The sequence below is a fragment of the Choloepus didactylus genome, chromosome 15 (assembly GCF_015220235.1).
Source record: "Choloepus didactylus isolate mChoDid1 chromosome 15, mChoDid1.pri, whole genome shotgun sequence".
In the NCBI taxonomy this organism is placed as follows: Eukaryota; Metazoa; Chordata; class Mammalia; order Pilosa; family Megalonychidae; genus Choloepus; species Choloepus didactylus.
Window position 1 is genome coordinate 41,050,985 of NC_051321.1, and position 144,179 is coordinate 41,195,163.

Consider the following 144,179-nt stretch of genomic DNA (forward strand, 5'->3'; position numbering starts at 1 on the left):
TACTTATTCAGTTGTTGCAGCCGAGATTGGGAAGTATCAACTGCAAGCCCGTTTCCCCGGCCTTGGCTGCCATCACTGCCGACCTGGGATCCCCTAGCCAGGCAGCGGCCCAACAGCCATGACGAACATGTACTCTTTGAATGGGATTCCGGTGTTTGGTTTGCGCTTTGTTTGCACCTGTGCTTACTTCAAGACAGTACCTTCTCTCAAAACCTGGCTGCTATCAGAGAAGAAGGGTGTTTGGCATGTGTTTTACAAAGCTGCTGTGATTAGAAGTAGGGTGCATGCTGCTGTGGCAGTCCCTGCATTGTAATGGACTTTTATGTCCTGTTTATAAAATGAATTCCAAATCATCCAACTCATCAACTGCCAACCAAGGGGCTGCAGGTGAAGAAACTGTCAGGGGCCTGGGCCCAGTGTAGAGGGTTCAGCTAAAATCATCAAAGTCCCCAGGATGACACCACAGCATCTGCCCTTGGTATATTCGGGGAAAACTCTTCATGGTCATGTACATTGTTTCTGCTTCAGGGGACTCCAGAAAGCCAACTTTCTTTGTTCTGTATGTAAATCAGTCCTTGGCAGAGTGCTATAAATTCCAGATAAATCACACCCAGTGATAAGATTCCATACCTCCTGCTTAAAGACCTGTCACCTATTTTGTTCTTAAGCCCCTCAGAGTTTTTGCAAACTGAGGCTCATTAGCGAAGGACATGACTGTGTTCAGACCTCTTGGAAGGAGATAATTTTCAAGACTTGACTTTTTTTTTTCCCAGTTTGATTTGGATTTGGCGAATTAGTGGGGGCAGAGGGTGTCTGAGTAGGAAGCAGAAGTTATGCAATGCCAAGGAATTGTTCGGCTTTGAAAATGTATTTTCATATACCCATCTGGGAACATAAGAGAAAGACAAGGCCCTCATTGCCAAAAGAGAACAGATGAAATAGCTGTGTTGTGTGCTGGTAACTCAGGAGTTTTGGCACGAGAATCTGGGCTTATATAAAATTTGGAAAATTATAATCTGTCTAAGCAGTGACTTAGACAAGGAAAAATTTTCTGTTCACTGTTATCCCCAAGTGGAGACTTCACATGATCCATTGGTATATGGAGAACAAATCAATTGTTGCTATTTTCCTAAAGCCTTTTTATATTTTCTAAATTACTTTGTGCTAAATACTATTACTCATACAGTTTTAAATACTACCACTAGGGGAAAGAAACTAGTGAAGAAATAATTGTTTAATATATTTGCAGTTAGGGTAGAAGAAGAAAATAAATCTGGTATATTCATGTATTAGTAAAGCCACATAGTATGAAAACTGTTTATATTAGATGGAACTTTTTGTTATGTTATCCAAGACACAGACTTTTTCTTTGGTTAAATTTGGGTTGTTGTGGCAATTTTAGTTGATTATTTGTTTTTCTAGCCAACTCTTAATTTTCTTCATACTGCAGTACTCTTTAGCTGTTCCTTGGAAATTCTATTTACTCTAAGAACATGAGAAATTCTAATGGATGAGAGAGGTTGCTGATATTCTTAGGCAGGTTTGGACAGGTCATAGAATCCATGAGTAAAATGAGAGTGTTTTCATGTTTTCTAAAGTAAAGGAAAACCGGGTTTGAAATTGAGATGATGGACTTTTCCATGGAGTAACTTCTGAGCTAATCACTTAAGGTAACCTAACATTTGAAGGGAAGACCTCACCATTCCCTCCTACTTACATATCTGCAAAAGGATCAGCCATTGGTTTATAAAGGCTAAAGCTTCTCTATTAAAAAGAGTAGGTCTAAAATTATTGTAAAAAGCAAGCATGTACATAGGTCCACCTATGCCTAAATTGAATTGCCCGTTTAGGTAAAATAAAGGGAATTTATCCCTGAATTATCTGTGGACAAGTTGGCTATGGTTGACCCCTTTGTTGCAATGAATTATGTCTTTTGTCTACTTATCTAAAAGAATAAAAGCTGCTAGAAAGTTTAGGTTCTGAAATATGCAGTTTAGTGCTTTGAGGGTTTTTGGAAGTAGGAAGTCAAGTGAACACTACGTGCCTAATCATCTCAAAAAAAAAAGTACTTATTGATTATGAAGATGAAGTATTCCTTAGTATTTGGGAGAATAGCTATTTTTATTCATACTTGGCATTGTTTTCCATCTTTTCTGCAGGAGATAGAGGTATTTTAAGTAAAATTGCAATATATTGAGTAGAATTTATCATCTACTGTAACTTCAATTCTATAATGAAGGAGATAGTTTCTTTCCCTCATTTGCCTTGCATTGACCCCTTTTCATTTGATTAGCCAAAAACTGAACACAATGTTTGAGGGGGGTTGGTTGGTTGGTTGTTTTTCAGTAAAATTTTTCTTAGCTTATACCATAACTAAGTGCACTTCACAGGCATACAGCTCAATATTCACAAGTGAACACATGCAAGTAACCAGCACCTAAATCAAGAACTAGAACACTGTTTAATACATTTTTGCCTAGTGCAAGTTCATGAATATATTCTCGTATGCTTTCTTCTTGAAGCTTTGTGATTTAACCCTTTATATTTAGAGTTGATCCATCTTCAGCCATCTGAGAAGCCCATTCTCACTCCCTCCCAGTCACCTCCCCACAACTGTAACCATTATCCTGACTTCTATTACCATAGATTGGCTTTGCCTGTTTTTGAACTTTATGGAAATCTTCGCTCTTCTTTTGATCACTGTCATGTTTGTAAGAATCATCCATTCTGTTTTCACTGATATCATAATTTATATATTCACTTTACTATGTATGGATTTCTGTGTGGTTTCCAGTTTGGAGCTATTATGAGTAGTGTATTATGAACATTCATACATAATCTTCAATAAATACATTGTCCTAATTAGCCAGGGCTAATATGAAAATACCACACAGTGGTTGGCTTGAACAACAGGAATTTATTGTCTCACAGTTTTGGAGGCTAGAAGTCCAAAATTAAGGTGTCAACAGGCCATGCTTTCTCCAAAGTCTGTAGCATTCTGGTGGTAGCTTCCTGGCAATCAACCTCCGTTATCTATCACATGACTTGTACTCCTTTACTTATAAGGACTCCAGTCTTACCATATTAAGGCCCACTCAGATTCCATTTGGCCTCATCTGAATAGTATCTCCAAAGATTCTATTTACAAATGAGTTCACACTCACAGGACCAGGGCTTAGGACTTAACATGTCTTTGTGTGAAACACAATTCATTCTACTATAGTCTACCTTTAGGACCCTAAAAAAGACATATTCTACCTATATGTAAAATGCATTGACCCAATTGTTTATTTGAAAGTGTTTTGATTAATTTCCTAAACTTGGGGATTTTCTAATTCATTTTTACTGATACCCAGCTTGATTCCACTTTAGTCAGAGAACATATCTGTATGAATTCAAACTCTGAAATTTGCTAAAACATGCTTTTATGGGCTGAATTCTGTCCTCCTAAAAGAAAATGCTCAAGTCCTAACCTCTAGTAACTGTGGATGTGACCTTATTTGGAAATAGGGCCTTTGCAGATAGAATTAAGTTAAGATGAGGTCATACTGAATTAGGGTGGACCCTAATTTAATATCCTTATAAGAAGAGGGATGGTTAGGCACAGACACAAAGGGAGAACATCATGTGACAATAGAGGCAGAGTTTGGAGTTATGCTGTCACAAGCCAAGAAACCTAAGGATTACCAACAACCGCCAGCAGCTGGAAAAGGCAAGATTTTTTTCCCTAGAACTTTTGGAAGGAGGATGGCCCTTCCAACAGCTTTATTTCAGATGTCTGGCCTCCAGTACTGTGAAACAATAAATTTCTGCATTTTTAAGCCTCCCATTTTGTGGTGCTTTGTTACTGCAGCCCTTGGAAACAAAATACAAATGCTTTATTACCTAGCATATGATCAATTTGGTAAATATTCCATGTGCGCTTAAAGTGAATGTGTATTCTGTTATTGTGTGTAATGTCCTATGTATAACAGTTAGGTCAAGTTTGTTAATCATGCTGTTCAGATCTTCTATATATATACTGATATTTTTTCTGCTTGTTCTATCAGCTACTGAGAAAGCTGTGTTAAAATTTCCCACTGTAACTGTGGATTTCTCTATTTCTCCTTTTATTTCTGTCAATTTTTGCTTCATATACCTTGAGCTATCTTATTGGGTATATATACATTTCGAATTGTTATATCTTCCTGAATGATTCACTCCTTTATAATTACTGACTTTCTCTTTATTTCCAGTAATTTTTCCTGCCTTACAGTGTTCTTGTGTGATATTGGTATAGCTACTCCAGCTCTTGTTTATTAGTCTTTGCATGGTGTTCTTTTTCAATACTTTTCTTTCAGTCTTTCTATATTCTTATATCAAGGTCTGTTTCTTATAAAAGCAGCATATAGTAGAGTTTTGTTTTCCATCTAATATTATAGTACTTTATTTGGAGTATTTAGTCCATTTATGTTTAATTTAACTGCTTACATATATACAATATAATGATTTATTTGTCTGTCATATTACTTGTTTCGTGTCAGACCAGATGTTTTCTTTTAATTCATTTTTCTTTCATTTCTTACTTTATCTTTGATTAGTTTTCTATTTTTCTATTTTTTTTCATTAGTGCTTCCAAACATTGTTTTTAACTATGGTATTTTTAATGCAATTTTATTGAGATATATGCATATATCATACAGTAATCCAAAGTGTACAGTCAGTTCACAATATCATCATATAGTTATACATTCATCACCACAATCAATTTTGAACATTTTTATTACTCCAAAAAAATAAAAATAAAAATAAAAGTAAAAAAGAACACGCAGAACATCCCGTAAACCCCATTCCCCTATTATTCATTTATTTTTGTTGTCATTTTTCTACTCATGTGTCCATACACTGTATAAAGGGAATGTGAGCCACAAGGTTTACACAATCACATGGTCACACAGTATAAGCTACATAGTTACACAATCATCTTCAAGAATCAAGGCTACTGGATTGCAGTTCAACAGTTTCAGTTTTAGAATTGTTATATCTTCCTGAATGATTCACTCCTTTATAATTACTAATAAACTATGAACTGGAATGGTTATTTCTAAATTCTGAGATACTGAGATGTTTGTGTATAACCTGGTCAGTCCCTGTAATAGACTAAAAACTAAAAAGGGATATCTATATAATGCTTAAGAATAACCTCCAGAATGACCTCTTGACTCCGTTTGAAATCTCTCAGTCACTGAAACTTTATTTTGTTTCATTTCTTCCCCCTTTTGATCAAGAAGAATTTCTCAATCCTATGATGTCAGCTACAGGCTCATCCCCAGGAGTTATGTCCCACATTATCAGGGAGATTTTATACCCCTGGGAGTCATGTCCCACATAGGGGTGAAGATAACAAGTCAGCTGCTGAGCTGGCTTAGAGAGAGAAGCCACATATGAGCAACAAAAGATGTTCTCTGGGGGTGTTTCTTAGGCACAATTATAAGTAGGATTAGCCTCTCCTTTGCAGTATCAAGCTTTTTGAGGGCAAGCCTTAAGATTGAGGGCTCAGCCTACTAAACTGGTAGTCCCCAGTGCTTGCGAGAATATCAGTAATTCCCCAGGTGGGAAGTTTACTATTTCCACCTTTTTCCTCATGGGTCTTTGAAAATACTTTTTATCCTCTGTACAAATTACCCTGGGATGTAATGGGGCTTCATGCTAACCTGTAAAAAACAACCAGATCTCACTACCTACTCAAGGTTCCATGTAATTATCATGTTTGAATAAACTGACCATACAAGTTAAATTATATAGTGTACTACAGAAAATATATATGTATTTTACATTTTATTTTGAAATAAATTCAAAGTTATAGGAACAGTTGCAAAAACAATACAAACCCCATACACAGAACTCCAGCATTCCGTGACCCCCCCGATACCCTGATCCACTAACTTTAACATGTTGTCATACCGCTATTTCTTTCCCTCCCTCCCTCCATCCCTCCCTCTCTCCCTATCTATCCTCCATCATCTATTGCTCTGTCTTCTGAACATATGAGAGCTAGCTGCACACATCCTTGAACAAACACTATAATTCACATATACAATTCCCTTGAACAAGAACATTCTTTTATGCAATCCCATTAAGTGCAGCTAAGAAGTACAAAAAATTCAACAATGATACAAAGCTTACATTCTATATTTCCTTTTCCTTATGTCTCAACTGTGTCCCTTTGAGCCTCCTGTCCTCCATCCTCAGATCCCATCCAGGGTCATCCTTGGCATTCAATTGTCATGTATTTAGATTGTCTTTTTTTTTTTTTTCCTCAATTGTGGAAACATATATACAGCCTAAATCTTCCCATTCAACCCCTTCCCTAGCATTCCATTAGTGGGATTAATCACATTTAGAATGTTGTAATGCTATCACCTTCCCACCATCCATTACTAGAAATTTCCCTTCACCTCAAACAGCAACCCTACACTCATTTCTTAACTCCCCATTGCCCCTTCTCCCATTTCTCTTAACCCGTATTCTACTTTTCATCTCCATGGTCATATTCTCTGATAATTTCTTTGTGTTTACTGTGGGACTTAAAATTAACCTCTTAAATCCATAACAATCTTGTTTTTCTTTGATACCAACTTAATTTCAATAGGACACATAAACTATGTACCTATACTCCTCCATTCCCCCACCTTTATATAGTTCTTGTCAAAAAGTACATATTTTACACTGAGTTCAAAACCACTGACTTGTCATTAGAGTTTGTGTATTTTATATCATGTAGGAAGTAAATAGTGGTGTTACAATTCAAAAATTATTGACTTCTATTTGTATTCCATTGTGGTCAGAGATTGTGCTTTGACTATGTTCAATTGTTGTTTTGTTTTTTTTTTTTAATTGAGGCTTGTTTTATGTCCCAGCATATGGTCCATTCTGGAGAAAGATCCATGATCACTAGAGAAAAATGAGTGTCCTGGTGATTTGGGATGTAAGGTTCTATATATGTCTGTTAAAATTCTCTATATCTCTTTCTCCTTTCTTTGTTTCTCTGTCAGTAGGGCTCCCTTTAGTATCTGAAGTAGGGCAGGTCTTTTATTGGCAAACTCTCTCAGCATTTGTTTGTGAAAAATTTAAGCTCTCCCTCAAATTTGAAGGAGAGTTTTGCTGGATAAAGTATTCTTGGTTGGAAATTTTTCTCTCTCAGGGTTTTAAATATGTCATGTCATTGCCTTCTCACCTCCATGGTGGCCGCTGAGTAGTCACAACTTAGTCTTATGTTGTTTCCTTTGTATGTGGTGAATTGCTTTTCTCTTGCTGCTTTCAGAACTTGCTCCTTCTCTTCAGTATTTGAGAGTCTGACCAGAATATGTCTTGGAGTGGGTTTATTTGGATTTATTCTATTTGGAGTTCGCTAGGCATTTATGCTTTGTGTATTTGTATTGTGTAGAAGGTTTGGGAAGTTTTCCCCAACAATTTCTTTGAATACTCTTTCTAGACTTTTACCCTTCTCTTCCCCTTCTGGGACACCAGTGAATCTTAAATTTGGACGTTTTGTTTTATCTATCGTATCCCTGAGATCCTTTTCAATTTTTTCAATTTTTTTCTCCATTCTTTCTTTTGTTCTTTCATTTTCTGTTCTGTGGACTTCTAGGACACTGAGTCATTGTTCAGCTTCCTCTAATCTTGTGTTATGAGTATCCAGAGTCTTTTTAATTTGGCCAACAATTTCTTTTATTTCCATAAGATCTTCTATTTTTTTTATTTATGCTTGTAATTTCTTCTTTATGCTCTTCTAGGGTCTTCTTTATGTCCCTTTTATCCTGTTCCATGGTCTTCTTCATGTGTTTTATATCCTGTGCCATGTTTTTGTTCCTCGATTGTGATTGTTTGATTAATTGTGCCAAGTACTGTGTCTCTTCTGATATTTTGATTTGGGCGTTTGGGATCGGGTTCTCCATATCGTCTGGTTTTATCACATGCATTAAGATTTTCTGTTGCTTTTGGCCTCTTGGCATTTGCTTTGCTTGATAAGGTTCTTTCAAGTTGTAAAAAAAAAAAAAAATACCAATCTAATTTTTCAGAAATACAAGATAGTGGTGTACACTTTCTCCAACTAACCAGCAGATGGCGTGTGCGAGTCACCTATACCCCTCAAGTCAGTTCTCCCCAACTCTGTCTCTGTGGTGTGTGGGGAAATGATTTTTGTGGGGTTCAGTTGGTGAACTCAGTTTGGGTTTGTTGTTGGAGCTGTCAGCCCTGAATGTGGTGTGTGTCTGGGTGGTCAGGGAGGCAGGGCAGCTTTAATATTCAAACCTCCCAGGTGTTCCCGGAGATTCAAGGCTGTTGCAAGAGTCTAAGCCTTCATTTCAGTTTTGCTCCAGATTTTCTCTGTCACTGACCCACAAACCACCGGCATTGATGTAGCGTCCCTGGGTTTTCCAAGCGGGCCCCTTTCTCAGCTGTGATCTTCCAGGACTGTGCTACGTCACTAGTGTGCGTCGTCCCTCAAGGGAAGCCCTAGGCTGCCAGGCCATGCAGGGGCACTCTCTGCCTGATGCAAAGATTAGCCTATAATTCTTGACTGGTGTAAGTTCTGAATGAAAGGCAGGTAGAGCTGGGCCCCACCCCTTTCCTCTTAGAGAAGATAGACGCCCTAGGGGGAGGTCATTAGCATTTCAGTGGTCTCTCTCTGCCTGTGCCACACCCCTGTCTGGGTCACAGAACTGGGAACTGAAAATGGCTGAGGCTTTCTCCACTGAGTCCAAAAAGGAACAAAGCTAGTCCGAGGCTACCCTCTGGCTTTCCAAGGTTAGTCGTCTCCCAAAGCCTCTGTATACTTGTTGGGAATTCATACCTCGTGGTGAGCAGTTCCCACTCGCTAATTAAAAACTCAGTTGGAGCTCAGCTGAGCTATATTTGCTTGCTGGGAGAAAGCTTCTCTCTGGCACCACAAGGCTTTGTAGCTCGGGCTGTGGGGGAGGGGTCTCCCAATTTGGATCCGCAGTTCTTACTTACAGGTTTTATGCTGTGATCTCGGGCAATCCTCCCAATTCAGGTTAGTGTATGATGAGTGGACGGTCACATTTGTGCCCCTGCAATTATTCCGGATTATTTACTAGTTGTTTCTGGTTTTTTTTTTAGTTGTTCCAGGGGGACTACTTAGCTTCCACTCCTCTCTATGCTGTCATCTTAGCTCTCTCTCAGAAAATATATATTTTGCATCCAATAAACATCTCTTCCTTTGGTCTCACATAGAACTTGAAGTTTTAAAAAACAGTCAATATCACCCTTTACCCTTTAGTCTGATTTACCTTAGTCCTAACCAAGTCCATTTTGTTCATATCTCTAATTGAAGTCTGATTTCTTTTCCAGCTTCTTTAACAGTTACTGTATGGGGTAATGCTGACATTCACAGCTGCCACATTCTGGCTTTGAATCTCAGGTGTCACACAGATACACAGTTACAGGGACTGACCAGGTTATACACAAACATCTCAGTATCTCAGAATTTAGAAATAACCATTCCAATTCATGAATAGATATGACTACCGTAAGAGTTTACAATCTAAAAACCTTTACAATAAGCCTTCCCCTAATAACCTATGCTCTCAGATTCAATTCTCAGTTTGCACATTATTGTTAGTCCATATTAGTGAGGCATTATAATGTTTGTCTTTTCATTTCTGGCTTGTTTCCCTCAACATACTCTCTTCAAGGTCCATTCACCTACTTGCTTACCTCAAAACTTCATTCCTTCTTGCTGCCCCTCAGTATTCCATTGTATGTCTATACCACAATTGACCATTCCATTTATCAGTTGATGTACCCTCAGGCCACTCCATCCACTGAAAATTATGAATACTGCCACCATAAATACCAATGTGCAAATATCCATTCATGTCCCTGCTCTCATTTCTTCCAAGTATATACCCAGTAACAGAGTTGCAGGGCCATATGACAGCCCTGTACTTAGCTGCCTGTGGAACCACCACACTGCCCTCCAGATGGGCTGCAACATTCTACTTCCCCACCAACAGTGAATGGTCCATCCCTCTCTCCACATTTTCTCCAGCTCTTGATTACCTCTGTTCATTTTTTAAACAGCTTTATTCAAGCACCATACAATCCATTCTAAGTAAACAATCAACAGTTCCTGGTATAATCACATAGATATGCATTCAACACCACAATCTATATGAGGACATTTCCATTTCTTTTATGAAGAAAGAGGAAGAGGAGGGAAAAAATGAAGAATAAAAAAGTAAGAGAAGTAAAAATAAAAAGAAAATACAATGAAAAGGTCAGACAACAGCAATAGCAACACTGAGAATCCCATACCACTCCTTTATATCTCCCTCTTATAGACATTTAGCCTTTGTATATTGCCTTTGTTACAATTAATGGAGGCATATTACAATGTTACTGTTAACTATAGAGTCTAGTTTGCATTGATTGTATTCCCCCCCATACTATCCAATTTTCAACACCTTGCAATGTTGACATTCATTTGTTCTCCCTCATGTAAAAACGTTCTTTTATTTGTACATTTAATCACCATCATTGACCACTCTAGGTCTTGGTAAATTATACAGTCCCAGTCTTTATATTATCTTTCCTTCTGGTGTCATACATGCCCCTAACCTTCCTCTTTCAACCATACTCACACTCATCTTTTTTCAGAGTACTTACAGCTTTGTGCTAACATCACACAGTGTTGTGCTATCCATTTCTGGATCTATACAATCAATCCTGTTGAATATTCTGTACTCTTTCAGCATCAAATGCTCAATCTCTACCCTCTTTCTATCTCTATAACCTGTGTTCTCAACTTCAGTTCTCAAAGTTCACTTATTAATGTTAGTTCATTGTAGTGAGACCACACAGTATTTCTCCTTTTGTTTCTGGCTAATTTCACTCAACCTAATGTCTACTGTCCATCATTTTGTCTTTTGGATTTTATATGTCATATCTTTTTTTATTTTTATTCTCATTCTCTCCCTCTCTCTCTCTCTCTCTCTCTCTCACTGATAGTCTTAATTTTTATACTGTTTTCCAAACCTCTCCTGTCTGTCTTTTCCTATCTGTCTGTAGTGCTCCCTTTAGTATTACTTGCACAACAGGTCTCTTGTTCACAAACTCTCTCAGTGTCTGCTTGTCTGAAAATATTTTAAACTCTCCCTCATTTTTGAAGGACAGTTTTGCTGGATATAGAATTCTTGGTTGACAGTTTTTCTCTTTCAGTATCTTAAATATATCATACCAGTGCCTTTCTCCTCTCCATGGTTTCTACTGAGAAATCTGCACATAGTCTTTTCTAGCTTCCCTTGTATGTGATAGATTGCTTTTTTTCTTACTGCTTTTAGAATTCTCTTTGTCTTTGACTTTTGATAATCTGAGCATTAAGTGTCTTGGAGTAGGTCTTTTCAGATCTATTCTGTTTGGGGTATGCTGTGCTTCTTGAACCTATAATTTTATGTTTTTCATAAGAGATGGGAATCTTCAGTATTGCTTCATCCATTATTGTTTCTGCCCATTTCCCTTCTCATCTCCTTCTGGGACACCCATGACACGTATATTCATGTGCTTCATGTTGTTCTTCAGTTCCCTGGGACTCTGCTAATATTTTTCCATTCTTTTCCCTATCTGTTCTTTTGTGTGTAGGATTTCAGATGTCCTGTCCTCTAGTTCATGAATCCTTTCTTCTGCCTCTTCAAATCTGCTGTTGTATGTCTCCATTGTGTTTTTCATCTCTTCTATTGTGCCTTTCATTCCAATAAGTTCTGCCAATCAAATTCTTCCTTATGTTCACCCAATGTCTTCTTAATATCTTTCATCTCTTTTACCATATCTTCTCTCAACTCATTGATTTGATTTTTGAATTGATTTACCATATTTGATTGGACATCTTTAATTAGTTGTTCAATTCCTGTATCTCATTTGAAGTGGAAGTTTGATCCTTTGACTGTGACTTGTAATTTTTAGTTGTCTAGGCATCTGGTTTCCTTAATTAGCACAACAGATTTTTCCAGACCAGACAGACCCAGGTCTCAGGAGGAGGGTGTAATCAGTATCATGTTTCCCTGAAGATGAGACCCAGCAGATTTTCAGACTTTCCCTTGAGGCCTCTAGACTCTGTGCTTTTCTCTTCCTGTCCCGCAGGTGGCACTTGTAAGCCCACAGCTCCCCACCAGCATAAAGAGGTGTGATGCCTTTAATTCTCAGCAGACCCTGTCCCTTCCTGGGACTGAGGGTGAGTCAGAAGCCAAGCTTAAGCTGTTTCTTCCCCATCCCACCCCCAGGCCCTGGTGTGCCTGGGTCAGCACTGAAAATGAAAATGCCTGAGGATTCCTCTAATGAGCTACTTAGAATGAGAAAAAAAGAGAAAGAAATCTCGCTTTCAGAGCCAGTCCCAAGTCCCCAACTTTCTCTAGTCAAGAGCCGGAGCTGATGCCTGGTTCTGTGTCCCCTTCTCCTTGGCACACGGCCCTTTTCCTGTATGCTGAGCTCAGCCAACTCCAAAAGCCTCTGTTGTTATTTATTTACTTTTTTTCCATCAGCCCTGCCTTCTCTGTGGTGGGAGAGAACTGAGGGTTCCTTTCCTGCTTGCTCTGGGTTTTTCTTTGCTCATAGCTTGTATTCAGCAGTCCAAATTGTTAATTAAAACCACAGTTGGAGGTTGGTTGAGCTCCCTTCCCTTGCTTCCAGCAGAGACTGCTTTTTCCCACAGGGAATTGTTCCAACTCAGCTTGCCCTGCCAGTTGGAGAGGGGTGCCACCTCTGCAGTTTTGGGTGGGGGGAGGGGTTTACTTAACAGTTCAATTCTGTGCTTTTGGCCTTTTCACCTATTCCAGACTGGTGTACAACGTGTGTCATCATGGATGTCCCCCAAACAGTTATTCAAGATTATTTACTAGTTGTTCCTGGCAGTTTACTAGCTGCCCTAGAGGACTAACTAAATTCCACATCTCCCTACACCACCATTTTGCCCTGCCTCTCTCTTCCATGCATTTTTTTTTCTTCCATGCATTTTTTACTGTGCTTTTAGTGGTTAACCTGTATATTGAAGTTTATTTATTATTGCTATTACCACTTCCCTGACAACACTAGAACCTTAGAACACTTTAACTCCATTTATTCATTTCTGACTTTTGTGTTATCATTATGATGCATTTAATTCTATGTATTTTAAATTTCACAGAACTTTACTGTTATTATTTATAAGGTCTAAAATCTGTTCACATTTACCCATATATGTATCCTTCCCATTGCTTTTCATTGTTTTCTGTATTTCCTTTTTCCATATTGGAGCATTTCATTCCCAGTCTCTCCTAGTTTTCTGAGACTCCATTTATATGTATGTTAGACCTGTTCACTGTGTCCCATTTGTCTCTTATGATCTTTTCTGCATTTTCTCTATATGACTCACTATTAATATTTTCTTTTGACCTGTTTTGGGGCCTACTAATTGTCTCTTTTGCTGTGTCTAACTGCTGATAAACCCATCTATTAATTCTTAGTTTGGCCTCTAAAATTTCCACTTGATTCCTTTTCATAGCATCTAATTTTCTGGTGAATTCACTATATCTTAATTATTTTCTCCACCTTTTGTCTATTTTCTTGGACATGTTCTTCAGTTATTTTATTTTTTTATTGTGAACTTTAACATATATGCATAACAGTGATAACTTTCAAAGTGTGATTCCACAGGTAGTTAGAGAGCAAACTTCAGAGAATTTCATGGGTCATATTTCCACAATTTCAGCCATTTCCATTATTGTAAAATATAACATACATACAGAAAGGTGTCATCTCTCAATGTACAGCTCAACAAGCAGTTATATAGGTAATTTCAAAAATTGTTATGGATTACAGTTCCACAGTCTCAGTCCCTTCCCTGTTATGCAATAGAAGGAATATACAGAAATGTGAAGAACTTCAAGGCACAATTCAATGAGCAGCTATAGAGAAAATCCCAAAGGATGCTATAGGCCACAGTTCCACCATGTCATTTATCTCCTTCCAGTCATTCCAACACCCCAACATCCAAAAATATATATATAATTATATAAAGTTTCAGTATTCATAGACCTTTGTTAAATCTTATCTTATTTGTTGCTACCCCTTCCTCTCACTTAATCTCTTTCTCCATCTTCAGGGTTGTCCTAGGCAGTGACCACGCTAACTTGTTCATATTGAAAGGGGGTGTTGACAGTATAGGGAAGGGGGCTGCATCTGATTGTTGATCTTAAAGAGGCTATTGTCTCTGGGTTTTAGGACTTGTCTGGTATAGGAACTCTCTGGTGGACTTAAGTTTCTAAAATATAAAACTTAGTGATTGAATCTTTTATAGAATCTCAGGTAGGGACATAGGTATTTGGGGACTACTTTTGGTAAGGGCATGGCATACTGTGGCCTTTTGGGATGTCTAGCTGGAGCTTGCATAAGAGAAACTTCCAGGATAGTCTCTTGACTCTATTTGGGATCTCTCAGCCACTGTGACCTCAGCTTGTTACCTTTCTTTTTTCCCCCTTTTGGTCAAGTAGGCATTTTCAATCCTTTGTTGCCAGGGCCAGGCTCATTCCTGGAAATCATGTCCCACATCACCAGGGAGATTCATTCCCTGGGAGTCATATCCCTCATGGTGGGGAAGGATAATGAATTTATTTGCCAAGTTGGACTTAGAGAGAGAAAGGCCACATCTGAGCAACAAAAGAGGTTCCCCGGAGGTGCCTCTAAGGCAATTATAGGGAGGCTCAGTCTCCTATTTACAACCCTAAATTTCACAAGAGCAAGCCTCAAGTTGAGGGCTTGATTTATTAAGCAGTGGGTTCCTAACCTCACTTAATATATAGTCTATCCCAAGATAAACAGTCAGTTTTTTACATTATCTTCACTTAGTTGTACAATCATCACTACTCTCAACTTTAAACAATTATCATAACATAATATATCCCAGAGCTCTTATCATCTGCTAATTATTCATCACTAGAATTAGTGTACAGTTGGTGAGATATTCCTATTAAATATAGTCTTTAATACATAATGGGTAGTTTTTCAATATGACTCTGTCATCATAGTTATTTTAAAGTTCTTGTCTGATAATGATAATTCTGTATCATCTGCCTGATCTTTCACTTATTTTTAGCCATTTTGTCCTGTTTGACATACCTAATACTTTTGGATTAACATTCAGATATTGGCTTGAAAATGAGTAGAAGCTCTCAATGATGAAGGAGTCTCCAGGGAGGATTTACCCTTTCCTCTGCTGGGCAGATAGTGTTAGGACTGGTCATCTTAATTCAGACAAGGGTTGAGCTGACTCAAGGTTGGGCTGCAGCTTTGCCAAGGCACCTTCTACCTCTTCTTCACTCCTACCCCTAATGCACAGCCCTCTAGAGTTCCACTAAAAGCCTGAGTTTTTTCTCAGAATCTCTCTTCCCTGGCATGTCCTGAATTCTTGACTCCTTAGCATCCTAGAACTGCTAAAATCTCCACTATAGTTTTTTTTTTAAGAGAAAGAAAACAGTTTTATTATTGAATAAGCATTAAACCAAATTGTGATGTACATCATAGGCAGTTCACTAGAGAGATTGCAAACACAGAAAGAAACCTCACCCTTTTCTATAGGCAGGAAGATACAATCCATTACATGCATGCCCTCAAGATAAACAATAACTAGTCATCAAGTAAGAGGACTTGACAGCACCAATTGTTACACTTAGCGTGTCCTAAATTCACCTGGTAATTGGGGTGGCCATCTGGGTTAGCTAATTGCCTTTATCCAGAAGAAAAATAAAACTTTTCATGTCTATGACAAGCAGGTAGTTTGACAACGTGGAGCTAGGTGCTTCTGTTGAACCCCCACCCTCCCACCCAGGTGAGGAGATCAGGGCGCCATCTTGCTTGATGTTTGCATCTCAAAGGGACATCTCCCAAGTCTTAAGAAAAGCATTTCTTGGTTGTAAAACTGCTGAGAGGATTATTTAGCTTTTAAAAAGATTTACTTATATCTCAAAGGGACAGAGACAGAATTGCTAGTTTTCTAAGGGAAATGTGTTTAGAAAAAGGAGGTGGAGTAGCCTGTTACTCTTTTATCACTAGGGAAAATTAAAACATTTTTCCTTTAGGATTTGCATTTGCCTTTATACAGGCCATCCTTATTTCTCACCTGCACTACTACAATTGCTTTCTAACTAATCTCCTTTTGCCCGATTTTCCTGCATAGTGGCCAATATGATTTTTTTTTTGCTTCTTTTTTTTTTTATTAAATTCGGTTTTATTGAAATACATTCTCCACTATAATTTTAAGACACCTTCTGCCCAGCTTCTTAGCCTCCTGCCAAACACAGCTTCAGAATTCAGCAAAATGGCTTGAAGTATGCACAGTTTATTGCCCCTCTGGTCCCTAGTTTTTGTCTCTTCAGACCCACAGTACTGCCAAATGCTATGATAGTTTCTCTGACTTCCAGCAGAAGTCTTCTGCCCAAGTCCTTTACTCAGTTTTCAGCCACTCTCCTTGTGCCCCTAATTATTAAATTCTTGATGGAAAAACAGCCATATATGTCAGCTCAGCACTCCATGGTTCTCCCCTTTCCAGAATCTTGACCTCTCAAGTTCTAAATTGCCTGAGCAGCTTACAATATCCATAAAAAAGAATTTTTTTTTTCTTTATATAGCTTTACTGGTTGTTCTCAAATGGTGTATTGTTCTGCCACAAGTTATGCTATCATAGCTAAAAGCAGAAGTCCTGAGCATGGAGTTTTAGGGCTGCCCTTTCAATGAAACTGTTGATGATGCTTCAAGAAGTTAGATTGCTGAGTAAGAGATTTTTCTCATTTTTTATGAGATCCCAACTTTATAGTAATTAGTATGCCTTATGACAAAATAGGAATTTAAATCAAGAGAACTTATCATTAGATTACCATGTCAAGAAACAGCTGAAAAAAACAAATATACAAAAAATATATACAAGTTATAAATCACAATGAAAACAAACTTTTTTCAAGATTGAAGCAAAGTATTTATTTTATGCTATATTGGCAAAGATAGCTAAATCTAAATAAAATATTTACATGTCACATGCCTATTTACTAGTCTGTAGCATCCTTTCTTGAAAAAAAATCTTTAATTTTGTGTAGTCAAATCCATTGGTAATTTTTCCTCTTATGATTTGTGCTTTGGCAATGTTGGATAAGATGTTATTCCCACCTGAAGTTGACAAATAGGTTCCCTTACGTTCTCTTATATGTGCATTTTCTTCTAACAATTTTACAAGTTTACCTTTCACATTAATGTCATAGTTAATAACATAAATTGTGACACTAGATGGAAGAGGTTCAAATTACTAGTTGTATGACATTGGGAGAGTTACTCTAAGTATCTCTATTCTATAACTTCTAAATGGAAATAACAAAAATATGTACCTCATTGGATTGTTGTGAGTATTAAATATGTACAGAATGCATAAAATAGTTCCAGATACATTGCAAAGGCTATATAACTGTTGGTTATTATTAAGGTCTTTTCTTCGTCTGGAGTTCACTTTTGTACTTGGAGTGAAATTATGACTACTATTTATATTTTCTCCTTATAATGGGACAATTTTCTCAGTGCCATTTATGAAATCATTTATTCTTTCTGCCCTGATTTGTAATGACATGTTTTTCGTATACCAACTTCTCTTATAGACAAAGAGTCATTTCATTTGTGGACACTTTATTATGTTCTGTTAGCCTGCTTGTCCCTGCACCACATTATTTCAATTACCAAGGTTTTCAGTATGTGATAACATCTAACAGGGAAAATATGGCAGAGTAAATACCTCCAAAAATATGCTCTTTTATAAAAACAATGGAAAAAAAAGACAAAAATTGCCCAAATCAGCTTTTCACAACTCCAGAAACTAAACAAAGACTTGCAGCAACTGGAGGACAATTTTTCTTGAAAAACAGCTGAATCTTGGTAGGAATAGCAAGCTGTGTGTGTGTGTTTTTTTAACATGTGCTAGTCCTAACTCCTGCTCTGCCACTATGTGATAACCTTGAAAATAAAAACCCACATTCTCAGTGCAGACTGGCAGCCACCAAAGGGAATAGAATCAAACTGGAGCGTCTTAAAAGTCTCATTCCCAATGAACTATTAATATTTAACTGTCTGGTGGTTACCTTTTTCCTAAAAAGCCTTCTATATTTGACCTGACTCAGATCTTGCCAAGTGTTAAAAGGGTTCTCCACTAGAGGAGGGAGGCAGGGACAGTTGTTGAAAACAATTCCAGTTAAGTGTTTTTAACTCCATGACTGCCTGAGATGGTAAATAACAGTTGGTGTTCAAAGAAGACTAACCAAATGTTTACAAGGAAAAGGTGAGTAATAAGCCCATAGGGACTTTGAAAAGCTGTGACATATTCCTGTGAACCTAGAAAGCTTGTGCATGTGTAGGATTATGTGCATGCTTAGGAAAGACCTGAGAAGGTCCTAAGCAATACCTCTGTGTCCTTGAGGCTCTGTGCAAATAAGAAGTAATGAATGAGGCACAGTTGGCAGCTTCTAGGCAAACTATTGAAGATGCCCATGACAACACACACACAGAATCCCTCAGCAAAGATTGAGAGATGGTTTTGGTTCTAGGCATTTAAGGAAATCTCTGTACAATCATTAGCTTACCACTAAGATAACTGGATGGGGACTTTAGCGGCCATATAACACAAAGAATACAAACTGTACTGAATTCATTCAAAGAAGCTACTGTTGAAAAACAAAAAATCCCAACTACAACAAGCAACAACAAAAACTGAGGAAGGGAAAGAGATCTGACGTCCAGGGTTGCAACACTCTATTTAAAATGACTCATTTTTTTTTTTAATTCAGTTTTATTGAAATATATTCACAAACCATACAGTCATCCATGGTATACAATCAACTGTTCACAGTATGATCATATAGTTATGCGTTCATCACCACAATCTATTTCTGAAGATTTTCCTTACATCAGAAAGAATCAGAATAAGAATAAAAAATAAAAGTGAAAAGAGAATACCCAAACCATCCCCCCATCTCACCCTATTTGTCATTTAGTTTTTACTCCCATTTTTCTACTGATTTTTTTTCAATTTTTTAACTTTGTTTATCAAAAAATTAAAAACAAACAGGCAAACAACAACCAAAAAAACCCCACAACATTTCAAACAAAGCAATGGATTAAGGAAAACAAATAACCTAAAATAACTACTTTGCTTCCAATATGTTCCTACCATACCCCAAGAAAATTAATAAACCATGTCCAAACAGAGGAGTAAGAAAAACAAATAATCTAAAATAACTACATTGCTTCCAACATGTTCCTTCCATACCCCAAGAAAATTAACAACCCCTAAGAAAACAAAGGAATAAGAGAAAAAAAAAACCTAAAATAACTCTATTGCTTCCAACATGATCTTACTATATCCAAGAAAGTTTACAAACCATAATCATTCCTGAGCATTCCCATAACATTGTAAAATGACTCATTTTTAAAGAAAAAGATACATACAAAGAAACAGAGAAGTTTGGCCCATAGACAGGAAAAAAAGTAATCAATAGAAACTGTCTCTGAGGAAGCCCAGGCATTGGATTTACAAGAAAAAGACTTTAAGTCACCTATTTTAAAGTATGCTCAAAGAACTAAAGAAAACCACAGTAAAGACATTAAGGAAAGTATGAGAAAGATATATCAACATGATATTAATAAAGAGAAATAACTGGAAAGAAGCAAATAAAAATTCTAAAGTTGAACAGTACAATAACTGAAATGAAAAAATTCATTAGAAGTTAACAATAGCAGATTGGAACAGATAGAAGAGTCAGAGAACTTGAAAATAGGTTGATTTAGATTACACAGGTGAGGAACACAAAGAAAATAAGAGGAAAAGAAAATGAACAGAGCCTCAGAGACCTATGGGACACCATCATGCATATTAATGTATGCATAATGGAAGTCCCAGAGGAGAAGAGAGAAAGAGGAAGAAAGAATGTTTCAAGAAATAATGACCCCAAATTTCCAAAACTCATTGAAAATATTAATCTACGCATTAAAGTACATGTCATAACTTCAAGTAGAATAAACTCCAAGAAATCTACACCTAAATAAATCACAACCAAACAGCCAGAAGCCAAAGACAGAGAGAATGTTAAAAGCAGCACATATAAGAGATGCTCAGGATTAACAGCTGATTTTCCATCAGCAATCATGGACAATGGGAGACATTGAGATGACATATGCAAAGTATTTATTCCTAGTTTTCTAACTTTTTTATCAAGAAGGGGTGTTGGATTTTGTCAAATGACTTTTCTGCATCAATTGAGATGATCGTTTGGTTTTCACCTTTGTTCAGTTAATGTGTTGTATTACATTAATTGATTTTTGTATGTTGAACCATGCTTGCACATCTGTGATAAATCCACTTGATCACAATGTATAATTTTTTGACAATGCTGTTGGATTCAGTTTGCTAGTATTTTGTTGAATTTTGCATTCTTGTTCATAAGGTATATTGATCTGTAATTTTCTTTTACTGTGTGTCTTTATCTGAGTTTGGTATTAGGGTGATCTCATAAAAAGAGTTAGGAAGTATTTCCTGTTCTTCAATTTTTTGAAAGTGATTGAGCAGAATAGGTGTCTGTTATTCTTGTAATGTTTGGTAAAATTCACCATGAAGCCATTTAGACGGGCTTTTCTTTGTTGAGAGGTTGTTGATTACCAGTTCAATTCTTTGCTAGTTATCAGTTTATTTGGATTTCTCTTTCTTCATGAGTCAATGTAGGTGGTTTATGTATTTCTAGGAATTTGTGCATTTCACCTAGGTTATCTAATTTATGAGTGTACAGATGTTCACAGTATCCTTTTATAATCCTTTTTATTTCTGTGTGGTCAATAGTAATATCCTCCCTTTCATTTCTTTTTTTTTTTTTAATATTATTATTAGAGAAGTGAGCTTACAAACAATCGTGCATAAAATATAGGATTCCCATACACCACCCCACCACCAACATCTTGTATTGATGTGTAACATTTGTTACAATTGATGATAGCACTTTTTTTAAATAATTGTACTGTTTTTAATAGTAGTTCCCTTTGTTGCAATTGATGAATGATTGTTAAAATAGTTCTATCTATTGTTCATTATTTACATTAGCTATATTTTTTCCTATATTCCACCCTATTATTACCACTTTGTATTGTAGTGTATATTTGTTATAATTCATGGAAGAACTTTCTTATACTTGTACTATTAACTATAGTCCATCATCTACAGTAGGATTCTCTGTATTACATAGTCCTATGTTTTATCTTTTAATTTTTATTCTAGTAATTTATACAACCTAAAGTTCCCCTTTTAACCATATTCATTTATATATTTCACTGCTGTTGATTACACTGCCAATAGTGTGCTACCATCACCACCATCCATTTCCAAATATGAACTATCAGCCTAAACAGAAATTCTGTACAAGTTATACATAAACTCCCCATTCTCTAATCCAAATCTATCTCCTGGTAGCCTATATTCTAGATTCTAACACTATAAGTTTGAATATTATAATTAGTTCATAACAGTGGGATCCCATGCTATATTTGTTTATTTCATTCAACATAATGTCCTCAGGGTTCATCCATGTGGTCACATGCATCAGGACTTCATTCCTTTTTACAGCTGGATAATAATTCTGTTGGATATATATGTCACATTTTGTTTATCCATTCATCAGTTGATGGACAGTTGGGTTGCTTCCATCTTTTGGCAATTGTGAATAATGCCGCTATGAACATTGGTGTGCAAATGTCTGTTCGTGTCTGCTTTCAGTACTTCTAGGTCTAAACCCAGTAGGCAGGATTGCCAGATCATATGGCAGTGCTATATTTAGCTTCCTGAGGAAATGCCAAACTGTTTTCCACAGTGGCTGTACCATTTTACATTCCCACCAGCAATGAATGAGTGTTCTTATTTCTCCACATCTGTTTTGTTTAATAGTGACCATTCTAGTAGGTGGGAAATGATATTTCATTGTGATTTTGATTTGCAGTTCCCTAATAGCTAGTGAAATTGAGCATCTTTTCATGTGCTTTTTAGCCATTTGTATTTCCTCTTCAGAAAAATGTCTACTCATGTCTTCTGCCCATTTTTAATTGGGTTGTTTGTCTTTTTATTGTTGAGTTATAGGACTTCTTTATATTTTCTGATATTAAACCCTTAGCATGTACTTGGCTACCAAATATTTTCTCCCATTGAGTAGGCTGCCTTTTCACCTTCTTGACAAAGTCCTTTGAAGCACAAAAGTATTCAGTTTTGAGGAGGTCCTATTTATCTATTTTTTTTCTTTCATTTCTCATGCTTTGGGTATAAGGTAAGGTCTAAGAAACCATCACCTCCACAAGATCCTAAAGCTGCTTCCCTACATTTTCTTCTAAGAGTTTTATACTCCTGCATCTTATATTTAGGTCTTTGATCCATTTTGAGTTAATTTGTGTATATGGTATGAGATAGGGGTCTTCTTTTATTCTTCTGGATACGGATATCCAGTTCTTCCAGCACCATTTGTGGAAGACACTGTTCTGTCCTGGTTGAATGGACTTGGAACCCTTGTCAAAAATCAATTGACCATAGATGGGGGGGTCTATTTCTGAGTTCTCATTATGATTCCATTGGTCATATATCTATCTTTTTGCCAGTACCATGTTGTTTTGACCTTTGTGTTTCAAAATCAGGAGGTATGAGTCCTCCAACTTCATTCTTCTTTTTCAAGATGGTTTTGGCTATTCAGGGCCCCTTACTCTCAACTTGCCAAAAGATGGAAGAAACCTAAGTGTCCATCAACCTATGAATGGATAAAGAAAATGAAATATATACAAACAATGAACTGTTATTCAGCTCTAAGAAGGAATGAAGTCTGTATTAGTTAGGGTTCTCTAGGGAAACAGAATCAACAAGAGATATCTGCAAATATAAGATTTTATTAAAGTATTTCATTAAAATGTGGTGATGCATGAGTCCAAATTCCATAGGGCAGAATGCACAAGTCCATATTCCGTAGGGCAGGAAGCAAACTGGCAACTCTGATGCAGGTGTTAGATGAACTCCTCAGGAGATTCTGGCTAGCCAAAGAAGTGAAGTTTCTCTATCTTTCTCCCTTAAAAGTCTTTAACTGATTGGAATAAATTCAGCTGATTGAATTCTCTCATTGCAGAAGACATGCTCTTCTTTGATGTAATCAGCCACAGGTGCAGTCAATTGACTGATGATTTAATAAACCAGCCTTCTGGTTTATTAACCTGCCACAAATGTCCTTGCAGTAACAGGCCAGTGCTTGCTTGACCAGATGCCTGGACACCATCACGTGGCCAAGTTGACACATGAACCTAACCATCATAAAGTCCTGATAGTCAACCTTGCAAGGACCTTCCATTTGCAATGAACCCCCTGATGCAGACTTGCTCCTTATTGCCCTGAATTTGCTACTCATTAGCCCTGACACACCTACACAAGTCCAGTCAAACCAGTAACTTTTCCTGGGATAACTGTGATGTGGAAAAAGACCTTGAGATGTTCAAAAGCCTCACTCTGGAACCTGTCCCCATTGCCATTCCTGGGAATTTGACTATGAGTGCTGAAGTCAAGACCAGTACACTCCTCATTTCTCCTCAGAAGGTGGAATTAATTATGGAGGAGGTGGCTGGCTTCTGGGTCAAGATCCTGTTCTGCAATGTTCTCGACACTCCCATCCCACCCCACCCCCCATCTACCCCCACCCCTGGGCAGTCCTATGGGCTTCCCTGCCACTGTCACTTCCAAGACAACTTCTCACTGCCCAAGAATGATTTCACTGCGCCCAACCTGGAGATGCCCAGCTGGCTCACCACAGGGAACTACTGTGTCCTGAGCAGTGGTGGGAAGCAGCTGGGCGGCCTCAAGGTCTCTGCCTTTTTCAAGGGGAAATAATGTGGCACCAGCCACAGAAGAATGAGCGCTACGTGGAAGGCATCTCTCTTCCTCCGTCTTGCATTTGTCAAGGCCCAATTCCAACTCTCTTCCCCTCTTCACACCCTTTAGGGTGCTGATTCCACTCCCCTCACTGAAAATCCTTTTGTGCTACCTACATTTTAGGCTGGCACAAAAAAGCCCTGACCAAAGGGAAGCTGAGTTGGGCTCTTCTCGATAGCCTGGGACATCTGTTGGACTGGCTGCTTTGCTTTCCTCTCCTCCTCTATGGCTTTCTCCCTAAGAACTTCATTCATTTCCTAAACAGTCAAGGGATCCTCAATTCATATTGACCTGATCTCAGCTTCCTGAAGTACCTTATGACTCTAATTAAACAAACAAACAAAAATTGTCACTGACTTAAAAGCAGAGTGAGTGTATTAACATTTTTAATTTTACTCCAACCCCCTTTACAATGAAGAGACTGAGATAGTTGATCATAGCCTATTCTTCAGTTAGCATCTATGATTAATTTAGTATTCTTTTCTAGGTTTTTCCAACTAACTCTTGAGAAGTTGGGTACATGTTGGTAGGGGATCTCTTAGAGAAGATACTGAGGAATGCCCTATGTTTAAGGTACAGTTTGCAAACTCAGGTGACTGCAAGGCCAAACAAGAGATATAAATGAATGACAAGAGCCATGAGAAATATGTCACCTTCCATGTGTATCTTCCATTTTCTTTTTTTTTTTTTTTTGATAGACACATGGCTGCAATAAAGATTTCTTATACTTTACAAAAAATAATAGCACATACGCACTGACACAAGACAACCAATGCCCAGTGTTGAGTTAGTGAGATAATCCAGGATGGTGAGGACTGGAGTAAGTTGGAGAGGGCACATCCAGTCCGTAGGGCAGCTCCTCTCTGGCTATCACCAATTAATGCCACATGTGAATGTGGGCCCAATATTGCCAAATATTTTCAGTTTTTCTCTCTAGAAGCCAGAAATCCAGACTTTTATAGGACATCTGACAATTTTTAAATATCAGCAACTAATTATTTTTTTAAAACTGCAGGCCAAAGGGGTCAGACTTGTCAGTGGGGGAAATCTGACTCATGGATGGTCAATTTGCAACCTGTGATCTAAGAGTATGGATGCCTTGTCCTTTGAGTCTAAAGACAACTCCCTCTGGCACCATTTCTCCCTCCATAGACCAAGTCCATAATGTCTGGCCCCAAGAAGGCTCTTCTGGTGCCAGGAGAGGTAGAGGTGCCCTAGTGTAGAGATCACAAGGTTGCCTGCCCCAACCTTGGAGCTCTGCCAGGGTAAATGGGGCAGATGCTGAAGAGTTGGTTCCACCAGCAGCTGCTTTGAGGATCAGGGATCCAGTGAAAAGAGGTTAGACTTTGATGTCAAGCTCTCTGGGTTTGCTCACTTGCCCCATCCCATGACAATTTTCAGCTATGTCCTGAACCATGGACCAGCCCCTGGTCTGGGCTCATTTGAAGCCTGGAATGGCGATAAATCTTTTTAACCTGCTGAGAAAAAAAAAAAAAAGAGGATTGAAGTCCTGCTGCATGCAGCAACTTGGATTAACCTTGAGGATATTACGTTGAGTGAGATGAGTCAGATACAAGAGGACAAATATAGTATGATCTCACTAATATGAATTAAATATTATAAGCGAATTCATGGAGTTAAATCTAGAATATAGGTCATCGGAAGATAGAATGAGGATAGAGAATGGGGAACTGATCCTTAATTTGTGCAGAATTTTTTAATAATCTTAACTGTAAATGTTTGCAAGTGGATAGAAGTGATGGTAGCACATTATTGCATGTGTAAATAACAGCACTGAATTCTGCATGTGGCTGTGGTTGAAAGGGGATGTTTAGGGTCATGTACATCACTAGAAGGAAAGCTAGAGGATGAAACAAGGGACTGTACAACATAGTGAACCCTGTTGTGGATGACGAAGGTGGTTAATAGAACAAATACAAGAATGTTCTTCCATGAATTAGAACAAATATATGTCAACTACAAGGTGTTAATAGTAGGGTGATGTATGGAGGAAAATACACCCAATGCAAACTATGGACTATAGTTAATAGTAATATATTAATATTCTTCCATCAACTATAACAAACATACCACACTGATACTGTGTCAATAGTAGGGGGGCATAAGGGGCATGGGTTTTTCTTTTTGGAGCTGTGAAATTGTTCTAAATTTGATTGTGGCAATGAAAGCACAGCTCTGTGATTATACTGATAGAGAGCCATTGATTATGTGTATAGTTTGGATGGATTATATGGTGAGTGAAAATTAGAAAGTAAACCACCTAAAACACCTCAAAATATATAATGTAAAAATTGGCAAAAATTGTGAGGCACACAACTAGGTGAATGGAATTTGAGGACTGTATGTTGAGTGAAATAAGCCCAAAATGAAAAGACAAACATTATAACACCTCACTAATATCGACTAACAATAATGTGCAAACAGAATTGAATCTGAGAGCATAGATTATCAGGGGGAGGCTTATTGTAAAGATCCCTAGATTATAAGTTCTTAGAGCAGCCACATCTATTTCTGAGTTGTAATGGTTATTTCTAAACTCTGAGATTCTGAGCTCTTTGTGTATAACCTGGTCAGTCCCTGGAACTTAGGTATCTTTGTGACATCTGAAACTCAGAGCCAGAGTTCAGCCACTATGAATGTCAGAATTACCCCATACAGCAACTGTTAAAGAAGCTGAAAAAGAGATCAGACTTCAATTAGAGACATGAACAAAATGGACTTGGTTAAGGTAAATCAGACTCAAGGGTAAAGGTTGATATTGACTGTGTTTTAAAACTTTAACTTCTATGTGAGACCAAAGGAATAGATGTTTATTTGGTGCAAAATCTGTATTTTCTATATCACACCATACAATTTAACTTGTATGGTCAGTTTATTCAAACACCATTAGGAAATCTATAAGTATAATTCATCAAATGAAAAGATGCAATAGGAAAAAACACATCTCAATAGATGTAGCAAAAAAAGGATTTGATAAAATTCAACATCAAGTTAATGAGTTTTTAAAAAACTTAACTGCGGGTAGCTGAGCTTGTGCCTCGACTTACCAGGCCTGGGCCAGGGGACTTGATATCACCCCCTGGGGAGGGTAGTAGGTACGGGCGTGAGTGCCCTCTGCAGCCCCCCCGAGCCTGAGGAGCGAGGTCAAGGCAGCTCCCTTTTCCTCACCCAAAATGCCACTGGCAGGGGAGGCTTGCCGGAGGAAACCGCCTTTCTCCCAACTGCCCTTTCCCCACTTCCTTATCTTACCCACATACTCCCTTGTGCCAAGGCCACTCCTGCCACCGCCAGTGCGCATGCACCATGGCAAAAACAACCCCCGCCCGCTGCAATGGCTCCTGCGTCCTCTCAGAACCAATCCTAGCCCCTCTCCCTTCAATATTGCCATTTAAGGCTGCTTCACCTCCTTTCCAGCCCTGCCCTTCTTACCAGCCTATATAACCTGTAATCACCCCTGAATAAATCTCTTTGGCGCATACTCCTACTGGATGAAGAGTGTTTTTGTCCTTATCGCCGCCCTCCACACCTTGCACGCCTCTCGCCGAGGACCCTGGCCACGTCCTCTGCCTCGCCCTCGCCTCCGGGAAAGAGCCCCCGCCGCCGGTACCCTTTAAGCAGCCCCGAGAGCTGAGGGCTCGGCTACCGGCCGCCACTCCCCCTAGAAGCAGTAACCCCGACCGCAACTGGTGCCCCGTGTGAGGAACGTCTCCACACGACAGTTTGGCAGGTCACCCGCTCGCCCGGACGCCCCTCCAGCTTCCCATTTCCTCGCCTGCAAGGTAAGGGCCGCCTCTCCCTCGCCGCTTCCGGAGCCGTGGGAGGTTCCTTGCTCCGAAGCCGCTCCTCCCTTCCCCCACGCTCTCTTCATCCAGTAGGAACTCCTCCCTTCCCCCACGCTCTCTTCGTCCCCTTGTATGCGCACTTCTATGACCCCCGTTCTTCCTAACACTCCCCCTCTTCCCCTCCATTACTTTGCTGTAGTTCTTTGTATCTTTATTTCCTCATTTGGCACCGTGTGCCTCTTTGCAACCGCCCCCCCTGACTGCTCCCGTTGCCAAAGGGCACTGCTTTCTGCTCTCGCCGTCTCCTTCGGCCTTGCAGCCACAGTTTATCTCATTCTCTCTGCTCGGTAAACAACTCCTCCTCCTCCTCCCCGCCAGCCGGCCGGCCCGGCTCGGGAACAACTCCCCCTCCTCTCCCCTCAGCTATGGGTAATCGTATATCTACATGTCAGGCACCTCAAGTTCGTGCTCTAGCGGGTCTCCTAGACACGCATCGCTGTAAAGTGTCTGTCCGGCAGCTGCAGATATACTGGGATCTCCTGCTGCCCTTTAACCCATGGCTCACCACTTGCCATCTTTGGGACCCTGTTACTTATGATCGCCTTATTGATCGAGTCACTAATGCCATGGAACATGAGAGCAAGCGCTTCCCTCCCGGCTTGCTCCCCACCTTGATAACCATCCGCTCCTGCCTTCAAGGCTCCCTCCCCCCTGATAGAGGCCCCGTTAAATCCAAAGAGGCCCTATCAACCCAGCCAACAGACTCAGATAGCGATACTAATTCAAATCATGACTCGGACACGGAGTCCTTAGTCGAGCAGATTAACAACGCGCTCGAGGTGACTCCCAAAAAGCAAAATAACACTGCGCCACGCCAAGATGGCGAACTTCCTCCTTCTTCTTCCATCGAGGGGAGGAAATGCTCCGGCGATGACATCAGCCCTAAGCTGGGCCGGAAACCGCATACGCTTTACCCCGCCCTTTCACAGGGCGGAGCTAGTCCACCATCTTATGCCTTGAACCCCACCCTTTCACAGGGCGGGGCTGATCCACCATCTTGTGTCTTAGCCACGCCTACCGCGCCGCCATCTTGCGACGCTTGGGGCCTCCCACTCCCGCCTCTCCCTTCGGCGAGCTCCCCTTCGGAGCCGCTACCGGCAGCTGCCGCCGCTCCTTCCACCCTGCCGACTAACAACCCCTGGCTGCCTTCTACACCTCAGGGCAACCCTTGGGGCAACGCTCCCCCTGCCCCCACTCCCGCGCCAAGTCCTCTGCAAGCGTGTCCTCCTTTCTCTCGTGCTTTTCGCTGCTTTCCTCTTAACCTTGCCCCCACCCCACAGAGGCCGCATGACTGGTATCCCATTGACTTAGATACTATCAAGCAGCTTCGCAGGGCCGTCAAGGAGGACGGGTTAGGTAGCCCATATGCTTCCCAAATACTACAGGATCTCGCCATGAACTATTGCCTCCCCCAAGACTGGGCCTCGCTTGCCCGTTCAATTTTTAACCCCGGTCAGTTTGTTGACTGGCGTGCTCACTTCCAGGCGGAAGCAGCTAAGCAAAGTGAGCAAGACGCAGCCCTTGGAGTCTATCATCCCCCTGAAGCCTATTTGGGCACTGGAACATTTCTAAATGCGTCTGCTTATCTTAATGCCCCTGCTACCTTCTGGACTATCCTCAGAGGCATCGCCTTGCGCGCGTTTGCCAATTGCTCTACCTGTCGGCCTAATAAATTCACCAAGCTCTTCCAGGAGCCGAGTAAGCCTTTCGCCACCTTTGTCTCCAGAGTCGAAGAAACCTGCGCTCAAAAGGTAAGTGATCCCCAGGCCCAATATTACATGTACCCATCCTCAAATCCTGGAAAATCGTACTGTAATTCCCCCAACGAGTACTACTGTGCATACTGGGGGTGTGAAACATTAGCCACTAATTGGAAGCCTCCTGTTCCTGATCATTACCTTACCCTAAAGTGGGCCCCTACAGGGTACAAACTCCCTACTGTTAACTGGCTCGGCCAAGAAAGTAAGGGATCCTGCACACATCTTAATCTTACAGTGCAGCTCCCCACTGATCCCTCTTGGTTACTCGGTCAAACCTGGGGCTTCAGAATCTATTTGAAAGGAGCCAACCCAAGTTCCCTTATTTTGATAAAAAAGGAGGCTGTACTAAAAAACCCCTCTGCCATTGGTCCCAATAAAGTCATTAACCCCCTTTTTCCACAGCTCTCCAGCCACACCTCAGCTACAAACAGCGCATCGCCAACCCCACCACCCCAACCTTTTCTGCCCCCCTCTCGTTATTCCTCTCCCCTCCTCAGCCTCATCCAAGCCGCCTTTGCCTCAGTGAACTCCTCCAACCCCAATTTTACCTCCTCCTGCTGGCTCTGCCTCTCCACCTCTTCCTCACTGTACGAGCCCGTTGCCTCCAACCTCTCCTTTTCAGAAAGCACAGAAAACAGCCCCTCGGAATGCAATTGGAATACCTCTGCCGTCTCCCTGACCTTTCATTCAGTCTCCTATACGGGAAAGTGCGTCCGCCCTCGCTCCAGTAACTCTCCCGACCTCACTGCCTGTGCCAGCTACTCATCTCCCAGCAGCTCGGCAAAATTTCTCATTCCTCATAATTCCTCCCAATGGCTCTGCTCCTCTACAGGACTTACCCCCTGTCTCAGCACGAATATCATCAGCGAATATAAAGAAACTTGCCTCCTAATTGTCCTTATCCCTAGGGTCTTATACCACAGCGAAGAAGACTTCTTCCTCCGTCTGGAAAGAACTGCAGCTCCTACCCCACTGCAAAAGCGAGAGCCCATCACCGTCCTCACAATTGCCTCCCTCCTAGGTCTTGCTGGCGCTGGCACCGGAATCGCTGCGTTAGCCAGTCAAGGCTCCGCCCTAACTCATCTCAGGGCGGCTGTTGACGAGGACATTCGTCACTTACAAAACGCTATTTACCATCTAAAAAATTCTGTCAATTCCCTCTCTGAGGTCGTGCTCCAAAACCGCCGAGGTCTTGACCTTCTCCTCCTCAAAGAAGGAGGCCTCTGCGCCGCCCTAGGAGAAGAGTGCTGTGTATATGCCAATTCCACAGGTCTCGTCGAGGACAGCCTGAAAAGGGTCCGAGAAGGACTGGAAAAGCGTAAAAGAGATCGTGAAGCCACCAATTATTGGTCCAGTTTTTTCACTCCCATCCTCCCATACATCCTTCCTTTTCTTGGCCCCCTATTAATAATTATTCTAGCTCTCATCTTAGGACCCTGCCTCATCCGCAAAATTGTCCAGCTTGTAAGAAAACAAACAGATGCCATTTTTTCCTCGTTCGTGCAAATCCAGTATCAGCGACTCGCCACCTCTGACGCCCCCCACTCCAAGATGACAGCCAACCCTCCGCGACCTCAACGCCACCGGTCGACCCGCCGACCGCGAGGCCCTTCTCAATCACCTGAACATCGCTCTCGCCTCGAGTTCCAGCTTCTCTGAACCCCTGAACTTTAAACCCCTGAACTTTAAACCCCTGAACTTTAAACCCCTCACCTTCGCCCAGCCCGCTGCAGCGAAGCCCTTGTCGAGCGCCCGGGCACCACACCAACACTGAGCTCCAGCCTCGCTGAGCCACCGTCAACCCCTTTTTCCCTTCCCTGACCTCCCCCTTCCCTCACCCTTAGCGGGCCTCTCCGGTAAAGCCTCTTCCTCTAATTAGAAAAGAAAGGGGAATTGCGGGTAGCTGAGCTTGTGCCTCGACTTACCAGGCCTGGGCCAGGGGACTTGATATCACCCCCTGGGGAGGGTAGTAGGTACGGGCGTGAGTGCCCTCTGCAGCCCCCCCGAGCCTGAGGAGCGAGGTCAAGGCAGCTCCCTTTTCCTCACCCAAAATGCCACTGGCAGGGGAGGCTTGCCGGAGGAAACCGCCTTTCTCCCAACTGCCCTTTCCCCACTTCCTTATCTTACCCACATACTCCCTTGTGCCAAGGCCACTCCTGCCACCGCCAGTGCGCATGCACCATGGCAAAAACAACCCCCGCCCGCTGCAATGGCTCCTGCGTCCTCTCAGAACCAATCCTAGCCCCTCTCCCTTCAATATTGCCATTTAAGGCTGCTTCACCTCCTTTCCAGCCCTGCCCTTCTTACCAGCCTATATAACCTGTAATCACCCCTGAATAAATCTCTTTGGCGCATACTCCTACTGGATGAAGAGTGTTTTTGTCCTTATCGCCGCCCTCCACACCTTGCACGCCTCTCGCCGAGGACCCTGGCTACGTCCTCCGCCTCGCCCTCGCCTCCGGGAAAGAGCCCCCGCCGCCGGTACCCTTTAAGCAGCCCCGAGAGCTGAGGGCTCGGCTACCGGCCGCCACTCCCCCTAGAAGCAGTAACCCCGACCGCACTTAACAAATGAAGAAGGACTTCATAAAATTCAACATCTCTTCATGATCAAAATTCTTAGCAAAGTGCAAATAGAAAGAAATCTCTTTAGCCTGAAAAAGTGTAACTACTGAAAGGCTTCTGCAACAACACTTTTTAAAACATCATTCTTAACAGTAAAAAGTGAGGTGTTCTTTCAAAATAGGAATAAGACAGTTAAGCCCAATGTCAATACTTTTATTCAAGATTATATTAGAGGTCCTATATAACCCAGTGTGATAGTTAATTTCATGTGTCACCTTGTCTAGAATGTGGTATCTAATTGTTTGGACAAGCAAGCACTTTCCTGATTGCTACCAAGAGGGTATTTCATAGATGAATCTCCCTACATCTACAGTCAGCAAAAGAGATTGCCTTCCACAATGAGAGGTATCTCCTCATCCAGTCAATTGAAGGTCTTAAAGGGACCTTCAGAAAGAAGAATTTCTGTCTTTACTTTAGATAGCCAGCTTCTTCTTTCATTGGAGTTCCTGGGGAATTCAGCATCACCTTCATTGAGTTTGTTTTTTTTTTAGGTTAAGTTTTATTGAGATATATTCACATACCATACAGTCATCCGTGGTGTACAATCAACTGTTCACAGTACCGTCATATAGTTGTGCATTCATCACCCCAATCTATATTTGGAACATTTTCCTTATGCCAGAAAAAGTAGAAATAAGAATAGAAAATAAAAGTGAAAAAGAACACCCAAATCATCCCCCCCATCCCACCCTATTTTTCACTTAGTTTTTGTCCCCATTTTTCTACTCATACATCCATACACTGGATAAAGGAAGCGTGAGCCAGAAGGTTTTCACAATCACACTGTCACCCCAGGTAAGCAACATGGTTATACAATCGTCTTCAAAAATCACAGCTACTGGGTTGCAGTTTGATAGTTTCAAGTATTTACTTCTAGCTATTCCAATACACTAAAACCTAAAAAGGGATATCTATATAGAGCATAAGAATGCCCTCCAGAGTGACCTCTCAACTCCATTTGAAATCTCTCAGCCAATAAAACTTTATTTTGTTTCATTTCTCATCCCCCTTTTGGTCAAGCAGATGTTCTCAATCCCACAATGCCAGGTCCAGTCTCATCCCTGGGAGTCATATTCCATGTTGCCAGGGAGGTTTACACCCCTGGGAGTCAGGTCCCACATAGAGGGGAGGGCAGTGAGTTCACCTGCCGAGTTGGCTTAGCTAGAGAGAGAGGGCCACATCTGAGCAACAAAGAGGCACTCAGGGGGAGACTCTTAGGCATAACCACAAGTAGGCTTAGCCTCTCACTTGCAGCAACCAGCTTCATAGGTGCAAGCCCCAAGGTCGAGGGCTTGACACACCAAATTGTCAGTCCTCAGTGTTTGTGAGAATATCAGTAATAACCCAGGTGGGGACATCAAACATTTCTGCATTTTCCTCCAGCTCCTCAGGGGGGCCCTGCATACATATTTTTATTTCCTGCCCAAATTACTTTAGTATATATCACTATTTCACACTAACCTGTACAAACCTACCAGATCTCACTTCCTATTGAAAATTCCATGTAATTTTGGTATTTGAATAAACTGACTGTACAAGTTAAATTATTTAGTGTGCTGTAGAAGATACATATCCTGCACCTTCATTGAGTTTTTTAGCTTATGGCCTGCCTTACAGAATTTGGCTAAAAACCTGCAATAAGGCCAAGGATTGAGAAAGGAGAGAGCAGTCATTATTCACAGATTATTAGATTGTCTAGAAAACCAAAATGTTCAACAAACAAATTACTAAAAATAAAGTTTGGAAGAGTTGCTGGGTAAATACAAAAATCAATTACACTTCTATACCGCAGCAAAAAATAATTAGAAAATACAATTTTAAAGTCTTTATTTTGGAAACTTTCAGACATATGTAAACCTAGACAGAATAGTTTAATAATTAACTTCCGTGTACCCATTACCCATCTTCAAATACTACCAACATTTTGCTATTTTTGTTTCATCTCTTCTCCCACTTTTTAAAATAAACTATTTCAAACTATTTCATGAACTATTTTAAACAAATAAAATATCGTGTGGAACAGCTTCATTTAATCATATTTACCATGTGTCCACACCCAGCTGGATGATAGGGATGTGAAAATCCAAGTCCAAAATGCAAAATACAAGCTAAGGAATGAACCAATAACCGGAAAATTGTGAATGACAAGGTAGTGCTCTACAGTGCCCTCAGCGAGGTCAGCCTGTGCCTCCTCAGCCACGATAACACAGACACTGTAAAGCAGCTCTGTAGCATCTGGTTCCCCATTGAGTAACCAGACTCATGGTATCATGATATCAAGTCCAACAAGTTGTTCCCCCTTGCTGCAACTTAGAGAGGTGCCATAGTGGGAATGACAGTAGCTGAAATAAAAAGTTGGACTAAGATACCTAAAGAAGTTGGAGACATTTTAGCCTCTAACTTCTCAGTCAACACCCAAGTTGTTTATGTTCTAAGTCTGGGAGTAGTGAAAGAATTTGGAAAGCATGACATAGGTTCCCTTTTACTAGAAAGCTTAAAGGATTACATATCAATGACCACCCAGGACTACTGCAAAACCATTTACCTGCATTTCCTCATCATTAACAACACAGCAACAAACTTCTATGAAAACAAAGACTTTAAGCAGCATCACTACCTCTACTACTCCTACTCCATCTGAGGGGTCCTCAAAGATGGCTTCACCTATGTCCTCTACGTCAGTGAATGTCACCTGTCATGGACCATCCTGGATTGCATCCAGCACCTGGGCTTGGTGCTAGCCAACCTGAGTCCATGCCCCACCACACGGAGGAGGTATCACCAGGCCCACAGCCTGCTCTGCAACTTCTTGCCATGATGGAGCATCTCTGCCAAGGGTGGCATCAAGTACAGCTGGACCATATGAGGCTGGCTGGCCTGCCTATGCCATAGCCCACCTCTCAGCACCCCACTGAGCCATCTTACAGCCTCTCCATCATTTGCTGCCCAAACCACAGGACTGGAGTATACCTGGTGTCTAACAGGCTCTTCTGGCCCTTCCGCTCCTGGAAACCTTAGGGTTTCCATGGACAGTTACTGTCCTTTCTGGCCTTACTCATGGGCCAACTGTGGTGTGACTGCATCCACTGTGGTCCCTTTCTTCTGCTACCCTGGGAGCAAGGGGTCAGGAAGACCTTCACTCTCACTCCCCTCCCCTGGCCTCTTCCCCTTTCTGCCCATTCCTTCCACCTACTTCTAGAGCTGGAATGAACTTTCCTCTGGGAGGCAGGAACACAAGTATTATGGACAGACTTGACTCTAAAGACACAGGACCTTAGACAACATGAGATGAAATAATGGAAATGCCAGCCCGTCACCCAGAGCCAGCCCAGGAGAAGTCTGAAGTAGGGGTGACAGCACCTGCTCCTCTACGGGGCAGGGTTGGCAAGTGGAATCCAGAGTTGGGGGAGGCTCAGCAACCCAGCACGATCAGTCAGATAACGGGTGGTTCCCTGCTCCTCAGCTGAGAAGCGGATTCCTCCAGTGGCCTTCCCCTGCTGGTCTCCTACCATCCTGAAGGGATCCCAGCTGCTCATTGGATCATGGACAGCACCATTCCGCTGAAGCGCTGCTGTGAGCTGAGCTGAGAACATGCGCACTGCAGGTTCCCAAGGCTGGCCTAGCCCTCCGCAGCCTCCCAAGTCCTGTGAGCTACAGCCTGAGTCCTGGCCAGATGCAAAAACAGAGGCCATGGACTGTGACATCACGGCTGCCTGGCCTTTGGGGTGGCGTGGGCTGTCCTGTGTCTGGTGGGGCTCCAGGCAGTGATGGGAGAGGCTGCGTCAGTGCTAGAAAACTGTGCTTGCAGCAAACTGCGGGCATACACCATGTGCTTCTGGCATCTTCCACTCTTGTCCCCCAGAGCCCCTTGCTGCCTCACTGCCTTCCAAAGTAGCAGTGGGGGCAGAGTCACTCCCAGTGTGGCCTCAGTGTCCCAGCAGTCATCAGAGAATGCCCTGGCAGTGCTGCACCCACCAGTCTAGAGTGGAAGGTGAAAAGGAATAGCAAGGACAGGCTTGGCCTCAGTAATTCCGGTCCTTCCGGCTAGGGCTTTCTGTTCTAGGGCCAGCCCTTGGCATCCTCCTGGCCTTGCAGTGGGGGAAGGAGTCCTGGCCTGCAGTGGGAGAAGAGGTGCTGGCAGGCAGGCTCCCAGGCAGGAAAAGCCTGTCTCCTTCCCTGGCCAGCTGTCTGCCTACCCATGCTGCCTGCCCTGCATCTGTGGTGCTGGCCAGCAGGCTTGAGGCTTTGTTGTGCTGACCAGTCCAAATCTCTGTACTGACATTGGCCTCATGCTGAGGCCCCAGCTCACTATCCCCTCTAATCTGAATCAGTGGTGATCATGTAACTTTTATTTCTGCCCCACTGGATAAGGGAAGAGTTGACATTTATAACTAAGTTCAGATGCCTTGCCCTGCCCCTCCCTGCCCTCTGATAACTGCAGTGTTCATCCCAGTGTCCAACAGATTGTACTGTTCTGTCTTACACAAACAAATAGACTTGAATGGGCACATCCTGTCTGTCTAGCACCCGGCCTGCTGCCCCTGGGCCCTTGCCCTGTGGCCCAGCCCCTATTGCTGGGACCAGGGCTAGACTGGGGCCTAGAAGCTGCTCATCTGCTGTGCAGTCCCCAGGATCATGTCCAGCCCAGTGGGCCCATGACTGAGCGTCACCAACATCCCAGCCCTGTTGTTTTATGTAATTAACTTTGCTAAAGAATGCAAAGCTGTGGAAGAGATTCCAAAGAACTAGAAAGCACTGAACTTGTTTTTAAAACTCAAAAGATCCCCAAAAGCTGCCCTTCTCTGTTTAGGCCATCTCCCTGGCCTGTTCACTGCCTTGAGCTGGAACCCAGTCTGGGGCACTGTCCTGGTTCAGGAAAGCTCCGCAGGTGATTCAGCTGCACAGATGGACTGGGATCCTGGGCCAGTACACCCCTCCATGGGAGCCTAAGGGGGAACCACGAGCCAGCGCACCCCACCATGGGACCCTGAGGCAGGTGCCAGCACAGGACCTGATGCCTCAATCAACCTCTCATTGAAACTTCTGGCCACCCTTGGGACAAGTTGTGTTTGTTCTTCACATTAGGCAGATGAGGAAAGGTCAGGGGATCAGGGGAGTTGCCGAATGGGAGCCCAGCATTCCCACCCAGTCTGAGCACCCCCAAAGCCTATGTGTCCCTGCTTTGTTCTGGCACTCTGCAACCTCAGCCCATGGCCAGGGTGGACAAGCTGCACTATGAAGGGTTGTGCACCCCAACCAGCCCTTCCAGAGGAGAGGGTCCAAGGCATCTGTGAAACCAGGGTGGGGTGGAAGAATGAGAGGCCTGGCTATGTCCCCGGGAGTCAAGGAGCTGTCCTAGACCTGCCAAGAGGGCTCTGAGCAGTGGCATGCCTGAAGGCCAGGCCGGGCCATGCAGCACCAGACTAACCTGCTGGATTTGGGGGCCTTTCAGGAGCATCCTTCTTGCTAGCGAGTCACACTGGGTTACTTGGGCAAGCACAATTGGTGTTTTTTTACCCTTGCTGACAGGTCACCCCCAGATTAGGGGATGACTCCTTGGGGCCATTGGTCAATTAATATGACCAAGTTTCAACTTGCCCGCAGTGGGATTTCCCTTGAGCCTGGTCAAGGGAGCCACCAGACCCTCCTAGGCCACCTCATAGGCCCACAGGCATTGCGGTGGCCACATCACTTTCTTCCCTGAAGTGGGCAGATCTGGGCAAGCAGATGCATGGGGGCTACCTCTTTCGGGGAGAAAGGAAGTGCAGGTCCCTGGCCTTGCTGCAGCTTTTCATTTGACCAAAGTACCAGGGAGAAGTGGGAGCCACACAGTCTGCTCCAGGATTTACCATGGAAACCAGACTTAAAGAGGGCAAGTTCTCCACCTGGCGAACTCTGGGATGCGGGGTGGAGAGATGGTTTCTACCTGTGATGGTTAGTTTGGGTTCTCCTGTCTGGGCAATAGTACTGAGTTATTGAATCAAACACTGATCTAGGTGTTGCCAGGGTAGTATTTTATAGATGTGGTTAATACCTACAACCATCTGATATCCTTAACGTAATCACCCTTGATAATGTGGGTAGGCCTCCTCCAGTCAGTTGACCTTAAGAGCAAAGCAGGCTTTCAGGAGCAGAAATTCTGCCTCAAGACTGCAGCAGCATCTCCTGCTGATTTTCCAGCCTGCCAGCAGCCTGCCCTACCCATTGTGGACTTCCCATTGTGAGCCAATTCCTTAAAATAAATCTCTTGAGAGTTCTAAAACAAACAAACAAACAAACAAACAAAACACATGTAACTCACCAATAAATATTTTAGCATGCATTTCTAAGAAAGTCCTTTTCTTTGTACCACAATGAACATCATTTTAACATATTAACCTAGCCAAATTAATGTTAATATCTTAATATCATCTAATATCCAGTCTATATAAAAATGTCTCCAAGTGCCTTTTTACAGTAGTTTGATAAACCATACTTCTAAAAAATATATTGGAGACAGAAGAAGATGGTGGCATAGAGAGGAGTGGAAGCTAGCTAGTTCCTCTGGAGCAACTAATAAACAACCAGGAACAACTAGTAAATAATCTGAAATAACTGCTGGGGGACAGGTGTGACTGTCCACACACAGTGCACCAACCTGAATTGGGAGGAATGCCTGAGATCGCAGCATGGAATCCGTTGAGTAGAAACTGAGCCCCCTTCCCCGCGGCAGCCCAAACTGCAAAGCCTCGCTGTGATACAGAGCAGCACTCTCTGAACAAGTGAATATACCTCAGTCCAGCTCCAACTGGGGTTTTAATTGGCAAACGTGGACTGATTAGTGCAAGCTGCAAATCTCCAACAAGCAGACAGAGGCTTTTAGTGATGACTCACCTTGAAAAGCTAGGGAACTTCTCTGTCTTGGGAGGTGGAGCCCAGAGGACTGGGTGCTATCTCTGGCCAATGGGTGAAACTGGGGGCTGTGGACTGACTCTGAAAGGGTTCTTTCTGTCCCTTTTTCTCTCTCTCAACCTGAGCAGCTCAGTGGAGAAAACCTCAGCCGTTTTCAGCTTGCAGTGCTCTGCAGTAGAGAAAGCCTCAGCCATTTTCAGCTCACAGCACTCTGACCCAGACATGGGTGGTGATAGCAAAGTCAGAGAGACAAAGAACCTATTTATATACAAATGAAAACTCCCTAGGGGGCATATGTTCCCTAAGAGGAAAGAGGTGGTGCCCAGATCTACTACCTGCTTTCCATTCAGAACCAGACCCCAGAGCCTGGGGAAAACAGCCACAGGCCACACCTCCTTACACCAGTTGGGAGTGACAGGCTGGGCAGAAAAGCACAGTGCCTTGAGGCCTCAAAGGGTGTATCAATTGTCTAAGACACACCCTCAGGGAGACCTGATACATTTGCCTCCTTCTGAAACCTGAGCCTTTTCTGGTCTGAGAAAACCTGATTGGAGTAACCAAGGAAACCAGATGTCTAGACAACAAAAAACTACAACATACACGAACAAAAATGAAGTTATGGCCCAGTCAAAGGAACAAACTTACACTTCAACTGAGATACAGGAATTTAAACAACTAATGCTAAACCAACTCAAAAAGTTTAGGGAAGATATGGCAAAAGAGATGAAGGCTATAAAGAAAACACTGGGTGTACATAAGGTAGAAATCGAAAGTTCGAAAAAACAACTGGCAGAATCTATGGAAATGAAAGGCACAACACAAGAGATGAAAGACACAATGGAGACATACAACAGCAGATCTCAAGAGGCAGAAGAAAACACTCAGGAACTGAAGAACAAGATACCTGAAAGCCTACACACAAAAGAACAGATAGAGAAAAGAATGGAAATATATGAGCAACATCTCCGGGAATTGAAGGACAACACAAAATGCAGGAATGTATATGTCATGGGTGTCCCAGAAGGAGAAGAGAATGGAAAAGGGGCAGAAGCAATAATAGAGGAAATAACCAATGAAAATTTCCCATCTCTTATGAAAGACATAAAATTACAGATCCAAGAAGTACAGTGTACCCCAAACAGAATAGATCTGAATAGGCCTATGCCAAGACACTTAATAACCAGATTATCAAATGTCAAAGACAAAGAGAGAATCCTGAAAGCAGCAAGAGAAAAGCGATCCATCACATACAAAGAAAGCTTGATAAGACTATGTGCAGATTTCTCAGCAGAAACCATGGAGGCAAGAAGGAAGTGGTGTGATATATTTAAGATACTGACAGAAGAAAACCACCAACCAAGAATCCTATATCCGGCAAAACCATCCTTCACATGTGAGAGAGAGTTCAAAATATTCTCTGGCAAACAGAAAATAACAGAGTTTGTGAACAAGGTACCTGCTCTACAGGAAATACTAAAGGGAGCACTACAGACAGATAGGAAAAGACAGGAGTGAGAAGTTTGGAACACAATTTTGGGTGATGGTAGCACACCAATGTATGTACACTGAACAAAGATGACTCTGAGTATGGTTGAAAGAGGAAGGTTAGGAGCATGTGGGACACCAGAAGGAAAGAGGGAAGATAAATACTGGAATTGTATAACTCAGTGAAACTTAGAGTGTTCAACAATTGTGATAAAATGTACAAATATGTTTTCTTCGTGAGGGAGAACAAATGAATGTCAACCTTGCAAGGTGTTAAAAATAGGGAGGTATTGGGGGAAAAACACAATCAATGTAAACTAGAGACTATAATTAATAGAAACATTGTATTATACTTCCTTTAATGTAACAAAGGCAATATACCAAGGCTAAATGTATATAAGAGGGGGGCATAAGGGAACAGTATGGGACCCTTGGCATTGGTAATGTTGTCTGACTATTCTACTTCAGTTTAATGTAATTTTTCTTTTGTTGCTTCCTAGCTGTCATGCTTTTTTTCGCTTTTTTTCTCTCTTTTTTCTTTTTCTTTTGTCTCTCTACCTTCTTTGACTCTTCTTCCTCCTTTGTGGAAGAAATGGAAATTCCTCATATAGATAGTGGTGAGGGTGGTGAATACATAAATATGTGACTATACAGGGAACCATCGATTGTTTACTTAGGATGGAATGTATGGTGTGTGAACAAAACCATCTTAAAAAAATGGGTTGATGAAGAAACCTTGAGGGCACTATATTGAGTGAAATAAGCCAGACACATAAGGACACATATTGCAGCGTCTCACTGATAGGAACTAAATATAATATGTAAACTCATAGACATGAAATATAGGTCACCAGGATATAGAACGAGCCTAACGAGTGGGGAGCAGTTGCTTATTATGAGCAAAATGTTCAACTAGGGTGAACTTAAATGTTTGGAAATGAACAGAGGTGATGGTAGCACATTGTGGGAATAACTAACAGTACTGAATGGTCGTGAATGGGGTAGAAAGGGGAAGCTCAGAGTCACGTATGTCACCAGAAGGAAAGTTGGAGGTTAAAAGATGGGAATGTATAAAACTGAACCTTGTGGTTGGCAATGTCCTGATTAACTGTACAAATATTAGAAATCTCTTTCATGAACCAGAACAAATGTATGATAGTATAACTAAACGTTAATAATAGAGGGGCATATAGGGAAAAAATATACCTATTGCCAGCTATATACTACAGTTAGTAGTATTTTAACATTCTTTCATCAACAGTAACAAATGTACTATACCAATACATGAGTCAACAATGGAGGGGAGCTGGTTAGGGATATGGGAGAATTTGAATTCCTTTTTTGTCTACTTCTTTTCTGGAATAATGAAAATGTTCTAAAAATTGGAAAAAATTAATTGTGTTGATGGATGCACAGCTGTATGATGGTACTGGGAGCAACTGATTGTACGCTTTGGATCCATGGGTGAACAATCACAATAATATATATATGATATATATATATATATATATATATATATATATATATATATATATCATTTATAATAGCAACAAAACTAGGATGTGCAAGACCTTTACAAAGGATATTATAAAAATTTATTGAAATTCATTAAGGAAGAGCTAAATAAATGAAGAGATATATCTATCATGTTCAAGTATGAAAGGACTCAATATCCTCAAGATAGCAATTCTCCTCAAATTGTTCTAAAATTGAATGCAAATCTAATCAAAATCCCAAAGTGGTTTTCAAGGAATTTGAGACTCTGATTCCAAAATTTATATGGAAGAGCAAAATCTCAAGAAAAGCAAAGATGAAGAAAGTGAGAAATTTGAACTACCAGATATAAAAATTTATTAAAGCTGTATTTTAATTAAGATGGTATGATACTGGATATATAAATCAAACACTGGAAGGAAGTGAAGTCCAGAAACAGACTCATGAATGTATGGAAGCTTAATATGATACTTCTGCCCACTTCCAAAAAGAGGGAGTACTTGATAAATGGTGTTAGGGCAATTTGTTATCCATATGAGGGAAAAAAAGAAAGGAAATTGAATACCCCAAAATCAAGTCCAGAAGGATTAAAGACTTAAATATAAAAGTCAAAACTTTAAACTTTGGTTTAAAGACTATCTTTATGATTTGGGGGCAAGTGAGAATTTCTTAAACACACACAAACTCCAGAAAAAAAGAGTTATAAATTCAACTATATTAAAATTGAGACTTCTTTTCATGGGGAAGGTTAACAAACAAACTACAAACATGGACAAGATATTTTTAACACACGTAACTGACAAAGTATTAGTATACAGAATATAAAGAACTCCTACAAATCAATAGGAAAAAGCAAACAAGCCAATAGAAAAATTGGCAAATGACATGAATAGGCATTTTACCATAGAGGAAATACAAATAGACCATAAACATGAAAAGATACTCAACTTAATTTGCTATTTTAAAAACCACAGACTAAGGCCTCTTTGAGATACCATTTTACACATAGATTATTGGAAAAATTCAGATGACACTGCCAGATGAGAGCAGCGATCAACAAAAAATCCTACATATTGCTGGTCTGCATATACAGTACAACAATCTCTTTAAAAAGCAAGTTGGCATTACCATGTAAAATGAACATTCACCTTCCCTATGACTCAACAATTCCACTCCTAGGTACTCCATTCCTGCAGTGTTTTTCAAACCTTGGGTCACAACTCTTCAGTGAGTTCTGTAATCCATTTACTGAGTCACAATAGTATTTTTTTCAACACTGGAGAGATGAATATTGTTTCATTTTTTTATGAACCTTTTGTTTTCATTTATGTGAGCGTATTCACTGGTGGAAGGCATCAACTGCATTTATTATTATGAGTAGTGGTCAAAAAAGTTTCAAAGCCACTCATACTAAATTCTTGCACAAATGTACCAGGACAATGTGTAAGAATGTTCATAATACCATTTTTCATAATAACAAAAAATTGGAAATGACCCAAATGTCCAGTAGGATTGTAAATTTTTGGTATATTCCCACAATGCAAGACTGTAAAGTAATGAAAATGCCTGCATGAGTCATAACGTTTCCTTAAGCAAAAAAAGATGACAAAGACCTACATTTTTATAAAGCACAAAAACAAGCAAAACTGAACAGTATATTCTTTAGGCATAGACACATGGCAAGGGAATGATAAATACAAATTAATAAATGAAATCATAAAAATTGGAGATATATTTGGCAAGGGTAGGAGATGGAGAAGCATTAATTGTTCCAACCCAGTTCTTGAAGGACTTGGGTTGGCACAACCCCAAAACCAAAGAATACGCTAGGCATAGGGTCAGACATGAGTTTTATTATGACTTATGAACAGGAGAAGATTTTTCCTGGTGGCAGCCATTTGGGAAGTCAGCTCTCCACAAAGGCAGGAGTGCAGGGGGCAGCTTATAGGTGTTTAAGACAAAAATATCCCATAGTGTATGAGAACAGAGTTTCAGCAGGGTCTCATGACACAGGGCTCTTGAGATTTGTTATAAACATGGGAGGGGAATTCCAATTCTTTACAAGATAAATGGTTTACGATACCATCTGTACATTCTTTCCTCCTTCAGGAGGTCTGTTTACCTTTAACTCCTGTCCCACTCATGTAGGCAGCTACATGCAGCGACTTACTCTCAGCATGGAGGGAGCCCTGACCCTGGGTCTCCACAGTAATAATACACACAAAGATATTGGTAGTGTTCTAGTGTTAGGTGGGTTCATAGGTATTCATTTTATTAATACACAACAAATTTATACTAAATATATTATTTTGTACATAAATAATTACATATTTATATGCTTAAATATAAAGCGCAGTTCTCTCTTGCGGCACAGTAGTGACTCACACTCCCATGCAAAAACTGGATTTCCTGAAAAGCAGGCTAAGAAGCACAGGGGGGAAATGGTGTCAGCTTCCAAAGGTCAACATGTATCATTTTGTCTAAGTATACCTCCTTTTCAAATTCGCCTCTTTTTGAAGCAAATCTATCATTTGGGGAATGATTATATATCATTACCTTAAGTGTCTAAATTAATTATTTTTCTTGGGTTTGTCGGTCACAGAAAAAAAATTAAACTCAGAAAAATTTTTTTTGGGCGGCGTGTTTGCCGAGGATATCCAAACTACAGCCACGACCCATACAATACTGATCTACGCATGGGCCTGCTAGTCGGTCCTGAGCTAATAATTGTGGAAAGAGTAATAAATCAGAGCCATGCCTCCTAAGTATTAATTTAGAATTGGAATAAACTTTCATTGCTATCCTAATTTCCTTTAAATTATCTTGGGGCAGCTCATCCAAACTTTTCATCAAGTGAAGAGCAATTCATTACTTTCTGAGATGTGGCCTACAGGAAACAACAAAAATGCAGTTGCGGGGGAAAGAAAGATGTAGAAAAGAAAATGCAAAACCTTTCGAGAGAAAGGGATTGTAGAAGTTGAAAAAATGGAAATTTTCCACACTAAAACTTCCAAAAGAATATATAAGATCCCTAGGTCGCGGCAATACTTTCAAATGCTCTTTTTTCAGTGTAATCATAGTAAAGAACTTCAACTCAGAAAGTTCATGCATTAAAAAAGACAATAAACACGGTCTTTAAGGTTCAGTAAAATCCACCGCAAAGACGGCGGTGGATAGAAAACCCCGTTCGCCCCGCCACTGCGTCTCGCTTCACATTTCCCACAACCCCCTCTGCGAGGCACTGGTCCCTTGAAATCCGCCCGGCCGGTCTGCGGTCACTGCGCACGCGCAAGCTCGACGTCAACGTGCACTTCAGGGCTCGCTGGAGCTGGCTGGAGAGGTTGTGCCAGCTTCCGCTGCCGCGTCGCTTCAGGGCTCGGGAGCGAGTTCGCGCTGCCTTGGCCGCTGCTGGGTAGCCCAGGGGCGCGGGGCCGGGCAGGGGGCGCGTGGCGGCGCAGCCATGGGACTGCAGCGGGGCCGGAGACAGCAGGGAACCGAGAGACCCAGGCCCTGAGCGCGTCTTCTCCCGAGGGCCTCGCCCTCTTGCTCGCGGGGCCGGGGCTTCTGCTACTGTTGCTGGCGCTGGTGCTGGTGGCGGCGGCAGCGGCAGCGGCGGCGGCGACCAAGATCATGTTGGGCCGCCGCTGCGCCGGCGGGGGCGCGGCCTGCTCGGGCGTGGCAGCTGAGGCTGTGGAGCCTGCTGCTCGCGAGTTGTTCGAGGCTTGCCGCAACGGGGACGTGGAGCGAGTCAAGAGATTGGTGACGCCCGAGAAGGTGAACAGCCGTGACACGGCAGGCAGGAAGTCCACCCCGCTCCACTTCGCAGCAGGTAACCGAAGCCAGCGTTTTCTAGCTCGCTCGGGATACCACCTGCATCTCTGCGCGGGGCTCCGGGCTCGCAGGCCATGAAACCAAACACAGGGCTTTTCTGCTCCCGGCCTTTTCTCCTAAGGACTCCGGTCCCGGAGAGCTCACTCTTGTCGAATGAGCATTGAGGAGATTGGGGGTAGAAGACGAGCGTATCGCACTCACTGGAAGTTTTTTTGGTTTTGTGTTTTTGCTTTGTTTAGTTTTACAATATAAGTGCTTGTACCGACTTCCGGTCTTCCTACCCTAAAAGGCCCTACACTCAAGAAAGAGTAGGAGTAGTAGACCTGTGATTTGAAAGGCAAGTTGTCTCCAAAAGCTATCGTTTTTCTGATAAGTTCCAGTATGATTTATCAATTCTCTGGGTTAAAAGTCTTAAGGACCTTTGTAAATGCAAGGATGTAATTTAGGGACAGTATCTATTGGCCATTGACACATTGGTGTTCATTGCTTTATCAGAATAGCCAATTATTAGCAAGGTTCTGGAGAGACTGGAACTGAAAACAGGCAAGATTTGGGGACTTGAGATCTAATTTAGGCTGGGTGGAGGTGTCTCTACCACGCACACACAAGTTGGGGTGGAAAGTAGTAAGTTGAGAGGAAAGATGGTGCAGGCACTTGAGATTGAGTCTCGAGTTTAGTTTGGGACTAACTGTGCCCCATTCTGAGATTTAGGTCGTTTAAATTACTTTCTTTTAATATTTATTAGGTTCACTTTACATCTAAGCATATTAAATTTAATTGAAGAATTTAAAAGAACCAGAGTGGGGACACTCCGCTTATTTCCATATAGCATTTATACATTTCACTTTGAGGAAATATTGTGACTATCTCTAACCCCAAGTGAGCTGAGTGTGATTAAAAGTGGGAGTAGGTTCTCATACTACTGATAATCCTGGGTTTTTCTGTGTGTTTTTTGTTGTTTGTTTGTTTTGGTTTCCTGTATTACATGATTGCTTAAGATGATATTTTTAAAAAACAGAAGCATACGTTTTTAAGCAATCTAATTCTTTTGGGTCACAGACATTGCTTTTACACTTTGTACCAGTTGAAGCTTTGTTTACTTTAACCTGGTCCCATTTTAAAATGTAAATAATAACAGGGGGTATGCTTTCTTGATCAGTTGCACCTTTGTTGGATTCCCATTGTGGGGCCTCTGAGGAAAGATTTGGTGGACTGTTGGTGGTAGATTAGAAACAGCTGGTGGGCAATGGAAAGGAAAGGAAGAAAAGTCCTCAAGTCAAATCTCACCTCTTTAGTCATTGTGCCTGAAATTTTGGTGGTTACTGCTGCCTTAGCTCAGCTGATTTAAATTGTCCTATTTGATCATGTAATCAACGTTTAAACAAATGATTTGGCAAACTCACAACCAACTGATACATAATCCAAAGAATAATGTTACTTGGATTCTGTTCACTTGATCTATTGGATAAAAATAACCAAGGAAGATTTTAGTTGCTTCCTTTCAAGAGTTCGTGTGTTGAAAAGTTCGTATCTGAAAATAGTATTTAGAGGTTTAAGGTTATGGGATTAGCGTCTTCATTGACTCTGTCCCCCACCCCACCCCCAGTTCTTTCCCAACATTTCAAGGCACCTTTTACATAGATTTCATGTTGTTTGTTCAGACTGAAATGTAAAACTTAGTATTTAAGAACCTTTAGAACCAACCCATCACCACAATTGACCCAAATTATCAGGTACAGGTTATAAGATTAATGAAATAAAAATTGATAAGGGATCTACACATTCAACCAGAAGTGTTAAAAGTCCTGCATTTAAGCCCAGGTATATGAGATTTTTTTAAAAAATCAGCTTTGTAAATTCATTCTAAATTATTAGATTGATTGAGAACCTGTTTTCTTAATTTTTAAATAAGTGCATCCAGCTGCATTTTTTCATACTGTACCAAAAATACCTTTTATAATCTTGTTGATAATTATCACTTATGTCAATGTGCAAGCAGTTTCTTGTGTTTGTACATACAAAGTATGCTGTGAAAAAAAATAGTCTTTAAATTTTTAGTCATTTAAAATTTGGAGGTTTTCTTGGGGGGATATGTTTTTGGTTGTTTTGCTTTGATTTCCCAAGGAACATTAGGAATGTGAGATTTTTGCAGACCACATAAAATGAATCACTATAGAAAAACAGTTTAGAAAAATGTGGTCTGTTTTTTTCATCCAGAATGTTCAGTTTAGTTAAAAGAATGATCAGTTGCCAGCCTCAAGGAAGTTATGTTCTATTAATGAAAAAGGTAATCAACATAAAACTTAACAGGAATTTTTCCTCCATTAGGTGTTTTTTGTTATTGAACTAGATTACACCCTTTTCTTCTAGATAAGGGGGATTTAAGAAGTCATTTCTTCTGAGAAAAATTAATCTGAAAATTGTTTCCTCTTCCCCACCCCACCCCATTCCACCTACACACACCAGTTAAGAGTAATTTCTTTTTTAATACATCGCAAAACTTGTCGTGGCAAGTTGATAGTAGGGAACCTGCAGCTCTAATGTTGCTAAAAGCAATAGCATCTTAAATTCTTGACACTGTAATCTAGAAAACAACAAATTTCACTGAAGGAAACTGCTTCTCTGTACTTATTTCTGAAAAATGAAGAACCGATAACAGAAACTTTGGGAGAAAGTCATCTTGGTGTCCATTAGCAAAGGAAAGAAATACATAGCATGCCCTAGAATTTTAGAACTCAGGAAGGGGGGATGGTAAGAATTACACAACTTGAGAATCTTAAATATTCTTTGGGTGGTGGAGAAAGATATTATTCAGTAGAGAAAAATGTAAAATCTTATATTAGGTTCAAGGAGTTCAGGGATGTTGATGGTGGAAAAAGATGATATATATGATACATTATGGAGAAAAACAAGTTGAAAAAGAACTTGGATTGTGGAGTTCTAGCTAAATAAGGTAACACTTCAGGGCTGTATTTATAGTATGCCACTCAGGTCATGGGAAGTAACTCCATGTACATTGGACCTGTCAGGCTAAACTTAGATTATTATATTCAATTGTATGAATTGGATATGAGGGAATTTTATTCAGAGGAGGGAAGAGAAATTAGAACATTTGAAATTTGTTATACAAGCAACAGATATGAAAATTAGAGTTGCTTATTCTGGAGATAAAAGAAGATTAAGGTTAGACCATGTTACTGTACTCACATATGTGGGAGACTTCATATAAAGGAGTAAGTGGATGGGATTTGTGTGGCTTCTGCACGAACTAGGAACAGTAGGTAGAAGGTTTTCAGGAATCAGACTGCCTTTAATAATCTGTTCAGCCAAGGAGCTGGCTGGAGATATCCAAGGTATAGCTGATTTGGCATCTTTCAGAGAACTTATAGAATGGATTTCTGCATAGGGTGGGAGAAACCAGCAGGTGAGAATTTCACTGGTTCAAGAAAGTGGAATGATTCCCCTAGTGATGTAATTGAAGGTTTTGACAACTCAGCTAGTCAAGGTAAAACAGCTTTTGTTTTGATTGTCATTCATATCCTTTCCCAGAATGGTGGTGTTGAAAACCTCCAGTAATCTTTCAATTGTATTTCATTCTTTTGGCTGTAAGCCAACATCATAAATATGTAAGGTGCACATAATGTATCCACATTCCCTACCTAGGACTACAATTATAGATTATTGTTTCCAGGTTTGGTTTTTGCTATAGGACATAATTAAATCTTCCATCAGCAGAAACCCCTAATATTAAATAAAGACCTGTGTATTCAGGGCCACCTAAAAGAGAATTTTTCTTTCATCATTTTATCAAGACTTGAGCTAAATCTTTTTTATTAGCCTTTGTTGGACCTAGAGGTAGGCAGTTGACTTCAATACTAACTAGGTTTGGAGGACTCATTCCAATACTTCTCCATTCAGATTGTCAGCATTACGTTACCATAGAGGCCATGGTGTTTTCCTTTGCAAGTTTCTCTTAGTCTGTCCAGACAGTGTATTTTTCCCAGATTGTGAGGGACAAAGCCTTATCCCCCAGATTCCTCATTCTAAACAAGTGTATGTGGAAAACACCTTTTCTGGGAGTTAGTAAACTAAATTTAATAGTAAATAAGAAGTGTAAAATGATGTCTCTCAGAAAAATCTGTTGATAAGAGTCCCTGGCTATATAAGTCAAAGTTGAAAGCTGCTTGATTATATGTTCCCATTTTTCAGACCACAGGATATTTCTCTTTCATGGCATTAGTTGACATTTTCTGTTTCTGAAATCCCTATGTAACACCAGCTTATCTTTAGATTGGGTCTTCGGTGGTCCCTTTCATGTTTGGACCTTAAAAGAGGGGAGGGAGTAGCATTCAGTGGAACTCCCTGAGTCTAAGTTGATTTCTGTGTAGGATTTCAACTGCCTTACAACTTTTTGGAAGCCATTCAGAAATGAAAGCATGTTTCCAGTATACTGCAAAATATGATACTGTTAACAGTAGTCATGATTGTCAAGACAGTTCCTGGGACTGTTGAAATTAGTGGCACCTAGATGTTAATGGAACTTGACAAGAGGGAAATTAAATGGCTTTTCTCAGTGGTCACGAATTGACAACTCCATATTCTCTCTGAGGGTCCTTTGCTTAGTGACTTACTCCAACAACGACCTATTCCAACAAAGCATTAGACATTCATTAAACAAATACTTATCACACCGTCCTATATGCCAGACAGAAGTGAAAAAGACACGATGCTTGCCATTAAGTAACAAAGTTTATTGATCAGCAAATCTACCTTCCTAAAAAGCTGTTTCCTTTGGTGCTTTATAGTAAATTCAAATTTAGTGTTTGATTTCATCAAGATTTTCACATGTAGAGCAGTTTTGAAGATGGATGGTATTCCATAATTATAATGGAAGATTTGTGTGTCCTGCTTAGCTGTGATACTAACTTTAGGCTACTGATTCCTTTGTAAAGAGATCCTTAGGATATGGAGATTGGCATTGAATAAAAGAACACGCCTATTCATGTTCTCCCTGTCCATTGAGAACATGATCAGAATGTACTCTGCAAAGCTACTTTTCTCCAAGAAATGGGTACTTAACAGAAGAGCCTTGAACTATTGAGACCATAAGAATAGGGATTTCATCAGGGATTAGCCCTCAGGGTTTGGGAAGCGTCTTAAGTTTAAATGTTTCACCAAACTCTCAACAATGGGATACTTTAAATTTTAAATAGCTGCCTACTGGCCCCCTCCATATAATTTCTTTAGTGCCAAGAAGTGGCATTCAAAATCTCAGATTCTTCATCTACTGTCTCTACAGCAGTGTGACCTCTATTCTCATATGATAATCTTGATAATATGACTTTGAAAACCTGATCTCTGCTGTGAGTCTCCAGAGCAGTCTCAGACATTTTAATGGCCAAGGGAACCATGTTGATAAAAACTCACTGAAGTAGAGGTCATTTGTGTCTTAGACTGTGGGTAACTATATAGGTACAATAACTTGACCTATTCTACCCATATCTCCCCCTCAGCTAAATTCTCAATTTCAGTATTTAATCATAAAAGTCAGCATTGAATCCATCTCTACAGTTACACACCTCTCTTCTCTTCCCAGTGATACTTTGACAAAAGGTTACACTTGATCTTTCTTCAGCTAGATCACTGACCGTGTAGAACAAACATCTTCCTAGGTAACACTCTTGTGACAACTAGATGTTCTGTTTCTGGGCTATTTCTGTGCCCAATTCACTCTCCTTTTTGGTCGAGTTAGCTTGTGAGTCACTATTTTGATTACTTCAGCTGTGCTAATTACCACTGATAGGGATGTATCTTCTAAAAGTACTTGGGTACATTGAGTAACTTTGCAAAGGAAGATGTACCTTTACTCATTTGTCTTTATTCTGATTCTTTTTCTCTTACTCTCCAATTTAAGGAGTCCTAAAAGCATTTCCTCATAGGGGCTTCTTGCTTCCTGTGGGCAGTAATATGGAAGACTCAAGTCCTGATGTAGTGATAATAGGTTTGGCCTTTCCTTCCTTGATATTTTCCTACTTGGTTTCTGCAGTGCCATTCTTTCTTAGTTTTACTTCTCAGGCTTCTTTTCTTGTGCCATGATGTATTAATTCAGCAAATATTTATCAACAGATTGCTATGTGAAGGACACTGGGGAAGTAATGATGAACTAAGATAGACATGGCTACTGTCCTTTATAAAACATAAGTGTCCAGGAGATAAGTAAAGATTAGTTACAAATTTTGATAAGTGCCAGGGGATACTGCTGTGAACAACAGAGACAAAAATTTCTGCTTTTATAAAATGGAGTTTATTTTCTGCTGGGATGTGAGGAGAGAGACTAAATAGCAAAATGTTAAGATAGAAAATAATGTGGTTGGGCTGAATGGACTGCTTTAGAGAGGATGCTCAGGGATGGCCTCTTTAAGCTGGTGACATTTAAACAGACTAGACTTTGAGTAGAGGTTTGAGTTAAAAGAGCAGGAGACAAGCATTCTAAGCAGAAGGGCAACATGTACCAAGTCCCTGAAGCATTTTTGGCATAGTTGATGAATTGAAGGAAATCTAGATCCTCCTTGGGAGAGGAAAGAGTGGTATGAAATGAGTGCTAGAGAAGTAGGATAGGGCAAGTTCATGCAGAAGCTTTGTCAGCCACAGCTGTGTGAGTTTTATTCTAAGAATTTCAGTGGAAACCAATAACTTATTTTAACAGGGGTATAATATTGTTTTTAAAAGATCATTGGGGACAAAAGTAGACATGAGAGGCCCGCTTTGGAGACTTTTGCAGTAGTCCAGGCTGGAGGTACTGGTGATTGGATTAGGAGTTTGAAATGCCTTTGAAATATGCAGGTGAAGATCTGTCAAGTAACAGTCTGGAATTCATCCTGGGAGAAGTCTAGCCTGGAGATTTAAATTTGGGGATTGTGTATCTAGATGACATCTAAAGCCATAGGTGTAGAGGAGATCACTTAAGAAGGGAAAAAGTGGGTAGAGAACTGAGTCTTGAGAAATTCCAACATTTTAGAAATCTGATAGAGGAAGCACAAAGCCCCTGCAAGGTATGACATGTCCAAAACTTAAACTCCTCATCTTCTCCCACAAATCTGTTTCATCTACAGCCTTCCCCATCTTGGTTGATGGCACCTCCACCGCACCATTACTCAGGCCACAAACCTTGGGATCATCTGTAACTTCTTTCTCTCCTTCCCCCTCTCCTCCCTTACTCCCTCCCACTCTCCTCTTTCTCTCACCCCACCTGTCTAGTCCATCAGGAAGCTGTTGACTCGGTCTTCAAAGTATCCAGAATCCACTACTAATTATTCCAACTACTGCCACCTCATCCAAGATGTAATTTCTCACCTACTTCTGCCATTAACCCCCTATGGCCCAGTATCAACATAGCAGCCAGAGGTTACTTTTCAAATGTAAGTCATATCATGTCACTCATCAGTGCAGCAATTCTCCATTTTCCTCAGAGTAAAAACGCCGAAGTTCTTACAGTGGCCCTCAAGCCTTTCTATATGGTCCTTGCTACTTCTGACTTCATCTCCTACTCTACCCCTTTCTCGCTCTCATCCAGCTATTCTTGTCTCCTTCTTGTTGGCCAGTAAGGCTAACACCCTCATTTTCTTCATATCTTTGATCAAATGTCTTCATCTCAACAAGGCTTACGGTGACTGCCCTGTTTAATATTGCTACCCATCCCCTTCCCACACTGGACACCCTGATCACTCATTATTCTGTTCTTCTTTTTCTGATAACATTCTAACATACTAACTTTTTATATTTATTGCTCATCTCCCCCATTCCCATAGAAAAGAAATGCCTCAAAGGCTGGGATTTGCTGTTTGTTTTTTCAGTCACCCAGAAAAGTCTCTAGAACATAGTAGACATTTATTGATCATTTGTTAAATGAATGAATGAGACAGGAGGAAAACCAGGAAAGTGGTGTGTCCTGGAAACTTGGAGAGAGTGTTTTAGGAAGAATGGAGTAAACCAGGAGAGTGAGGTGTCAAGGAATCTTGGCAAAGAGTGTTTCAGGAAGGAGGGAGTAGTCAATTGTTGAATATTACTGAGAGTTCTAATCAAATGACAGAAATTTGCACTTTGGTTTGGCAGTGTATAGATTGTAGGTGACCTTCATGAAAGCATTTTAAAGGAAGAAGTCAGATTGAATTCGGGAGAAGAGTGAATGGGACATAAAGAATTGGGGACAACTCTTAGAGATTTGATTATGCAGGAGAGCAGAGAAATAAGAATGTTCTGGGAGAATATTTTTAGGGCATGTTTACTATTAGGAATGATCTAGTAGAGGGAGAGATTGATGATGGATGGGGATGTGGGAGGAGCAGTAACAAGAGGATCAAGGACATTTCAGAGAAAGTGTAAAAGGTCTACAGTGTGCAAGGTATGAAAGGATTGGTCCTTGATAGAATGTACACTTTCAACAAAGCAGGTAGAAAATTAATACTCTCTGGTCAGTCTCATTCCTCTTCATACACAGCTTCAAGTATCATCTTTATGGTGATGACTTCACAACTGTTTCCAGCCTAGACTGGTTTCCTGAGTTGCAGGATCCACAAAACCTTCTACTTAATGGACATTTGTCCCACAGACATCACAAACTAAACATTTACACAAACAAATTTTCTTATTCAATAAAAACTCCTAGTTTATTCTCTATCTCAGAAATCTGATAGTCATCCTCAGCTCTTCTCTCTTTTTCCAAATTAAAGAAGTCAACAGTTTCTGTTGATTTTCCTCTTCTAACGCTCTCTTTAGTTACTCCTGGCAGCATTGTGTGCAGTGTCAAAAGATTGGAAACAGCTGTCTGTGAGAAAGGGCACTGGTTCAACTATGGTGCTTCTAACCAGTAAAATACTATCCAGCCATGAACGAGATTGAGGAGAATTCTATGTACTTGAAATGATTTCTAAGAAATTATTACATTTTAAAAAAAGAAATATTAGGTAATTTCTTGTACATTCATAAAATAACTTTGGAAATATATGCAAGAAAACTAATCAGAAGAAAGGGGACTGGGAGGCTCAGAACAGGGGTAGAAGAAAGACTACACAGTACACCCTTTTTACCAACCATATGAATATTACCTATCTTATTCACATGAGCTGTGTGACTATAAACTATCCATTTTGGTTGTCATCATTTCTCATATGGACTCCATTCATTTCTCATATCTAAACTCTTAAGGATGTATCTACCGTCCTTTTCTCCCTAGTCAATTCATTTATCCACACTATTTCCAGGGTGATCTTTCTGAAAAAGCAAATACAGTGGAGTCACTGCTCTAAACAAATCCTTCATTGGCTACTGATATGTTGTAATGATATTTTTCAAACCTTCTAAGAGGTACCTCAGACATAGAGGAGTATCTACTTTTGGGTATTTGTGAAGGGGAGGAGGATTCAACCAGAATAGTTTTTATTTGAATTGATTTAATAGAGTTAATTTGCAACTCTGTGAATGCCAACTATGTGTGACGCACTGGATATTTAGCAGTTTTGAACATGCGATATGTTGGAATCTTATATACAATTTCATTGAAATCTGCTGCCTGAAAACAGTGGAAAACACTGGTTTAAGGGACAAAGCTTAGATGCCTTAGCATGACATACAAGATTCTTCCTGATTTGACATGAGCCTATCTTGGCATTCTGTTTGCTATTATAAGTTATTTGTGCTTTAATTCCTCTTTGCCTATGTGTATTTTGTTTCCTCCACTTGGACTTGAATGCCCTTCCCTTGCTCAGTTCCTCCCCACAACCTCTCTCCTCATTCACTTAATAATCCCTTTTTTCTCACCTCTCTACTCATTTGCTTAATAATCCCTTATGCTGTAAACTCAGCTCAGGTGTCACCTGTGTAATCTCTTCTCTGATAGTCCTTCTCATTCTCTGCTTACCCCCAATTTCAATGTTAACCTTCTTTGAGCTCTAGAGGTACTTTATATAAACCTCTATTATAGCAGTTACAGTGTATTGAAATTACTGGCTTTTACCCATTTATCCACATCTTAGAGTGCCAGCCCTTTGTAAGTAGGGAGAAAAAAAGATACAAAGATATTCATCTTTGTATCCACAGAGTCCAAAGCAATATTAAAACATAACTAACAATAACAACAATAACAGAAAAAAACCGTTAACTCTTCAAAGGTCTTTATCTGCAATCAGGCCAGCCCCAGACATCATCAAGCTTGGAAAGACCATACCTTTGCTCTCTTTCCACCCCCACTCAAGTTTTAAAAGAACTACATCAAGGCTTGGTGGTTTTAAGAATATTCTGGTGAGATGTTGGATGAGTAAGGTAGTCCTTTTCCCTTTCTCCAACACACACATACACCTCCCCCATCTGCTTTAACATGTGCCTGAAAACCTTTTCATTTCACAATTAGCTGTAAAAAGATTTTAAGTGCTAATATCTGGACATGGTAAGAGATTAAAACTTGTTGGTACTAAAGTTTAATTTGTAAACCAGTATACATGATTTATCAGAATTTCTTTTTGTTTTGTTTGATATTGGGGAGAGGGCAATTGCAGCAGAACTGTGGGACATGTCCTCCTACCTGCAAAGAAGTTGTTCCTGCTCTGCAAGTGACAAAATACAGCCTCCTTTGAAGACTTCTCAGTTTTGTCTAGGTCACCTCTTTCTATTCACATAGACAGATATAAGCTATAAGAAAATCTTTTTTGTTGTTGCTATTTCACAGTCTCCTCAGTTTATCAGAATATATTACATGATAGATATGGAAAGGGATTCTAGCAAGAGTTAGCTTTGTCATTTAAGTTACATATTTTGAACATCTGAAAATGTATGCACACTTGATATGCAGAACTCTGTACAATATTTGCAATTAGAAATGCTATGTAGAGTGGAAACATTCGAACTTCAGGCTTTCGGTCACTTATATCATAATCTTTCTCTGAAGTTAGTACCACCCGAGGAATTAGAAACCGTTTGGCTTTCTCATTAAAATTATTCGGTGATACATTTCAGATCACCTTTTCATAAGTGAATTTGAATTGTCGAACCTTTGTTTTAATTTTTCATCCAGAAACATTTTAGTATGGCTTATACTTAATGATTCTAATTTGATATATATATATATATGTTTTTTGGAGAACTTAACTGTGGATAATTTTTCTTCTAGGTTTTGGGAGGAAAGATGTAGTTGAATATTTGCTACAGAACGGTGCTAATGTCCAAGCACGTGATGATGGGGGACTTATTCCTCTTCATAATGCATGCTCTTTTGGTCATGCTGAAGTAGTCAATCTCCTTTTGCGACATGGTGCAGACCCAAATGCTCGTGATAATTGGAATTATACTCCCCTCCATGAAGCTGCAATTAAAGGAAAGATTGATGTTTGTATCGGTAAGACTACTTACTTTCCAGTATTTTCCTGAAATAGTTTGTAACTAATCTGAATCTAGGTTGAATTCATTTGTTAATGTGATCAAATTCTGCCAGGCTGAATTTAAACATTTAAGGATAGTTCATGATTTATTTAATCTAACCATTACTTACTAAGTGTCTTTTTTAGTGTATGGCACTGAGCTTAATTTCTTTGGAAAAGAGAGTACAAAGTTCCTAATCTCTAGAAACTTGCATTCTCTTGGGAGATAGGACACACAAATAACCAGGTAAAATCGTCATGGAAATGAGCAAGGAATGTTAAGAAGATAAGTACGAGTCCAGCCAAGTATCAGGAAGATATTTCCTGAATCTTTCCAGGAAATAGTGGAGGACAGTTGAAAAGGTAGGTAGGAATTACTTGATAAAGGGCTTTGAATTCTAAGTCAAGGAACTTGGTTTTAGTTATGTAGAAAAATTAAAAATTAAATTTAATAAATTTTTTAAAAACCATAGGACTGTACAACACAGTGAACCCTAATGTAAAATATGGACTATAGTTAATAGTATAGTTACAATATTCTTTCATATTTGTAGCAATGTTACCACACTAATTCAAGATGTTGTAGGAGGGAGTATATGGGAACATTTTTTCTGCATAATTTTTCTGTAAACTTACAACTTTTAATAAGAAATATTATTATGTAGGCAGTGTGGAGTCTTGAAGATTTTTAGTAGGAAAAAAGTGATGAGAGTAGTATGTTTTAGAAAGAGTAATCTGGAAGAGGGCTCTGTAGGATGGATGGCCTCAGGGACACTAATCAGGAAGTTGTGGAATAGCCCAGGTGAGAAATGATAAGGTTGTACAAGGATAGAAATAGCAGAATTTGAAGGAAAAACTAGCAGTCCTTTAGAATTCTCAGGATTTGCCTGACATGTTGATCACCATGCCAGAAAATTACCTGTGAGAAGGCTATTTGTTTACATTAACAAACTCTTTACTTTTGTAGACCCAGTGGAATAGGGGATTTTGAATTCATTGCTGCCTTAGCTCTCTTATTCCCTGGTGCAAAAACAACTGAAATCTTTGAAACAACTAGAAAGCTAGCTCTGTGTAACAAGTGCAGAGGCTCGAAGCAGTTCTAAATTACACATCCCCCCATCTAAAAATCCCAAATTGCTATTCAAATCAGTTTAATTTAAATTAGATTGTTTTTAAAGACATAGAACCAGATTCCTAGATAGCTCTGTCCATTTCTCCTTTCCTTTGTATTGCTTTGTATTGCTACTGACCCCTGCTCAAATCTCCTCTTTGTATCATGTAACCCTTTCCTGGTACCTCAGAGTCCTAGACATATAAATAATTAGTTAAATAATGTAGGGTTTTCTAAATATAGTTGTAGATTTTACTGTCCAATATAGTAGCTACTAGTCACATACGGCTGTTGAACACTTGTAACGTGGCTAGTCCCAATTGAGATGTGCTATAAGGGTAAAATACATACAAGATTTCTGAGACTTAGTATGAAAAAAAAGATGTGAAATATCATACTAATAATATTGTATTGATTGAGATATAAGTATTAGAGTGACAATTTTGATATATTGGACTAATTTAAATTGTGTTAATTTCACCTTTTTATTTTTTTTAATGAAGCTACTAGGAAATTAGAAATTACATATGTGGATCATATTTATGGCTCAGATATTTCTGTTGGACAGCACAGTTAGAGATAGAAGTAGAGTGGAATTTACATTAACCCTTTCCAGGAACAGGAGCTGAGCTTTCCTTTCTGCGTGTATTTGTCTTCCTTCAGCACTTTATTTATAGAGTGTGTTAGAACATCTTTATATAATTAATAACAGTAGCCCAGAACTTCTCTTTTTATGTGCTTTGGATTATAATGTAACAGTTTTGATTTGGGGTTTGTTAGACCTACAGAGAAAATTTGGTTTTTACCTCAAAATTCAATGTAATTAACCTAAAAAAAAAAACCAGTACTCAGCAGGTAACCCTCATTCATGTATCTCTGTGTTAAGATTTTTCCAAAGAAAAACTGTCCTGGTAAGGAGAAATTTTATAACCTTGGTTTGAGTGTACCACCTACTCTACTTCTCAGACTAGTTTATTTTGCTGTTAAAGTGCAGTGTAAGTATTATATGGTGTCAATAATGGGCAAAGCTGAGCAATCTCCTGTTGATTAATTTAGTCCATACTCCTGAAGAATGGGGAGATAATGACTGACGTCCTTAGAGAAGTTATTGAAAACCTAAGGAACCTATTAAGTTTTGTTTGTGGTGGCGGCAGTATTCTTTTGGAATGTGATAGAACGAAAAAACAAACTTTCAACTTGCCTCTTCTTTCCTTATACATTTTTATCTGTCTTTAGTCACTTACCACCAACTTGATAAAATGGCAAAGGAAAAACTGGCATTGAATGTGAAGAAAATATTTAATGTGTCTATTACATACATTAAATAAGAGAATATCTGAAATATTTTTAGCTTTAAAATATAACATTTATCATATTATTAGGATATGAAGGATCTTGAAACAACTTGAGACTTTTTCTGGACCAGAATTTTTGAGAAAATGATTTGCTAAAATCACATTGCTAAGATTACCATTTTAAAAGGTGGTGTTGCTCTTTTTCAGTACTCTTACAGCATGGAGCAGAGCCAACCATCAGAAATACAGATGGAAGGACAGCATTAGATTTAGCAGACCCGTCTGCCAAAGCAGTGCTGACTGGTAAGTCTGTGTACCCTCTTTGGTAATTCTAGGAAGAACATAAAGAACAAGGTCCTAGGTAAATAATCCTTCTCCTGCAGTTGATAACCTCAACTAGATTTTTAAAATAATGTCAGTTCAGTTGCTGTTCTTTTCCACATCTGAACAATTGACATTTGATTCTTGTCTAAGAAAGGTAACTCTTTATTTTTCTTTTAAAGTTGGTGTTTAGATTAATCATTGCTGCCTTATTGGGAGGAGGGACTGATAAATAATTGCCCATTACAATCATGTACTCAGGATATTTTTTAAATTTCCCTGAATTTTTCAGATAACTTATTTTTCCCCTTTGTATTCAGTTTTCTTTAATGTATTTTAATCATTTTTAATAGAATACTTTCAAAAAGTACTAACCCCATTCCCTTGCTTTTTTTAAACACAAGATTCTGGGCACACCCATTTCAGTACCATGAAAAGTATCAGTTATTGTACTCTGCTGTAACATATGCATGTCTGTGAAACTTCTTAAGATGTATAAGGCTGTTAGTCCCTCTGTTCATTTTAAACTGGCAAGAATTTTTAACTTGTATCTATTTCACAGTATTCTCCCTTGTTAGTGTGCTTTACTGTTAAGCAGCTCTCTGCCATATAACGTACTGGATTTTTATCTACTATGTGATGACCATTGGTTTCATGTCTAATCTAATAGGCAGGAACCTGAGGGATCCTCCTATGAGTAAAGAACAAGAGCTTTTGTGCTTGAACTTTGTGACTTTTTTCCTGGCATTGTTGGAAACTTGAGAGTAGTCCACCAAAGACTTACAGAAAAGTGAGCTATTATTGTAACTGTCAATTCAATGTTCATTTTGTCCTCACTATTCCATGATTTTTTCTTTAAAAAGGAAAAATGGGGGCTCAAAAGAAGGCACGCCCTAGCAATCAGTACACAATTCACATTGCAGGCAGTGGTTTGGATTTGGTTTCAGCAACACAATAAAAACTATCGTTATATTAAATTAGGTAAATTTAAACCTTATTGACTTTGTCATTTTCTGTGTATTCATTTGTGAGTAGAAAACCTATAAAAAAGTTTAATCCTACTTTATGTATGTATTTAAAGTAGTCTCTTAATAATGCTAAATCTTAATGTTTAAAAATCTTTTGGGCTCAACATCAGATCAAGATGGTGGAGTGAGAAGCTTCAGGGTTCTCTACCCCACAGAAGCTTTCAACAACCAGTAAGAATTGGCAGAAACATCTTTCTCAGGGCTCCTGAAAACAGTTAAAGGACTACAGTAACAGAGTGAGCACCGAATCAAGGAAAAGGCTGCTTAAAAGTGGCAGGACACTTACTACATGTGATTATTTAAATGTAAATTTGTTATAATAAAATACAAATTTTTAATTCAGTTCCTCATTCACACACTAGCTACATTTCAAGTGCTTAATAGCCGCATGTAGCTAGTGGCTACCATGCTGAACCGTACGGATACAGAATATCCCCATCATCGCAAAAAGTTCTCTTGGTCAGGCTGGGCTGTAGGATCTATCTTTTGTAACTCTCAAGCATAGAAAATTCCTGAGGACAGTCCTTATCCTCTCTCCAGTTGGCATTGCCCTACGTTTTCTCTCCCCAGTTCTCTTTCCCACCTCGTCTGACCCCTGCCATTGTAGTACTGGGATAATTATGCACCTGGGAAATAAGTCAGAGTTTCCTTCTTAAGTATACCCCAAAACTTTGTGAGCCAGTTCTTTGGGGTCCCTCTCCCAGGGTTTTTGGTGAAGGGAACCATTTGAATACACCCGAAGGAATAAGGGGAGAGGAAAGTCTATCTCCAAGTAACAATCATAGCATTCCTCCAGGCCTTTTTATAGAAATACAGGGGGTGGGGGTAGTGTAGAGGGGTCCTTGGGCCATTTCTGAAGTGGCTCTCTGCAAAACTGCAGGAAGGTGGCTGAAACTACAACCTTAAGTACTCTGAAATTACTGTACCAGCCACTTATCTGTTCTCAATTCTATCCCCACCCTGCTATGCTCTCCTCTGTATTGCAAAGAGCTGGAAGCTTGCAAACTACATTTCATTAGATTTTGCCAGTGAGTAGCACTGGTGGAAGTTTAGAAGGTGGGAGGAAGAGAGGAGCCTTTTTCTTTTCTTCAGAAGTCACAGAAACACTACTGCAGTAGCAAAAGCAATGAGGCAGGTACAAGCTTCTGGGTTACTGCTCCAGAGATAGTGGTGGTCTCAGGCATTCCATTGGCCGCAGCGGTGTGGTACTCATGAACTCTAGCTCTGGCAGTGACAGCAACAGCAGCAGGTGACATCAGACTTCCAGACTGCAGCATCAGCATGAGTGTGAGCTCCTGGCTTCCTACAGTGTAGTTGTGGTTCTGATGCCAGTGGCGGCAATAGCAGGTGCTTTAATAGACTTAGCAGCACAAGGAACACAGGCTCTGGATAGTACCATTTTCCCTTTTGCTCCTCCAATCTAAGAGTAGAAGTGACTTTCTACAATTAGAAATCCCTGGGTAACCTCCTCTGCATTTTGTTCCTCTAGCCTTTCTAACACTTTTGCATCCAATCTCTTGTATTAAATTCCATCTTTAAAATATTAGAATGGTTCCTGTTTTCCCTGGAATGTGAGAGGAAGTGATATGTGCTGCTTCCAGAGCAAAGCCTTTTAAGAAGCACATCATTCTCTCTTCCCCTTTTCCTTGGCTAGAGACCGTAGAACTACAAAGCAGAAGGAGCCTAGATCCCCAAATCCCCTCATCCATCAATCTGACACTGATCCTAGACTAAGTAAATAAGAAACAAACTTCTGTTGCATTTGGGGGGAAAAAAGTAGTAGGATCTCGTGGTGCCCTGACTGGCCTCTTCCCTACCCTTCAACAGCTCAGCATGGAACTGGCCTGCCCTCCCAGTGCAGGTTTCTGGTCCTGGTTCTGGAAGGAGCAGAGAAACCCTAGAGCATATATTGGGAGCATGTAGTCAGGTGGTAGCCTAAGGGACTTGCTATCCCAGAACTTGTCTTGAGGCTACCCTACAGAACATTAGGGGAGAGCAGTCAAATAATACTGCCTGGGGCAAGAGACTGCTGGCTGTAGCACTTGAAGTGCAGTGCCTGAGACCATGAGGAAACTATTCCTAGGGAAGAGAGGATATTCCTATTCACGTAAGTGGGAGAATTCCTCAGGCCACATGTACATGTCTAAGATAAGACAATGCATGTACAGAAAGGACCAGAACTGTCCTACACTTTGACCTGAAGCTATCCTGAGAGCATGGATATCCTAAAGTTTATCCTGAGAGCATGGATAAGCTCTGAAAGAGAGCACTTGCATAGTCTGCAAAGACTGGGAAAGGTGTTTGCTTTTTCATCCTTTTTATTGTTGTTAGCTCCTGTCATTCAAGAAAAACTCTGTCATAACACTAGCTGGATACAATATGAAGGAACAGATGCCTCAGAGTCTAAATTCTAGCAATAACACGTTAAAGTATCAAAATGACTAGGTTTCCATAAACGATTAAAAAAGATACAAAGAAACAATGGCCCTGGCAAAGGAGATGATTGAAGCATTAGAAACCTTCAGTGAGGAGGTCCAGACCTGAGACATCCAAAGACTTTTAAAAAGGGTCCTAAATATGCTTAAAGAATTAAAGGGAAACATGGACAGAGGATTAATGGAAATCAGGAAAATGATAGATGAACAGGAGAGTATCAAGAGAAAGATGGAAATTATGAAAAGGAGCAAATCAGAGTAAAGACCACAGTAACAGAAATCAAAAATACCCTGAATGGAGAGGTCCACCTGCAGATTGGAGCTGGCAGAAGAAAGAATCAATGAAATTGAAGATAAGACCATTGAAATCAAAAAGAAGAAAGAGTGAAGAAAAATGAACAGAGAGCCATGAGGTCCCTGTGGGACACCATTAGGTGTCCCAGTATATACATTGTGAAAATCCCAGAAGGAGGAAGAGCAGAGAGAATATTTAAAAATGAATAAATAAGGAGGTGATGTCATTAACATGGCAACATTAACAACTACTGAAAACTACTCTCCAGAAATTCAGTGGAAAAAAAGGACAATTATGAATTGTTTGAAACTGTGGAGGAGGATATAGACTGAAGAAGGACCCTGCAAATGCTGAGTTGAAGAAAGAGGAGAAATATCAGGTAGGAATCTTCCATCCCAGACCACCCAGTCCTCTCCCCTTCCCCTCACTTGGTCTCAGTGTGGGAAAGGCACAGAACCAGCAGACGGGACCCCTCCCACCAGGGACACAGTCTATAAAATCTCTCACTGCAGTGAAACGTACCCCCGCTGTTTAAAGACCCTGGGGACAGGGGAAGACATTTCAATGCCCAGATCAGTGAGGAACAAAGAGACTGAGAAAATGTGGACAGAGACTGAGTTTCTAACCCTGGGTCTGAAAGCCCTCCTCCTACCCTTGAGGGAAGCAGCAGCCAGAGGCTGTTTCCTTGCATTGGGACAGCTAGAGTTCTGGGTCAACTGAAGGAGTACTGTGACACAGGTGGAGCCCCACATCGAGCCAGCTTTTGGCCGACAAAGTGAGAGCATAGGAATCTCACAGTTTCAGTTCAACTGTGTAAACGTAGCCTGTGCTCAGGGGCAAAGCAGCCTCTGAGGACAGTTAAGTTACTGAACAGTGCCATCTGCTGGACAGTCCTGAAGGTGCAAGGGAATTAAAATACTTAAAAAGATGCTCCAGACTGTTTCTTAGGACCACAGGAGCTGGTCTACATGCCCTGCATGGAAACCTGGCCCTCTTTTGGCTGAGAAATACAGATGACCCAACTGTTAAAGCAGGGCTTTAAAACAAACCCAGGTTTTGCTGGCCAGTGGAAAGCAGAGCACCACTGGAAGCCAGCAGATTTGTATTACCACAAACATGAACATGTTGGGGTTCCCAATGCCTACCTCCCATCACTGAGGCAGGCCACAGTGGGTGCCTGATTTTGTGGGGAAGTGTGGGGGCCACAGCCAATCTGACAACTGGCCAGCGAGAGAAACAAAAGATAGACGTCAAAAACAACCAACAAGAAAACCCTAGGCAAAAGAGAGAAAACAACCTCCAGAATAAACTAATCAAGAAAATCAGATTCCCAGACAGCAAAAAATCACAAGCCACACCAGAAAACATGAAGATATGACCCAGTCAGAGGAACAAACCAATACCTCAACTGAGATTCAAGAGTTCAAACAACTAAAGATGCTCAAACAAATCTGCTAAATCGAATCAACGAGATGAAAGAAAATGTGACAAAAGAGATGACAGATATAAAGATGACACCAGGTGACCCTAAGGAAGAATTCATAATCTTGACAAAACAAATGGCAAAACTGATGGGAATGAAAGGCACAATAGAAGAGATGAAAAACACAATGGAGACATACAACAACAGATTTTGAGAGGCAGAAGAAAGGATTAGTGAACTAGAGGACAAGAGGTCTGAAATCCTAAACACAAAAGGATAGGGAAAAGAATGGAAAAATGTGAGCAGGGTCTCAGGGAACTGAATGAGTACATGAAACAACGAATATACGTATTATAGGTGTCCCAGAACAAGAAGAGTAGGGAAAGGGATCAGAAAGAATAATAGATGAAGTAATCAATGAAAATTTCCCAACTGTTATAAAAGATATCAAATTACAGGTCCAGGAAGGGCAGCGAACCCCAAGAAGAATTGATCCAAATAGACCTACTCTAAGACACTTACTAATCACATTTTCAAATGTCAAAGACAGAATTCTGAAAGCAAGAGAAAAACAATCCATCACATCCAAGGGAAGCTCGATAAGATTAGGTACAGATCTCTCAACAGAAGCCATGGAGGCCAGAAGGCAGTGGTATGATATATTCAAGATACTGAAAGAGAAAAACTGCCAACCAAGAATCTTACATCCAGCAAAACTGTCCTTCAAAATGAGGGAGAGTTTAAAACATTTACAGATAAACAGACACTGAGATAGTTTGTGGACAGGAGACCTCCTCTACAAGAAATCCTAAAGGGAGTGCTAGGGAAAGACAGATAGGGAAAGATAGGAGAGAGAGGTTTAGAGAAGAGTATAGAAATGAAGATATCAGGAGATAGAGGGTAGAGATTGGGCATTTGGTGCTGAAGGAGCATATAATGTTCAAGAGGATTGATTGTATAGATCCAGAAATGGATGGCACAATACTGTATGATGGTAGCACAGTATTGTAAGTACACTGAACAAAGATGACTGTGAGTACAATTGAAAGAGGAAGGTTAGGGGTATGTATGACACCAGAAGGAAAGATAAACGATAAATACTTGGACTGTATAACTTAGTGAAACCTAGAGTGGCCAATGATTGTGATTAAATGTACAAATATTAGAATATTTTTACATGACAGAGAACAAATGTATGTCAACTTTGCAAGGCGTTGAAAATGGGATGGTATTGGGGAATAAATACAATCAATACAAACTAGAGAAAACAAAAACAAAATGTTTGAAAACTTCCAAAATTTAACAAAACACATAAATATACATATCCTAGATCCTCACTGAATTCCGAAGAGAATAAACCCAGTAGAACCACACCACACGATGTTATAATCAAACTGTTAAATCCCAAAGATAGAAGCAACATGTCATGTGAAAGGGAGCCTCAATAGGATTAAGTGCCAGTTTCTCATTAGAAACCATAGAGGCAAGAAGGCAGTGGGAAGACATTTTTATTTTTTTATTATTTTTTTCTTTTTTTTTTTTAAATCTTCATTTTATAGAGATATATTCACATACCACGCAGTCATACAAAACAAATTATACATTCGATTGTTCACAGTACCATTACATAGTTGTACATTCATCACCTAAATCAATCCCTGACACCTTCATTAGCACACACACAAAAATAACAAGAATAATAATTAAAGTGAAAAAGAGCAATTGAAGTAAAAAAGAACACTGGGTACCTTTGTCTGTCTGTTTCCTTCCTTCCCCTATTTTTCTACTCATTCATCCATAAACTAGACAAAGGGGAGTGTGGTCCTTACGGCTTTCCCAATCCCATTGTCACCCCTCATTTTTATACAATTGTCTTCGAGATTCATGGGTTCTGGGTTGTAGTTTGATAGTTTCAGGTATCTACCACCAGCTACCCCAATTCTTTAAAACCTGAAAAGGGTTGTCTAAATTGTGCATAAGAGTGCCCACCAGAGTGACCTCTCGGCTCCTTTTGGAGGGAAGGCATTTTTAAAGTGCTGAAATGAAAAAATTGCAAACCAGAAATTCTATATGCAGCAAGACTGTTTTTCAAAAATGAGGGCAAAATTAAGACATTCCCAGGTAAACAAAAGCTGAGGGACTTTGTCAACACAAGAGGATTTCAGAATTCTCTCTTTGTCTCTCTTTTTTTTTTTGGCAGCACTTAATCACATTTCTTTTGAGTCAGAGAAGTTGTAGGTTTACAGAAAATTCATGGATAAAATACAGAGTTCCCATACACCACCCTATTATTAACACCTCTCATTAGTGTGGTACATTTGTTACAATCGATGAAGGAGCATTTTAATAATTTTATTAATGGTAGTCCATGGTTTACATTAGGGTTCCCTGTTTGTGTTGTACAGTCCTATGTCTTTTTGTGTTTTTGTTTGATTTTTCTAGAAACATTTATAAAACTAAAATTCCCCCTTTTAACCACATTCAAATATTTAATACAGAGTTGTTAATTACATTCACGGTGTTCTGCTGTTATCACCACCATCCATTCCTGAAGGTTTTTCATTACCCCAAATAGAAACTCTACAATTTAAGCATGAACTCCCCCATTCCCTTCCCCCACCCTGGCCCCTAGTAACTTATGTTCTAGTTTCTGACTCTATGTATTTGCTTTTTCTATAGAATTCTCTCTCTGTCTTTGGCATAAGATAGTTTGATTATAATTATCGTGTGTTGTGAGTCTATTTAGGTTTATCCTGTTTTTGTAGTTCTTGGAGTGACTTGGATGTGTATATTTATGTCTTTTGTTAAATTTGGGATGTTTTCAGCCATTATTTCTTTGAATGTTCTCTCAGTCCCCTTCTTTCTCCTCCTTCTTAGACTCCTACAATGTGTATATTGGCATACTTGATGGTACCCCACAGGTTCCTCAGTGTCTGTTCACTTTTATTTATTCTTTCTCCTTTCTGCTTCTCAGCCAGCTTCAATTTGCTGTTGACCCCCCTCTAGGGAATGTTTAATTTCTGTTACTGTGGTCTGCAGTTGGATTTTGTTCCTTTTTGTAATTTCCATCTCTCTCAATATTTTCTTTGTGTCCATCTATCATTAGCCCTGAAGCTTCTCACTTCACTGTTCTGCATATTGTTTTATATTGTTGTGGTCACACTTCATTATATAACATTGAATCATTCACTAAATGTAGTAACAGAGGTAGTCCATGTTCTTCATATAAATATTTTTAATCTTCATAATATTCTGTTGAGTGACCATTTTTTGATTATTAGAAATACTAATTTATTTCCAATTTATCTTCTTTCTTTATAGTTCAATGAACATTTCTGCATAAAACCATCATTACTTTTGTAATTAAAATAGTTTTAAATTTTTGCCAATTTTTTTTCTTAATTCACAGGTGAATATAAGAAAGACGAACTCTTGGAAAGTGCCAGGTACATAATAATGTTATAAATGTGTACTATTTATAATAATTATCACATTATAATTTGTACTATGAATACACATTCATTTAAAAATTTTCTTTACATTAAGCAAATTTAAAAAAGAATTTTTTTTTAAACAGATATATATGTGTCTGACGAAGAATACAAATTGTTAATACTTTTTATTTGCATATTCTAGGAGTGGCAATGAGGAAAAAATGATGGCTCTACTTACACCGTTAAATGTCAACTGCCATGCAAGTGATGGCAGAAAGGTACTTCTTTTACAGCTTGCTACACTTGTGCTTATCCTCTGGTAAAATGAAGATACCTTCGTCTTACTGTAAATTAAAGCATGTATTTGAAGAGAGTGCTGATGTTTTCTTTTAAACAGTAATTCAGAATTCTTACACGTCAGTAAAACTTAACTGATAATAAACATTTACTTATTTGCTTCCTATGTGTGCAGTCATATATTTATAAACTTTAGCATATGCTATACCTTTTGTATATATGTTGGATTTTGTAAAACCAAATTAATAACTATTAAGGCAATGATGTAAGGTTTTTTCCTTGATTGTCTTACTTGGGTGTTTATATTTTCACACATTTGTTTCAGCTTATATCATTTGAATTTCATTAATTTATTTGATTAATTTTTCAGTCAACGCCATTGCATTTGGCAGCAGGATACAACAGAGTCAAGATTGTACAGCTATTATTGCAACATGGAGCTGATGTCCATGCTAAAGATAAAGGGTAAGTATTTGAATAAAATTAGTACTTCCTAAATGTCATTCTTCTTGTTACAATCTTTGTGAACTTTAAAAAAATCATTGTATCAGATTTTTTACTATACAGCATAACTTAATGATTATTTAGCTTTTACAGTGTGCAGGTTGCTCTCAGGACAGAGGAAATTATAAATCTTAGACTACCACTCATAGAACTTGCATTATAGTTAAGGGGGCATGAAAAGATACTTCCCGAAACAAAGAGGTATCTACTAAGTGCCAGGTGATAAAGAGAGATAGTACTACAGGAATTCTCAGGAGGGATTTATCAGTGATGGCTGGCATGGTTGAGAAAGCCTTGAGGATATGGTACTTGATCTATACTTTAAAGGCAGATCCCAGTTCAAGAAAGCAAAGAATTTTGGGAACAGCACCCTTTATAACTGGATTGGTATGAGTGAAGTTGCTAAAGCAGATATTACAGAATGATTTATAAACATTGACTACACTAGTTTGGCTGAAACAGATGATTCACATAGGGGAGAAGTGAGAGTTAGGGTTGGAGAATTAAGCAGGTGTTCTAGTTTGCTAATGCTGCTGGAATGCAAAACACCAGAGATGGATTGGCTTTTATAAAAGGGGGTTTATTTGGTTACACAGTTACAGTCTTAAGGCCATAAAGTGTCCAAGGTAACACATCCGCAATCAGGTGCCTTCACTGGAGGATGGTCAGTGGTGTCCAGAAAACCTCTGTTAGCTGGGAAGGCCCGTGGCTGGCGTCTGCTCCAAAGTTCTGGTTTCAAAATGGCTTTCTCCCAGGACATTCCTCTCTAGGCTGCAGTTCCTCAAAAATGTCACTCTTAGTTGCACTTGGGGTATTTGTCCTCTCTTAGCTTCTCTGGAGCAAGAGTCTGCTTTCAACGGCTGTCTTCAAACTTTCTCTCATCTGCAGCTCCCGTGCTTTCTTCAAAGTGCCCCTGTTGGCTGTAGCTCCTCTTCAAAATGTCACTCACAGCTGCACTGAGTTCCTTCTGTTTGTCAGCTCATTTATATGGCTCCAGTGACTCAACTTAGACCCACCCCGAATGGGTGGAGCAACACCTCCATGGAAATTATCCAATCAGAGTCATCACCCACAGCTAGGTGGGGTGCATTCCAAAGAAACACTCAAAGAATTACAGTCTAATCAACACTGATAACGCCTCCCTACACAAGATTACATCAAAGATAATGGCGTTTGGGGGACATAATACATTCAAACTGGCACAGTGGGGAATAGGTTTTAGAGGACTTGGTATTCCAGTCTAAGAAATTCAGTCCTCGTTCTGTGAGCCACAATAGGCATTGAAGAATCTTAAGCAAGGGAAATTATATGTCCTAAAAGAAGAGTTTTAGGAGGAGCATTTTGACCACAGTGTGTAGAATAGATTGGAGAGAGAGGAAGCATGAGACAAAAAGCAGCTGGTAAAGCAGGGTTGTAAGAGTTCAGGCGTAATGAGGATCTGTGGTGGTGGTGGCAGAGGAAAAGGAAACGAAAAGAAGGCATAGGTGTAAGAGATATTAAAAAGAAAGAATGGATAAATTTTGTCATGTCTGGATGTAATGAGAGAGAAAGGAATAAAAAGATAACTACTACATTTCAAACTCAGGCTGAAAGACTGAGACCCAGTGATATATCTGCTGAGATCCAGAAGAGAAACTTCTGTTTTGTTAGTGAATATTGAGTTCACTTTTAGATCTCTTGTTTTTAAGGGGTGAATGGTAAGAGAACTTAGATGGAGGTATGTAGTAAATAGTTGGGAATAAAATGGATGCTCAGGAGAAAATAAGGAATCATATGGGCAAAAATGGTAAGGAAACCCAGGAGCTTTTAAAGAGAGAAGATATGGAACTAAAGACTAGGCCTTAGGGTGGCCATCACTTGCCAGAGGCCATCTTGGTGGTAATAATGTTAATTGGTGAGATTCCCAAGGGGAAGGAGAAGATTAAAGATAGAAGTTAAGATCACAGTGTATCTTCCCATATAGGAAGTTGTTCCCCCATTGCCATCCTGAAGGAATTGGGTTTCAGTTTATTAAGGAATATAGTAATTTACCTTACAGGATCCCCCAAAAAAGTTTAAAGAAGACCCAGTTTGGAAAGGACAGAAAGAAGTAAGCCAGGCCAATGAGGAGGGAGGGAAATATGTCCTACCCCCAGAGCCATATGTATAGAGGTATTCAGGGAACTGCAAGTAGTTTCAGCATATCATTATTAAAGGATGAGGTTAAGAGAGGGTTACATCATTGTGTGCTAAGAAGTTGAAACTGTTTTGAAAGCAGAGAAGAGCCAATGAAGGATTTTAAAACAAGGAATAATCACATCAGATATACCTTTTAGAAAAATCTGGCTACAGCTTGGAGCATAAATTGGAGTGGAGACTATTTCATTAGTATAGGGGAGAGATAATATAGGCACAGACAAAGGCAATGGTGCTAGCAGTGGAACAGGGAGATGGATTTGAGGGAGAATTTGGAGTCAGAATTGTTAGAACTTAGGGTTCAAATGGATGTTATTAAATTTTGACATTTTTATTACAAGGTCACATAAGCTGTATGCTTGTTAAACTGAAGTGTAAAATAAATTAAACTAATAAAATAGGCCTAATGAATCTATAACACAGTTTTGTCCCCCTCCCATATTTTAGTGATCTGGTGCCATTACACAATGCCTGTTCTTATGGTCATTATGAAGTAACTGAACTACTGGTCAAGGTTAGTTTTCTTGTACCTTTCTAATAATTATTTTCTGTGATTATATTAAGTTACTTGAAATACATAATACCTATTCTGTGTTTTAGTATTTAGTATAGAAGGAGTATTTATAATCTTTACAAAATTATGTAATTGATAGGTCAGTGTCTGAGATTTTTGAGATACCATAAGATTTTAAATATAAAGTAGCATTGCCATCTTGTGAATAGCATATTAAGTGATTCTGTAATTTGTATCCAAAGGTGACATTTCAAAACTCCTGAAAACTAATATAAAGAAAGCAATTTTTAGTGAATTGTATGGTATCAAAACCACTAGGTGTATTTGCCAGACTTGCTTAGATGTACTTGGATTGGAACAGGCTCACTTGGTAAGCTTTGCTTCTTCCAGTATGCTGGGTGGCTACAGGAAGAGCCTATGGGTTCCCAGAACTGGGAAGAAACTTCTTATTTTAACCCCTGTGGGGTGGCAATAGAAGATATATATTCTCTTTGAGTGGATCTAAGGATGTTACCCATGCCCATTCCTTTCTCCCCCACTCTGTACATATGTGTTTGCCCAACACTTAACCCAAATTCTTGAGAGTTCTACCAAGAACCCACTCTGACCCTTCAGTACTTTTCCTTACTCTGTCAGTAGTTGTGATGGGAAGGGAAAGAGTACCCTTGTTTCTGTTATCTCCGTGCTTCTTTTTGGGCACCTACCATAATGGAATATATTTTCCCACAGAAACAACTTTATAAATAATGATTTGATACTCTGAATAGCCCATAAGCCTTTTTAAATTTATAATGTGGCAACAATATTATACATTTGTAGCAGTAATGCTTTTACTTATTATAAAACTGAATCATGAATTCAACAGAACATTTGGAATATTCTTAAGAATGAAAGTGAAACCTCAGACATATTTCCCTGGGACTTACAATTTTAATGGTATTTTCCTAAGACCTGTTATTTTACTAAATAAGAATGGGAGGCACACCAGGGTCATTTGTAGGGTAGAGATTAGCTGAAGTGGGAGCATAGTCAGTTACCAAAGTAGTCAAGTTCAGGAAAGTAGGAGAAAGCAAGTAGATAGGGATTGGGAATACAGGCAGAAGTCTGGGCAACACTGAGATATTTGGCAGCCCTTGCAAAAGAGTCTGGCTGCCAGAAACTGGAATTTTACAGCAAACCTTCAGCAACTGCTTTTTATGACCAGGGCACTAAGCATGGAAGGCAGTAATACATGGTCCCTGGGCAAGGCATTCAAATAATGAAGGTGTGGTACTAACAGGCACAAGGATAACAAGTCTCTCAACTTACTTCTTCATTATAGTTTCTGAGTATAGGGAAGCAAGTGCACAGATCTGGCTAGAATGAAGAGATAAATTTTGTCAGGTAGACTCAAAACTACTTGACAACTGTACGGAAAGTGTTGACTGGTATTTCTTTCTCAGCTTGAAAGAGACTGTTGGAACCTCTGATGGACTGCCACGGAGTACTGTCCTTGCCGTCTTCATGGTCACATTTATTTTTAACTTGATAAAGAATTAGAGGGGATTCTTACAGAATTTGCAGATCAACATGAAACTGGGGAGGATAATTAATATTCAAGTTGATACAGTAAAGGCTCAAAACATCTTCACAGGCTTTAAGCTTGGGTTGAAACCAATAAAATAACATTTAATAGGAATCAATAAGATTTAACTTCAGAAAGTATATTGCACAGAAACAGTATGTGAGAGGAGAACATAATTTGTTGTTTAGTTCATGTTAAAAAAGTTTAGAGCTTTTAAATTACCCACTAATTAAGTATAAGTACAAATTGTGATGTGATTGCTTTAAAAACTAAAATAGTTTCATACCAGTAATAGAAGCATAGTGTCAAAATTAAATGTAATAATGGATGCACCATACTCTGCACAGTCAAATCATATCAGGAATCTATTGTTATTCTAGGCTCTCAATTTTTTTTTTTTTTAAATGTTGATTTACTGAAGTATGTTTAGTTGAGAGCCACTGGAGTGATAGTGGTCTAGAAACCATCTGATATGAAGGATGAGTAAAGGAAATAAGGGTATTTAAACTGGAAAAGAAAGATATGAGTTGCCTTGAAATATTTCAAGGAAGAATATTGATCTCTTTTGCATCAAAGACCAGTGGGTCAAAGTTAAAAGTATGTAGCTTAATGTAAGGAGAGAACTTCCTGACAAAAGGAGTTATCTAGTTTAAAAAAAAAAAAAAAAAAAAAAAAAATCCATGTCAGCCTAGAAGTGGCTCTGTATCATGAGGGGAGTACTAAAAGAATAAAATAGCTCTCCCACATTCTATCAGGAATTTTGTGGAAGGGATTTTGTGTTTACTGGAAAGTTGAACTATTATACCTCTGTGGTCCATCCAACTCTAAGAGTTAGAAATGACTAAAACGGAAAAGACTGACAATACCAAGTATTAACAAGAATGTGGAACAACTGGAACTGGATTGCCAGTGGGAAAGCAAAATGATGCAGCCACTTGAGGAGACTGTTTGGCTGTTTGTAATAAAGTGAAACGTGTATCTATCATATGACCAGCAGTTCCACTCCTAGGGAACTTTATGTACACTCAAGAGAAATGTGTACATAAAGAGACTTGTATTTGAAGTTCATAACAGCTTATTCATAATATTAAAAAACTGGAAACATCCCAAAAGTCCATCATTGCGGAGTGCTACTCAGCAATAAAAGACTACTGATATATACAGCAATATGAGTGAATCTCAGAAACATTATGTGTACAAAAGAATCTAGACATAAAGTACATACTATAATCCATTTGTATGAAATTCAAGAACAGGTAAATCTAATAGATGTTGCTATAAAAGGGGCATGAGGGAATTTTCTAAGATAATGAAAGTGTTCTATATCTTGATTTGGGTGATGTATCATGAATATATGCATTTATCAAAACTCATCAGACTGTATATGCTTAAGAACTGTGCATTTACCATGTGTAAGTTATACCTCAAAAAAGGAAAAAGTTAGTTCTTGGAAAAGATGCAGGTTAAATCTAAAGCTTCATTCCTGTTTTAACAGTAAAAGAGTTGGCAGGCCTTGCTACTTAGCTACTTTTTCCATAGGAGAAAAATAGATCTATTTTCTGAAATAATTGATTTAAGAAGTGAGCTTTGGAAACATAACCTATTTTAGCTTGCATGATGTTAAATCACACAGTACTAATAATTTTTAAATCTCTTAAAAATTGAATGCTAAATATTTGCTTTCCCCCCCCAGCATGGTGCCTGTGTAAATGCAATGGACTTGTGGCAATTCACTCCTCTTCATGAGGCAGCTTCTAAGAACAGGGTTGAAGTGTGCTCTCTTCTTTTAAGTTATGGTGCAGATCCAACACTGCTGAATTGTCACAATAAAAGTGCTGTAGATTTGGCTCCCACACCACAGTTAAAAGAAAGATTAGCATGTGAGTATAAAATGGTGCATGTTCAGCTAGAATATTACGAAATCAATAAACTAAATTTTTTTTCTTTTCTTTTAGATGATTAAATTATAGACTATTTTCCTTAGCCATGGGTATCTGTTGTTCAGATTAGCATATTCTATAATTTGGATGTGACTACTCATTCAGAATACTTTTATGATGCTATGAAAATAAAATATATTTGTATTTATTTTTTGAAGTCAAGTTACCTGCTTTTCATATAGGTTGGTCTTATTATAACTGGTATGCTTTTTAAATGAGAGCATTTGGAGTTCCTATTTTGACATGACACTGTGATTACTCTTTCATGAAATCAAAGTGTCTTTTGCAGGATTGCTATATTATAAACGGAGTTTCCAGATCTTAGTACCTGATAGCCTTTGGTACCTAGGCAGAGTTCTGTGGTTTTCTGTCTATAATCAAAGTAGGGATAGTGAGAAATAGCCACCTAGTTCAGGTACAGCATTATTAGTCATAAATAGGAAACATGTATTAGTCTTGCATTATTCTAGAAAAATCATCAATAATGGGTGATTTCACAATCCTTGAGAGGAATCTTGAAAACATATCCTCTTCCAATTACTCATCAGCAGGTGGCTCTTGTTGGAAGTAACCAATTTGTATGATCCCCACTCTGGTAGGTGCGAGCAAAACGATCTGATACTGCCATAATGTTAGGGTAGGGATCATAATCACCCTTTGTTTCATTTTTTTTTACTGAGAAAAGTTCTGTGCTTTCGAAAGTTCTCACACCTTTCTGGACAGGAATATATTGCAGTACTACAGATATCTCTAAACCACTTATGAATTAGAACAGACCTTCAGTCTGCCATGACTAAGCCTGTGAGAATGAGTCGGAACGTAACTGAGGGGAACTGGAATAGCATTGTCCTCAATTCTCAGGGGTTATATTTGGAGAATATCTTGAGAGCCTCAATCTGGCATTTGGTTAGATTTTTTCAATACAGGGTAAGCTCTGTCAGTTTGATAATTCTCATGCAGATTTAAATACTTTTCCTTCATCTAGATGAATTTAAAGGCCACTCATTACTGCAAGCTGCACGGGAAGCTGATGTTACACGAATTAAAAAACACCTTTCTCTGGAAATGGTGAATTTCAAGCATCCTCAAACACATGAAACTGCATTGGTAATGTTTCAGATTTAAATTTTCAAAATACAATAACCGAAAACATGGTAAACTAATGTTAGTTTAGTAGTAAACTGCTTCTTTTGATGATACAAAATTATTAATCATAGTGTCCTAGTTGTAGCCAAAGCATTATTTTTAAAATCTGTGCTTTTTAAAATTACTGCCTATACATAAATAAAGACAGATTTTTAAACAGTACAAAAAAAATGCAACCTCACCTCCCAAAAGGTAATACTGTTAATAGTTTGAGTATCCTTCCAGAAAAAATGTTATTCATATATTGGCATATATTATATATAACTTTTATTATCACAGATGGTCAATATCATTTGGTTTTTTGGATTATAAAAGTTGTAAAGGCTTATGTTAGAAAATTTGAAACCTACTAAAAATAATGGAAAAGCAAATAATCCAGATAAAAACCACTTGATATATTTCCTTCCAGTATTGCCATTTTTTTTTTCAAAATTAGATCTGAAGTCTGTGTGTGTCCTCTTAAGACTGTGTGAATAAAGTGTCTGTATGAGTAGAGGCTACTTCCCTGACTGAGGTAATAAACTCTTTGGAGCTATAACAAAGTAAATGAGAGTGGGGAAGTTTAAGGGAAAAGCAGTCAGAAAAGAATGGGAGCTAGTAGGGATAGTTGATGGAGGATATGAGAGGGAATGGTATAATCAGAGACTACATTAAAGGAAATTTAAAAGGAAAAAGATAAGTTTTGTATGAATTGCAAAATATGGTTTGGGTGAGAGAAGACCCTAAGTCAATTAATATATGTACAAACAGATTGTGGTAGTCATAATTACCTAGTCTTTTTAGCAATTTTTTTTGCTTTATGCCTTATGCCAACTTACATGAGATTTATGTAGGAACCTATATATAAAACATTTTGGACCTTTTTGTTACTTAACTTGTAGAAATATCCAAGTTAAAAAAAAATTAGCAAAGTCAAGACTAATGTGAAATGCTAATGCAAAATAAAAATAACAGCATCAGACAAGATAGCAAAACAGTACAGAGAAACTTGGAAAGGCACTGACATAGGAAATTTTCTCATCTGATAAACTAATGTCATGTCATTTCCCCTAAATATCCTGGTACTACACAACTCATCTTTTTATTAACATTAAAATATATTAGGAGTTAGATATTAGTGGGTAGTAATGGAGCAGAGGTTTATTCCAGGTTTTTGGAATTTACAGCTCCTGACCCAGGATAGTGCACAGGAGCAAGTACAGTTTGAAATAGATGTGATTCAGAACTCTTGGACATAAATTATTTCCATTCTCTGTGCTATCTTGATAGACTTCCTGTGATTATTACCACTAACAGACCGAGAGCTCTGTTCAACAATTAGAAATGGTTTTATTGAAAGCAAAGGGATGATTTTGGTGACAGCAACATCAAAGAATGAATCTGAAGCAAAATCATGAAAATCAAATAAACTTTATGATTAACAACAGATTAAAATCGTATAGAGACAGAATCTAGACTATAGATTACCAAGGGACGTAACAGCACTGAATTACATATTTGAATGTGGTTAAAGGGGGAAATATTAGGTAGTATATATGTTACTGGAACATTAATTTTTAAAAAATTCAAGGAACTGCACAACACCAACAGTGAACCCTAAGTTAAACCATGAAATACAGTTAATAGTACAATTATAAAAATATGGTTTCATCAGTTGTAATAAATGTAAACACCAATGCAAGGTATTAATAATAGGGTGGAATATGGGAACCCTGTACTTCATGCATGAATTTTCTGTAAACCCACAACTTCTCTAAAAAAAAAAATCAGAACACATTTCAAGTGTACTGTGTATTTAGGTATGTGGAGCAACTTAGCTTAAAAATAATCCAGACTTGTATTTCATGGATTCTCAGCTTCCAATTTTAACTTAATATATGTCCATTGATTTAGTCACTTACTTATTCAGACATTCTTTGAATTCCTGTTGTGTATGAGTATTATCCTGGATGTTGGGGATGCAAAGATACTGGCCATGGCTATAAGATACTTACTGGGTTTATAGCTGACATCCTTTCATCCCACCATCTTTCCTCCTTGATACATCCAGACATAGATGCTAGAGAGTGTATCATTTTTATTACCACTGATTTTGCCAGACTGGTAATCCAAGGTTCTTAATCTGCTGGAGCAGCTAGTTGAGGGAAGTATAAATACTACTCAGATATCATCTAGTCCATCATTGCTATTAAATAGCAGAATCCGGAGCTGATGAGTGCCCTTTTATTTCTTCATGTAAATAAATCCCAGTCTTTGGGGTGTTTAATTCTTAACCCTTAATTCTTATGTTTAAGAAAAAGCATAAGCTATATGGGAAAAGCCTTGAAAGGGATATTGGTCACAGTTATTTAGCTTTCATCACATCAGTAGTGGCTTTTTGAAAGATGTAGAACAAATATAAAGCTTGATCAAAATATTTAATAACATACATCTGATAACTGAGATTTTCAGGCTCAGAATTTGATAATGGTTACACATTCTATCCATTGGAAAGTCTTTAAAGAGCAAAGTTAGGTCAAAAATAAAAGAAGTTAAATAGCTTAAGTGTTCTTGATTGGAAACACGATTGTTCTTAATACAAATGAGTTCTGTATAGTCCTTGATTAATGCTGCAATTTAAATTATTTAGCATTGTGCTGCTGCATCTCCATATCCCAAAAGAAAGCAAATATGTGAACTGTTGCTAAGAAAAGGAGCAAACATCAATGAAAAGACTAAAGAGTAAGTATGCTTTAATAATGAAATATTATTGATATTTTTTGGAAAAGATATTCATTGTCTGGCTGACTTTTTCTTTTTAAGATTCTTGACTCCTCTACACGTGGCATCTGAGAAAGCTCATAATGATGTTGTTGAAGTAGTGGTGAAACATGAAGCGAAGGTATATACTTCCTTTTGGTAATCTTTGAGTAAATCCAAAGAGTTATTTTCTCTTTAGCAGATGAAATGCCTAATGTATTTAACTATTACTTTCTCATAAGTATTCTTTTTTCCTCTTAATCTGTACTTAACAATAGTCTTGCAGATATTTTTTCATATCTTTTTCCCTAGAAAGCCTTTTAACTTAAAAATATGTTATTCCTATATATCCTTACTTCTCCATTCCTTTTAACTTTATACCCCACTGGTCAAGTTATCCTGAAGGTTATTGTCTTTCCCAGTCTTCTTTATGTACTTACAGCTAGTCTATATCCCTTTCTACTCCTTGATTACCATGATAACTCCTGTTGGTTACCTCAACCACAGCCTTATTTAACTTTTATTTCTCTAAGCCAAGAACTTAGAACAGAAGGAAATAAATTATTTAAATAATTTGACTAAAAATTACATAGCTCCCCATGTCGGGACCTTACTATTCTTTAGTTGGTTTTGTGCACAAAACATTTCATTTGAAGAATAATTTATGCTTTCCTCAAGGCTAGAAACCGTCATTAATAACCCAGGAACTTTAAAAAATACTACTCGGTAAAAGATATACGTAGTATCTTCAGTTGAAAAGTATGACAGTCACCTATTTCAGTAGTTTTCACAGTTTTTAGCTATAGATCTTTGCCACCTTCAAACAAAATCTTTAGTAGAAATTCAGTATGTAACAGAAAGAATGGAGAAGAAAGGAATAGAGACTCGTACTCTTGGGTGGCCTCTGAGACCCTTCCCTAAATGGGCTTTGCAGAATAGTTTTCTGATCTGTCCATCCTTGGGTTTCTACTCCAGGAACCAATTAGAATTCTACAATTTCTTTTGGTGTTGCCTCTTGGTGTCCTATTTTCTCTTCAGTTTGGGGGAATTACTGATAATGTATAATCTTATTCTCTTCTGTTGTACATTTTTGAATGAAATAAAGATTATTTCCGTTTGACTGCTTGGCATATCTCATTTATCTGTCTGTTCTATAACTTTCATATATTGCTTTTCAATAACTGTGGTTATATTACCTGAATAACTGGATTCACATCAGACTTCAGTTGTGAAATTCAGTGAAACTGTCTTGACTGAGTGGACCAGGACTGAGGGATTTCCATGAATGCAGGGCTTTCAGTGCTAAACCCAGGAACGTCCTGGCAAACCAGGACAAAGGTCACCCTAATTGTGATACAAAATGGTATCCAAATGAAGTTTTCAAGTGGATGTTTCACATTTCAGTGTTCTGGTATGTGAATAAATAAAAAGAGTAATTATGCTGAGCATTTTAAATCATTTTCTTAGGTTCTCTAAACTTCGATTCTAGCTGTTGGTAGTCCAGTTTTAGGTTCATTTAGAAGATTTTGCTGGATTCCTGTTCAAATACATTCTGATTCTGTGACTGAATTGAAAAGTCTCTCAAAACACACTAGTGAACACAGGAATAATTACTGAGGAATTTCATTTCTCAGTTATGTTATGAAGAATTACTCCCCTGAGGAGTAGGAATGAAGTGAGGAGAGTCTTCCAGGTGATTTTATTTTATTATGAAAAATTTCAAACATATAGTTGAAAAGAATCTTACGGAGTACAAGTGTATACCCACCACCTAGATTCTACTACTAACATTTTATTCATTTGATTGTATATCTATCAATTTATCCCTCTCTCCATCAATGTATTTTATTTTTTACTCATTTTGGAGTAATTTGCAGATACCTGTATACTTCCCCCTAAATACTTCGACATGCACATCATCATCTAGAGTTCAGTATCTATTTACAGTTTTTCTTTTGATGTAAAGTTTATATACAGTGAAATGCACAAATTTTAAGTTTGCATTTGCTGAATTTTGATTAATGCATATACCTCTGTAAACTATCAAAATATAGAACATTACCTCATGGCAAAAAACTTCCTTCATGCCCCATTCTAGGCAACAACTGTTCTGACTTTTTTCCAACTTAGATTGGATTTGCCTGTTCTAGACCTTCATATACATGGCTTCATACAATATGTACTCTTTCATGTAAGGCTTTTTCCACTCAGCATAATGTTTTGGAGAGTCCCATGAATCAGTAGTTTGTTCCTTTCATTGTGGAGAAGTATTCTGCATATGAATATACCACAGTATGTTTATTCCTTCAGGTTATGTTTTAAATAAAGTAGAGGGCTAACCCAATACAAGTGTTTAATGCTAATTTAGTCTTGGACTTTGTTACTGATTATCTGTCTTGGGATTAGTCTCCACCTCTCTGGACCGCAGAGATCCATAAAAATAACATGGGTTAGATTTTCTTAGATAATGTCTAACTCTAAATTGGTGAATCTGAATGTTCTGATAAAGCATTCATGAATTGGTGAATTTATGCTGTAGATTTAAGCAAAAAATACTTGCTTTGGCACTGAATAATAAGCTTCACAAAGGAATAATTGAGATTTTACATTAGTAACAAGTATTAAATACATGCTTGGATGGTTTTAAATTCAGCAGTGCATGCTGATTTCTGTTTTTTTCTGCATTGTTAAGGTTAATGCTCTGGATAATCTTGGTCAGACTTCTCTGCACAGAGCTGCACATTGTGGTCATCTACAGACCTGCCGCCTCCTTCTGAGCTATGGATGCGATCCTTCTATCATATCCCTTCAGGGCTTTACTGCCTTGCAGATGGGAAATGAAAATGTGCAGCAACTTCTTCAAGGTATTGAATCCTTTCATGAAATTAATTTTTAAAAATTAACCTTTTAAAATTTTTACAAATCGTTGTTAAATGAAGGAGTTGGTAGTAAAAAGAACATTTTTGAGAATTTTTTTACTATTTCTTAACTCATTATATTCAGTGCCCAAATGTGTGTGTTATGATTTTGTTCTAATAGCTTTTTCTGCCTAATTTCTCTGAGTAAATTACCTGATTCTTAAGGTTTACAAGTAAGTTTTAAGAATAAAATAAAACAGTTGATATTTCTTTCTAAAGGAAGGAAAACTTAAAAGGCAATAATGGTCTTTTAGTAGGGCAACCGTGGTGATAATACCCTAAATACTGGCCATGCTTCTTTACTCCTTTTTTTAGATCCTTCATATATAAGGCATGTAGAGCTTATACAAGGTAAGCACCTATTTGACTTACTAAAACGTACTTAGTGAATGTACTCATATTCATTACATTTAAAAATATGTATTTCAAATATCAGCACACTTGGCATAGGTTAAACATTTCAGTCTAGAATCTACTCCATTAAATTTTAAACTGCCTTTGGCTGCATCTCTAGCATTTACTAGAATTTAGTGGTATAGCTCTGACATCTCAGAACTCAAATGGGAAGATATTTAACAGATCAAGCCTTTTGTATCTTTAATAGTCATTCTTGATGATTCTTATGCCTATGATCTGAAAACCACAATTTGAGAAACACTGAATAAAGGAAGGCAGGTAGATGCAGCCTCCTGGGATCTGCCAAAATGGTAAACTACACAACTGCTTTCAGGATTCCCTTTACTTCCCCATATACCACGCATGTGTTTCACTGTCAGTTTTGGAGACAATAATACTAATCCCCTGATAGTACTAATTCAACTTCCTAGTGATGGACTTGTACAGTCTTTCCAGTTTTTTACTAAGTGCTGTTACGTATAGCTTTACTTACTTTCCAGCTAGTTTCTTAGAATAAATTACCAAGAAGAAATTTCCAGGTCACAGGATAGTGTATAATTGTCATATCGTCTTCCAGAAAGGTTGTAAGTACCATTTTACCCTCCCACTATACAGTGTATGGAAAGACCTGTTTTTTTCCTTGGGTGAGTGTGCGTGCGTGTGTGTGTGTGTGTGTAATTACAGAAGTAATAGATACTCTTTAATGCAGATTATTGAAATATTGTTAGTGTACTCCCCCATTTCTTCTTTGCCTGAAAATGGATGGGGGGGAAAATAGTATCTCAATTTGCATTTCTGATTGTAAGCTTGAGCATACTTTAATATGTTTATTGGCCATTTTTTTTTTTTTGAGGGGGTGGATGGCTTGTTCATATCCTCAGCCCATTTGCCTTTGATTTCTCCTGTTGTGTTTGTTGTCATAAGAGATGTTTGTATATTAAGTGTATGCTCTCTTATTGTATGTAACAATGTGATTTTTTCCATGTTGTTTGCTTTATAACTATTTAATGCTGTGTTATTGCCTGACATTTTCCCAAATCAGTTTTCTTTTCTGGTTTTGCCTTTGATGTATTGCTCTTAGAAGCATCCCTAAATTGTGGTAAATAAATAAATATAAATATATATCACATAAAATTTGCCATTTTAACCAGTTTTAATTATACAATTCTGTAGCATTAGTTACATTTACAATGTTGTGCTATCACCACCATCCGTTACCAAAACTTTTTCATCTACTCAAAGAAAAACCCTGTACCCATTAAGCAATGACTCCCCCTTCTCCCTTACCCCCAGTGCCTGGTAACCTCTGATCTTTTCTGTCTCTATGAATTTGCTTATTCCAGATATTCCCTGTAAGTGGGTTCATACATTTTTTTGTCCTTTTGTGTCTGGCTTATTTCACTTAGCATGTTTTCAAGGTTCATCCATGTTGTAGCATGTATCAGAACATTCCTTTTTATAGCTGAATAATATTTCATTGTATGTATCTGCCACATTTTGTTTATCCATTCATCTATTGATGGACCTTTTGTCTATGGTGAATAATGCTGCTATGAACATTGGTGTATACATAACCGTTGAGTCCCTGCTTTCAATCTTTGAGAATTTCTAGGTCATATGGAAATTCTATGTTTAACTTTTTGAGTAACAGCCACACTGTTTTCCTTTATTCTAGTACTTTTAAGGTTTAATTTTTTATACATTTACAAGTATAAATCCATCTGGAATCAATTTTGTAATAAGACACAAGTTAGGTGCGTTTTTTTTTTCTTTTCTAGGAAATTTTTAATGAGCTTTAAAACCGAATTTCAGAGCAGGAAATGACTTTAGATATCTTCTAGTCTTGCTTTTTTAAAATTGAAAATATCTGAGACTCAGAAAGTTAAAGTGACTTGCCCCAGATCAGTTAGTGGCAGAACCTCGGTTAGATCTCTGGCCATTCTCTCCTAATTTAATACTTTGCCTTGTTCCACATGACGTGGTTATAGAGCAGGCCACCTTTCATTATCTATTTTATGTCCCTTTGTATTGCTTTAAATCAACATTTTATAATGATTATAGATGTTTACATACATTTTAATTCTATACCTACTATGTTTCAAAGATAATTTTAAGAGAATCTTGTTACATTTCCTACATAATCTACCAAACTGTAAAACAGCTTCACTTCTTGATAAGATGCCTCCAGTAGTTTCTGGACCCACTTCCTAAGAGGATTTAATCGGTCTCTTCTTCTCTTTCTTTCTAGAGGGTATCCCATTAGGTAATTCAGAGGCAGACAGACAATTGCTAGAAGCTGCAAAGGCTGGAGATGTAGAAACTGTGAAAGTAAGATATGATTTCATGTTTTTTTTTGCTAATTTTGGATTTTTGTTTTGATATTGTTTAATGAATCTACTGTTGATAACAGAGTCTTGTTATTTATATGTGCTTTTAAAAAAGGTCAGTAAAACTAATCTAGTTCTGTGGAAATAAGGAATACTGAGTAATGAAAGAAAAAGACATTAGTTTCACATGCAGCTCACTTAATAAGTCACATTCACAAATTGAAATAAACTGCTTATCAGAATATGTAGCTTCTTTGTATCCTGTGTTCCATCCTATAGAAATTGTGTACTATTCAGAGTGTCAACTGCAGAGACATTGAAGGGCGTCAGTCTACACCACTCCATTTTGCAGCTGGCTATAATAGAGTGTCTGTGGTGGAATATCTGCTGCAACATGGAGCTGATGTACATGCTAAAGATAAAGGGTAAGTACCAATCACCATGGCCTCTCTTTTTCTTATCTTTATTTGATATTTTTAGGAGATCCGAAAGTATTTTTATGATAGTTGGTAGTTCCTTTATTTTCAGGGAATTCTATTTCCTAACATTGCCTTAAATATAGCTTCTGAATTTCAGTTAAGATTTTATGATGGTTAGCATTTATATAAATACTTATTTGCATAATGCCTCATAATAATTTTGTAGTGGCCAAGGAGATCACAACATTAGTAGAGGATTGATTTTTAATTTAGTAAATTTTTCAATTTATATTGAGAATATTTGAATTCTTCCAATTTATCTTGAAATTATTTTTTATTAAAAATAATACAGTTGTCAATTCTAGATATAAGTACACAGATGTTTGTTGTAGTCTCTTTTTAAAATATTGATATTTTAATTAACAATTTGTTTCAATTGACAAGCAAATGTCAACCTTGCGAGGGGTTAAAAATGAGGCATTGGGGGAGGGATGCAATAAACGTAAACTAGAGACTGTAACTAACAGAATCATTGTATTATGCTTCCTTTAATGTAACAAAGGTGATATACCAAGGTAAATGCAGATAAGAGGGGGGGATGGAGAGGCATGTTAGACACTTTGACTCTTTATTCTACTTTGATTTAAGCTTATTTTTCCTTTTGCTGCTTCCTAGCTGTCATTTTTTTCTCCTCTTTCTTTTGCCTCTCTACCTTCTTTGACTCTTCCTCTTGCTTTGTGGAAGAAATGTAGATGCCCTTATATAGATAGTGGTGAAGGTGGTGAACACAAATATGTGACCATACAGAGAACCATCGATTGTTTACTTAGGATGGAATGTATGGTCTGTGAATAAAACCATCTTAAAAAAAAAATGGGTTGATGACAAAACCTCGAGGGCAATATACTAAGTGAAATAAGCCAGACACATAAGGACAAATATTGCAGGGTCTCACTGATAGGAACTAATTATAATATGTGAACTCATAGACATGAAATATAAGGTACCAAGATATGGGACGAGGCTTAAGAATGGGGAGCAGTTGCTTAGTATGAGCAGAATGTTCAAATAGGATGAACTTAAATATTTGGAGATGAACAGAGGTGTCGGTAGCAAGATGTGAGAATAACTAACAGTGCCGAATGGTGCGTGAATGAGGTGGAAAGGGGAAGCCCAGAGTCATACATGTCACCAGAAGGAAAGGCGGAGGTCAAAAGATGGGAATGTGTAAAACTGAATCCTGTGGTGGGAAATGTCCGTGATTAACTGTACAAATATTAGAAATGTCTTCCATGAACCATAACAAATGTATGACAGTACAATTAGAAGTGAATAATAGAGGGGCATATAGGGAAGAAATATATACCTATTGCAAACTGTATACTACAGTTAGTAGTATTTCAACATTCTTTCATGAACAGTAACAAATGTACTATACCAACACTGCGAGTCAACAATTGAGGGGGGTTGGTTAGGGATATGGGAGGATTCGAGTTTCCTTTTCTTTTTTTTTTTTCTTTTTTCATCTTTCGCTTTTTTCTTGTCTGGAGTAATGAAAAGGTTCTAAAAATTGAACAAAAATTAAGTGTGGTGATGGATGCACAGCTGTATGAGGGTACCAGGGGCAACTGATTGTACACTTCAGATCTTTGGATAATTGTATGGGTATCTGAACAATCTCAGTAAAAATTTAAAAAAAAATCATTTGAAAAAAATACAGTTCTCAATTCTAGATGTAAGTACACAGCTGTTTGTTGTAGTCTTTTTTAAAATATTAATATTTTAAAATATTTAAAATATTAAAATATTTAAATTATCTATTCCCACCAAAATTCCATTTCTAGAATCTTAATAGGTTTAGATTCTATAAAATAATAATCATAATAATCCCTTATGCAGTTCAGGAAATGTCTTTTATCAATTACATATAATTATTTAAAGAATATCCTCATGCATTGCTCTTTTCATTTCAGGGGCCTTGTACCTTTGCATAATGCATGTTCTTATGGACATTATGAAGTTGCAGAACTTCTTGTTAAGCATGGAGCAGTAGTTAATGTAGCTGACTTATGGAAATTTACACCTTTACATGAAGCTGCAGCAAAAGGAAAATATGAAATTTGCAAACTTCTTCTTCAGGTACATTTTAGTACTTACTGTGGACAGCATGTAATACATAGAATATGTTTATACTTCTAATAACTTATATTAACTTAAACTAGTAAGGGAGTGGAAAGCAAAGTTATCTAATCTCTACCTAGATTTCGGAATAAACATCTTGAACATTTTTTTTATTTTAATATACAAGTATGTTTACTACACATCGATTCATTATTATATAAAGTCAGCTATCATCATGTGAAAGTTATCGGATTATTATCTTAGTTTTTCCTATTCAAATCTTGACCTGTTAATATTTGATGTATTAAGTAATTTATAAGCCAGATTTATTTAGCACTGGTAAAATTGATTGGAACTGTTTGAATACAGGAACCAGTATAGATATTTTACAGTAAAATCAAAAGGATAGTTCAATTTTTACTTTATTTCATGGTTTAGGAAAACTAAAAAAAGTACTAAATGAAAGTTAATTTTTTTTGTAATTTTTAAAAGGTACTAGTTTGAGATAATTGTAGTTATTCATGCAGTTTTATGAAATAATTCAGAGAGATCCCAAGTACCCTTCACCCAGTTTACCCCAATAGAACATCTTTCTTTTTTCCCTTTTTAAAATTTTTGTTGTGGTAACATATATACAACACAGAATTTCCCATTTTAACTACTTTTATGTGTACAGTTCAGTGATACTACATTCACAGTGTTGTGCTACCATCACTACCACTCATTACCAAAACTGTTTCATCACCCCAAACAGAAACTCTGTGCCTATTAAGCAATAACTCCCTATCTCCCAACCCTGACCCCCAGTCAGTCCGGTAACCTGTAATCTACTTTCTGCCCTTATGAATTTGCTAATTCTAGAAATTTCATGTAGTTGAAATCATACAATATTTGTCCTTTTGTGTCTGGATTGTTTCACTCGACATGATGACTTAAGGATTCATATGTGTATCAAAACTTCATTCCTTTTACAGCTGAATAATATTCCATTATACATTACATATCACGTTTTGTTCATCCATTCATCTGTGGATGGATACTTGGGTTACTTCCAGCTTTTGGCTATTGTGAATAATACTTCTATAAACATTGGTGTACAAGTATATGTTTGAGTCCCTGTTTTCAATTGCATATATATCTAGAAGTGGAATCACCAGGTCATAGGAAAATTCTGTTTAACTTTCTGATGAACCATCAAACTGTTTTCCTGAAAGTTAATTTTTAATGAGATACTACTTTATTTTTAACACAGTTTAAAAATTTAACTTTTATAGCATTATAAAAATCTAAAAACATTTAACTGTCTCTGTATATTTAATATAATTATTTATGTATAAATTAAACATTAGTAACAACCACATTAACCTTTAAGATAGTCTCAGAGTATAAAATGGTTTTCTTTGGTATAATTACATTGACTATTTTCTTATTGACCAAGGGCACACTTAAGCCATTCCTCCCTTTCCATTTTTCATATGCCTAGCATGGTGCAGACCCTACAAAGAAAAACAGGGATGGAAATACTCCTTTGGATCTTGTTAAAGATGGAGATACAGATATCCAAGATCTGCTTAGGGGAGATGCAGCTTTGCTAGATGCTGCCAAGAAGGGCTGTTTAGCCAGAGTAAAGAAGTTGTCTTCACCTGATAATGTAAATTGCCGTGATACCCAAGGCCGACATTCAACACCATTGCATTTAGCAGGTAAGTAAATGAAGTTTCACAGATTTAGGTTGGTAACATCTAAGAATCATTTTACTTGAGTGAAATATTTCCTGTAAGTAAATTTGAAAGATTGAAATTGAGTATCTCCTAATGCCACCATCATAACTTCATGGCTTTAGTAACACAGGTTCTGCAGCCATACTTGTAAAGATGTGTACCACTAAGTCCTGTAACAAAAAAAGATGTGCTTGTGGCCTTCTTGGGAATGGGGTCCCTGGGTTTATATGATTGGATGCCTTTTACTTGCACACCTTTAGACCATATACCTGAATTCAGGAAGTTGTTCATAAATAACCATGAAGGCAGGGACTTTGGTAGGAAAGTTTTAAAAGGAAAAATACAAGTAAATCAACCATTCAACTTTGAGTCTCCAAACTGAATGGATATCTTCATTGAAAGTTTCCAACTTGAGGCCAGTGGAAAATTTTTCTGTAAGGTACAGTTTTAACAGAATCCAGTAGGGAACTTCAGGTTTATATAAAACCTCGTTTTCATTTTTTCAATAATGTTTATGCTTTGTAAATTGATATATGTGTGTGTGTGTGTGTATATATATATATGTCCATCCACATCTGACTCATGAAATGACTATAAGTGAAAGTAATTTAAAAAAATTTTATCTTAACATATTTGTAACATAAAATTTGCCATTTTAACCATTTTTAAGTGTACATTTCAGCGGTGTTAATTATTCACAATGTTGTGCAACGATAACCACTTTTAATTACCAAACTTTTTCATCACCCATCCACCCCATGCGCCCAAGCCCCTGGTAAAATCGACTTTCTGTCTCTATGAATTTACCTGTTCTAGATACTTCTTATAAGCAAAACTATAACAGCATTTGTTCTTTTGCGTCTGGCTTATTTCACTTGGCATAATATTTTCCAGATTTATGCATTTTGTTGCATAGATCAGAACTTCATTTCTTTTTATATCTGAATATTATTCCATTGTCTTCATATGCCACATTTTGTTTATCCATTCATCTACTGATGAACACCTGGGTTGTTTCCACTTTGGAGCTGTTGTATATAAGGCTGCTGTGAACATTTTTGTATGTATGTGAGACCCTGCTTTCAGTTCTTTTGGGTATATATATAATAAGATTTGAATTCCCAGGTCATATGGTAATTATATGCTTAACTTTTTGAAAAACCTAGTAAAAGTATTTTAATTCTTTTCTAAATTAGCTGGGTATAATAATTTAGAAGTTGCAGAGTATTTGTTACAACATGGAGCTGATGTGAATGCGCAAGACAAAGGAGGACTAATTCCTTTACATAATGCAGCGTCTTATGGGGTAAGCTTTTCTATTTTATCTTCAAAAGTCCATGAAATTTTCAAAAGTGACAGTCAGTGCTGCAGTTCAAGAGAAATTTGGCTTGACTTTCTCATTTTACAGAGAAGTAAATATGAGGGCCAGTGAGTTTAAATAATGTCCAAATTCTAATTCTGACTTAACTGTAAGCTTCTTGTATGGTATGCAGCACATTGTTGCCATTTGTTTTATTACTTTCCTTAGCACCTGTCCTTTATTTTCAGTTAGATGTTGGTGGTTTTGTTTTGATTTTTGGTGCCCAGAAAACCTGTAGGGAGTCATAGGAATCTGTAGAGTTTTAAGTGTCGTGTTCCTGACTTATTTAACAGCCTGAATTTAAATAGTCAGTATTGCCCATCTTCAGTGGTATAGTTTGAATAACTGAGGAGGGCTGCTAGTTTATAATTTGATGTTCAGCAGTTATAATACTTGAATAAATTGGAAATGGTTCAAATCTTATTAGTTTAGTTTCTGCTGTGTCGAATTAGCTATTTTCTTGTTTCCTCAAGTTATTGAAATGGCTACTATAGGTTTTAATCAACTATCCATAAATTATGATGTTGAAGAAAAAGAGGGTTTTTTTTCCAGATTAAGTTTGAAAATATGGAAGTAGATGTACTGCTAGTTTCTCTTTAAGAGCTAAGTGTGATAAAATAATATTTCGGACTGTAACAGTAGTATTTTCTTTTACAGCATGTAGATGTAGCAGCTTTACTAATAAAGTATAATGCATGTGTCAATGCTACGGACAAATGGGCTTTCACACCTTTGCACGAAGCAGCCCAAAAGGGACGAACACAGCTTTGTGCTTTATTGTTGGCCCACGGAGCTGATCCTACTCTTAAAAATCAGGAAGGACAAACACCTTTAGATTTAGTTTCAGTAAGTGATGGGCTTTTTGAAAAATCTCAATGCTTTCCTGATTCTTTTAAATTCATTTGGTATATATAAAATGTCTTCATGATGAATGTGATAAAATCTGATTTTTAGCCCAATTTTAAATTTGGAACTTTAAAAGATAATAAATAAATAATACAATTAATTGTCACTTATTATATACTGAGTACGTTTGGAAATAGGAAAAAGAAGTACAAGGTATAACTGCCCACATTAGTTGTAAAACAAAGCAGACACTGACCCTCAATGCTGCTGTTATGGTGCTCACAGTACAAGATAGTACAAGCCACAGGTCTTTATAAACATGTCCAACTGAAAACATTGCCCTCAAGGTGAAGTCATAAAGCCTGCTACAAGTAGGGATTTCCTTCCCTCCCACGCTGCCTCATCCCAAAGTTCTTGTTGCGTAATCCACCAGAACTGTTTGTAAAACACACCTATTACTCCAGTTTTCTTTGCAGGCCCTTTTTTTCCTTCCCCCCCATCAGGAATGCATGTAGGAGCCTCCAGTGTGGTTTCCACTCTGCTTTGTCTACTGTGACATAGCTACCTCCATTGCTGAGGACATTGACCTGTACAATGGAGAGAAAGAAGAAATTCTTTCTGAGGTGGGAAGAAAGGGGAGTCTCTTCTACACTGCTTGCTACTAAGAGAGATTCCATTGTTCCAGATTACAGTGAGGAGATGATCTAGTTCAGCTGCATTGGGCATTAAATAGATTTTTCTCAGCAAGCTGTCAACCCAACCATATTTTCAGCATTATTTATTCAGGGAAAAGTCTTTCCAATGCCAAACAACTCACTTAAAAGTGAACTTTTGGAATTCAGTCTACCCATATTCAGTCCACCAGGTATAAATGACAGTGAAAAAAGTGCTCTAGAGAACATGAATGGGCTTAGAATTCCAGCTCTGCCACTTACAGTTGTAGAATCTTGCAAGTTGTGTAACCTCTAAGCCTCAGTTATCTCATCTGTAAATGGGAATAAAATATATCTGGTTAATATGAGAATGAAACAAGGTAATGTACTTTAAGTCCTTGGCATGCTACCAGGTACAGAAGAAGCACCCAGTAAATGATACTATTATTGTAAACAAATGTTATATGCAAATTGTGAGTGCATGGGAGTCCTCAGACTAGGAGAAACAAACAGGTGAGGATTGGAATAAGCGAATATAATGAATGACTAACAGTGAAAACAAGTACTGATTTACTTCTTGCTAAATGTTATTTGGTGTCTTAATTGAGCATTGTGAAAAAATGGTATTATGTCAATAATTAAAAGAATTAATGTACCAGTAAATTTGGGCACTTTTTTCCATTCTAGCAGACTTAATTAAAATGTTTATCTTTATTGTCCAAAACCAAACTAAGAAACAACTTTCAATTTTGAGGAACAAATATATCTTTGAATATTTTCCAAGAAATACCAGCATCATTCTGTTTCCTACAGTTCCATGTGGGTTGAATTACTTCTTCCAGAGTATTAGCCAAAGAGTTAAAGCACTTACCTTTATAAAGTGATATTTCTGTAATTTCATTTCAGTGCTTTTCAGTCACAATATGAAGGATGGGATTTTGTTCATGATTTGCCATACTTAACAGTTTTATTTTGAGCTTATATGTGTTGGGGGTGTTCTGAATTATGTTTTATATTTAACAGTTTCACTGAATATCAATTTACATTACTTTTTAAAATAATTAGAATAATCTGTTATTTTAATATACTCATAAGTGAAAAGCTGCTGGGTTTTATTTTTAAATACAATCTATCGGGTATGATAAAATTTTAAAACTTGCTTATGGCAGATTTCTTCTCTTTCTCTCTGACTTTCACCCTAGGCAGATGATGTCAGTGCTCTCCTGACAGCAGCTATGCCCCCTTCTGCCTTGCCTTCATGTTACAAACCTCAGGTGCTCAGTGGTGTGAGAAGCCCAGGAGCTACCACAGATGCTCTGTCTTCAGGTCCATCCAGCCCATCAAGCCTTTCTGCAGCTAGCAGTCTTGACAACTTATCTGGGAGTTTTACTGAACTGTCTTCAGTAGTTAGTTCAAGTGGAACAGAGGGTGCCTCCAGTTTGGAGAAAAAAGAGGGTGAGATGTTCTACTAAAGTAACTTTATGACTGGTATTGTAATTCCATATGTATCATTTGGAGTGCTAAAATGCCATTTCTTAAACTTTAAATACAACTATTGAGTATAAAGTTAACATATCCTGAAAGTTTTAGCCTTTTATTGTTTTCTTTACATTATTAATAGAGTTCCTAAGGAAACTGTCTCTTTCCAAGTTGTTCAAATGAAGTTGAAAAAAAAAGATAGTATTTTTTTAACCTGAGAATGTTGCTTTGGTTAAGTGTTTCTTCTAATGATATTGAAATTTTATAGATTTCTCTTTGTAAATTTTGATGTTATATTCAATGTTATATCCCAGATAGTTCTTAATATGTTGCTTCATTTTTATGGTCTTAATAAATATAGTAATATCATAAAACTTTATTTTTATAATGTTAACATACATTATTCTTGGGAGAAATTTTGTTTATTCTTTATTTTTTATTTCCCAGTTCCAGGAGTAGATTTTAGCATAACTCAATTTGTAAGGAATCTCGGACTTGAGCACCTAATGGATATATTTGAGAGAGAACAGGTGAGTAGATGAATTGTGTTACTTGGTTTGCTGTTTTTTGGAACTTTAACTCTGGGACATACTTGAAATGCTGAACCATTTAAGCTATTGTGGAGAGTGACTTTTAAGACACTGGAAAAAAAAAAGTCTTCTAATTTGGCTTGATCTTGTAATTTCCACTCTGTTTATTAGCACCTAAAAATTACCTCTTACACAGTAGTACTAAAATAGTTTCCTGGAATGGAAAATTTAGTTTATTCAATCCTTGAAGTTATCCTTGAGCTCTGTTCAGTTTTGTTATGTCAGTCATTACTCTTTCTAACCTGACAATTTGCTAGCCGTTTGGGAGAGGTATATGGATATGCCAACCGTATAGCTGGGCTTTTCTAGGACAGTCTCAATTTAAAATATTCTGTCAGAATACATTTACTGATTTTTTTTTTTTTTTTTTTTTGGTTCAGAAGATATGGTTGTTGTAGACATATACCCCTAATGAACTTTTGATCTAGTTATGAAGCTACAATAAGAAAATACAGAGTTAAAATTTGGAAATTTTAGATTTTAGAAATTCAGAGAAGGAAAAAATCACTGAGCTACACTATTCAAGAAAAGCTTCATGGAAGATATGTAAAGTAAACAGGATTATAAACAATGGCTTCAGTTTTGTGAAGTGGGAAAATGTGCTTGGGGCAAAAGAGTTAGTTTGAACAGTGACGCAGAAGTACCAGTAGCATAATCCAGACTCAGTAGGAATTATTGAAGGCATTGTGTAAAATGATGATGGAAAAGAATCTGCTTTTCCAAGATAAAATAGTATACCTGGATGCAGAGCATTTTTGTTTTGCAGTTTAATTCTGTCCAGGTTCTAATGCCAAATGAAAACGATAGTTTTGGTGTTTCATGACTCAACTTTCTGTCTGGCTCCCACTTTTCATTTTCAGTTAATTTCCGTTTTTAAACTGGTTTGTTTTCATTTCTGAGCTGTTCAACATAATTTGAAGTAAATGTATGAATCAAATACATTGTGGGAACACCAATACGTGGATGTCTAAACTGCATTATTCTTTTATAAGATCACTTTGGATGTATTAGTTGAAATGGGGCACAAGGAGCTGAAGGAGATTGGAATCAATGCTTATGGACATAGACACAAACTAATTAAAGGAGTTGAGAGACTTATCTCTGGACAACAAGGTATTTCATTTGAAATAATCGTTTAATCAGTTTAACACTGCATAAAGGCAACCTTTCAACGTACTAAATGATAATTCAAAAATGTGTTTCTAAGAGAAAGTCAGTATAATAGGAAGAGCATTAATTAGGAGTCAAGAAACCTGTGATCAAGTCTAAGTTCTGCTACTAAATGTTAAACTTCATGGACTGCTGCTGCTAACTGTGAATGTAAGTAAAATTTCTGGGTCATTATTACATTAGCTCTCAAAAATTAGGAATTTGAAAGTGATGATTTTTTTAAGTAATTCTAGCTCTAATATTTTATAATTCTAAATAATCTAAACTTAAATATCTCATTTATTATGGTAATAGTAATGATTAGGTTTCCTTGTAGCCCATAAAGTAATAGTAAATCTTTTAAATGGCTGAAATTCTAAATAATTGCAATGACAATGCTGGAAAACAATCATATTGCAGCTTAGGAGATTAAACAAATTGAATATCATGTTTTATTTCTCCTGAATGTTGGTGCTTAAGCAAAATGCAATTACATTCATTCAACAGATGTTAACAATTTTCTAAGTATCAGGTCTTAGGTATAAAAAGGTGAATTATTTTAAGTGCCAAAACCATATTTTAACCTCAGTGTTAAACTGAGGGAGTGATTTACCTTGAGGACAGAAGCATCCTATAATTGAAGGCCTGGCTGTACAGATGGGGTTGAAGAGAAACCTCCACTAGCAAATGAAGGGATTTTTCAAGGAAGAATGTATACTACCCCAGAATGGGGTTCCCTGCTTAAGAAATAAGAGCACCTCTAGTAAGAATGAGGTATTCTCGAATAGGATCAACTAAAGATAGATGCCTGTTTCTTGCCTAGAATAGAATGCTTGAATGTGAAATAGTCTTAGATTTCTAGTATAGAAGACATGATTTTATAAGAAAAAGAGAGAAAACCCACGGCTCCCTGGAATATTAGTATGCAATAAAAGTAGTATAAAAAATGAAGAGGAAAGAGAACCCTCAGTTCTGGTGTGCCATATGACTAGAATAATTCTGGTAGGATAAGGGTTATGATAGAGTACTGGGATAACAATCATTTAGGAAAGAGACAGGGTAAAAAGGAAAGCAGGCAGTGTTTGTACATTAAGCACATCTTAGTATTTGGTATATAGTTATTAAGACTATGTTGGACAGTCATCCCTCAACAGAGGACCAGGGGGTGCACGGCCTGGAAGAGGGACCCACTTGCAAGTCTCAGGCGCCATACGCCAATACCAAGGATTTGTGGGTCAGTGGCAGAGACAAACTGTGGCAGGACTGAACTGAAGGATTAGACTATTGCAGCAGCTTTAAAACTCCAGGATCACCAGGGAGAGTTGATTGTTAGAGCCACCCCCCCCTCCCTGACTGCCCAGAAACACTCCCCACATACAGGGCAGGCAACACCAACTACACACGCAAGCTTGGTACACCAATTGGGCCCCACAAGACTCACTCCCCCACTCACCAAAAAGGCTAAGCAGGAGAGAACTGGCTTGTGGAGAACAGGTGGCTCGTGGACGCCACCTGCTGGTTAGTTAGAGAAACTGTACTCCACGAAGCTGTAGAGCTGATAAATTAGAGATAAGGACTTCAATTGGTCTACACATTCTAAAAGAACCCTATCAAGTTCAGCAAATGCCAAGAGGCCAAAAACAACAGAAAAGTATAAAGCATATGAAAAAACGAAACAATATCGTTAACCCTAGCTCAAGCACCCAAATCAAAAGATCAGAAGAGACACAGCACCTAGAGCAGCTACTCGAACAACTAAACATGAACAATGAGACCACAGTACAGGATACAAAGGATATCAAGAAGACCCTAGAAGAGCATAAAGAAGACATTGCAAGACTAAATAAAAAAATAGATGATCTTATGGAAATTAAAGAAACTGTTGACCAAATTAAAAAGATTCTAGACACTCATAGTACAAGACTAGAGGAAGTTGAACAACGAATCAGTGACCTGGAAGATGACAGAATGGAAAATGAAAGCATAAAAGAAAGAATGGGGAAAAAAATTGAAAAAATTGAAACGGACCTCAGGGATATGATAGATAATATAAAACGTCCAAATATAAGACTCATTGGTGTTCCAGAAGGGGAAGAAAAGGGTAAAGGTCTAGGAAGAGTATTCAAAGAAATTGTTGGGGAAAACTTCCCAAATCTTCTAAACAACATAAATACACAAATCATAAATGCTCAGCGAACTCCAAATAGAATAAATCCAAATAAACCCACTCCGAGACGTACTCTGATCACACTGTCAAACACAGAAGAGAAGGAGCAAGTTCTGAAAGCAGCAAGAGAAAAGCAATTCACCACATACAAAGGAAACAGCATAAGACTAAGTAGTGACTACTGAGCAGCCACCATGGAGGCGAGAAGGCAGTGGCACGATATATTTAAAATTCTGAGAAAAATTTCCAACCAAGAATACTTTATCCAGCAAAGCTGTCCTTCAAATTTGAGGGAGAGCTGAAATTTTTCACAGACAGACAAATGCTGAGAGAATTTGCTAACAAGAGACCTGCCCTACTGGAGATACTAAAGGGAGCCCTACAGACAGAGAAACAAAAAAAGGACAGAGAGACTTGGAGAAAGGTTCAGTACTAAAGAGATTCGATATGGGTACAATAAAGGATATTAATAGAGAGAGGGGAAAAATATATATGACAAACATAAACCAAAGGATAAGATGGCTGATTCAAGAAATGCCTTCACGGTTATAACGTTGAATGTAAATGGATTAAACTCCCCAATTAAAAGATATATATTGGCAGAATGGATCAAAAAAAATGAACCATCAGTATGTTGCATACAAGAGACTCATCTTAGACACAGGGACACAGAAATTGAAAGTGAAAGGATGGAAAAAAATATTTCATGCAAGCTACAGCCAAAAGAAAGCAGGTGTAGCAATATTAATCTCAGATAAAATAGACTTTAAATGCAGGGATGTTTTGAGAGACAAAGAAGGCCACTACATACTAATAAAAGGGGCAATTCAACAAGAAGAAATAACAATCATAAATGTCTATGCACCCAATCAAGGTGTCACAAAATACATGAGAGAAACACTGGCAAAACTAAAGGAAGCAATTGATGTTTCCACAATAATTGTGGGAGACTTCAACACATCACTCTCTCCTATAGATTGATCAACCAGACAGAAGACCAATAAGGAAACTGAAAACCTAAACAATCTGATAAATGAATTAGATTTAACAGACATACACACGACATTACATCCCAAATCACCAGGATACACATACTTTTCTAGTGCTCATGGAACTTTCTCCAGAATAGGTCATATGCTGGGACATAAAACAAGCCTCAATAAATTTAAAAAGATTGAAATTATTCAAAGCACATTCTCTGACCACAATGGAATACAATTAGAAGTCAATAACCATCAGAGACTTGGAAAATTCACAAATACCTGGAGGTTAAACAACACACTCCTAAACAATCAGTGGGTTAAAGAAGAAATAGCAAGAGAAATTGCTAAACATATAGAGACAAATGAAAATGAGAACACAACATGCCAAAACCTATGGGATGCAGCAAAATCAGTGCTGAGGGGGAAATTTATAGCACTAAACGCATATATTAAAAAGGAAGAAAGAGCCAAAATCAAAGAACTAATGGATCAACTGAAGAAGCTAGAAAATGAACAGCAAACCAATCCTAAACCAAGTAGAAGAAAAGAAATAACAAGGATTAAAGCAGAAATAAATGACATAGAGAACAAAAAAACAATACAGAAGATAAATATCACCAAAAGTTGGTTCTTCGAGAAGATCAACAAGATTGACAAGCCCCTAGATAGACTGACAAAATCAAAAAGAGAGAAGACCCATATAAACAAAATAATGAATGAAAAAGGTGACATAACTGCAGATCCTGAAGAAATTAAAAAAATTATAAGAGGATACGATGAACAAGTGTATGGCAACAAACTGGATAATGTAGAGGAAATGGACTATTTCCTGGAAACATACGAACAACCTAGACCAGAGAAGAAATAGAAGACCTCAATCAACCCATCACAAGCAAAGAGATCCAATCAGTCATCAAAAATCTTCCCAAAAATAAATGCCCAGGGCCAAATGGCTTCACAGGGGAATTCTACCAGACTTTCCAGAAAGAACTGACATCAGTCTTACTCAAACTCTTTCAAAACATTGAAGAAAATGGAACACTACCTAACTCATTTTATGAAGCTAACATCAGTCTAATACCAAAACCAGGCAAAGATGCTACAAAAAAGGAAAACTACCGGCCAATCTCCCTAATGAATATAGATGCAAAAATCCTCAACAAAATACTTGCAAATCGAATCCAAAGACACATTAAAAAAATCATACACCATGACCAAGTGGGGTTCATTCCAGGCATGCAAGGATGGTTCAACATAAGTAAATCAATCAATGTATTACAACACATTAACAAGTCAAAAGGGAAAAATAAATGAGCATCTCAATAGATGCTGAAAAAGCATTTGACAAAATCCAACATCCGTTTTTGATAAAAACACTTCAAAAGGTAGGAATTGAAGGAAACTTCCTCAATATGATAAAGAGCATATATAAAAAATCCACAGCCAGCATAGTACTCAATGGTGAGAGACTGAAAGCCTTCCCTCTAAGATCAGGAACAAGACAAGGATGCCCGCTATCACCACTGTTATTCAACATTGTGCTGGGAAGTGCTAGCCAGGGCAATCCGGCAAGACAAAGAAATAAAAGACATCCAGATTGGAAAAGAAGAAGTAAAACTGTCAGTTTGCAGATGATATGATCTTATATCTGGAAAACCCTGAGAAATCGACAATACAGCTACTAGAGCTAATAAACAGATTTAGCAAAGTAGCGGGATACAAGATTAATGCACATAAGTCAGTAATGTTTCTATATGCTAGAAATGAACAAACTGCAGAGACACTCAAGAAAAAGATACCATTTTCAATAGCAACTAAGAAAATCAAGTACCTAGGAATAAACGTAACCAAAGATGTAAAAGACCTATACAAAGAAAACTACATAACTCTACTAAAAGAAATAGAAGGGGACCTTAAAAGATGGAAAAATATTCCATGTTCATGGATAGGAAGACTAAATGTCATGAAGATGTCAATTCTACCCAAACTCATCTACACATTCAATGCAATCCCAATCAAAATTCCAACAACCTACTTTGCAGACTTGGAAAAGCTAGTTTTTAATTTATTTGGAAAGGGAAGATGCCTCGAATTGCTAAAGACACTCTAAAAAAAAAAAGAAAAATGAAGTAGGAGGACTTACACTCCCTGACTTTGAAGCTTATTATAAAGCCACAGTTGTCAAAACAGCATGGTACTGGCACAAAGATAGACATATAGATCAATGGAATCAAATTGAGAATTCAGAGATAGACCCTCAGATCTATGGCCAACTGATCTTTGATAAGGCCCCCAAAGTCACTGAACTGAGTCATAATGGTCTTTTCAACAAATGGGTTTGGGAGAGTTGGATATCCATATCCAAAAGAATGAAAGAGGACCCCCACCTCACACCCTACACAAAAACTAACTCAAAATGGACGAAAGATCTCAATGTAAAAGAAAGTATCATAAAACTCCTAGTAGATAATGTAGGAAAACATCTTCAAGACCTTGTATTAGGTGGCCACTTCCTAGACTTGACACCCAAAGCACAAGCAACAAAAGAAAAAATAGATAAATGGGAACTCCTCAAGCTTAGAAGTTTCTGCACCTCAAAGGAATTTCTCAAAAAGGTAAAGAGGCAGCCAACTCAATGGGAAAAAATTTTTGGAAACCATGTATCTGACAAAAGACTGATATCTTGCATATATGAAGAAATCCTACAACTCAATGATGATAGTACAGACAGCCCAATTATAAAATGGGCAAAAGATTTGAAAAGACAGTTCTCTGAAGAGGAAATACAAATGGCCAAGAAACACATGAAAAAATGTTCAGCTTCACTAGCTTTTTAGAGAGATGCAAATTAAGACCACAATGAGATACCATCTAACACCTATTAGAGTGGCTGCCATTAAACAAACAGGAAACTACAAATGGTGGAGAGGACGTGGAGAAATTGGAACTCTTATTCATTGTTGGTGGGACTGTATAATGGTTCAGCCACTCTGGAAGTCAATCTGGCAGTTCCTTAGTAAACTAGATATAGAGTTACCCTTTGATCCAGCAATTGCACTTCTCGGTATATACCCGGAAGATCGGAAAGCAGTGACACGAACAGATATCTGCACGCCAATATTCACAGGAGCATTATTCACAATTGCCAAGAGATGGAAACAACCCAAATGTCCTTCAACAGATGAGTGGATAAATAAAATGTGGTATATACACACGATGGAATACTACACGGCACTAAGAAGGAACGATCTCGTGAAACATATGACAACATGGATGAACTTTGAAGACATAATGCTGAGCGAAATAAGCCAGGCACAAAAAGAGAAATATTATATGCTACCACTAATGTGAACCTTGAAAAATGTAAAACAAATGGTTTATAATGTAGAATGTAGGGGAATAGCAATGGAGAGCAATTAAGGAAGGGGGAACAATAATCCAAGAAGAACAGATAAGCTATTTAACATTCTGGGGATGCCCAGGAATGACTATGGTCTGTTAATTTCTGATGGATATAGTAGGAATAAGTTCACAGAAATGTTCCTATATTAGGTAACTTTCTTTAGGTAAAGTAGGAACAGGTTGGAAGTAAAGCAGTTATCTTAGTTTAGTTGTCTTTTTCTTACTCCCTTGTTATGGTCTCTTTGAAATGTTCTTTTATTGTATTTTTTTTTTGTTTTGCTTTGTTTTCATACAGTTGATTTAAAAAAAATTAAAAAAAAAAAAAAAAACGAAAAAAATATTTAGTGCCCCCCTTGAGGAGCCTGTGGAGAATGCAGGGGTATTGGCCTACCCCACCTCGATGGTTGGTAACGTGACCACAGACATAGGGGACTGGTGGTTTGATGGGTTGAGACCTCTACCATAGGTTTTACCCTTGGGAAGATGATTGCTGTAAAGGAGAGGCTAGGCCTCCCTATAATTGTGCCTAAGAGCCTCCTCCCGAATGCCTCTTTGTTGCTCAGATGTGGCCCTGTCTCTCTAGCTAAGCCAACTTGAAAGGTGAAATCACTGCCCTCCTCCCTACATGGGATCAGACACCCAGGGGAGTGAATCTCCCTGGCAACGTGGAATATGACTCGTGGGGAGGAATGTAGACCTGGCATCATGGGATGGAGAACATCTTCTTGACCAAAAGGGGGATGTGAAAGGAAATGAAATAAGCTTCAGTGGCAGAGAGATTCCAAAGGGAGCTGAGAGGTCACTCTGGTGGGCACTCTTACGCACAATTTAGACAACCCTTTTTAGGTTCTAAAGAATTGGGGTAGCTGGTGGTGGATACCTGAAACTATCAAACTACAACCCAGAACCCATGAATCTCGAAGACAATTGTATAAAAATGTAGCTTATGAGGGGTGACAGTGGGTTTGGGAAAGCCATAAGGACCACACTCCCCTTTGTCTAGTTAATGGATGGATGAGTAGAAAAATAGGGGAAGGAAACAAACAGACAAAGGTACTCAGTGTTCTTTTTTACTTCAATTGCTCTTTTTCACTCTAATTATTATTCTTGTTATTTTTGTGTGTTTGCTAATGAAGGTGTCAGGGATTGATTTAGGTGATGAATGTACAACTACGTAATGGTACTGTGAACAATCGAATGTACGATTTGTTTTGTATGACTGTGCAGTATGTGAATATATCTCAATAAAATGATTTAAAAAAAAAAAAAACTGTTGAAAGGCTCAGGAAACAATGGCAGAAACAAATACACTGCCTCCGGGTGGCAGGTGGCAGAGAAACCTCCGTGCCACCTCTGGCCCTATAATCACTCTGATACATCCAGCAACGATTGGGTAGGAGCATTTATTCCTAAATAGAAAAGAAACATGGTAGTGAGACAGAATCGCCATTTCTGATCCAGTACATCAGGGTTGCTTTCCTACCCCTCTCATTTTCATTTGCAATCAGGATTCTGTATCTATATTTTACCTAATTTGCAGTGTTGAACCAGTGGCTGCCTGTGATGATCTTGTAACAGTCTCTTAACTGCTTTAACGATCATTCATTGCATCACGTCAGTATGTTACTTGTACTGATATCCTGATCTTTCAGCATGGATAAATCTCTTCTTGAAGAGGTCCACAGATGTGCCTTAGTCACACTCTTTATCCTATAAAATCTCCTCCTTTGTATGGGCTCCATAATTTCTGCAGACCTTGTAATTCAGCCATTACTGTAATTCTTTATCAGAGTCTGGCATGTTGATGGTAGTCCTGTTCTTTAAATCACAGCTCAGAACCACAGTAATAATCTAAATCCCCAAAGGCAAACCTCTGTTCATATTAACCCAGCAGTAAAGGATTTGACCCCTACCTGGAAAAATAGCAAAGCTTTGGAGATCTTAGAGTTGTATTACAAATGTATCGAAGAAATCAGCAAATAGCATTTAACAGCTTTTGTGAGCATAAAGACACAAAAATATATACAGTTATCTTGACCATGTCTTGACACCTTGTCATCTTGACATGACAAAGTCATTTGCTGAATTAAAAAATTATATTAATCTATTATATTAAAGGTCAGAGTAGGCATTGAATAGGTAGTAAAACTTGATGGAATTCACATTCTTGGATGATTTAAACTTACCTCAAGTCTATGCAAGTTTCTGTCATAATTCTTCCTCATACAAAGAATAAAGGTACTAAATGTGAAAGGGCTGCATAGTTAGTAAAGGAAGTAATTTGAAGAAGGAAAATGTGTGATGTAAACTCATTAAGAATAGGAGATTTAAAAAAATAGATTTTCTGCAGTATTCCAACAAAACCCTTATGACTTAGGTCAAAAATTAGTACTCTAAATGCAGTGCAGTGTTCTGATTGGATCCTGGGACAGAAAAAGGACATTTGTGGGGGAAATGGGTGAAATCCAGATAAAGTCTGTAATTCAGTTAATAAGTTTGGCAAATGTAACATGGTTATATAAAATGGTAGCATTAGGAAAAGTTTGGTGAATGGTACATAGGAACTCTGTACTATTTTTCAACCTCTCTGTAAATCTATATTATTCCAAAATAAAAAGTTTTTTTTTTTTTTAAATTGGAAGTAAGCCTCAGATCAATCATGGTTATTTTTGGTTGCTGTTAATTGTTTTATTGGCAAATGTTTTTTAACTTCAAATTTTATTTTCATAGGTCTTAACCCTTACTTGGCTCTAAATACCTCTGGTAGTGGAACAATTCTCATAGATCTGTCTCCTGATGATAAAGAGTTTCAGTCTGTGGAAGAAGAGGTATGTTCATATACCTTAAATAGTTGTAAAAGATAGATCAGCAACAACAGATCTAGGTTTCCAGATCTAATTGAATGTTCATATAGCATGGTTTTTAAATTTTCCTCAACTCCTTTCCTCCTGGAAAACTTTCACAGACAGCATTCATGGTACACTCCCTCTATGAACCTTAATTCCAGTAACTTGATTCAGCACTACAATTATAACAATATAGAATTCTGTTGGAGAAGAGGTTGCTGTCATTTGAAATAATATGTTAAGATTTCCTCCTTTCATGAAGGTAATTGTAAAGCGTAGTATCTTAGACAAAACCCACAACTTACGGGTGCTAATTATTCAGGAAATTTGTCTTCCAACTATATTGACACATACGTCTTGGATCCACTGAAATCTTTATACAGTGCTCTTCTCCTTTTCACATACCTTCTGTGTGTGAAAGAGCACAGAGATAAAAAGTTGAGTGAGACTTGGTTATAAAAATCAAACGCCAACTCACAATAAAATGAAAATTTTGCTTTACTATGGCAAAATGTGTGGGAACAAATCATTGTTTTGTTTTCTCTTACTATGGTCAGGTGGTGTTAGTTAGCTTTGTATGTTTAGCTCACCTATGCATCGTGTTTCTTTTTCTTTCATTTGCATTATAATTTTCATCTATAAATGTTTTCAGTTGACTGTACGAACACCTATCTGGAAAACAGTACTCAGGAACTTAAAGAACTCATATTCCTTAAATAACGGAATGCTAAAACTTGTATATTCTCAAAAATAGGATTAGCTGGATCAAGAACCATGTTCCTCAGATCAGAAAAGACATGAAAGCTAATGTACATATTTGAAATTATTCTTCCATCAGATGCAAAGTACAGTCCGAGAGCACAGAGATGGAGGCCATGCAGGTGGAATCTTCAACAGATACAATATTCTCAAGGTAAGAAGTTAGTGAAAGTAAACTCTGCTGAGATCATAGTTTTCAAAGAAGAACATATCCTTGGAAAGTTAAGATTCTCAAAATCCCTATGCTATTTTTAATAATTCAGCCCTTGCTGAACATATATATTCAGGTTTAGGGGCTATGCCTTATTGTGGAGTAATGATAGATCCTGTAGATTTAGGACTTTAAAAATATAAAAGTACTCTGGTTACAAAGCTGAATTCTATTTCCTTACTGATTTCAGTTACTCTTCTGAGGACCTTTTCCAACTTTGCTATTTTTCTTGAGCTACAGCAATCAAAACTGCACACCATACTTGAGATGAATAACGTTATGAAATATTCTTAATAATTGAACTATGGCAAATGTCTTTCTGATATTTAGGTTTTAAACTCAAAAGTAAGAACAGTATCATATCTTTCCGCTGTGTTTCATTACTGTTTCATAATACACTATGATTGTATTAATAGATGTCGTTTTAGAGTTAGTGAATACTAAAGCTGTTCATCGAGTTTGCTATTTTCATACTATCAGGACTCAGACAGTTCAAAACAGGTATACATTATTTAGGTAAAACAATACTTCTGGAAACCTTTCTTTCTATTAGTTTATTTCATAGTGTAACTATAATAAGAATGACATCTTGAGGTTTCCATTCACAGACATGCAATAATTTCAGTCAGGTTCATTTGTCTATAAACAGTAACAAAATGTGTGGAGGTTTGTTAAGAGTGAGGCAGGAGAGAGAATATGTGATTTCTAAAGCAGGTGGATTTGAGAAAGAGATGCTATATTTTCTTCTTCTTATAAAGATATTTTAGTACAATATTTAATGAAATATTTTTCAATGATAAAACAATTATCTTTTATCTCTTTTCCTGCATAAATGAGATCTGTTAATGCTAGTTGTGATCCTTGGTTATGTCTGTGACAGTATTTTCTGTTATTTTGAGCCAACACTAAATGTTAAAAGTTTAGGGACCAGCAGGGGGCCATAGCATCTTCAGACACAGCTAAGTAACAATACTAGGATTGTGAATTTTGACCCCAGAAATACTCCTGAGACAATTGCCATCTTTAAATTTTTGGAATTGAAGGGATAGAGAGGGAATAGTAGGGGTGTATGTGTATCTGTTCAAAAAAAAAAAAATTTTATCGGAAACAGATTAAGATGGCACTTTGAGCCAGATAAAAGCAGGAAAAAAAAAATAAGTAGTAATTTTAATCAATGGATGATCTTCTTGTATTTCACATATGACTATATATGTAGCTGTTTTCTCTTTGAAGCTTTTGATTTCCAAAATGTAACTGTACTTCTAACTTCATGGTTGGGACAGATTTTTAATTTACTATAAAATGGTACATTTTGCATTCCAGAGAAAATTTTTGCCTTCTTTCTGGCTAAGTATGTGACACATCTTTCGGTTAGGATAAAACAAGTAGATCAGTAATTATTAAGACCTAAAGATTTGATTTTTCTGGTTTATTTGTGAAAGATTCAGAAAGTTTGTAACAAGAAACTATGGGAAAGATATACTCATAGAAGAAAAGAAGTTTCTGAAGAAAACCACAACCATGCAAATGAAAGAATGCTGTTTCATGGTAAGATTCCTAACCCTCCCCCTCATCCTTCTCCACATTAGAATAGCTTTTTGTCAGAACTGAAATAATGATTCTATCTATTCCTGATGTCATTTAAAAAAATCTAATATTTATAAATTTGACATTTATTATTCGTATTTTCAACTTCTTTTAAATTTGTATTTTTTATAATGGCTGTTTTAAATAGGGTTCTCCTAATGGAAAAAATATATAGAAATGGGAATGTTGACTACATTATGAGCACTCTCAGAAACAAGGTGTTTTACTTTTAACTGGTTTGTTGAATTAAAATAAGACCTGAAAATTATCTCAGGAGAACTAATATATCCTATTCTGATTTTGATTCCAATGTTAAAACCACATTTACCTTTGGTGTTAAAAGAGCCAGTGTCGTCAAGCCTATGGAGGTTTCTGATAACTTTTGTTGAACTGAGAGTACTATTACTCAAAATTCTTGAAATTTCCTGGATTTTAAGCTGACAGGTGTTGGTCTTTCAAGTTTATAGTTGAGATGAATTCAGAGATTAATGTAGTAGTTTTCAAGTCTTCAAGTATTAATCCATAGTAGCTCCAGTCTGTTCCTTCATTTGGCCTTGATTGCAGAGAAATTTTAGAAACCTAGAAAGTTCTATAAATACAGCATTTAAATTTCACAATCCTCTGAACAAATGATTACAGCAGACTGAATTCATGTGCAATATTTAAAAATCATCATGATAATCTCTTAGCACAGAGTGTAGTAGGCACGTAATACAGACTTATTTTGTATCAAGTTGATGGCTGTGAGTGATTTTTCTATTTTATAATATAAAGGGTTTTGGTTTTTCCAAATAAATTCAAATAAGTGATTCTATTCAGCATTTCTATAAAGTATTATTAAATATATTTTCCTGTCCCTTTACAAACACTGATCTTGATGAATCAGTAGCAGTGTTATTTTGGCCTTTTCTATCCCCTACTCTCACCCCACTCCTTGGTCTGGTTCCCACACTCAGTACCTCTTTGGCTAAGCACCCTTTCTTGGCACACATGCAAAGGAGGAGGAGAAAGAAGTCAGTATTCAGGGAATGGGGAAAAGTGCTACATTTCCAGATGAAATCTCACGTAGCATGTGGTAAGAGGCAGAGAAGAGGGATAAAGAAGAGAATAAGGAGAGAGGAGCTAAGACTGCAGCATAGAGAGGAGTGGAAGCCAGTTACTCCCCCTGGAACAATACGTAGATGACAGAAAAATTAGTAAATAACCTGGAATAACTGTGGGGAGACAAACATGACTGTCCACTCATCCTGCGCCAAGCTGAATTGGGAGGAATGCCCAAGATTGCAACATAAAATCTAAGTAAAAACTGCAGACTTGCGCCAAGAGCCAAGAGCCCCTTCCTTACGGAAGCCTCACAGTGCTAGAGAGCAGAACTCTGAACAAGCAAGTGTACCTCAGCCCAGCTTCAACTGGGGTTTTAATGTTAACTGCTCAATACAGACAGCGAATCCCCAACAAGCAGATAGAGGCTTTTGGTGATGACTGACTTTGGGAGAGTCGGGACATATCTGTCTCAGGACAGGGAGCCCAGAGGATCGGGTGCTGTCTCTGGCTGAAGGGTGAATCTGGGAGCTTTCTGTCCCGTTGTCTCTTAGTCAACCTGGGCGACTCAGTTGAGAAAGCCTCAGCCGTTTTCAGCTCACAGTGCTTTGCAATAAAGAAAGCCTCAGCCATTTTAAAATCGTAGCACTCTGATCCAGACAAGGGTGGAGATAGACTCAGAGAAACAAAGACTATTTATCTGCAAATGACCTCTCTCTAGGGGGCACAGCTTCCCAAAAGGAAAGAGGAGGCGCCCAGATCTACTACCTGCCTTACATTCAGAACCAGACCCCAGAGCCTGGGGGAGGAGAGCCATGGCCCACACTCCCCTACACCAGCCTGTGACGGGCTGACAGGTGCCACCTGCTGGACAGAAAAGCACAGGGTGTGTCAATCCTCTAAGACACACCATCATGGAAACTGGATACTGAATATTTCCTCCTCCTGTGACCTGAGCTTGTCTTTGTCTGGGAAAGCCTGATTGGGGTGGCCTGGGAGGTCAGATGCCTAGACAACAGAAAACTACGACCTACACTAAGAAAAACAAAGTTATGGCCCAGTCAAAGGAACAAACGTACACTTCAACTGAGATACAGGAATTTAAACAACTAATGCTAAATCAATTCAAAAAGTTTAGAGAAGATATGGCAAAAGAGATAAAGGCTATAAAGAAACTACTGGGCATACATAAGGCAGAAATCGAAAGCTCAAATACAACCAGCAGAATCTATGGAAATGAAAGGCACAACACAAGAGACGAAAGACACAGTGGAAACATACAACAGCAGCTCTCAAGAAGCAGAAGAAAACACTCAGGAACTGGAGAACAAAACACCCGAAAGCCTACATGCATAGGAGCAGATGGAGAAAAGAATGGAAAAATAAGAGCACCATCTCCAGGAGCTTAAGGACAAAACAAAATATAAGAATGTACGTAGCATTGGTGTCCCAGAAGGAGAAGAGAAGGGAAAAGGGGCAGAAGCAATAATAGAGGAAATAATGAAAATTTCCCATCTCTTATGAAAGACATAAAATTACAGATCCAAGAAGTGCAGCATACTCCAAACAGAATAGATCTGAATAGGCCTACGCCAAGACACTTAATAATCAGATTATCAAACGTCAAGGACAGAGAATCCGGAAAGCAGTGAGAGAAAAGCAATCCATCACATAAAAAGGAAGCTTAATAAGACTATGGGTGGATCTCTCAGCAGAAACCATGGAGGCAAGAAGGAAGTGGTGTGATAAGATAATGAGAAAAACCGCCAACCACGAATCCTATATCCTGAAAAACCACCCTTCAAATATAAAGGAGAGCTCAAAATATTTTCTGACAAACAGATAATGAGAGACTGTGAAAGACACCCACCCTACAGGAAATACTAAAGGGAGCACTACAGAGTGAGAGAAGACAGGAGAGGTTTGGAACACAGTTTTTGGGGGCGATGGTAGCACAGCAAGGTATGTACACTGGACAAAGATAACTATGACTATGGTTGAGAGAGGAGGGTTGGGAGCATGTGGGACACCAGAAGAAAGGAGGAAAGATAAAGACTGGGACTGCGTAACTCGGTGAAACCTTGAGTGCTCAACAATTGTGATAAAATGTACAAATATGTTTTTTCACGAGGGAGAACAAGTGAATGTCGACCTTGCAAGGTGTTAAAAATGGGGAGGCATTGGAGGAGGGATGCAGTCAATGTAAATTAGAGACTATAATTAACAGAATCACTGTATTATGCTCCATTTAATGTAACAAAGGCGATATACCAAGGTAAATGCAGATAAGGGGTGGGATAGGGGAGGGGTGTGAGACAACACTGGTGGTGTTGTCTGACTCTTTATTTAAGGTTGATTTAAGGTTGTCTTTCCTTTTGCTGCTTCCTAGCTGTCTTTTTTTCCCCCCTCCTTTCTTTTTTATTTCTTTTGCCTCTCTGCCTTTTTTGATTCTTCCTCCTGCTTTGTGGAAGAAATGCCCTTATATAGATAGTGGTGAGGGTGGTGAACACTGAAATACGTGACTATACAGGGAACCATCGATTGTTTACTTAGGATGGAATGTATGGCTAGTGAACAAAACCATCTTTAAAAAAAAAAAAATGGGTTGATGACGAATCCTTGAGGGCAATATACTAAGTGAAATAAGCCAGACACATAAGGACAACTATTACAGGGTCTCACTGATAGGAACTAATTATAATGTCAACTCATAGACATGAAATACAAGTTACCAAGATATAGAACGAGGCTAAAGAATGGGGAGCAGTTGCTTAGTATGAGCAGAATGAACTTAAATATTTGGAAATGAACAGAGGTGACGGTAGCACATTGTGATAATAACTAACAGTTCTGAATGGTGCATGAATCAGGTGGAAAGGGGAAGCTCAGAGTCAAATATGTCACCAGAAGGAAAGTTGGAGGTCAAAAGATGGGAATGTATAAAACTGAATCCTGTGGTGGGCGATGTCTGTGATTAACTGTACAAATATTAGAAATCTCTTTGATGAACCAGAACAAATGTATGACAGTACAACTAGAAGTTAATAATAGAGGGACATACAGGGAAAAAATATATACTTATTGCAAACTATATACTACAGTCAGTAGTATTTCAACGTTCTTTCATAAACAGTAACAAATATACTATACCAGTACCACGAGTCAACAATGGGGGGGGGGGTAGGGATATGGGAGGATTTGAGTTTCCTTTTTTTTCTGCTTCTTGGTCTTTATTTCTTGTCTGGAGAATGGAACAAAAATTGTGGTTATGGATGCACAGCTGTATGAGGGTACCGGGGGCAACTGATTGTTCACATACCATACAATTATCCAATCTCAATAAAAATTAAACTTAAAAAAAAAAAAGAACATGAGAAGGCCACTTTTGATACCTAGAAAAGGTACATAGACATGGACATCATTGTAAGACCTAACTGCATTCAGGCTTATATGAGGTGAATTATGAGTCTCTTGTTTCTGGATTTGTATAAATTTGTGGTTTTGAATTTGATAACCCTAATATGTTTATGTTTTAAGTGATCTGTTTTTTCTACTTGAGTCTATGTGTCATTGTGGCATCTGCTCCTCACCCTATTATATACAGTAGTTGAAATCAGAAGTGTTCTTTATTCTAAAATAGTTAACAGGCTGACAGTTAACTTGTTCCCTTTTTTTGTTGCCATGGTGGTGGACATATTTAAGCATTTAACTTTTAAGAGCCTTATTCTTGATCTTTTTCTTCTAAGATAAATTTTAAATTGTTACCCATCCACATGTATTTTAGGGTCTCCCTTTGTTAATGCAATTATTCATAAAGGCTTTGATGAAAGGCATGCCTACATAGGTGGAATGTTTGGAGCTGGGATTTATTTTGCTGAAAACTCTTCCAAAAGCAATCAGTATGTATATGGAATTGGAGGAGGTACTGGGTGTCCAGTTCACAAAGACAGATCTTGTTACATTTGCCACAGGTAAGACATCATTTCTTCTCCTTTATTTGCATAAGAATCAGATAAGAACTGGTTACATATTTGAGAAATTTTCTGGGCAAGGCATTATCTTCAACAACTGTAGGAATCCAAGATAGGTGTGTTTTTAGGTTGCTTTTGGCCCTCTCACCAGTTGTAGTAATAGTGAATATTTATTAAGTGAAGCTGTAAGGGCAAAGCACAGTTAGAAGTACTTGACCTACTTAGTTCATTTCATTATAACACCAGGTCTTTTTTTTTTTTTTTAAATACTGAGTAGTAAATAGCATTGAGCATGGAAAAGATTTTACTGTAGCCCTTGAATATTATAGGACTCAAAAAATCTAATATTCAAATGCCAAAATGACATTATTTGCCAATCCCTGCAGATCCACATTGAAAAGTCTAATCATAACTACTTTGCACTTTCTCTTTCCCTTTCAGATCACCTTGATCTAACTCACTTGTTAAAGTCTTTCAAATAACTTGGCTTTAATTAATAAAATCCTTATAGGCAAGTAAGTTATGTCTTGTGCCATTTGAAAAATATTCTACAGTTAGGGCACTACTTATAAAGATTTAGAACAGTAGTTATCAAACATTAACACATCAGAATCACCTGATGGGCTTGTTAAAATGCAAATTCCTAGGCCATACCTCCTGAATTGCTGATTTTGAGGAAGTAACATTTCAGCTGAAACCTGAAAAATGTATGATAGTCAGCCATTTGAAGAGTGGCAGGATAGATACCGTTCCAGATGTTAGAGGAAACAGTAGGTATGGAAGTTACAAGGAAAGAAAGTTAGTTTGGCCTGCATAAAGAAAGAAAATTAATGTGTCTGGGGCCTAACACACACAAAATGAAATTGAAGGCTCAATTGGGGCCACTGTAAGGAATTGTATAGAGAGCATCCTCTAAAAAAGTTTTAAGCAGAAAAGTGACGACCTGATTTTTGGTTTAAAAAAAAAAAAAAAAAATGTTGCTTGGATGGGCATTAGAAAAGACTAATTAGGAAACCATTGTTATATTCCAGCTGAAAATTTGGGTGGTCTGGACTTAATGGGGGTAGTAGTTAATGAATTTGAAATATATTTTGGAAGTAGACTCACCTAGACTTAATTAGATAGATGTCCAGTTTTGAAGCCCTTAAACCTTCTCCCCCCTCTTACTTGGCCTATGATTTGTGTGTTTGCTGGGATTCATACAAACTGGCAAGTCTGTATCCCTAAAAGGTTACTGCAGTTTTCAAGTTCTACAGCTAAGGATTAAATTACAGATTATTGTATTAATAAGAATAGAAGACATTACAGAATTCTTTTAAGGATGAAATGGTAAAAAAAAAAAAAAAAAAAAAAAAAAAAAAATTGTGTGTATAAATATATTTAAAAGCTTATGCAGAGTAAACAGATAGAAATTGTTGTACACAGCCTTGTCTTCCGGATAATATTTTTCTTTTCATATTATACAGGCAGCTGCTTTTTTGCCGAGTAACCTTGGGAAAGTCTTTCCTGCAGTTCAGTGCAATGAAAATGGCGCATTCTCCTCCAGGTCATCACTCAGTTACTGGTCGGCCCAGTGTAAATGGCCTAGCATTAGCTGAATATGTTATTTACAGAGGAGAACAGGTAATTCCAATTTATTTGTTCAAATTCAAAAAGGCTTTTAGCCATAGTTTAACTCTTCTTACTAATCTCTTAAATTGACAAGGCATATTGTCTTGAGAACTGGATTTTTTTATTTGGAAATAATTTGACTTACAGAAACACTGTCACTCAGAGTTCCGAAATTTTATTCTCCCTTTCTCCTGTCATTCCCTGTGTCCCTCCCTCCCACTGTATGTATATATATTTTTTCTCAGCTATTTGAAAGTTAGGTTGCAGGTATGCAATGTCTATATATTTCCTAAAATCAAAGGCATTCTCTTAAAATCAGGAAAATAGTATTGATACAATATTATATCTAGGTAATATAAGGTCTACAGATAAATCTATTCAAATTTTGCCAACTGACACTGGATCTTTTTCTAAACATCTGTAAAATATGGTTAATGACAATTCTGTATTTAACCTATATGTCACAAAGAAGTATTTACTTCTCTCCTGCTTTAAATGACACAGAGCCAGTCAAAAGCATCTCTGAACTGAGGAGTGTATCAGAATTCCCTCAGTTATTAAAAACAGACATATACTGAATATTCATCCTAGACTTGCTGATTCCCAATCTGAAGAATTAGAGTTAAGATAAGATAAAGATGTTTTGCGAAAATGCTCCTAGATGATTCTGATCCACAACACTAATTTAAAACCTCTTCCCTAAAGATTAGGAATCCTTATGGAAAGTCGTCTTATCTTTTAAAAAAAAAAAAAAAAAATCTGTTACCAATATTTGATTTAATCTCTTTTAGGCTTATCCTGAATATTTAATTACTTACCAGATTGTGAGGCCTGAAGGTATGGTGGATGGATAAATATGGAGTTAGGAATCGAATTCCACTGAACCGAAAATCATCTAAGCAGCTGATGGCCTCTAAGTTTTACTCCTTTGCTGAAAAAAAATCTTGTCTACAGGCCTGTGACAAAAGGATAAAAAAAATGTGAAAGAAGTTTAACATTCTGACTTGGTAAAGCTTTAATAATGTACAGTGTTTTCTAAATATTTCCTGTTTTTCAGCACTTTAACAGATGCCATTCCAGGTTAAACTGGGTTTGTCTGTACTAAATTATGAACAGCGTTAACTTGAACCTTTTATACATTAAACATTGATTCTAACAAACACGATGCCCTCAACAGAACTCATTTTACTAATACAGTACTGTGTTCTTTTAAACACAGCATTTACACTGAATACAATTTCATTTGTAAAACTGTAAATAAGAGCTTTTGTACTAGCCCAATTATTTATTTACATTGCTTTGTAATATAAATCTGTTTCAGAACTGCAGCCGTTTACAAAATTTTTTCATATGTATTGTTCCATCTATACTTCATCTTAACATCATGACTGTTATTTACATTTGATTCCAGAGGCTATGTTGAGTTCTTAGCAGAATCCTATAGTCAGTTGGGATTGCTTGATTATTAGGTTTATTTTGCTGATAGAAGCCCTTTATCTCTCATTAGAAATTGTTTCCATTTAAGAACTTGTTTCATGAATACTCTGGGGATTTGATTTGTAAGACACACATTCCAAAGAGCTCTGTGATAGGGCCTGATTGCTAAAGAAGCCTCTTAACTGGGTTTTACCTTGGGAAGTTTTCTAGTATCATTCTGTGAAAATTAGAGCAAGTACCTTCTATATTTTAGAAAGGCTAAATCCTGCCATTGTTTAGTTATGGTATCCTTGTCAAAGGTGGGAATGGTAATCCTGGATAGTTTCCCTATCTGTTTACCTTAAGTCTAAAGGGGATGGAAAAAAAAACAAACAAAAAACATAGCAAATGGGAGTGGGTAGTTTTCTTTCTTCACCTTTTTGTTAAATTTGTAGCCAATCTATATATACCATTTTGGGTAAACTTAACACAGAACTATAAAAGGTAGGTGTCCCAGTTTGCTCCTGGCCTCATGAATGAGAAAGTGCATTGAGGCTGGAGCTTCCTACTATGTTGCCACACTGTGACACCAGGCCTAACTGGAACCAGGTTTGTGTTCAGTTTGGCAGCTATGGAGGAGAGTGCCATCCCATAAAACATATTTTTTCAAGTCAAACAATCTCTACCACAAAGCATGCTAAAATGTCTTGGTACAGAGACAAGCATTACAGCTTGGCAATCTATTTTAGTTCTTGACTAGCTCCTTCAAAAGTCAAGGAAGAATTTTTAATCCACTAAAGTCTTTGTAAATGAGAATGTTCCCCTTCACTCTTTGTACCAGTTCATTTTTTAAAAATATATATTGTATTCTAAATACATTGTATACTAAATTAAGTGGCCCCTTGAAGTAACTTGTACATAAAATGCTAGAAAAATCATGTTTTTTGTCCTGAGTAAGAATTAATCCTGGTAACGTGTATCTGGAATTGTTGCTTGATAAAGATGGTGATTGATATTTAACTGGTCAAATCTTGACCTTGAAGTGCTTTTATATAGCGCTCTGATTGCAAATATGATCCTAAAGTCATTTCTTGAAACACAAATGGAATATGCCAAACTTTATAATTTTTCAAGTTCTGTAAGCTTTCAGATTTTTATAACTAGAAGATAATGATATAATGGGAATTGGGGTTTATATTTACACATATCTTTCTCAACATTTAGCCCGTGTTTCTCACCCTATGAGTGGTTCTGGAATTGCTTGTCATGTAAAATCATCATGGTCTATGAGTTTACAGTATTGCTGTGTTATTTCATCTAATCCATTGCTTAGTGTGTTGTTTTCCCATGAATGATTATATCATGGTTAATATGTTATAGCATGACTATTTTCAGAGAGCTTTTTATTTGGGGGCTTTGGGGGTTGTTGTGTGGTTTGGGTGTTTTTTTTTTTTTTGGATGAACTACTATCATGATGGAATTGCTTTTTATTTGTCTTGTGATTTTGTTTTTTAAGTGAAATTTAGCTTTGTGTGATTATATTATTATGAGTGTCTTACTTGTACTGTATCACATTCCATACTCATTTAATTCTTAATAAACTGTTCACTCATTTTTCTGGGTAGCATGGTAATTACTATAATATAAATGTGTTGAATGGTCTGTGAGAAAATGGATTAATTTACAATAAACCACAATTACAGGCAAACAGTTTGGTTCTGAGTCTCACAGTGATAAGTGCAGTTTAAAGTTTGAAATATTGAGTATTGCAGCCATACCTGTTCAGATACTTTAAGGTGAAAATAACTATAAGATGCTATAATCCATCCAACACAACTTTTGGTCAACCTTTAAGCTCACTTTTCGTAAATTAATCTTAATTCCTAAAGAGGAGTATATTTCTGTTTTCTCTATCATATAAAAAAGTTCTCAAATCTCAAAGTTAGTATTTATTACTCTTAAGCAGAAATATAGTAATGTATGCATTTTGGATTTCAGTATGCCATGTGAGTGATCAGTTCTCTGCTTTCCATAATAAGAGAATGTTGTTGTAAATAACGTATGTCATTTGGCTTTGAAACATATTTTGTCAGCTTTATCTTACTGCTTCAATTAGGATATTAAAGTATTTGCTCTTTTCCTAAGCATTCATGCCAGTGTGTGATGTGATCCAGTTGCTTGCAGGATGATGAGAAAAATACATAAATAAATTTCCCTAAGCTTTTATGGTTAGTGTTCCTGACTGTGCCTTTACCTACTTACTGTCTTGTCCTAACAGAGGACCATAGTGACAGAGGAAGCAAATATGCTACTCTATCTTCACCCACAGAACTGTCAAATTTCCATAAAGTTAGACTGTGGTGTGGCCCTTTAAGTATCCTGAATGTTTTCCTCCTCCCCCTTTTAGGCTTTTTAGCTTAGGCAGACTGTGACCTAAAATATTTATTATACCCCACCCCCTCAGAAAGTTCTTGATCTCTAATTCAAGCCACCATTGTCAGAAGTGTCTTCTCCTAGTCACCTACCCACTGTTGTCATCTCCCTCACACAGATAAACACAGAGCTCCACGAGTGCTCTGCCAGTATATTGTAGAGCATGCTACTAAGAAATATGGTCTGCAAACTATTTGTTACCACCACAAGGAGAGATTATACTTCTAGGAACTTTTATATCAATTTGTAAAGTAAATTAAATAACTGCAGCAGTGTCAAAATACTGGTCTGCAGCAGATTGGGAACTGGGGGGGGGGGGGAACACTGGCCTTTCACAGATTTGAGAGATATAAATGCATCTGTTTTGTTTACCACTAGACCCAGTGCCTGGCACCTAGTAGTTCCTTAGTAAATTTTTATTATGTCAGTGATAGAGACCAAGTGATTGATTGGGCACTAGGGTCAGATGGATCTAGATTTGTATTTTTGCTTTACTCCTCACCGTGTGCCATTAAACAAATTACATAAACTTTAAGCTTTCCAGTACTTATTTCACAGGCTGAGAGAGAATTAAATGATTTTCCATATGTGCCATCAAATGCTGTATTTGGCAATAACTGGGCTGTTATAATTAGTACTCATTTCCCTGGATACTCCAGGACTGGTGGCTTCCATAATAATTGTCCCACTTGTCATGGAATCATAGACCATAGAATTTAAAGCTGCAAGATTTATTAGCCACTCATCTCTTTGTTCAAATGAAATCTTCAGCTCAAAATGAAAAGAACAAATTCCTAGGTGCTTGAGGATCCGAGTTTAAAAATTGCTTATGTAAGCACACAGACATTATAGCAGTCTGGTTGGGGAAGAAGACCCAAGCTGCATCATATTCCTAAGGGGAGATAGCTCCACATTCAGATGGGCTTGTGACCAAAAATCTAAGGAAACAATCCACTGTGAGCACATATCAAAATACACACCTTGGAGGATTAGCATCCCCGCAAACTTGAAATAGAAGAATAAGTATGTTTAAAATCATTGAGGGGGAGAATGCTGGGGTAGTAGAAAGCATTTAAAACCCTTAATGTCATCTTTTCTATGAAAAAGGCAAAGTAGATTTGAACACCTAAGTCTTCTGAAACAATGTATAGTTACTCTGTACTTTCTGTGCAATTTTTCTGTAAAACTAAAGCTGTTCTAAAAATAAAGATTATGTATAAATATAATGAAATTTAAATGCATATTAAAACACAGATTGGGCATATCTAAAGAGAGAATTGGTGAACTAGAAGATAAATCAGGAAAATGCCCAGATTGTAATGGAAAGGAAGCGATGGGATACATAAAAGGGTTAAGAGACATGGAGAATAGAAGAAGAAAATCTAATATAAAGAACAGGGGAGGGAAAAGATTTTTTTAAGTTTTCCAGAATTTATAAAGAGTATGAGTTCTCACGTTGAAGAAGCATAACAAATACTTAGGAGACTGAATTAAAACAAGTCTATTTCTAGTGTCATGGAACTGCAGAACATCAAAAGGCAAGAGAAAAGTCCAAGTAATCAAAGAGAAAAAACAGGTTACCTAACAAAGGAATAAACTGAGAGCAGGCTTTGCTGTGGCAATAATTAATAGAGGCCAGAAGACAATGAAGTGACTTCTAAGTACAGAGGAAAAACTGCTCCTGTCCTAGCAATGTTACATGAATAAATTAGTTATTTGAAAGATAAAAAGCACATTTTCAGATTTAGCCGCAAGAACTCATATAGGATTGTTTTTTAGGAAAGAAGCTGAATCCAGAAAGAAGTGGGATGCAAGATGTTAAAGAAATTGGTAACATGTTTGTAAATAAACTGAAATAATATCCAAGTATAAAAGGAGAATAGCAAGTGCTTTATTAACTGATATGGAATCATTTTCAATACATAAGAAATGGAAAAAGGAACTGACCAGTGTGTATAATATACTGTAATGTCTCTAAAATAGGGCAAAAATACAATATGCATGTGCTTGTTTCTGCAAAAAAATACTTCCAGGATAGACATAAACTGACAATATCAACTATTGGGAAGAAACCTGGCTGACATGGGGACAGAGGTATAAAAGATTTTTCACTGTATACCCTTTTATTCCTTTTGAATTTTGTAACAGGACTATTTTATGTATTTAACTAGAAGACTAATAAAATAAGCATTGTCAGCAAACAGTGTGAATATTAATATGAATATAACATGAAATAAATAGTAATAGATTTGAAAGTTTTGAAACAAGATGGAACTATGAAATATTAGGTGATGATAAAATGGAAGATAAAGCTTTCCCTAAAATATTGGTGAACATTAGTCTTTGTCAGGTATGCATATTAAATGTTTAAAAAGGTAATCACTACAAGAGTAGAAATAGAACTGAAAAGGTTAAAAAAGGATAATAAAATTTACCACTCCAATAGAAAATGGGAATAAATGACTCGTCATGTACCTTTTTCTTCCCCAAAAGGCATAAAAGAATCTAGAGTGAAAAGGAAATATCCTTAAAGGGCTTAAGAAAGGCCCAAGATACTCCTGAACTCCTGAAGAAGAAAAATAATGTGGGGAGAACCAGTAATCAAGAATAACTTAAGAAAGTTAATAGCAATTAAGGGGTCTAGTAATTAAGACATTGAGAATTTGGTGCAGGAATAGACACATTTGACCAAGTGAACAGAGTTTGCGATTAATATACATCAGAGATAATGCAGATCAGTGGGAAAAAGAACTATTCAATAAATTTTTTAAGACAAGTTAAAAGATGTATATCTAGGTGCATATACAAAAATAAATTCCAAATGGATTAAGGACTTAAATGTGAAAAGCAAAATACTTTAAAATGTTTAAAAGAAACTACAAGACTTCTGATCTGGGGATAAGGAAGAACTTTTAATTGCAGTCTAAAGAATGGTAACTGACTACATTTTATATAATGAAGAGCTTATGTTCAGGTAAATTCCACTAAAAAAAGTGAAGTCACAAGGTAGGAGAAAATATTTGCAACACATATAAAAGAATTCATACCCAGCATATATTAAAACTACAAAGCAGCAAAAAAGTGTGTAAATGATGAACAGACATTTCTCAAAATAAATCCCAGTGATGACCTCTAAAAATCTGGAAAAAAATAAAATGTTCAGCTTCATCAGTAATCATGGAAATACAAAGTAGGTACCCATAAAATACCACTTTACACCTACTAGAGTGACAAAAACCCTCAGACAAAGTGTTGGAGAGGATGTGGATCTCGTACAGTGCTGATGGTCCAAGCGTTTTTGAAAACATTTCAGCATTAACTTTGTAAAGTTAAACATCCGTACTAGTAAAGTGAAAAATCCCACTTCTAAGTATATATAGAGACATTCTTGCTCAGGTACAGCAGGAGGCATCGAGAGTACATAGCACTGATAGCAATGTTTATATAATGAATATTTTCTTTGCTTTCCTGATCCGTTCTCCATTCTCCACTCCTCTCTGCATTGAATGACATTTAGCAACATCTCTGACCTCTTTCCATCACATGCCAGTAGCACACACCTCCATCCCCAGTGGTGACAACCAGAAATGTTCCCAGGCATTACCACATGTTCCCTTGGGGTCACAATTGCCCTGGGAGAGAACCACTAGGTTAGCTGTCCCTTCAACTAAAAGGTCACTGCTCTTCCTTTGTGGCCTTCCCTCTTACACAACTCTCTTCTAGGTTTTGATAATCATTCCCTACCCTTACTCCTTTAGGCCTAAGAGTGGTAACAGCTTCACTGTACTACACTATCCTTTGTGATTTCACTACACACTGTCTATACCTTTGTAAACTTCATTAGTCTTCCTTGTATTATCCCAGTTTGTGGCATCTGTTTTCTGCTGGGACAATAATAAAGTGTCATTACTAAAGAGGCTGTCTCATAACCACTTCCTGAGTATTTCTGGTATGCCAGGTTCTGTGTTAGGTACTAGACAGAAGGCAAAGACAGAATGGCAAAGACAGACATGGGCGGGGAGGTGGGGAGATCGGTCAGGGAACAGAAATGAGCATGTCTCCTGGACAGCTGATGAAAGAGGCCCTAGACTGAGAAGATTCATAAACCAGCCTCTCAACTTTTGGCTCATTAGAAATCTGACTGCATTTTTAAATGAGTTTAGTAGTGTATCACCCATTAAATGATTCAAGTTAATATTTTGAAGAGTGCAGAAGCTGGTCCAAAGACCTGTTGAAGGTAGCACTGGAAAGCCCCTAGCATACTGCCTGGCACATAGAAAGCGCTGCATAACTGGTTATCAAATCCAAGAAGAGCTGGGACTTTTATCAGTTATTTTGTTTTCAGGAACATTTAAGACAAAAGAATTTATATAGCAAATCAAAGAATTTTTAAAAAAAGGCCTAAGTAACAATAACGTAGATCTTATCGCCATATATAAAACTTGATGCCCTGGAAGACAACACCTTTTTTCCCAAGTGCTCATGGAACATTCCCAAGATTTGTCCATGCATGAGACCATAAACAAAACTTTAATAAATTCCAAAAACTTGAAATGATACAGACAACATCCTCTGATCACAAAGCAACAAAACTAAAAATTAAGAACAAAACTAAAAATCCTAAATACCCGAATGCTTAAGATGTTTTCTTGGTTTCAAACAGGAAATTAAAGCTGACATTGCATAATAATAAGATAGAACACGGTCAAAATATGTGACACATCTAAAGCAATACCCAAAATATGAGATCTTAAATACTTATACTTACACTTATTCTACAATTTGGTAGAAACTGTAAATGCAAAAAGTGGTTCTTTAAGGTAATGAAATACATAAACTGTTAAGGTAATCAAGAAAAAAAGTCAAATCTATAATATAACAAGCTAAAATGGGGAAAAAAACACAAATACAGAGAAATGTTTAAAGAATTTTCAGAGACCACTTGGCTCAACTACATGCAAATCAATTTGAAAACCTGGATTAAATGGATGATATTCTAGTAAAACAAATTACAAAACTAACCCCAGAAAAGAGGACAAATCTAAACAAACCAAATACCAAAGAAATGGTGTTTTCAAAGAGCTCTTAAAAAAAAAAACAAAAAAAAAATGCATACAACCAGACCCAGTCAGTTTTCTGACAAACCATAAGAAATGTATAACTCTAGTATTGAACAGTTCTAGAGCATAGAAAAGAATGAATATTAATTCACAAGTCTTTGAAATAAATACAAAAGAATCTGCCAAAACATTAAAAAAAAAAAAAAAAAAACAACTTATAGCAGAGATTAACTGCAAATGGACATGAGGGAAACTTTGGGATGATGGAAATGCTCTAAAACTGGATTTAGGACATTAGTAAGATAAAAATTTACTAAAATCACTCAATTGTTTACTTCAAATGGGTGAATTTTGTGGTATATAAGTCATACCTCAAAATCTGTTTTACCAAAAGAATAATGCATAATGGCCAGTTCAAGGTTTTATCAAAAGAGCAGGGATGGCTAACCATTAGAAAATATAATTCAACCTGTCAATAAGGGCAGAAAATAGATAATAATCCCTCTGGATGCTAAAAGGGCATTTGAAATTCTCTCTTTTTCTCTCTCTTTACATAGATATATATTAATTTTATTACATTAAGAACTAAAACAAAAGCAGCCAGCCTCATTCTTAGAGAAATATCAAAAGCATTTCCTTTAAGTCAAGAACCAGATAAGACTGCCCTTTATCACTATTATTTAACATTGTTCTGGAGTTACTAGCTTATGCTAGCCAAGGGAAGAAAAAAAAAGTTAAAATTTTTAAAAGAGAAAGTAAAATTATTTTTACAATTGATATTACTGAATATCTGAAAACCCCAAGAAAATCAACTGAAAAACTATTCCAAACAATAAGAAAATTCAAGAAGATAGATGGGTACAAAATTAATTGGAAATCAGTAGCTTCCTAAAACATAAAAGGCAGTTGTGAAATATAATGGAAGACTCCATTTACAAGAGCAAAAAAACTATGTAATACCTAGGAATAAATTTAACAAGAAGAAAAAAATGTTACTGAGACACAAAAGACTGGAACAAGTAGAATACTATGTTATTCTTGAACATAAAGATTCAATATTATAATAATTTCAGTTTATCCTAAATCAATATATAAATTTACCATGACCCAATCAACCATATGAGGGAAGGAGTGGAAACTATACAAGCTGATTCTAAAGTTAACATGGAAAACCTCAAATGTACAATGATTCTAAGAAAAATATCTGGAAGAATACTGAGGAGGTGCTAGCTAAATAACATTTTAAAATACACTAAGGGGACTTCCAGGAAGATGGTGGAATAGGAGAGACAGAGCAAATTTCTCCATGACAAAAACTAGAGGAAGGGCAGAAAGCGCCCAGAACACTGGCTCCAAGGTGTGACTGGCCAGAGAGGGACCTCTACAACACATAGTGGGGACTTGGATGAAAAAGCGGAGAAATTGCATCTGAGAGGATGGGGTGAGTTTATTCATGACCAGGAGCTAGAGCCAGCCGCCAAGCTTGGGGAGCGAGTGGCTATCCACTCCCCATCCACCCATCTCATCATTTGGCTGGGGAGATAACCCTTCACAGCCCTGTGTCAGGAGCACCCATGAGGGATATTGGGATTCAGCAGAACTGCAGTGACCACATTTACTCTTCCTCCAAGGAAGCCCACAGTATGAATAGGTGAGAGGTGGGGAGAGGCAATGGTGCCTCATTGGAATGCCAGGAGCCCCACCAAAACACCAGAGGTTCGCAGGCACACAGAGGACAGGGTCAGGAGCACATTTGAGCTAGGGGATTAGATGCATGTCTCCACTTGGATGCCTGGGAACCACTACACACTGCTCTCAAGCAGATCCCCTGCCGAACTCCAGAGGGCCCACTTCCTACCCACAAACCTGGCAGACCCCAGAGAAGATGGAGAACTGGTGCAGTGATTGGATTTCCACTGGGATTGGACCCTGCACAAAGGCAAAGTTGGGGGAAAGCAAGCCTGAGGTAAGAGGTGGTGAAAGAGCACCATCTGCTGAGAAGACAGGGAATGTGCATTCCAGCAAGCTATAACACTGCCAAATTATAGGTAAATGTTCAAATAATTCTACATATCCTAAAATAACTTTTATCAAGATAAGCAAATGCCCCAAAGCCAACAGAAAATCAGAAAGCACATGAAGACCCAAGTAGATATGGACAATTCAAATGACCAAGTTAAAAACAAGAAAACACAGAATCTGGAGCAATTAATCAAAGAAGTATACACAAATCTCCAAAATAACTATAACAGGTTGTCTAAAGATACAAAAGACATCAATAAGACTTAAGAGCATAAAGAAAAATTTGAGTTAATTAAAAAACAGCATATCTTAAGGAAATAAAAGGTAGATCAAACTAAAAATATACTAGACACAACAGCAGATTTGAAGAGGCAGAAAAAAAGAATTAAGTGAACTAGAGGACATAGCAATTCAATGAGAATACACAAAGGAACACATGGTGAAAAAAATTCAAAAATTTGAAATGGATTTCAGGGACAGGATGAATACCATGAATCACACAAGTATAAGAATTAGTGGTAAGTATCTAAGAAAAAAAATTTTTTTTTGGTGTTCCAGAAGGGGAAGAGGAGTAAAGAGCTAGGAAGAGTATTAGAAGAAATTTTGGGGAAAATTTCCCAACCCTTAAAAATGACATAAATTTGCAGATCAAACAAGCCCAATGAACACCAAACAGAATAAATCCAAAAAAATCCACCCCAAGAAATATGATATTCAGATTATCAAATGCTAAAGAGAAGGAGAAAGTCCTGAAAGCAGCAAGAGAGAAGCAATTCACCACATAAAAGGGAAACCACATAAGACTACTAACTACTCAGCAGGCACTGCGGAAGCAAGAAGGCAGTGGTATGACATATTTCAGATTCTAAAAGAGAAAAATTGCCAGCCAAGAATTCTTTATCCAGCAAAGCTCTCTTTTAAAATAAGGGAGAGGTTGAAATTTTCACAAACAAATGCTGAGAGAATTTGTTAATGAGACCTGCCATGCAAGAAATACTAAAGGGAGATCTACCAGCTGAGAAAAAAAAGAAAAGAGAGAAAGGAGAAGGGCACAGAACCGAAGAGTACTAGTTTAAGGGTGACTTAAAGGAAAAACAGTGGGGAAAAAATGGATCTGACAAATAAAAACTAAAGGATAAGATGACTGGTTCAAGAAAGGCCATCAAAGTAACAATGTTGAATGTGAATGGATTACACTTCCCAATTAAAAGATAAAGAATTGCAGAATGGATTAAAGAGTATGATCCATCGATATGTGGTTTATAAGAGATTAATGTTAGACCCAGTGACACAAATGGATTGAAAGTGAAAGGATGGAAAAAAATACTCCATGCAAGCTGCAACCAAAAGAAAGCAGGGATAGCTATACTATCCTATACTATACTATGAGACAAAATAGACTTTGAATGCAAAAATGTCATAAGAGACAAAGAAGGACACTATATATAAATAAAAAGGAGCCCAAGGACCAGGATTCCCCAATGCACATGGAAATCCAGTGCACTAATTAGTTCCCCACCCAGACTGCGCTCTTCCTACCACACAGGAGAAGTTTGAAAACACCACCTACTGGTAGGTTAGGGAAACTGCACCCCAGCAAGCTGTACTTCAAGAGATCCACCTGCTGGTAGGATTAGGAAACCACTCTGGCAAACCAGATTATATATAAATAATTAATTCTACATTCCCAAAATAACCCTATCAAGACACTCAAATGCCCTAAAGCCAGCAGAAAATTACAAAGCATTTGAAGGACATAGAAGATATGGGCAAGCCAAGGAAACAAATTAAAAAGCCAGAAGAGACAAAATTTGCAGAAATTAATCAAAGAAGGACACACAAATATCAATATGATACTCAGGATATAAAGGACATGAAGAAAACCCTACAAGAACATAAAGAAGAATTTGCAAGAATAAATTAAAAAACAGTGGATCTTATGGAAATAACAGATACTGCTGATCAGATTAAAAATATTCTTGAGACACATATCACCAGATTTCAAGAAGTAGAGGAATCAATCAGCAACCTCAGAGAAAGGGTGATGGAAAGGGAAAACACAAAAGGATGAATGGTGAAAAAAAAAAGAAAATTTTGAAATGGATCTCAGGGAAATGGAAAACATGAAGCACACAAATATAAGAATCATTGGTGTTCCAAAAGGGGAGGAGAATAATAATAGCTAGGAAGAGTAGTTGAAGAAAATGCTGGGGAAAACTTCCCAACCCTTCTAAATGACATAAATATGCCAATTAAAGATGTCAAATGAGCGCCAAAAAGAATAAATCCAAATAAACCTACTCTGAGACATACACTGATTAGATTGTCAAGTATTGAAGAGGAGAGACTTCTGAGAGAAGCAAGAGTGAAGCAATTCACACATACAAGGGAACCAACATAAGACTAACTACTCAGCGGGCACCACGGAGGCAAGAAGGCAGTGGTATGACATGTTTCAGATTCTGAAGGAGAGGAATTGCCAACCAAGAATTCTTTATCCAGCAGAGCTCTCCTTCAAAACTGAGGGAGAGTTTAAAATTTTCACAGGAAAACAAACATTGAGAGAATTTGTTAACAAGAGACCTGCTCTACAAGAGATACTAAAGGGAGCTGTATGAGCTGAGCAAAAAAGAATGGAGAGAGAGGTCTGGAGAAGAGCACAGAACTGAAGAGTTATTAGGGGAATTTAAAGGAAAAAAAGAGGGGGGAAAATAGATCTAACAACTAGAAACCAAAGGATAAGATGACTGGTTCAAGAACTCCTTTCACAGTCCCATACAGCCATCTTTTCAGCAGGCTGGGAGATGCCCCTTCACAGTGCCACAGTTGAGCATGCCCGTTGGGGATTCCAATCACCTGTGATGTTGCACAGCCTTCCTCTGTGGAGGACTACAAAGTACACAGCTTAGAGACAGGGTCCCACATGGAAGTGCAAAGAGCCCTATACTTGAGGGCTCATGGCAGAGAGGGACTGTGGAGAATATAAGCTGAAGGGTTGGACTCGTGGCACAGCTCCCATTACAGTTGCAGCCCTGGGAATGGCTGGGAGTCCTGGGTCTTAAAGCCATCTTCCCTGTGTAACGGCACAGGGCACCCCACCCCATGCTCAGGGCTGGCAGTCCCAAATGTGCACACAAAATTGGTGCACTGATTGTACTTCCACAAGGTTTGGAACCCACATAGCTGCATAAATGAAGTTAGGGAGAACTGGCTTGAGGGCAATGGGTTGCCAGGGGATGCCATCTGCTGGTGGGTCAGGGAAAGTGCACTCCAACAAGCTGTATCATTGTCAAATTATAGAAAATTGTTCAAATAAGTATGCATATCTTAAAAGAACCCTATCAAGATAAGCAAATGCCAAGGGGCCAAAAACAGAAAATTATACAGCATATGAAGAAACCAGAAGATATGGATAACCCAAATGCCCAAATCAAAAAAACCAAAGGAGACACAGAACTTGGAGCAATTCACCAAAGAAGTAATCACAAACAGCAAGATCATTTCTCAGGATTTAAAGGATATGAAGAAGACCCTAGAAGAGCATAAAGAAGAATTTGCAAGAGTAAATTAAAAAAAAACAGATGAGCATACTGAAATAAAACACTGTTGATAAAATTTTAAAAATCCTGGAAACACATAGCAGCAGACTATGTGAACTTGAAGAATGAGTAAGTGAACTGGAAGAAAATGTTTTGGAGAGTGAAAGTACAAAAGAACAAATGGAGAAAAAAAATTGAAAATTTGAAATGGATCTCAGGGATATGATGGACAACATAAAGCACACAAATATAAGAATCATTGATGTTCCAGAAGGGGAAGAGAAGGGTATAGGTCTAGGAAGAGTATTCAAAGACATTGTTGGAGAAAACTTCCCAACATTTCTAAATGACATAAATACACAAATCATAGATGCCCAATGAACTCCAAACAGAATAAATCCAACTAAGCCCATGCCAAGACATACGCTGATCAGATTGTCAAATGCTAAAGAGAAGGAGCAACTTCTACAAACAGCAAGAGAGAAGCAATTCATCACATACAAGGAAAACAACATAAGACTAAGTAGTGACTACTCAGCAGCCACCATGGAGGCAAGAAGGCAGTGGTATGACATATTTAAAATTCTGAAAGAGAAAAATTGCCCAACCAAGAATTCTATATCCAGCAAAGCTCTCCTTTAAATTTGAGGGAGAGCTTAAAATCTTCAGAGACAAACAAATGCTGAGAGAATTTGCTAACAAGAGACTGAACCTACAACAGATGCTGAAGGGAGCCCTCCCAGAAGAGAAAAAAAAAAAAAGCAAGGAGAGAAAGGTATAGAGAAGGGCTCAGAACTAAAGAGTTTTACTAAGGGTACATTAAAGGAAATAGGGGAAAAATATGTCTAACAAATAAAAACCAAAGAATGGGTTGGCTGATTCAAGAAATGCCTTCACAATAGTAACATTGAATGTGAATGAATTAAACTTCTGCATTAAAAGATACATAGATTGGCAGAATGGAATAAAAAATATGAACCATCAATATGTTGGATAGAAAAAACTCATCTTAGACCGAGACACAAAGAAATTGAAAATGGAAGTATGGAAAAAAATATTCCATGCAAGCTACAGCAAAAAGAAAGCAGGAGTAACAATATTAATCTCAGATGAAATAGACTTTAAATGCAAGGATGTTATAAGAGACAAAGAAGTAACTATATGCTATTAAAAAGGACAATTCAACAAGAAGAAATAACAATCACAAATCTCTATGCACCCAATCAAGATGCAACAAAGTACATGAGACAAACATTGACAAAACTGAAGGAAGCAAGAGATGTTTCAACAATAATTGTGGGAGACTTCAATACATCACTCTCTCCTATAGATAGATCAACCAGAGGACCAATAAGGAAATCTAAAATATAAACAATGAGGTAAGTCAAATTCATTTAACAGACATATACAGAGCATTACATCCCAAATCACCAGGATACACATTCTTCTCTAGTGCTCGTGGAAGTTTCTCCAGAATACATCATATGCTGGGCATAAAACAAGTCTCAATAAATTTTTTTTAATTTAAATTATTCAAAGCACATTCTGTGATCACAATGGAATACAATTAGAAGTCATAACCATCTAAGATTCAGAACATTAACAAATATCTGGAGGTTAAACAACAAACTCCTAAACAATCAGTGGGTTAAAGAAATAGCAAGAAAATTGCTCAATATCTAGAGACAAATGAAAACAAGAGCACAACATATCAAAACTTATGGGATGCAGTGAAGGTGGTATTGAGGGGGAAATTTATAGCTCTAAATGCATACATTAAATAGCAAGAAAGAGCTAAAATCAAAGAACTAATGGAACAATTGAAGAAGCTAGAAAATGAACAGCAAACTAATCCTAAACCAACAGAAGAAATAACAAGGATTAAAGCAGAAATAAATGAGGTAGAGAATAACAACAACAACAAAAAAATAGAATAAATAAAACCAAATGTTGATTCTCTGAGATCAAGACTAACGAGACCCTAGCTAGACTGACAAAATCAAAAAGAGAGAAGATCCAAATAAAATAATACATGAGAGAGGCAACATAAATGTGGATCTTGAAGAAATTTTAAAATTATAAAAGGTGCTATGAACAACTGTACTCCAACAACCTAGAAAATGTAGAGGAAATGAACAATTTCCTGGAAACACATGAAAAACATAGACTGGCCAGAGAATAAATAGAAGACCTCAACAAGCCAATCATAAGCAAAGAGACCCAATCAGTCATCAAAAATCTTCCCACAAATAAATCCCCAAGGCCAGGTGGCTTCACAGGGAAATTCTACCAAACTTTCCAAAAAGAACTGACACCAATCTTACTTAAACTCTTTCAAAAAATTGAAGAAAATAGAATACTACCAAACACATTTTATGAAGCTAAATTCACTCTAATACCAAAAAAAGAGGTGAAGATGCTACAAGAAAGGAAAACTACAGGCCAATCTCCCTCATGAATATAGACACAAAAATTCTCAAAAAAAATACTTGCTAATCAAACCCAAAGACACATTTTAAAAATCATACACGATGACCAGATGGGGTGCATTCCAGGCATGCAAGGATGGTTCAACATAAGAAAAAAATCAATGTAATACAACACATTAACAACTCAAAAGGGAAAAATCAAATGATCATCTCAATAGATGCTGAAAAACCATTTGACAAAATCCAGCATCCTTTTTTGATAAAAACACTTCAAAAGCTAGGAGTTGAAGGAAACTTCCTCAATATGATAAAGGGCATATGTTAAAAATCTGCAGCCAGCATTGTACTCAATGGTGAGAGACTGAAAGCCTTCCCTCTAAGATCAGGAACAAGACAAGGATGCCTGCCATCACCACTGCTATTCAACATTGTGCTAGAAGTGCTACCCAGAGCAATCTAGCAAGACAAAGAAATAAAAGGCATCCAAATTGGAAAGGAAGAAGTAAAACTATCATTATTTGCAGATGATATGATCTTATATCTGGAAAGCCCTGTAATCAATGAGACAGCTACTTGAGCTGATAAACAAATTTAGCAAAGTAGTGGGATATAAGATTAATGCACATAAGTCAGTAATATTCCCATACACCAGAAATGACCTAACTGAACAGAGATTCAAGAAAAAGATTCCATTCTCAATAGCAACTAAAGATATCAAATACCTAGGAATAAACTTAACCAAAGATGTAGAAAACCTATACATAGAAAACTACATAACTTTACTAAAAGAAATAGAAGGGGACTTAAATGATGGAAAAATATTCCGTGTTCATGGATAGGAAGGCTAAATGTCATTAAGATATCAATTCTACCCAAACTCATCTACAGATTCAATGCAATTCCAATCAAAATTCCAACAACCTACTTTGCAGTTTGGAAAAGGGAGTTATCAAATTTATTTGGAAGGGAATGATGCCGCAAATTGCTTAAAACATTCTAAAAAAGAAAAACAAAGTGAGAGGACTTAAACTTCCTCACTTTGAAGCTTATTAACAAAATGTGATACATACACATGATGGAATACTATGTGGCAGTAAGAAGGAACAAGGTCATGAAATGTATGACAATATTGATGAATCTTTAAGACATAATGCTGAGAGAAATAAGCCAGGCACAAAAAGAGAGATATTGTATGTTATCATTAATGTGAACTCTGTGAAAAATGTAAAATAAATGGTATATATTGTAGAATGTAGGGGACCTAGTGATAGACAGCAACTAGTGAAGGGTGAATGATAATCTAATAAGAACAGATAAGTTATGGAGGATAAACTTAATGTTCTGGCAATGCTCAGGCATAAAGATAGACATATTGATTAATAGAATCAAATTACGAGTTCGGAGATTCAACCAGACCTACAGTTGACTGATCTCTGGCAAGGCCCCCAAAACCACTGAACTGGGACATAACAGTCTGTTCAACAAATGGGGCTGGGAGACCTGGATATCCATGTCCAAAAGAATGAAAGAGGATACTTACCTCACACCCTACACAAAAATTAACTCAAAATGGATTAAAGACCTCAATATAAGAGACAGTACCATAAAACTCCTAGAAGATAATGTAGGGAAACATCTTCAAGACCTTGTATTAGGAGGTCACTTCCTAGACCTTATACCCAAAGCACAAGCAACAAAGAAAAAATAGATAAATGGGAACTCCTCAAACTTAAAAGCTTCTGTACCTCAAAGGAATTTGTCAAAAAGGTGAAGAGACATCCAACTCAATGGGAAAAAATATTTGGAAACCATGTATCTGATAAAAGACTGATATCTTGCAAATATAAAGAAATCCTACAACTCAACAACAATAATACAAACATCCCAATTATAAAATAGGCAAAAGATATGAAAAGACAATTCTCTTAAGAGGAAATACAAATGGCCAAAAAACACGTGAAAAAAAATGTTCAGCTTCACTAGCTATTAGGGAGATGCAAATTAAGACCACAATGAGATATCATCTCACACCAATTAAGTGCCATTAAACAAACAGGAAACTACAAATGCTGGAGAAGATGTGGGAAATTGGAAGTCTTACTCATTTTTGGTGGGTCTGTGTAATGGTACAGCCACTCTGGAAGACAGTCTGGTGGTTCCTTAGAAAACTAGGTATCAAGTTACCCTTCAATCCAGCAACTTCACTTCTCAGTATATACCTAGAAGATCTGAAACTAGTGACATGAACAGATATCTGCACACTGATATTCATAGTGGCATTATTCACAATTGCCAAGAGACGGAAACAATCCAAATGTCCTTCAACAGATGAGTGGATAAACAAAATGTGATACATACACATGATGGAATACTATGTGGCAGTAAGAAGGAACAAGGTCATGAAATGTATGACAATATGGATGAATCTTTAAGACATAACGCTGAGAGAAATAAGCCAGGCACAAAAAGAGAGATATTGTATGTTACCATTAATGTGAACTCTGTGAAAAATGTAAAATAAATGGTTTATATTGTAGAATGTAGGGGACCTAGTGTTAGACAGCAACTAGTGAAGGGTGAATGATAATCTAATAAGAACAGATAAGTTATAGAGGATAAACTTAATGTTCTGGCAATGCTCAGGAACAACTTTGGTTGTTAATTTTTGGGGGGTATGGTAGGAACCAGTTGGCAGCAACTAGTTTTTTTAGGTTATTTGTTTTTCTTATTCCTTTATTTGGTTATAGTTTATTTTCTTGGGGTATGGTAGGAACATGTTAGAAGCAATGAAGTTATTTTAGATTTTTTTTCTTATTCCTTTATTTTGGTTGTGTTTGAAATGTTTTTTATTGTTTGTTTTTTAATTTTTTGATAAAGTTAAAAAACAATGAATTCATGTTAGAAAAAAATAAATAAGTAAATGAATAATGGGGGGAGGAGGGAATGGAATGTCTTGGATGTTTTTTTAATTTTTATTTTAATTTTATTTTTTGGAGTAATGAAAATGTGCAAAGATTGATTGTGGTGATGAACACACAACTATATGATGATACTATGAACAACTGATTGTAGAATTTGGAGGATTATATGTTATGAGACTACATCTCAAAATTGCATTAAAAAAAAAAAAAGAAATCCCTTCACAGTAATAACTTTGAATGTGAAAGGATTAAACTCTCCAATTTAAAGATACAGACTGATAGAATGCATTTAAAAATATGACCCAGTGATATACTGTTTACAAGAGACTCATCTTCAACCCTGTGACACAAAGAGATTGAAAGTGAAAGGATGGAAAAAAAAATATTCCATGCAAACTGCAATCAAAAGAAAGCTGGGGTAACTATACTAACATCAGACAAAATGGATTTTAAATGCGAAGATGTCATGAGAGATAAGGAAGGACACTACGTATTAAGAAAAGGGATAATTCACCAAGAAGTAACAATTTAAATGTTTATGCACCCAATCAAGGAGCTCCAAAGTACATGAGAAAAACCACTGGCAAAACTGAAGGGAGAAAGACTTTTCTATAATAGTGGGAGACTTCAATACACACTCTCTTCTACAGGTAGAACAACTAGACAGAGGACCACTAAGGAGACTGAGAACTTAAACATGAAAAATTAATTAGGCTTACCAGACCTCTTAAGATCATTACAACCCAAATTACCAGGATATACATTCTTCTCCAGCACTCAAGAAATGTTCTCCAGGATAGATCATATGCTGGGGTACAAAACAATCCTTAACAAATTTTAAAAGATTGACATTATTCAAAGCACATTCTCTGACCATAATGGAATGCAACTAGAAATCAACTACCAAAGAACCAGATCTTTCATAAATCTGTGGGGGTTAACAACATACTCCTAAACAACCAATGGGTCAAAGAAGAAACTGCAAGAGAAATTGGTAAATTTCTAGAGGTGAATGAAAATGAGAACACAATATATCAAAACCTGTGGGATTCAGTGAAGGTGGTGATGAGAGGGAAATTTATAGCTCCAAATGCCTATATCAAAAAGCAAGTTAAAAGGAGCTAAGATAGTGGCATAGAGAGGAGTGGAAGCTAGTTAGTCCCCCTGAAACAATTAATAAACAACAAGAACAACAAGTAAATAACCTGGAATAATTGTGGGGAGACAAACATGACTGTCCACTCATCATACACCAACCTGAATTGGGAGGAATGCCTGAGATTGCAGCATAGAATCTGTCAGTAAAAATGGTGTACCAGAGCCCAGAGCTGAGAGCCCCTCCATCATGGAAGCCCAGGAGCGCTAGAGAGCAGCACTCTCTAAACAAGTGAATATACCTCAGCCCAGCTCCAACCAGGGTTTTAATGTTAACCGCTCAATACAGACTGTGAATCCCCAACAAGCAGACAGAGGCTTTTGGAGATGACTGAACTTGGAGAGTCAGAGGATGTAACTGTCTCGGGATGGGGACCCCAAAGGATCAGGTGATATCTCTGGCTGATGGGTGAATCTGGGCACTGAAGATTGACCCTGAAAAGGGGCTGTCTCTTTCTCTCTCTGTCAACCTGGGTGGCTCAATGGAGAAAACTTCAACCATTTTCAGCTTGCAGTACTCTGCAGTAGAGAAAGCCTCAGCCATTTTAAACTCATAGCACTCTGACCCAGACAAGGGTGGAGATAGCAGAATCAGAGAAACAGAATCTATTCATCTGAAAATGACCTCTCTCTAGGGGGCATAGCTTCCCAAGAGGAAAGAGGTGGGACCCAGCTCTAGTACCCGCTTTCCTTTCAGAACCAGAGCCTGGGGGAGGAGAGCTGCAGGCCACACATCCTTACACCAGTCTGGAGTGCCAGGCTGACAGGCACCACCTGCTGGACAGAAAAGCACAGGGTGTGTCAATCCTCTAAGACACACCATCATGGAAACTGGATACTGAATATTTCCTCCTTCTGTGACCTGAGCCTGCTCTCATCTGGGAAAACCTGATTGGGGTGGCCAAGGAGGCCAGATGCCTAAACAACAGAAAACTATAACCTGCACTAAGAAAAATGAAGTTATGGCCCAGTCAGAGGAACAGACTTACACTTCAACTGAGATACAGGAATTTAAACAACTAATGCTAAATCAATTCAAAAAGTTTAGAGAAGATATGCAAAAGAGATAAAGGCTATAAAGAAAACACTGGGCATACATAAGGCAGAAATTGAAAGTTTGAAAAAACAACTGGCAGAATCTATGGAAATGAAAGGCACAACACAAGAGACAAAAGACACAATGGAAACATACAACGGCAGATTGCAAGAGGCAAAAGAAAACTCTCAGGAACTGGAGGACAAGGCACCTGAAAGCCTACACAGAAAAGAACAGATAGAGAAAAGGATGGAAAAATATGAGCAACATCTCTGGGAACTTAAAGACAAAATGAAAAGCAAGAATGTATGTGTCATTGGTGTCCCAGAAGGAGAAGAGAAGGGAAAAGGGGCAGAAGCAATCATAGTGGAAATAATCAATGAAAATTTCCCATCTCTTATGAAAGACATAAAATTACAGATCCAAGAAGCGCAGCATACTCCAAACAGAATAGATCTGAATAGGCCTACGCCAAGACACTTAATAATCAGATTACCAAACGTCAAGGACAGAGAGAATCCAGAAAGCAGTGAGACAAAAGTGATCCATCACATACAAAGGAAGCTTGATAAGACTATGTGCAGATTTCTCAGCAGAAACCATGGAGGCAAGAAGGAAGTGGTGTGATATATTTAAGATACTGAAGGAGTAAAACCGCCAACCCAGAATCCTATATCCAGCAAAACTGTCCTTCAAATATGAGGGAGAGTTCAAAATATTTTCTGACAGACAATGAGAGTTTGTGAACAAGATACCTGCCCTACAGGAAATACTCAAGGGAGCATTACAGACAGATAGGAAAACACAGGAGTGAGAGGTTTGGAACACAATTTTGGGAGATGGTAGCACAGCAATTTAAATACACTGAACAAAGATAACTATGAATATGATCAAAAGAGGAAGGTTAGGAGCATGTGGGATGCCAGAAGAAAAGAGGAAAGATAAAGACTGGGACTGTATAACTCAGTGAAACTAGAGTGTTCAACAATTGTGATAAAATGTACAAATATGTTTTTTTCACGAGGGAGAACAAACGAATGTCAACCTTGCAAACTGTTAAAAATAGGCAGGTATTGGGGGGAAAATACAATCAACGTAAACTAGAGACTATAATTAACAGAATCATTGTAGTATGCTTCCTTTAATGTAACAAAGGCAATATACCAAGGTAAATGCAGATAAGAGGGGGCATAGTGGAGGGGTGTGAGACTCTTGGCATTGGTGGTATTGTCTGACTGTATTCTGCTTTGATCTAAGGTTATCTTTCCTTTTACTGCTTCCTAGCTGTCGTGGGTTTTTTGTTTGTTTTTCTCTTTTTTTCTTATTCTTTTGCCTCTCTACCTTCTTTGACTCTTCCTCTTGCTTTGTGGAAGAAATGTAGATGTCCCATATAGATAATGGTGAGGGTGGTGAACACATATTTGACAAAATAGGGAACCATTGACTGTTTACTGAGGTTGGAGTGTATGGTATGTGAACAAAACCATCTTTAAAAAAATAGGTTGATGATGAAAGCTTGAGGGCAATATACTGAGTGAAATAAGCCAGACACATGACGACAAATATTGCAGAGTCTCACTCGTAGGTACTAACTATAATATTGTAAACTCATAGACATGAACTATAAGTTACCAAGATATAGAATGAGGCTAAAGAATGGGGAGCAGTTGCTTAGTATGAGCAGAATGTTCAACTACAATGAACTTAAATATTTGGAAGTGAACAGAGGTGATGGTAGCACTGTGAGAATGATAGCACTGAATGGTGCATGAATGTGGTGGAAAATGGAAGCTCAGAGTCATTTTTGTCACCAGAAAGAAAGTTGGAGGTTGAAAGATGGGAACGTATAAAACAGTAAACCCTGTGGTGGGCAATGTCTGAGATTAACTATACAAATATTAGAAATCTCTTTCATGAACCAGAACAAATGTATGACACTACAACTAGAAGTTATTAATAAGGGGGTATATAGGAAAAAATATATACCTATTGCAAACTCTTCAACATTCTTTCATAAACAGTAACAAATGTACTATACCAATACTATGAGTCAACAATGGAGTGGAGTTGATTAGGGATATGGGAGGATGTGAGCTTCCTTTTCTTTTCTTTTTTCTTTTTTTCTTTGTCTTTATTGCTTTTCTGGAGAAATGAAATGAAAATGTTCTAAAAATTGAAAAAAAATTAATTGTGGCGATGGATGCACAGCTGTATGATGGTACTGGGGGCAATTGATTGTACACTTTGGATCTTTGGATAATTGTATGGTATGTGAACAATCAATTTAAAAAATAATGAAAACTTTTTTAAAAAAAAGCAAGTTAAAGCCAGGCTAAAGATCAACATGCAAAAATCTGTAGTGTTCTTATACACAAATAATGTGCAACAAGAGGAAGAAATTTTAAAAATTCCATTTACAATGGCAACCAAAAGAATCAAATATTTAGGAATAAACTTAACGAAGGCCACAAAAAACCTATATAAAGGAAACTACAAGAAACTGCTAAAAGAAACTGAACAGGACCTTAAAAAATGGAAGAACATATCATGTTCATGGATTGGAAGACTAAATATAATTAAGATGTCAACTCTACCTAAACTGATTTACAGATTCAATGCAATACCAATTAAAATCCCAACAACTTACTTTGCAGAAATAAAAAAACCAATAACCAAATTTATTTGGAAGAGCAAGATGCCCTGAATACTCAAAAATATCTTGAGACAGAGAAACGAAGTGGGAGGTCTCACACTACCTGACTTTGAAGTATATTACAAAGTATATTACAAAACTACAGTGCTCAAAACATCATGGTACTGGCATAAGGACAGAGATATGGACCAATGGAATCAAATTGAGTGTTCAGAAATAGACCCTTATATCTACAGACAATTGATCTTTGATAAGGCAGTCAAGCCAAGCAACTGGAACAGAGTAGCCTCTTCAATAAATGGTGTTTGGAGAACTGGATATCCATTTCCAAAAGAATGAAAGAGGACTCCTACCTCACACCTTATACAAAAATTAACTCCAGTTGGATCAAAGACCTAAACTAAGCACTAAGATCATAAGACTCTTAGAAGAAAATATACGGCAATATCTTAAAGTTCTTGTGATAGGAGGTGGTTTCCTAGACCTTACACCCAAAGTGCGAGCAACTAAAGAACAAATAGATAAATGGGATCTCCTCAAAATCAAACACTTATGTACATCAAAGGATTTCTTTAAAAAGTAAAATGTAGCCTATACAATGGGAGACAATATTTGGAAACCATATATCAGATAAGGTTTTAATATCCCAAATGTATAAAGCAATCATTCAACTCAACAACAGAAAGACAAACAACCCATTTTAAAAATGGGCAAAAGATTTTCTGAAGAAGAAATACAAGTCACTCAAAAACATATGAAAAAAAGCTCAACTTCACTGGCTGTTAGGGAAATGCAAATCAAAACCACAATGAGATATCATCTCACACCTACCAGAATAGCCATTATCCAAAAAAACAGAAAATTACAAGTGCTGGAGAGGATGTGGAGAAAGAGGCACACTTATTCATTGCTGGTAGGAATGCAGAATGGTGCAACCACCCTGGAAGACAGTGTGGAGGTTCCTCAGGAAGCTAAGTACAGATTTGCCATATGACCCAGCTATTCCATTGCTAGGTGTACATTCAAAGGAACTGAAAGTTAAGACACAAACAGACATTTGTAAACCGATGATTCATGATTGCCAAGAGATGGAAGCAGCCCAAATGTCCATCAATGGATGAGAGGATAAGCAAACTATGGTATATACACATGATGGAATATTATGCAGCTGTAAGACAGAACAAAGACATAGAACATATAATAACATGGATGAACCTTGAGGACGTTATGTTGAGTGAAGTTAGCCAGAAACAAGAGTTCAAATACTGTGTGGTCTCACTAATATGAACGAACATTAATGAGCAAACTTTGAGAGTTAAAAGCTGAGAACACAGGCTACCAGGAGATAGAAAGTGGATAGAGATCAGGCATTTGATGCTGAAGGATGCTGAAGGACTACAGAATGTTCAGCAGGACTGATTGTATAGATCCAGAAATAGATAGCATAATACTGTGTGATGGTAGTACAATATTGTAAGTGCACTGGACAAAGATGTCTGTGAGTAAAGCTGAAAGAAGTGGGATAGGGGAATGTATGATACCAGACGTAAAGATAGATGATGAAGACTGGGGCTGTGTAACAACAAAAACTGGAGTGGTCAATGACTGTTACTAAATGTACAAATATAAAAATGTTTTTACATGTGGGAGAACAAATGAATGTCACCCATGCAGAGTGCTGAAGGGATGGTATTTGGGGAAAAACATAACCAAAGCAAACTGGAGTCTATGGTTAACAGAAACATTGTAATATGCTTCCATTAAATGTAACAAAGGCAATATACCAAAGTTAAGTGTGTATGAGAGGGGGATATAAAGGAGGTATATGGGATTCTTGGTAGTGGTATTGTTTTCTGTCCTTACTAATATATTGTATGATATGACACTTTATTTTTCTTTTTATTATATTTTTTATTATTCACCAAAAAAATTTTTTCATAGTAATCAATATGTTCAAGTGCTGACTTTGGTGATAAATGCACAACTGTATGATGACACCATGAACAACTGATTGTACACTGTGGATAATTGTATGTTATGTGAATATATCTCTATAAAATTGTAGGAAAAATATAAATAGGGGTAAAAGTGCTGGAGAAAACATGGAGTGAGGGATATACCTAGTTACTGTTGATGATTAGGCAGAATGGTGTAGCCTTTCTGGAGATCACTGTCTGGTTCCACAAGAAGCTAAATATGTGGGGGCCACAAGGTCCTGCAGCCTCATTATGGGGTATGCACTTGGAAGATCTGAGAGCAGAGATATGAATGGACATTTGCACACTGGTGTTTATGGAGACAGTATTCATGATTTGCAGTGGGTGGAGGTGGCCTAAGAAGATGTAGACTGAGGAACAGAATGGTGAACTGTGGTGTATGCATACAATGGAATATTGAGCAACTATGAGAAGGAGTGAAGTTGTGAGACATGCAACAAGGTGAATGGATCCTGTAGACAGCATTTTGAATGAAGTACGCCAGAAACAAAGGCAAACACTAGAATGCCTCACCAATATGGACTAACTATAAGGTGTAAACTCAGAATTGAATCTTAGAGCATAGCCTAACAGGGAAATAATTATTGTAATGGCCCCTAGATTGTAAGCTCTTACAACAGTCACATCTATTCCTGAATTGTAATGTCTATCTCCAAACTCTGAGATGTTGATCCCTTGGTGTATAACCTGATTGCTCTCTGGAACACTGGGTATCTATGTGACACCTGAAACTCTGGGCTAGAGCTTGGCAGATATGGATGTCAGTATTAACGCATACAGCAACTGTTAAAAAAAAATACTGAAAAAGAGCCCAGATCCCAATTAGAGATATGAATGAAGCAGATATGATTAAGACTAGGGCAAATTGGGCCAAAGGGTAAAGGTTGAAACTGACTGTGTTTCTTACTTCAACTTACATGTGAGACCAAGGGAAGAGATGTTTATTTGGTATAGGATCTATATTTTCTCAAGAATATAACTTTCTACAGTCAGTTTGGTCAAACATCACAATTACATGGAACTGTGAATAGGAAGTGAGATATGGTAGGTCTGTATAGGTTACAGTGAAATAGCAACACATCCCAAAATAATTTGGGTGGAGAATAAAAATACATATTCAGGGACCCCCTGAGGAGCTGGGGGAGGATGTGGAGGTGTTGGACTACCTCACCTGGATTGTTGCTGATGTTCTCACAAACACTGGGGACTGACGGCTTGATATGCTGAGCCCTCTGTGTCGGGGCTTGCCCCTATGAAGCTTGTTACTGCAAAGGAGGGGCTAAACCTACTTATAATTGTGCTTAAGAGTCTCCCCCTGAATGCTTCTTTGTTGCTCAGATGTGACCCTCTCTTCCTAACTAAGCCACCTTGGCAGGTGATCTCACTGCCATTCCCCCTACATGGAACCTGACTACCAGGGGTATAAATCTCCCTGGCAACACAGGATATGACTCCCGGGGATAAATCTGGACCTGGCATCATGGGATTGAGAACATCTTGACCAAAAGGGGGAGGTGAAATGAAATGAAATAAAGCTTCAGTGGCTGAGAGATTTGAAGTGGAGTCAAGAGGTCACTCTGGTGGACATTCTTATGCACTATATAGATAATATCTTTTAGGTTTTAATGTATTGGATTAGTTAGAAGTAAATACCTGAAACTACCAAACTCCAACCCAGTAGCCTTGACTCTTGAAGATGACTGTATAACAATGTAGATTACAGGAGGTGACAGTGTGATTGTGAAAGCCCTGTGGATCGCACTCCCTTTATCCAGTGTATGGATGGATGAGTAGAAAAATGGGGACAAAAACTACATGAAAAATAGGGTGCGGTTGGGGGATGATTTGGGTGTTCTTTTTTACTTTCATTTTTTTATTCTTATTCTTTCTGGTGTAAGGAAAATGTTCAAAAATAGATTGGGGTGCTAGAGGATCTAAGATAGCGGCATAGAGAGGAGTGGAAGCTAAGTAGTCCCCCTGGAATAACTAAAAAAAAACAGAAACAACTAGTAAATAATCCAGAATAACTGCGGGGGGACAAACATGACCATCCACTCATCATACACCAACCTGAATTGGGAGGAATGCCCGCGATCACAGCATAAAATCTGTAAGTAAAAACTGCATATCTAAATCGGGAGACCCCTCCCCCACAGCTCGAGCTACAAAGCCTTGTGGTGCCAGAGAAAAGCTTTCTCCCAGCAAGCTAATATAGCTCAGCTGAGCTCCAACTGGAGTTTTAATTAGTGAGTGTGAACTGCTCACTATGAGATACGAATCCCCAACAAGCAGACAGAAACTTTGGGTGATGACTGACCTTGGAGAGCCAGAGGGTCACCTAGGACTAGCTCTGAAGAAGACTCTCTCTTCCTTTGCCAGCTCAGTGGAGAAAGCCTCAGCCATTTTCAGTTCCCAGTTCTGTGACCCAAACAAGGGTATAGCACAGGCAGAGAGAGACCATTGAAATGCTAATGACCTCCGTGTAGGGGGTCTATCTTCTCTAAGAGGAAAGGGGTGGGGCCCAGCTCTACTACCTGCCTTTCATTCAGAACTTGGGGAAAAAGAGCCACACCTCCTTACACCAGTCAAGAATTATAGGCTAACAGGTGCCATCTGCTGGGCAGAAAAGCACAGTGACCGGAGGCATCAGAGGGTGTACCAGTTTTCTAAGACACACCCTCAGGGAAACTGGATACTGAATATTTCTTCCTTCTGAGACCTGAGCCCATTCTGGTCTGAGGAGGCCTGATTGGGGTACCCAAGGAAACCATGCCTAGACAACAGAAAACTACAACCTACACCAAGAAAAATGAGGTTATGGCCCAGTCAGGGGAACAAACCTGCACTTCAACTGTGATGCAGGAATTGAAACAACTAATAATAAGTCAATTCAAAAAGTTTAGGGAAGATATGGTGAAAAAGCTGAACTGTATAATGAAACCACAGGATGTATGTAAGGTAGAAATTGCAAGTTCAAAAAACCAACGGGCAGAATCTGTGGAAATGAAAGGCACATCACAAGAGATGAAAGACACACTGGAAACATACAACAGCAGATCTCAAGAGGCAGAAGAAAACACTCAGGAACTGGAGAACAAGGCACCTGAAAGCCTACACACAGAAGAACAGATAGAGAAAAAAATGGAAAAATATGAGCAATGTCTCCGGGAACTTAAAGACAAAATGAAAAGCAAGAATTTATGTGTCATTGGTGTCCCAGGAGGAGAAGAGAAGGGAAAAGGAGAAGCATTAATAGAGGAAATAATGAAAATTTCCCATATTTTATGAAAGACATAAAATTACAGATCCAAGAAGCGCAGAGTACCCCAAACAGAATAGATCTGAATAGGCCTGTGCCAAGACACTTAAAAATCAGATTATCGAACATCAAAGA

General features: G+C 37.9%; 2 protein-coding genes and 2 pseudogenes across 3 annotated transcripts; all 4 read left to right on the forward strand.

Annotated features, from left to right (window-relative positions):
* Window positions 1-118: 118 nt before the first annotated feature.
* Window positions 119-313, forward strand: LOC119509990 (protein kish-B-like). Its single transcript, XM_037803934.1, has one exon. The coding sequence runs from the start codon at window positions 119-121 to the stop codon at window positions 311-313; it is 195 nt and encodes a 64-aa protein (XP_037659862.1).
* A 19,631-nt stretch (window positions 314-19,944) lies between these two features.
* LOC119509883 lies at window positions 19,945-23,950 on the forward strand (annotated as a pseudogene).
* A 1,206-nt stretch (window positions 23,951-25,156) lies between these two features.
* On the forward strand, window positions 25,157-35,103 carry LOC119509884 (annotated as a pseudogene).
* Window positions 35,104-45,429: 10,326 nt separating this feature from the next.
* TNKS2 (tankyrase 2) lies at window positions 45,430-117,154 on the forward strand. Of its 2 annotated transcripts, XM_037804261.1 has the most exons (28): window positions 45,430-45,936; window positions 57,100-57,324; window positions 59,960-60,055; window positions 68,664-68,700; window positions 68,891-68,966; window positions 69,356-69,450; window positions 72,112-72,178; window positions 75,436-75,622; window positions 76,668-76,789; window positions 79,458-79,549; window positions 79,631-79,709; window positions 82,260-82,431; window positions 82,801-82,836; window positions 85,130-85,209; window positions 85,488-85,633; window positions 87,601-87,766; window positions 89,232-89,451; window positions 90,666-90,775; window positions 91,487-91,675; window positions 93,531-93,783; window positions 94,255-94,337; window positions 95,390-95,510; window positions 104,829-104,926; window positions 105,783-105,857; window positions 107,357-107,462; window positions 112,327-112,513; window positions 113,980-114,136; window positions 114,916-117,154. In XM_037804261.1, exons 1-28 carry the CDS (start codon window positions 45,738-45,740, stop codon window positions 114,976-114,978), a joined length of 3,537 nt encoding a protein of 1,178 aa, XP_037660189.1. In that variant the 5' UTR covers window positions 45,430-45,737; the 3' UTR covers window positions 114,979-117,154. The 2 variants fall into 2 exon arrangements, with proteins under 2 accessions (XP_037660189.1, XP_037660190.1); XM_037804262.1 differs by lacking the exon at window positions 82,801-82,836.
* Window positions 117,155-144,179: the final 27,025 nt, after the last annotated feature.

Excerpts from the sequence above, each read along its gene's own strand:
- LOC119509990 (XM_037803934.1), top strand. The coding sequence starts at position 119 with ATGACGAACATGTACTCTTTGAATGGGATTCCGGTGTTTGGTTTGCGC.
- TNKS2 (XM_037804261.1), top strand. The coding sequence starts at position 45,738 with ATGTTGGGCCGCCGCTGCGCCGGCGGGGGCGCGGCCTGCTCGGGCGTG. Across the intron at positions 45,937-57,099 it reads CCCGCTCCACTTCGCAGCAG|GTTTTGGGAGGAAAGATGTA; the intron begins GTAACCGAAGCC and ends TTTTTCTTCTAG. Across the intron at positions 107,463-112,326 it reads TGAAAGAATGCTGTTTCATG|GGTCTCCCTTTGTTAATGCA; the intron begins GTAAGATTCCTA and ends CATGTATTTTAG.